Here is a 142,729-nt window from a genome sequence, read left to right as displayed (position 1 = left end):
TATTTCTATATATATTTATATATTTAAAAATGGTATATTAAAAAAATAGAAATGAGATTTATTTATGGATAAATGGTAGATTTATTTATGGATAAATGGTATGGAAAAAATTCTATATATATCCTTATACATATATGCTATATATATTTCTATATCTATTTCTATATATATTTATATATTTAAAAATGGTATATTAAAAAAATAGAAATGAGATTTATTTATGGATAAATGGTAGATTTATTTATGGATAAATGGTATAGAAAAAAATTCTATATATATCCTTATACATATATGCTATATATATTTCTATATCTATTTGTATATATATTTATATATTTTAAAATGGTATTTTAAAAAATAGAAATGAGATTTATTTATGGATAAATGGTAGATTTATTTATGGAGAAACGGTATTCCCTCAAAAACACACTGAATTTAGGTTTCTACCATTTCCCTTGGATCAGAGCTGCCCTTCTGTTTGTCAGTACAGGCAGCCAGTTCAATTATTATTTATCAAGGCTGCAGGGATGACAAATGGCTCTGCTTACTGCTGGATTTCTTATCTTTGGCAACTCAGAGTATCAATTACTACTATTAAAAAGAAATAATTGCCCTGAGTGACAAACCAGCACACAATCAAACTGTAGGTAATTGCAGCCAGCACATTGCATTATGTCACATTGTGTCAAAAAAAGGAATCTGAATGCTGAACTGAGAGGCAAAGGCACTTCTGTGCTTTGACACAGGAATGAAGGGTGTGTGCTAAATCCAGGGACTGGGAATGGGGCACAGGGACAAACCAGGGACACTGCAGGGCAGCACCTGGGAAACCAGCTGGGCTGGAGCCACCTGCACAGCCCCCTCATCCCAGGGTGTCCCAGTGCCCAGCCTGGCCTTGGGCACTGCCAGGGACCCAGGGGCAGCCACAGCTGCTCTGGCAATTCCAGCCCAGCCAGGAATTCCCAGTTCCCAATATCCCAGCTATCCCTTTTTTCTGAAAAAACTTTATTTAATATATTTTAATTCTTTTTTTATGCAGAGATGGAAAAACCTTTTGCTGTTTTAGTGTTTGAGATCAGGATCAGTCTCCCAGAAATTGGAGTTCACTTTGTGGCCTGTGCTGATTTATCCCCCTGGGATAAGGGCAGGATTCATTTGGGAAACTTGGGGCTCAGGGAGGTGCAGTTGGAAATATTTTTAATTTTTTTAATGAACATTGAGTATTTTTCCTTTATAATTCCTCAACAGGTGAAATCTGAGATGTCTCCTTAGAAAGGAGGTTGGATGTGTGTGATTTTGGGGGAATTGGAGCCAGGGATGTGGCAGTGGTGGCTCAGATAAATCATCCCATGGTCATTAAAGAATGGGCTGGGCTGGGTTAAACCCCCCCAGTGCCACCGCTGCCATGGCAGGGACACCTCCCACTGTCCCAGGGTGTCCCCGTGTCCAGCCTGGCCTTGGGCACTGCCAGGGATCCAGGGGCAGCCACAGCTGCTCTGGCAATTCCAGCTCAGCCAGGAATTCCCAGTTCCCAATCTCCCATCCATCCCTGCCCTCTGGCACTGGGAGCCATTCCCTGGCTCCTGTCCCTCCATCCCTTGTCCCCAGTCCCTCTCCAGCTCTCCTGGAGCCCCTTCAGGTGCTGAAGGACTGAGTTAGGTCCCCCTGATTTGTGGTCTCTTTGAGCCAGGTCTCATCAGCTCTTGGAGATTTATTTCACACCCAAGACAGCTCAGCTGTCTCAGAAGGCATAAAAGCAGCAGGATGGCTTCTGTGCTGGTGTTGGAAACAGAAAAGTTTTATTAAAAGGCAAAATAACAAAACTCTTTACAGAGAAAAACCGAGCCAGGTGCAAGAGGTTCTTGCTCCTGGTAAAACACCTCACAAAAGCCATCAGTTCCTTTGTTCTCTTTATATTTTTATTTTTTATTTTTTTTTAGTAAATTGCCTAGGCAGGACTTTTTGGCTCTTGTCCAATTGGCCATCCTTAAGTTTGAGGTGAAGTCCCCCAGGTCCTATGAGGTGTCTTTTCACCTAATCGAGGAGAGAAACTTCTGGGCTTTTTCCTTTTTAAGGAGACAAAGGATGGTCTTGTCACTCCATCAACAGGGGTCACATTCCTGCCAGCCCAGAGCCTCTCTCCTCCAGGCTGGCCCATGCCAGCTCTGTCAGCCTGTCCTCACAGGAGAGCTGTCCCCCACTGCGTGTCCTGCTGGCACTCGGGGCACCCACCGCCCCCCAGATCTATTTGCAGATCTATTTAAAAGGAGCAGAAGGTGGATCTTTCTCGGGGACTCTGGCTGCTCAGAGTGACCCCCAGATGTGTCACAAAGTCCCTTTTCCCAGCCTGGCGCTCAAAGAAGGAGTCAGAGCTCTTCATTTCTCGCTCTCAAGGTTGTTTATTGTTCCTTATCTATAAAATTCTTTCTCCTGTCCAGCCAAGGTCCACTCAGCAGGACAGACAGAGGAACACTGCCTGTCCCCAGGTGGTGTTATCTTTATATACCAAAAACTACGTGTACAATATTTACTGTAACTTCTCAATACCTATCACCTGTGTTAGACAGTGAGCTGCTACTCTACCCCAATCCCAAAGTGCCACCATCACAGCAGAAGGTGGAGGCCAAAAAGAAGAAGGAGAAAGGCTGGACACACCCAGATTCCTCCATCTTGCCTCCTGAACCCCCATGCTAAAAACCCCAAAAATCTATTTTTCACCCTGTGATAAATTCACTGTCATTCTACTTAAACTTTCATGGCTTGCAATCCTTCATATAGAGGTTGGTAATTGTTTATTCCAAGGGCTAAATTTGAGGCACAGGGGTCCAGGGCTCTGTGCTAAGGTCTCTGAGCCCCCTGACAGGGTCTCACATCCTGCAGGGCAGCCAGAGGGATGTCCTGGGTTCCCACAGGTCTTTGCCCTTCTCCTTCCTTTCCCTGGCTCCTGGCAGCCCCGGGCTCCCTCAGCGAGGCAGGGCCGTGTCCTCAGGGCACCTGCACAAAGCAGCCGCCCACCACGGCCTGTGTGGAGCTTTTCAAAGCATCCCGGGAGTTCCTGTCTTCAAAGATGCTTCTACAGATGGTAAAAGATTAAAACTAAAAGCACCAGAGCAGGAGGGAAGGATGCCTGGCTGGTTCCACGGCAGCGTGCTGCTGGAGCACGGTCCCTCCGGCCTGCGACGCTGCCCGCGGCCTGGGGACTCCTCTGAGAGAGAAAATGGGGGCTGGCACAAATGGGAAGAAATACCCCAGGAAAGCACTCCTCTGCCTGCCCCAGTGTGCTGGCTTGGCTGTGTGATATTTGTGTTATTTGTATTCCAGCAGTGTGCAGGTGCACCAGCCCCCTCTGGGGCTGCCCCTCTGCCCCCATCCCGAGCTCCTGCAGGCAGCTCCATGGGCACTCCAGCACCCACAACCCTGGCTCTGGCTTCTCCCCTCCACACTTCCCCTTCCCAGACCTGAGCTCATGCATTTCTGGGCTGGTACCGAGCCCTCAGCCGCCCTTTTCCCAGCACTAACTCAAAAAGGATTTTCTAGCCGGGAACAGAACACCTTGGAGGTGTTTTGGAGGCCCTCATCCCACCCTGCACAGGGTTTGTGGCCCTGCACCGGCCACCCCGGGAGGCTCCCCCTGCCAGCCCCCTCTCTCTGAGCTCCCTGCTGCTCTGCCAGCCCCCAGAGCCTGGGTTTCCCAGCACAGCACTGCCTCATCCCTCTGAGGGGCATTTATCACCAGGGCAGCCTGTCTGGGGGCTCTGCTGGGGAGCACAGCCATCCTGCCCTGCTCTCCTCTCCATGATCTTCCCCCTGCCTTCACTCACCTGTGTCCTAGGGTGGCGTTATGGTGCTTGCATCTCCATTTGTCTGTTCTGTTTATGCTGGATATTATGTTCTGTGCCTTCAACACTGGCTCTGAAGAGTGAAAGTTTTGTTTTGTTTTGGTATCAGTTTTGTTTTGTTATCAGTTTTGGTTCTGTTATCAGCCTGCTCCCCCATGGCTGGCAGGACACAGAGATGGGGCAGTACATAGTGCTGCTTTTGCTTTTTGCTTTGCTCTTGCTCCTGCTTTGCTCTTGCTTTTTTGCTCCTGCTCATTAGTCAGTTTAGCTCAGCAGTCCAATTTTCCCTGGACTGTTTTCATTTCCCTTTTTTGGAACCACTCAAGCCTGCTCTGGACTGGGACCTGGGAACACGGAGAGTTTGCACCTTGTGTCTGCAGCAGCTGCCCCAGCGCCAGAGGGACTGATAACAGCCACCACCCCAGGAGAGACTTTCTGCATTTGTCATCTTTGTCAGAGCAGTGACAGAGTGGTGTCACCTGGTATTGTTCATTGTGTGTGCTGGGGGTGCAGTGCCTGTCAAATAAACAGGTTCTTTCCACTTCTCTCCAAGGAATCCTTTCCTAACCGACTGGGGGGAGGGGCCGTGTGGGTTTGCTTTCTGGAGGGGCCCCTTGGGAGGTTTTCTCCCAAATTTGCCCTAAACCAGGACACACAGCCCTGCCTGGAACGGGGGACAGGCACCACCCTCACCCCGTCCCAGCCACTGCCTTGGGATCTTCTCCTTGCCTACGTCCATGGTGCTAAAAATAACCCTGACGAGCTCATTTAATTTTAGCCTCTGAGTGTCTGTATGAATATTTATAATGCTCCATATTAGAAATGCTGAAAAGTTCCAGAGCCTGAGAACACGGCAGCAGACCCTGGGGAACAGAGCAGCTCTTCCTTTTCTCCTGTCCTATTTCGAGCTGGTTTCACACATGCTGCATCCCCGATGTGAAGTCTCGCACTGCATGTCTCAGCTGCTTAAAGCACTCTGTGATGTTCTGTGCCTGATGAACACAGACCCAGCTCCCATGCAAGAGAAGGGAGTGCTTCCAAAGGAATTCCCTGTGAATTTGTGCAGGGAGAACAAACTCACTGAAGTGCTTTTCTGTTCATATCTGGCTCTCATCTGCTTTTCTCTTCAAGGCCAGGTTGTTGGAGCAGCCTGCTCGAGTGGAAGGCGTCCCTGCCCATGGCAGGGGATGAAAGTGGATGATCTTAAGGTCCCTTCTATAATTCTACAGTTGTATGATTAATTCCCCAAGTAATGAAAACTCGTTTTCTCAGCTCTCACCTTCCCAGGCCCAGAGTTCCATGCCCTGCCTCAGATAGCCAAAACCCTCCCTGTTCCCCAGGACTGGAGGCACCCAGGGGCTCTTGAGAAGCTGCTGCACAGGGGAGCTCTGGCTGTGAGCTCTGCCCCGCAACAAGCTCTGGAGGTGTGGGAAGAGCCAGCCAGAGGCTGGAGCAGCCATGCAGGCACCCAGTGTTCCCATGGTGCCCCCTCCTGCCTCCAGAGCCGCAGCTCTGGCTGCAGGGTCTGCCCTCACGGGTCAGTGACCACGGGGCAGGGGTCAGCAGCTGCCCGGTGTCTCCAGCAGGAGAAGAGGTCTCACTGCAGCCAAGAGCCCTGTGCAGGGTTTGTTAAAGGCATGGGAAGAGTTGGGCACACAGCAGAGCAAGATGGTGAAATGCTCAGGAATCAAGGGTGGAAAATCTTGCTTCAGGGGAAGTTTTCCACAACCCTTTTAAGTGAAAGGGCTTACTAAGCCCTGAGGCTGAACAAGTATCCAAAGGGCAGTTCAGGGCTCCCTCACAGGTCACTGCTCTGCCAGGACATGCCTTCCACCCTGCCCATCCCTTCCACCCTACCCAACTCTGCCCATCCCTGCCCATCCCTTCCACCCTGCCCATCCCTGCCCATCCCTGCCACCCTGCCCAACCCTGCCCATCCCTGCCCATCCCTGCCACCCTGCCCAACCCTGCCCATCCCTGTCCATCCCTTCCACCCTGTCCTTCCCTGCCCATCCCTGCCCATTCCTGCCCATCCCTGCCCATCCCTGTCCATCCCTGCCCATCCCTGCCCATCCCTGCCCATCCCTGCCCTTCCCTGCCCATCCCTATCCAACCCTGCCCATCCCTGCCCATCCCTATCCAACCCTGTCCATCCCTGCCCATCCCTGCCCATCCCTGCCCATCCCTGCCCTTCCCTGCCCATCCCTGCCCATCCCTGCCCATCCCTGCCCAGCCCTGCCCAGCCCTGCCCATCCCTGCCCATCCCTATCCAACCCTGCCCATCCCTGCCCATCCCTGCCCTGTCTGGATCCTTCGTGTCCCTGCTGAAAATGCTCCTGGCAGAGAGGGGTTGTGGAACTCCTCCCCGTTACTGCCCTGGTTTTGTTCCTCCTGTCCCTGCTGCAGGGAGCACAGGAGGATCAGCCTGGCTGAGGGAGGGCTGTAGAGTGGAAGTGGCTGTGAAAAAGGTGAACTCCAGCCCTTTCCTCTGGAGCAGAGAAGGCACACAATAGAGAAAGGAAGTGAGCAGCTGCCAGGCTCTGTGGTTCTGGCATCAGAGATGAAAAGTGCCTTGGGTCAGCAGGTCCAGGGGAATGCTTGGGTCACTTCCCCTGTACCAGGTGCAGAATGGGAGGGGAACATGGGGAAAGAGGCAGAGATCTGATGCTGCTCCTCTTGTCCTCTGTCTTCCTCCAGCCCGAGCACGAGAGCAGCTGCAGAATCTGGTTGAAAAGGGACTGAAATGAGTCAACCTCTGATGCCAGCAGGAAGGCAGAGAAAAAGGCAGCTCTGAGGGGCCCCCCAGCTGCTGTCCTTCAGCCCTCCCTCAGCAGAGCAGGCCTGGAAGGGTGGCATCCCTCTCATCCCTCCTGTCCCCGTGTGCCCCTCCTCACCACATCTGCCTGCTCATCCTCCTGCCCTGTCACAGCTGAGCTGGCACCCAGCAATGTTTCCCTTCTCGTGCTCTCAGAGACACTGGAGCACTTCAAGTGTCATTATTGCTGCTCTTAAGAGTTCCAGGTTTCCGTACAATGAGGGGAATCAATACAAACACTGCAATAGGTCATGACCCCTCTACACCTTTAGAAATTCCACATCCTTCTCCCTTCTCTGCTTTTCATTATGTCTAATTACCTGATCTATAGCCCCAAACAGGAATCAATGGGGCTGTATTGCAACAAATTATTGAGGATTCGCTTAAAAAAAAAAGGTTCAGAGGGTGCTATTGAGTATGACACTTCCAATTATATAAAGCAAATGAGCTTTCCACGGGAGCTGGAGAGCTGGGAGCCAGTTCATTACCAAAGGCTCATATTCCACCAGCAGTTCATTTCTACTTTAGCACTTCCCCCTGCACCTTCCAGGGCGGCTCTGTGTCCTCAGCACGGTGCCCTGACCTGCAGGGTGTGTTCCAGCTGCAGGGCTGGGTTCCAGCTGCAGGGTGTGTTCCAGCTGCAGGGCTGGGATCCAGCTGCAGGGTGTGCTGGGTCTGCAGCAAGGTGGGATCCTTGGGAGGCTCTGTGGGGTGTGGATGCCCCCCTCAGAGCTGTGTGCATCTGAGCTCTGCACATCACTAGATGAATGCTCTTTTCCACTAGCACCTGTGGGTTCTCCTCATTTAATAAAGGGGTTTGTGCTTTCCTGAGGCACGCAGGGAGAAATCCAGGAGCTGTAGCAAATTGCTGAGCCTGGAGAAGTGGGGTTGTTAGTGATTCACTGCTGGTCAGTCAATGCCTGCTGGACACCAACATTCCCCCTCCATAGAATCCCATATTCACCCAGCCCTCTGCCCTCACTCTGTGCTCCACACTGCATCCTGGCTGGATCTAAAAGATGCTATCTAAAACCAGGTGCCAGTCTCACCTCGCTGAGAAAACGTGTCTAGGAGGAAGTCAGATTGAGTTCTGGGTAGTAATAAACACAAAAAAGCCAGGTTTAGACATTTCCTGCTGTGGGTACCTTCTCCACCATGCACCATGACCTGAAGTGTGACCCTGAGCCCCTGCACAGCTCCCAGGCCTTGAAAACAGAGCTGAAGGCTTTCACCCCTGCGGTGCTCCTGCTTCATCTTAATTGAGAAAGTTTCGTTACTTTGGTTCTTCTCTCAGACTGTCTTTGCCACCCTCCATGGTCTCTCTCTGTTTGTCAGTTGTGCTTGAAGATCTGACACTGCTGGAACTCAGCTGAAAGGAAAAATTAGGAATGTGAGCACCCTTTAATCACCCAGCTACTGTAACAAGTGGGGACAGACAACAACGGAGACAACCAGCCAGAAGAATAACTGTGCTTTTAATGCTTCTATGGAAATTTATGGAAAGGAAGTGTGATGCACAGGCACTCCACCTCATTTGGTATGCACAAGGCACAACATGCTGAGCTGCTAATGAGGTAGCAATTTGGAGGGTTGGGAAGTGCTGGCTATGCTTTGTGCCCACAAGAATCAATGAAAACTGATGAGTGAAGGTTTACAAAACTCAGTGTAAGAACTGCAGGAGCTTTGTGCCCGGATGGAGGGGCAGAGCTGTCAGCAGAAGCTCAGCTCCTCACACAACGTCGGGAGCAGCTTGAGTTTTTTCCTGAAGGTACAAAAAGACAAAAAGACATACCTGCTTTCCATTTCAGAGTTGGAACTTCATAAATATTTTAATTTGCCAAGTGCCTGCTATTTAATGCTTGCACACCAAGGAAATGTGAGTGAACATTGCCTTGCAAGAAGCTCTTGGAAAACAAATTTGGGCACCTTTGATTGCCTGTCCCGCTGTGGAACGAAGGGAGCCTTACCCAGCGTGTCCTGTCTGTTGTCAGCAAGCAACACTTTGGGATTATTTGTATTTGGAAAAAACCAACCCCACCACTCAGATGAGTACCTCTGAAGACAGAAAGTTTTGCTTTTGGCTATTAAAGGAGCAGAATAAAATAAATCACTTATGCTGAATAAATCATTGATTCTGAGTTACATGCGAGCGCTCCTCGGCGTTGGCTCCCGGCTGAGACAAGTGGGACACGTTTGTGTGACTCTACTGTTGAATTTGCAGCCTGAATCTGTCCCAAGGGCTTCCCAAAAATAACTGTGTTGAATAACTGAGCTGAAAAACAAAGACAGGCAGGACAAAATCCAGAGCACACAGCACGGCAGCCTCTGCCACTTATCCTGTGCTGCCGTGAAGGTGCAATGGCCAGCAGTGGGGGAGGGCAAAAACCACAGAGTCACCGAATCCCTGGAGCTGGCAAAGCCCTCCCAGCCCAGGGAGTCCCAGCTGTGCCCCATGGCCACCTTGTCCCCTTCCCAGAGCACTCAGTGCCACCTCCAGGTGACACCTGCAGGGATGGGCACTCCAACCCTCCCTGGGAAGTGCCAAGGCCTGAGCCCCCTTTCCATGGGGAAATTCCTGCAGAGCCCACCCTGAGCTCCCCTGGCCCAGCCTGAGGCCGTTCCCTCTGCTCCTGTCCCTGTTCCCTGGAGCACAGCCCGACCCCCCCGGCTGTCCCCTCCTGGCAGGAGCTGTGCAGAGCCACAAGGGCCCCCTGAGCCTCCTTTGCTCCAGGCTGAACAACCACAAATGTGAGTGAACCTTTTCCCACCTGAGCCCCTGTGGATGGAGCCTCTTCTGCCCCATGCCCACCCAGGAGGTGTCCAGGGCCCCCGCCCCTCAGTTTTCCAGCAGCCCCCCGTGCTGGTCTGGGCAGGAGCAGTAGCAGAGCAGGTCAGTGGTGTGAAGTGACCGCCGTGCCCTTGGTGTGCCTGCCGTGAGGCAGCCCTGTGCTCGAGACACATAATCTGCATTTATTTCAGCCCTGGATCAAGGGAAGGCATCCATAAACCCGAGGTCCTTGTGGGTTCCGGGCTGATGGAGCCGTCTCGCTCCCAGAGGCTGTCCCTGGCAAGAGGGAGCAGAAAGCTGCTGGCAAAGAGGTATTAACTTCACTGTGCTGCATTTTATGAGGCAACAAAGAGTGTCTTGGTTCTGTGCCGTGAAAGTAAATAGAACAATATTTCAGACCTCCTTATTCAGTTGTCCAAATGCACATAACCGATTTTTGCTGATAGGGATTTATGTTCTCTTGTCAGCATCTAATAAAGTAGAGCAATTGTGCCTGCCATTTATTTCAGTGCTGTTGCCTTTAGCTCGGTCTCCTTGTGTACACTGTGTGCTGCCTGCTCTGGGGCTGCCCAGCCCCTCATTCCTGTGAGACCCACCAGCTCGGGCTGCTCCAGAGCACACTGGGAGGGTCTGCAGAGAGTGAGAGGTGCCCAGTGAGGGCTGTGCAGAGGAGAGCATGGAACAGGCGGCTGAGGGAGCTGGAAAGGGGCTCAGCCTGGAGAAAAGGAGGCTCAGGGGGACCTTGTGGCTGCCCAGTCCCTGACAGGAGTTTGTGGTGCAGCCCAGCAGCTGCTCACTGTGAGCTGAGAAATCCTGGGTGTGCAGGGCTGTGTCTGGCAGCCCACACCCTGTCCTGGTGGGCAGGGCTGCAGAGGGACCTGAAGGCAGGTGAGGAGGGACCCTGGCAGTGCCCTGATGGGCTGGGCTGCAGAGGGACGTGATGGCTGGTGAGGAGGGACCTTGGCAGTGCCCTGATGGGCTGGGCTGCAGAGGGACCCTGAAGGGGTCGGGTGCAGAGGGACCCTGCAGGTATCAGGTGCAGAGGGACTCTGGCTGCATCCACCGTTCCCCCCGTGTTGGGGTACCCTGGAGAGAATTGGGGAGCCCTGCCGGGCCCCAGGCAGTGTGGGCTGGCAGGAGGGGTCAGTGGGCAGCCTGGGCAGTGCGGGGCAGCAGCTGCTGCCCATGTCCCTCCTGCTCACCCCATGCCCTGGCGAGCGCTGGGCACCGAGGGTTTGCCCATGGGGCGACGCTGTGCGTGGGCAAGCCGGGAGGCAGCGCGGTCCTCTCGCTACTCTGCCAGCATAATTCAGCAAGAAAGGAGGTTCCTCTGCTTCAGTGGCAGTTTTTAAAGATTTTCTTTTTCATGTTTTATTCAGCTTGAATTGGCATTTCAGCTCCCAGTTCCTCGAGAGGGAACACAAATCGATGCAGACGAGCAGCGGCCGGTCCAGCCCCGGACTGTCTGTGTGAAGAATTGCTCTGCAGAGAGCGAGCAGGACGTGAGCAGAGCAGCTCCTAAAGCCCTGGGGTTGCAGGCACAGGCTGGCTTTGGGCTGTTTGGCTGCTCCTGGTGCTGCTGGCACCGCGCTGGTTCTGCAGCCGCGCCCCGCGAGCGCTCCGAGCCGCGGCCGCTGCTGGCCAAGGATCAGTGCTGGGCACGGGGCTGCTGTGGCACTTTGGGCCAGGAGACTTTGGGAGTGATTCTGCCTTGGATTGCCTTCCGAGGTTCCAAAGGAGCTGAGGGCTGCTGGGTGACACGACAGTTTTCTCGAAACACTGCGATTTTGACTGTGACGCATTTTTCAGAAAATGCACATTTTTCATCCTTCCAATATCCTCCCACCCAAATTTCCTGACAGAAATGTTTTGGACTCGCATCTTGAAGATTGCAAAAAGAAACCAGTGTTGAAATATTGAACCTTTTCCCTATGCACATGTTTATTTATGTGCTTGACACGAAGTAGCTTGACAAAAATCGTGTCGCTTGTTCCAATTGAAATGCACATCCCAAGTGTTTCTGCTTTCCATTAACACCTGGGAGAGGGAAAGGCTGAAATGTTGACTCTTTTGTGGTTTGTTTCATGGAGGATGGGTTTGAAACACAAATAAGGAGGAAAAAAGAGAAGAAGCCACTGGTTTTAATACCAGCTGCTGTAAAATCTGGGGCTAAAATGTCCTTGTGCCCCCTCCACCTGCCCATCATTATTCACCAAGGACAAGGAAAGAACGACAGGGCTCAGCACCCTTGACTGCAAATTCAAGCCTGTAACCAAACTGAATATATTTTACATTTTAGCTGTAACAGTGGAATGAAATCCTGAACTCCACTTCCCCTGGTTTTGGATGTGCTATAAATGGAACTGCCCGCTGGAGGAGAACCTGGGGGTTGGTGTTTGTCAAACACAGGGAGATCCTCCCGTGTGTAAAATCAACCAAATTACAACCAAGTGCTGAAGGTCTGTGTCCTTCACAGCAGGAGGATTCCCAGGGACGCTGGAGGCTCTTGCAGCAAGGATGTGCAGGGCAGAGCCTCAGCTCACCTCAGCAGGGGACACACTGAGCCTCCTGCTGCTGCTGAGGAAACGGAGCAGGGAAACACAGGGCTCCAAAAGAGCTAATAAAATGATAAGGGACATTTATAGTGATAATTTGGGGCTATTAAATATATAAATTTATTTTCTGTTTTTAAACTCACAGTTTATTTTTAACGATGGCAACAGGCACCATTATGAAAGTTACACTGATATTTATGAATCTTAGCATGGCAGAGAACTTTGCATTGAAAACGAATGTGCTAAGGGTAGGTTTTTTCTGTGGAAAGCTATAAACAGCTCGCAAAACCTACCCATTTTAGCCTAGATTCTCATAAATGAAACAGTTTAGGCAGAGTGCCGTGGGTGCATCCTTAGGTCAGGCAGCCCTGGTCCTGCCTGCAGAACGTGGCACGGTGAGGATGGGAACACCCAGTGTCTGGGGAGCTGCAGCAGGACCCTCTGCCCATGGCTCTCTGGGGTTTTTCCTCCCAGCTGCCCTTCTTGCTCCACCAGCTCTGTCCTTCTGCTCCTGACTGCTCCTGGTGTCTTCACAGCTGTCAGTCACATCCCCAAGTCAACCACTTTTTCTGGGCTGAGCAAGGCAGAAACTTTATCCTACCCCTTGTAAAACACTCCATCCCCTCTCTTGTCATTTTTTACCAGCTGTCATCAGTTCTCCTCTGATTTCCCCCCCGTGCAGGTTCATACATTATTCCAGATGAAATTCCTCCAAGGATTTGTGCAGCAGCATTACAGGGAACATGTCCTGGCCAGTTCCACAAAATGCTTTTCCTGTTTACAGAAGGCTTTGCTGTGAACATGAATCTGCTCTTGAGCTCCTCAGGAGCCCGGCAGGGCCAGGATCCCATTTTAGCTTAATGGACACTGACATCCCAGCAACGAGAGCTCGGCACCCAGCATCCAGCAGCTCTCCTGGAATGCATTTCTGTGTCCCTCCCTTCCTGTGGCTGGCTCACTCTGCTGCACAGCAGCAGCTCTCCTGGCATCCATTTGGGTGTCCTTGCATCCCAGTCCAGGTCCCTGCTGCAGGCTCACGCTGCTGCAGCTCTCCTGGAGTGCATTTTGGGGTCCCTCCATCCCTGCTGCAGGCTCACGCTGCTGCAGCTCTCCTGGAGTGCATTTTGGGGTCCCTCCATCCCTGCTGCAGGCTCACGCTGCTGCAGCTCTCCTGGAGTGCATTTTGGGGTCCCTCCATCCCTGCTGCAGGCTCACTCTGCTGCACAGCTCTCCTGGAATGCATTTTGGGGTCCCTCCATCCCTGCTGCAGGCTCACTCTGCTGCAGCTCTCCTGGAATGCATTTTGGGGTCCCTCCATCCCTGCTGCAGGCTCACTCTGCTGCACAGCAGCAGCTCTGGGCGGATCCCAGTGCAGCCTCACAGCAGCTCCTCAGGGCCCAGGTGTGCCCGTGTGTGGATCCTGCCGTGCCAGGCAGCCACCCTGCCTTCAGCACTGCCTCCCCATCGTTCTGGGGCCAAGGAGATGGGGCAGGTATCTTAACTGATTAGTTTTCACAGAGGGCACCGGGTGTCTGCAGCGAGGTGCTCCAGCTCTTCCCACAGCTGGTTCTGTGGGGTGCTGTGGGAGACCCAGGAGGAGCAGGGATGGTGCCAGGCAGCTGCTTCCTTCAGGAGAGATGTGGGAGATGCCCTGGGCACTGCCCAGGCTTATTGCTGGCATAGTACCAGCCTTCAGACTGTGCAAGGCACCCAACCCTGCCCATCCAGGTACTGGCACCAGACAGATCCATCCCAGACTCCTTTTCCATCGTGACAGCACCCTCAGGGAATGCCTGTCCCACTCCATCCAGGGAGTAACTTCAGAGAATCCCAGAATAGTCTGGGTTGGAGGGACCTTAAACCCCACCCAGTGCCACCCCTGCCATGGCAGGGACACCTCCCACTGTCCCAGGGTGTCCCAGAGTCCAGCCTGGCCTTGGGCACTGCCAGGGATCCAGGGGCAGCCACAGCTGCTCTGGGCACCTGAGCCAGGGCCTGCCCACCCTGCCAGCCAGGAATTCTCAATTCCCACTCTCCCATCCATCCCTGCCCTCTGGCACTGGGAGCCATTCCCTGTGTCCTGGCAGTCCAGGCCCTCTTCCCAAGGCTCCAGCTCTCCTGGAGCCCCTTAGGCACTGGAAGGGTCTCTGAGCCCTCCCTGGAGCCTTCTCTTCTTCCATTTGGAATTCAACACTAAACTTTGAACTGTCTACAATGTAATAGGATTCATTTTCCCCGCTCTCCCCAGCAGCTCCAGTGAGCTCTGCAGCTGCCCAGGGCTGGCAGGCTGCCCTGGCACAGCCCCAGGCTGGTGGCTGGCCGTGCCTCCGGCTCGTGGGCAGCTTGTCCCGTCGTGCTGCAGAGCTGGTGCTCCTCAGAAATTGTCTTGTATTGCCAAATAAATGTATGAAAAAGAAGATTTCTGTGGGCTGCACTCTGGTATTGTTTTCAGTCATAACTTCTTTACAATATTGGTTGTGTCTTGAAAGTAATTAATTTGGCAGGAAGTTAAAAAGAGGAAAAAACAGAGAGATTTGAAGGCTGGTTTCCAGTTCTCATTGCTCTGTCTTTATCTCTCAAGGAAAGACTGCACACAGGTGTCAAACGAGAAGGCTGCTCATAATTACACTCCTTAAACACTTAATAACATTTTCTTAAATTAATATATTCCCCATCTGTGTAGCATTTCAGACATTCAGCTCATAATATTGCCTAGTTTATCAGTGTCAAATGACACATCCCCGATCCATTGGAGAATATTATCAACAGATAGAGGCTCAACGCCTGCTATTGCTCATTCAGCTAATGAGTGGGATTGGAGCTGGAGCTATAATTAATAACAGAGCTCAGGCACCACTTGGAGTGGGGATCTAACTTAGCTTCATGCAGAAAAACCGTGCAGGTATGAAAGAACCCGACTGCCCCCAGTGTCACTGGAGGAGGCTCACTGGGCTGGGCCAGTGGCAGCCCTGAGGGACAGCTCTGCCCCAGGATGGCCCTGAGGGACATCTGTCTGTCCCTGAGGCACAGCTCTGTCCCAGGATGGCCCTGGGCACAGCCCGTGGTCCTGCTGAAGGCCAGGAGGAATCACAGAACCTCAGGATCCCTGGGGCTGGAAAAGCTCTCCCAGCCCATGGAGTCCAACCTGTGAGTGATCCCACCCTGTCCCCAGCCTAGGGCTCTGAGTGCCACCTCCGGGTGACACCTGCAGGGATGGGCACTCCAAACCTCCCTGGGCCAAGGCCTGAGCACCCTTTCCATAAAAAAATATTCTGCTTGAAGCTTCCTTGACAAACCAAGGGCTGGGCAGCTGAAGGCCTTTTGCTCTCCTTGCTGAACCTGGGGAAGGCAGCCCGTGGTGCCAAGGGCTGGCACAGAGCAGGCTGCGTGCTTGCATGGCCTGGTGGGTGCACCTGCAGCATCTTCCATGGTGCAAAGGCTCTGAGGGCAAAGGCACCCGTGGGACCAGCTGTCCTGACCCCTCTGCCGTGGGGGTGGCACAGGTGCCACAGCTGTGAGGGACATTACCTGGGGGACATGGAGACCCCAGGGCAGGGGATGGACAGCAGGGCCACCCAAGGGTTTTCAGAAGGCTTCAGGGAGCAGCAGAGCTGCTGGCCAGTCCTCCTGCAGCGCCTGGCTGTGCCATCACTGCCAGCCCTCTGACCCCGAGCAGTGCCTGGCACCGGCAGCAGAAGGGGCTGTGCCACCTCTGCTGGGCAGAGCCCAACACGCCTTGGTTTCGTGGCTCTGTCCAGTTCTGTTCTGATTGCTGAGCAGGGCTGGGCATGGAATAATCCCAGATTGCTTGCCATCTCTCCAGCTGCTGGTTTGCTCTGGGTCCTCAGTGCAATGGTACCTAAAATAATTTGTGTCTTAATTAGGGATATAATTTTTTGTAATTAAAATACCTGCTCATCCTGTCATGGAATTTCTAACTGGAGCAGTGCCTTGCTAAATAAAAGCACATCATTAGAGCACTCTCCTTTCCCTTTGGCACGCTCTGGCCTCATGGCCACAGGGTTGGTTTCACAGGAGGTGAAGATGTCAGGAGCTCACCTGGCCAGGCCCTGTGCTGGGTATGGATCAGGCTGCAGCCTGCAGCTGGGATGGGTGTGCTTCTGGTGAGCTGCTGGGCTTGCATGGCCCAGCCAGTGGGAATCCATTGCATGGCCCAGCCAGTGGGAATCCACTCCCTTGGTCCTGGTTATCTCCCCCTTTTGTTCTTGTTTTAATCAGGCGGGTGGGTTTTGGCTGACAGGGCTCAAGCCCAGAGCTCTGCCGAGCCCAGCCCGCAGTCTCTCCCTGCAGAGGGACCTGGGCTCCCCAGCTGGGCCTCATTAAACAGCTCCTGCTTCCCTCAGCATGAATATTTCATGGCACCTAAACCTCCCTTTACGAAATATAAATAATCAATCCAACCAGCTGCTGAGAGGGGAGGCTAAACCCCAGTGCAGCACTGGCCAGCCAGGCCTCTGGGCAGGGGTTTGGTCTGAAACACCAGAGAGATGGGGGTGAGAAACTCAGAAGGGAACAAAAACCCAGTAAACAACAGTGTCCCTCACCATCAGACCCTGCTAAACCCCTGTGGCACTGCTCCTGGCACCTGGGCTGGTGGGAGCCTCAGGTTGGGTTAGGCTTAGGCTTAGGCTTAGGGTTAGGCTCAGGGCACTCACACAGCTGGTCTGTCCCAGGGACTGGGAGAGGGAGGGGTGGTTTGACACCCCCAGTGAGAGTCAGCCTCCTTCAGACCACTTGGTTGCTGCCTCTCTGCAATCATATCGTGACAGTAGATGTTCTGGCAGGGAAAATAGACCTCAGGATTTTGATTTTCTATATTTTCCTTTTATTGCTCTCCACTCTGAACTCTCTTTCCCTCTTATATTGCTGATCCTTGTCAGAAAACAACAACTGCAAGGAAGACTCTCAGAGAAATTGGAAAAATATTTTTGCTTTGTTTTTGTTACTGGTGTTTTGGGGCTTTTTTTTTTTTGTATTGTTGTGGTTTTTAGTCTGTAATTGCAGACTCTTCACTGCTGAGCACAGGCGCTGAGCCAGGCATTGTTCCTTCTTTCCAGCTGACAGAAATTTTTTGTAACCACATTCTAGTCCAAGGGGGAAAGTTAAATATAGGCAGGATGAGGAAAATTACCGTGCAGCGTGGTGGAGAAAGTGCTGACTCGGGTCTGCTGTGAGCAGAGGCAGCACTGAATTCATGGGCTGCAAGCCATGGAGCTGCACCCGGGGCTGCAGGGGGGCCTGGGGCTGTGCTGGGGCTCTGGCACCCCCCCTGCAGCACCCCTGGGGCACAGACAGAGCACAGACCCCTCGGGGAGCCAGGGGAGCTGGGTGTCCCTCCCCGCCACACAGGGTCCCTGGCAGGCTGAGGGTGGCCCTCACTCGGTGACCCTCCTGCTTCTTGGGGACCCTGGGAGCCCAGCCTGGGGCTGGAGGCTTGAGGCACAGCAGAGGGATGGCTTTGGGGACCCTGGGACTCCAATCTGGGGCTGGAGGCTTGAGGCACAGCAAAGGGATGGCTTTGGGGACCCTGGGACTCCAATCTGGGGCTGGAGGCTTGAGGCACAGCAGAGGGATGGCTTTGGGGACCCTGGGACTCCAATCTGGGGCTGGAGGCTTGAGGCACAGCAGAGGGATGGCTTTGGTGAGCTAAGCAGAGCCTGAGTGTGCCCTGTGTGAAACCTGGGTGTGTCCTGAGTGTGCCCAGGTGTGCCCTGGCTGTGCCCAGGTGTACCCTGCCTGAGCCCTGGCTGTACCCTGGCTGTGCCCTGGCTGTGCCCAGGTGTGCCCTGAGTGTGCCCTGGCTGTGCCCTGAGTGTGCCCTGGGTATGCCCTGAGTGTGCCCTGGCTGTGCCCTGAGTGTGCCCTGAGTGTGCCCTGGCTGTACCCTGAGTGTGCCCTGGCTGTGCCCAGGTATGCCCTGAGTGTGCCCTGGCTGTGCCCAGGTGTGCCCTGGCTGTGCCCTGGCTGTGCCCAGGTGTGCTCTGGCTGTGCCTGGGTGTGCCCTGGCTGTGCCCTGGCTGTGCCCTGGCTGTGCCTGTGTGTGCCCTGGCTGTGCCCTGGCTGTGCCCAGGTGTGCCCTGGCTGTGCCCTGGCTGTGCCCAGGTGTGCCCTGGCTGTATCCTGAGTGTGCCCTGGCTGTGCCCTGGCTGTGCCCTGGCTGTGCCCAGGTGTGCTCTGGCTGTGCCTGTGTGTGCCCTGGCTGTGCCCTGTGCTGCCTTCTCTGCCCAGGCTCTGGAGGCACACACACAGTGCCTGCTGTGCTAATCAGGTGGCCAAATCACCTCAGCTTCTTCTTTCCTCAAGAGCTCCTTCCTCTACCAGGATATTCGTGACAACCTACCAGCTCCTCCTCCAACGAGGGCCTGGTTTTTCTCACCCAGCCAAATCACAAATCACAGAATCCCAGAAGGTTTGGATTGGAAGGAATTGCCATGGGCAGGGACACAGGGACACCTTCCACTAGAGCAGCTCCAGCCCCTTGTCCAGAGTCTCTGTCCAGGCTCTCCTGGAGCCCCTTCAGGCGCTGCAAGGAGGAGATCCCTCAGCCCCTGTCCTTGCCTGTGAGCTGCCCTCCCTGCTGTGCCCAGGAGGGTGGCACTGCCAGCCCCGGGTGCTGCTCTTGGCCTCCCCTGCAGCCCCTCAGGGCCACACCTGGCAGAGCCTGACCACAGCCCGTGGTGCAAAGCCCCAGAGCAACAGCAAACAGGAAAACTGGGAACAGCCACCAAGGATTTCTCCTCTGACAGAGAGCCAGAGGAGGAGGGGGATGTGGCAGGAGGGATGAAAATGTGGTGCTGGGAGGGAGGTGTCAGAGGCCATGGAGCAGCCATGGAATTCACACTCTGTTCTGCAGTGTCTGCAGTTTGCTGGGGGAGCTGCTGCTGCATTTAATGTTCAGGCCAAGAAACCAATATGATTTTAGGGCAAAGCAGAGTTTATGCAGTTACTGATACAGATCTCTGAACAAGAGCATCCCCATCTATCAGGGGCTGAGAGAGTCACTGGCAAAACTCATCCCGAGTGAAGGCAGAAGTGTGGAGAGAGAAACCCAGCTGACCTTCCCAGGAGAGCATCAGAGCCCTCCCCGGAGCCGCTCCCCTTTGCCCTCCCTGCCCTGTTCCACCTCCAAGCCCCTGCCTTCCCTGCCCCTGTCCTTTCCTCAGGACAGCTCCCAGTCTGCACCGTGTGCAGTGGGGCCGGGAGACCCAGCTGGGAATGCCCAGGGCAGGGCATTGCCCGTGCCAGGGCCCTGCTCGCCCGGGCACAGAGGTGCTGGGGGGCTGCAGGTACTGCTGGAGGGGCCCACCGGGCACCTGGTGGGGCAGGGCAGGGCAGGTGGGGGTGAGCCGAGCTGGCGGTGCCGCCTCACGGAGCCACAGCTCATCCCCCTCCTGGGAGCTGTCCAGTGCTGATCCAGCGTCCCAGGGTTCCGGAGTGGCTGGGTTGGAGGCAACATTTAAATCCCATCCAGTTCCACACCCTGAGACATCTTCCCCTCTCCCAGGCTGCTCCAGCCCCAGTGTCCAGCCTGGCCTTGGGCACTGCCAGGGATCCAGGGGCAGCCCCAGCTGCTCTGGCCATTCCAGCCCAGCCAGGAATTCCCAGTTCCCAATCTCCCATCCATCCCTGCCCTCTGGCACTGGGAGCCATTCCCTGGCTCCTGTCCCTCTGTCCCTTGTCTCCAGTCCCTCTCCAGCTCTCCTGGAGCCCTCCAGGCCCTGCCAGGGGCTCTGAGCTCTCCCTGGAGCCTTCTCCTCTCCAGGGGAGCATTCCCAGCTCTCCCAGCCTGGCTCCAGAGCTGAGGCCCCACACTGAGGGGGGATTGCAGCCCCCCAGGGCCCCTTCTGTGTCCCAGTGCCATTGCCCCACGCAGGCTCAGTGCAGAGACTCAGTTCCCATTTCCACCTTTGGCAGAGGCTGCTGGCAGGGGCTGAGTTGTTTGTCACTGCTTCTGAAATGATTATTGCCCACCTGAGCCGGCCCAGGTGAGGATGCACAGCTTGGCAGGGCCAGGAGAGAAGCCTGGCTGCTATTCCAGGCTACAATTCTCTGTTCAACAGCAAAACCACTCGTTTTCTTCAGAATCAGACCCTGATTGTATCCATAAGGATCCCCCATCCTGCATGTTTTATTTTTTCATAAAATCTCAATTTTCCCTTTTTCTTGGGTGTTCTAAATCCCCATTCCCTGAAATAATCAGAGAGTTTGGCAGAGCTCTCAGAGCTCTTTGCCAGCCCTCACACCACCCACAGGTGAATGGCTCCTTGACATTTCAGCCAAGTGCAGGGGAAATGCCAGCTGGAGCAGCTGCCAGCCCAGGGAACCACTGAAGGGCTCAGAGCTCAGTGGGAGCACGGAGCACAGGGCTCTGGTGCCACTGCTCTGCTCCTGGAGGCCTGGGGAGCCCATGGCCATGAGCCCAGGTGGGCTGTGCCACCCTGTGCCACCCTGCAGCAGTGACCCATGGCCATGAGCCCCCTGTGCCACCCTGCAGCACAGGTCATGGGCAGCTCCAGACACATCTCAGGGATAGCTCAGGAGCAGTGGCAGCCAGATGTAGAGGTGCCCCAGGTGCCGGAGGTGCCAGAGGTGCCCCAGGTGCCAGAGGTGGAGCAGATGATAATGGTGCCCCAGGTGCCAGAGGTGCCCCAGGTGCCCTCTGCCAGCAGCAGCCACTGTGCTGTTAATTGAGGGCTGGCATTAAATAACGTTAATTGGCCCCTCCTCCCCACATTCTTTTGGCATCATTAAGCCACGTAAGCCGTTGCTGTCTCTGAACACATGTGCATAGCAACCACCCCGAAAGGTTCTATTTTCTCCCTTCCATGAGGATAACTCTTGGATGCAGATCTGTGTGCGCCCGTGGTTCAGCCTGCCACGGGCACCAGGGAGGAGTCAGGTTCAACCCAAGTTTAATTGCTGCAGAGCTATTCTGGGCCCTGCTGGAACGAGGTGATTCATCCCAGGGCTCGCTCCCAAACCCAGCCCAGCTCCAGCAGCAGCCCCAGCACTGCTGGGGGTGAGGAGCTGTCAGGGATGGAGAGATGGGGACACTGCCTGGGGGAGCAGATCCCATTTCATCCTGGGTACAAACACGTATGTCCTGTTGCAGGGAGACCAGGAGTGTGCACTGCAGTGACGGGGTTAAACCACACACAAACTTATGCAAATAACATCTCTGGCTTGCAGAGTGTAATGGGTGTCAGGGATGGAGAGATGGGGACACTGCCTGGGGGAGCAGATCCCATTTCATCCTGGGTACAAACACGTATGTCCTAGTTCAGGGAGACTGGGAATGTGCACTGCAGTGACTGGGTTAAACCACACACAAACTTATAAAAATAACAACATCTCTGGCTTGCAGAGTGTAATGGGATTTTCTTTCTCCTGTAAACCTGTTTGATTTAATCTCCTGCAATCTAGGTCTAATTTTTGAAGTTCCCTTTGCTTTTGCCAAGGCATCCTGTTATCAAATCTCTTCTGTTAACCAGGTCCAGAGTCCATCACCTGTCTTGGGTCCCCCAGCATCCCAACAAGTGATGGCAGGGTTTGAGCTCCCGTTCCTGACAGCAGGGGTGCCCAGAGCTGTGCCCAGAGCCAGCTGCCCTGCCCAGCTCCCAGCACTGCCCTGGCACCACCATCGTGGTACCCCTGTCCTGGCACCCCTGTCCTGGCACCCCTGTCCTGGAACCACCATCCTGGCACCCCTGTCCTGGCACCCCTGTGCGGGCACCTCTGTCCTGGCACCCCTGTCCTGGTACCCCCGACCTGGAACGCCTGTCTTGGCACCACCATCCTGGCACTCCTGTCCTGCCCCCCCTTGTCCTGGCACCCCTGTCCTGGCACCCCTGTCCTGGCACCCCCGTCCTGCTGGGCACAGGGACCCCAGGGGGACAGGTGGCAGTGGGGACAGGGAGGGGTTGGATTCTGGGGGGAAAAGCAAAGCACAGCTTCACTTTTAAAAGGTGGGACGGAGGAAAGAAAAAGAAAACAAAGACAAAAAATAATGACAGAGATGGAAATGAAGAAAAAAAAGAGAAAAAAAAAAAAGGCAATTAAAAAAAACTAACCCAAAAGTAACAGAAAAAAAAGAAAGGAAAGACTTCCAACAATGCAGCTGGAACTGGACATAAACCAGAATGAAGCAAAAGCTGTGGAGTGACATAAATCTTTAAGCAAATCTCACAACTGACCTCAGATAGCAACGAACAAAGCGAATAATGGAAAATCAATGGAGGCAAAAGGAGACCAGGAGAGAGTTTGCAGAGAGTGTTCCTGAAAAGACTGAAGCAATGAAGAGCTGAGTCACCTCTGCTAGGAAACGGGTGTGAAGAATTGAAAGAAACCATGGATGGCTTCTCTTGGCATCTCTTGTGCCAAAAGGAGGGGTTTGCTCTCCTGTCTCAGCAGAAATAGAGGAATTTATCCTTTCTTGGATAGGGGAATTTCTACAAACCCTGTGTCACATGTTATTTTATAAAATACATGCACTGAATTTCCTGGAGTGATTGCTTATAAAAAAATAATTTATAAAAATGAGGTAAAATCTCTCAGTTACGATCAAGCCATTACTTTTTATCTTCAAGAAGAACCTGGAGCTGGAAGCAGCTGCTCCAAGCAGCTCCCACCTTCCGGGGGTTCCCTGGGGTGAGCTGCAGCTGCTCCAGGGATGGAGCTCACCAGAGCACTGGGACCCTGGCCTGGGGCTCAGTTTGTTGCCAGAGGCTGGAAACGAATGGCAAAGAAAGGAGAATTCACCTTGTGTGAGGCACCGTGCCCTTGAGAAATGTCAGTCTTGTCCTGCAAATTAAACAGAGACAGACAGGGCTTGGTCAGTCCTGACAAAATCCTCCAATGCCACAGCTTCATCTCCTGGAGATGGGAATGCTCCAGGCCAGGCTGGCTGGGATGGGATAATGGGATAATGGAATAATGGGATGGGATAATGGGATGGGATAATGGGATGGGATAATGGGATCCATGGGATGGGATGGGATGGGATGGGATGGGATGGGATGGGATGGGATGGGATGGGATGGGATGGGATGGGATGGGATGGGATGGGATGGGATAGGATCCATGGGATGGGACAGGATCCATGGGATGGGACAGGATCCATGGGATGGGATGGGATGGGATAGGATGGGATGGGATGGGATGGGATGGGATGGGATGGGATGGGATAATGGGATGGGATGGGATAATGGGATGGGATTTATGGGATGGGATGGGATGGGGTGGGATGGGATCTAAGGTCACTCCCAACACAAACCATGAGTCCATCATCGTATGTTTATTTTTAAAACTTCTGAAAACACTTTAAACAGATTGCAGCTGGACTCCTTTTCAGATGTCACGGCAGTTTTACCCATGGAGAAGGAAGAGCCCCTGGGACACCAACACTGAGAGCAGGGCAGGGGTGGTGTCTGAGGGCTGGGCACGGGGGGAGGCAGAGCAGCACCGAGCCTGGCTGTGCAGCTCTTGTGACCACAGCTCTAATCTCATCTGCAGAGGAGCTGGGGCTTCACAGCTGCCAGCTGAACACCTCTGTGAATTCTGATTTTACCTGCAGAGGAGCTGGGGCTTCACAGCTGCCAGCTGAACACCTCTGTGAATTCTGATTTTACCTACAGAGGAGCTGGGGCTTCACAGCTGCCAGCTGAACACCTCTGTGAATTCTGATTTTTCACAGGGCTGTTTGTAGTCCCTCCTTTTAAACTGCAAAAATAATACTCTGGACTTCTTTACCATGAAAGTGCAGCAGGGCCCTGCTAAGCTGTACCAGGGGTCATGAATTTAAACCTGTGTTTCCTGGGGCACCACCATCAGAGCACTGATCTGCCCTTCCAGACGTGGAATCCTCCTTAACCCTTGCATGGACCTGCCTTTCTCCTGAGCTCTCCTCCTGGGGGGACAAGGAAAATCAAAGTATGAAAAGCAACAGCCAGGTTTTGTGGCTGAGAGGGAGGGAGCAGGTCCTGGGTGTGGTACCTTGGACAGGTAGGATCCCAGAATGGCCTGAGCTGGAGGGACCCACAGGGATCATCCCAACCCCATCCCTGCCCAGACCCCCCAACAACCCCACCCTGTCCATCCCTGGCAGTGCTGTCCAAACCCCCCTGGAGCTCTGGCAGCCTCGGGGCTGTGCCCATTCCCTGGGGAGCCTGGGCAGTGCCAGCACCCTCTGGGGGAGAGCCTTTCCTGATTCCAGCCCTTCCCTGGTGCTGTCCCTGTCTCTCCTCTCTCCTGTCCCCACACACAGGATCTGCTCCAGGGCCCCATCCCAGCTCCCCCTCTCTCCCATCGGCTCTGGTGCTGGGCTGCACACAGGACCTGATGTGTGCACAGATAAAAATATCAAAAATATCAAAAAGCAGCAGACAGCACTTCAAGGAAGCTGACAGAAACCGCCAAAGGCTCTGGGAGGAGCTGCCAGGCCCTGCTGGGGTTCCATGCCCCAAATCCTGCTCTGTGTCCTGGGACACCTCCCTGCAGAACAGGGCAGGGGCCGGCAGCACCTGCCAGTGTTGGGTGACAAGGTCCCTTGGCTGCCACCCTTTTCCTCTGAGCACCTCCAGACTGTGCCCCAGCCTGCTCTGAGCTCCCCAGGGCTGGCCAGCAGCACCCCCAACCTCAGAGCCACAACAATGCTGTTTTCCTGTAGAATGAGGGAGAAGCTGGATCTGCTCCTTTAAAGCCCTGAGTTGTGTTACCCTCTCCCCAGTTTTCTGGAAGGTGGCCAGATTCTCCAGCTATCAGAGGGCTCTGTGAAGCCAGCAGTGAACTCCACTCTGCTGACCTTGTGTAATTCCAGAGTCCAGCCCATCATTGCTTGTCAGGCTCCTGCCAGCCCCCATGGAGCCCCGGGAGTGCTGCTGGAGCTGCTCCTGCTGGGCACAGCCCAGGCCCAGGCTGCCCCTTCCTTCCAGACCCACCCTGCAGACACCTTCTGTGCCAGGCTGTGGGAGTGCTCCTCAGCATCCCTGGCAGGAGGCTGCAATGGCCCTGGGTGCCCACACAGGGCTCCAGAATTCATTAGGAGCTCTTTGAGGCTGATGGACAGAAATGGCCATCATGTCCCATAATTAAACCTGAAAGGGGTTGTCAGGAGAACTTTGAGTCTTCCTTTCACACAAATACTTTGAGTCACATTTTATTTACAGGTTTGAAGGGAATTCTGTCTCTCACCTCCTGTCTTTGCTTCCTGAGCCCCTGAGGTGAGTGTCAGACAGGGAGCAAGGACAAGGACAGAGAATGGGCACAGGAAAGGGGAACACCCAGCAGTGCCAGAATCCAGACAGTCCCTGGAGAAGCCGTGCAGGGACTCCTGCCCCTGAGGTGGGCACGGGCAGGGTTTCCCTGGCCAAGGACAGACCCAGCAGCCCCAGGGGATGAGCCCCAGCCGGGCTGGAGAGGCTGCTCCCCTCCTGCCCCCGTGGGAACAGACAGGGGGGGTCTGCCGGGAGAGGGATGGAAAAGCAGAGTTTGAGACATGAAATGGGCATTTCACAGGGAGCAGGACAGCTACACACGAGGGGGATTTATCTCTGGTTTCTGAAGAGGAGCTTAGATGAATATTTGCAGAGGCAAAGCCCGGGTTTGACTGAGCACACAGAGATCTGGGTTCGTCTGGGCTGCCCTCCCTCCTCCCGCCTGCTCCTCCCTGGCAGAGCCTTCTCCCCACCGGGAGCACCACGGAAAGCACATTTTAGCAGGCCACTTTTAGCTGACACTCAGTGCCATTTTCCTTCACTTCCCGATCCCTGCACATCACAACCACTGATTTAAAAGCTTTTTTTCTTTTGGCAAAATCGGTCACTCCAGCATTTGGGGAAGCTCTGCCAGCAGGAGTTGGGCAGGAATTCCCTCAGAGGCTGCCCTGGGAGCGTGCCCAGCCCAGGCTGATCCCTGCTCTGGGGGCAGCAGTGCAGGACACAAAACCAGCCCGGGAGGATTAACCCTGAGCAAGCTCCCTGCTCTCCCTTGCCATGAGGCTGATGAGAAGTGTCAAGGTTTAACTCCAGAAACACAATTAGCATGGAAAGCAGGACTTTCAACAAATGGCATTATGATGGATTAAGGAGGGATTACTGCTTTGGATCTAACAGCTCTCAAGAAAATAACTTTAAAAAAATAAAAAAAAGCTAAGAAATTAACTTGTTTTCCCCGGGAAGGAGATTTGTTTGCCTTCACTGCCATCTGCCATCCCTTGCCAATTGTATAAACAAGAAAACTAAAACAATGATACAAATCACTCAGGAAATCCTGCCTGTGGATGTCCTCAGCAGGGCTGGGGTCAGGGAGCTGCCAGAAGGTTCTGCTGCCCCTGGCACTGGGCACCCCTCGGCCTGGCACAGGTCCCACGCTGTGCTGTGTGCAGCAGGGCAGGAGAGAGGGCAGGGCAGCAGTGGGAGCGTGGAACCAGGGGCATTTTGGGCACTGGGGAGCTCGGAGCCATGGGCAGGGACACGTCACCCCTGCCAGCCCTGCCAGCCCTGCCAGCCCTGCCACCCCTGTCATCCCTGCCCTCTGCTCCCAGGGCTGCTCCAGCCCAGGGCATTGCCCCCACCCAGGGCTGGAGCCAGGCTGGGAGAGCTGGGAATGTTCCCCTGGAGAGGAGAAGGCTCCAGGGAGAGCTCAGAGCCCCTGGCAGGGCCTGGAGGGGCTCCAGGAGAGCTGGAGAGGGACTGGGGACAAGGACAGAGGGACAGGAGCCAGGGAATGGCTCCCAGTGCCAGAGGGCAGGGATGGATGGGAGATTGGGAACTGGGAATTCCTGGCTGGGCTGGAATTGCCAGAGCAGCTGGGGCTGCCCCTGGATCCCTGGCAGTGCCCAAGGCCAGGCTGGACACTGGGACACCCTGGGACAGTGGGAGGTGTCCCTGCCATGGCAGGGTGGCACTGGGTGGGGTTTAAGGTTCCTTTAACCCAAACCATTCTGGGACCCTGGTCCTGCCCTGTCCCTCATTCCCCTCCTCACCACCCCAAAGCTTTGCAAACATCTCCTGTGCCCTCTGCTGTGCCCTGGGCTGTGGGCACGAGGGCATGGCTGGAGTGTGGCTGTGCAGAGATGCTGCACCGAGCTGGAGCCTCCCCCATGTCTCTCCCTCCTTTTCTGGTGGCTGTAATTCAATTAAAGTCATCCTGAAACTTTCCACTCAAGTGCACTCCGTGCTCCAGCATCCCCGGGAGGCAGCGGCGCATTAGCAAAATCGTATTTAGGATTCAGGATCCCTCTTCAAAAGAATCTGCAAAGTTTTTAACAAGGGTAACCAAGCCCTTTATTTTCCCAGTGGGCCACAAGAAAATACTGCTTAAGGTTATTAATTTTCTGACAATATGACTCTCAAATGCTGGCTGAAAAAAATTTATATTCCAGGCAGCACATTCATTTTAATTATGCTTACCTTTCCAGTCCTTCTAAATCAAACTTGATTGCATTTAATAAGGGTTTTGAATGTGTCTTAATAATGTTTGGAATTAATACTGGTTTGTGAGCATCTGAGGAAGGTGGGTCCTCAGGAGACCCTCCAAAATCTTGTTGTGATAAATAATCTAAAGGAGCCACCTGTGCTATGGAATGTTTTGCATTTTTTCCATCGATTTTCTGTGCTGGGAGTTTTTCTGTACTGGGCCCAGGTAGCAGAAGAGCCGTGGCAGTGGCAGGCAGGAACAGCAGGATAGTCAAGTATGATCATTTTTATCTCCTTCTGACCCACATTTCTGTATCTCTTCCTCAAAAACTGCCCAGGCCAGCCTGGAAGGAGCTGCAGGAGCTCCCACAGGAGCTCAGGTGAAGAATAACCCACAAGGAAAGGGTGGAGGATAACCCACAAGGCAAGGGTGGAGGATAACCCACAAGGAGCTCAGGTCAAGGAGGTCTCACAAGGAGCTGGTGAAGGATAACTCACAAGGAAATGGTGAAAGAGATCCCACAAGGACATCAGGAAGAGGAGATCCCACAAGGAGCTGCAGGGGATGCCACAAAGAGCTCAGGTGAAGGAGATCCCACAAGGAGCTGCAGAAGATCCCACAAGGAGCTGGTGCAGGATGACCCCCAAGAGCTCAGGTGAGGGTGACCCCCAAGGAGCTCAGGTGCAGGATGACCCCCAAGGAGCTGGAGTGAAGGACACCAGCCCTCCCAGGGCCCAGCCCTCCTGGGGCACACCCCAGGGTCCTGCTGCTCCCACTCCTCAGCCCCAGTGAGCACAGAGCTATCTCTGTGTGGTGGGACTGGAATCCCCGGCTTTGATGCTGCAGGGGATTTCAGGAGGGAATTTCAGCTGTTGTTGCTGTTGCTCATCTGCTTCCCTGACCCTTTCAGCAATAAAGGAGAAGGAGATTTGTGCCTTTGATGTTGACTATGCAGGAAACCCACTTCAAAGGGAGATGAAACGAGGGCAGCAAAGCAGAGAGGTCCTGAGGGAGCAGCAGCCCTGGCCACCACCACTTCAGCCACCAATTACCTCGAGTTCTTTGGGTTTCATTTTCCTCTCACACAGACAGCACTGAGCTCCTTAATTCCTTCCTTCTGATCTCGGGCTCAGCAGAGCTCATGCTGAGTGATTTCTGGCTGGCTCGTGGTCAGTGTGAGTCACAGAATCATCAAATCCCAGCCTGGTTTGGGTTAAAGGGGCTTAAACCCCCCCCAGTGCCACCCCTGCCATGGCAGGGACACCTCCCACTGTCCCAGGGTGTCCCAGTGTCCAGCCTGGCCCTGGGCACTGCCAGGGATCCAGGGGCAGCCCCAGCTGCTCTGGCAATTCCAGCCCAGCCAGGAATTCCCAATTCCCAATCTCCCATCCATCCCTGCCCTCTGGCACTGGGAGCCATTCCCTGGCTCCTGTCCCTCCATCCCTTGTCCCCAGTCCCTCTCCAGCTCTCCTGGAGCCCCTCCAGGCCCTGCTAGGGGCTCTGAGCTCTGCCTGGAGCCTTCTCCTCTCTGGGCTGGGCAATCCCAGCCTCTCTTGCTCCATGTGCTCCATCCCAAGCACAAATGCCCAGTGTTTGCCCAGTTTCACTCTGCTGCCAGGGATGGAGGATCTGTCGTGCCCTGGTGTCCAGCAAGTCAATAAAGGTGCACCCAGGTGATGTGACAGCAACACTGAGGAAATGTGCCATCAGAATCTGCCCCGTGCCTGCAGAATAAACCTTTGGAAAGTCAGTGTGCTTCTTTCCCCCAGAAATCCCCCACGTTTAGAACATTTGTTTCTTTCCAAATCACAAACTTAACCATACACTTTAAAGTTTCCATCAAACTCATACACCTGGAATTTTCAATACCTGCATGCACAAGAAAGGAGCTCTAATCCTACTTTAATGATCAGAAGAATCATTCTGGCAGAAGCTGTTTGGGTACTGCAGCTGGACTTGGTGATCCTTGGGATCCCTTCCTGCTCAGAACATTCTATCACTCACTGGTATTTTTAATCCATCTGCTGTGATTTTCTGCCTATATTTATAACTTTGCATCATTCCTTTCTCACAGAAATAGTTTGTTCCGTGCATTTTCCCCTAAATAGTTTTGCCTGTGCTGGCGTGTTCCCAGCAGATGCCTTTTTGCTGAAACAGCAGCTCCTGGAAGGTTAAATTGGATGCTCCTGGCCAATTCTCTGCCAGCGTTTCTGATGAGTCAGAGCAGTGATGCGAAATATTTTCATCTAGGCTAGGAAGATTTTTACAACAGCTTTTTGCCTTTTGGAAGGCTGATTCCTAAATTGATTCATCTTTTTTTTCCCTTTCCAGGGTTTATTTTGGACGTGCCGTGGAGCTGCTGAACCTGAAAGAGTTTGTAGCAGAGCCAGGGGACAGCGCTCCTGCAAGCATCTTCCAGGGAGCAGAGCTGGGAGCTGGGATGTGAATTCCCCAGCAGTGAGAGCACGGTGTCAGTGCCACGGACACCTCAGCAGAGAACCCTCCTGGTGGGGAATGGGACAGAAAAACGCATTTCAAATCACAGATGGAGGGATGGGAGCACGAAATCTGGGCTGGGAAAGGGGGGCAGCTCACTCACAGCAGAGGGCTGGGCTCAGAGGGCTCCCAGGGCTCCAGGCTGGGTTTGGGGCTCTCAGGGCTGGGTTTGGGGCTCTCAGGGCTGGGTTTGGGGCTCTCAGGGCTCCAGGCTGGGTTTGGGGCTCTCAGGGCTGGGTTTGGGGCTCTCAGGGCTCCAGGCTGGGTTTGGGGCTCCCAGGGCTGGGTTTGGGGCTCTCAGGGCTCCAGGCTGGCTTTGGGGCTCCCAGGGCTGGGTTTGGGGCTTCCAGGGCTCCAGGCTGGGTTTGGGGCTCCCAGGGCTGGGTTTGGGGCTTCCAGGGCTCCCAGAACTCCAGGCTGGGTTTGGGGCTTCCAGGGCTCCCAGAACTCCAGGCTGGGTTTGGGGCTCCCAGGGCTCCCAGGGCTCCCAGGGCTCCAGGCTGGGTTTGGGGCTCCCAGGGCTCCCAGGACTCCAGGCAGGGTTTGGGGCTCTCAGGGCTGGGTTTGGGGCTCCCAGGGCTCCCAGGCCTCCAGGCTGGGTTTTGGGGAGCTCTTGGGCAGTTCTGCTCCCACTGTGGCTCTGTGCTGGTGCCAATCCCAGCCCAGCCCTTCCCTGGCCTTGGGCAGTTCTGCCCTGCAGGAGGGACCCAGAGCATCCCTGCCAGGGCTGGGCTGGCACTGCGGGAAACTGGGAATGTGTGGGGGAACTGGGAGTGACTGGGGAAACTGGGAGTGTATGGGGGAACTGGGAGTGTGTGGGGAAACTGGGAGTGTGTGGGGAAACTGGGAATGTGTGGGGGAACTGGGAGTGACTGGGGGAACTGGGAGTGACTGGGGAAACTGGGAATGTCTGGGGGAGGCTGGGACTGACCAGAGGAGCTCTGGCTGACAAGGGGGGCTCTGGAGGACCATGGGGGCTCTGAACTGACCAGGGGAGCTGGGACTGACCAGGGGAGCTGGGACTGACCAGGGAGACTCTGGCTTACCAGGAGGGCTCTGAACTGACCAGGGCACCTGTGGATGACCAGAGGGAGTCTGACTGACCAGGGGAGCTCCGAATGACCAGAGGGGCTCTGGCTGACCAGGGCAGCTGTGTTTGTCCCACCCCGGGGTGCCAGGCCCAGGCTGGGGCAGCCAGGTGTGTGGAAGGTGTCCCTGTGCCACTCCCACCCCATCTCTCTGCACTTGTGGAGTTTCTTTAAAGCACCTGAGGAAATTTATAACATTTATGGCTTTCAATAAATCATTGTCTGCAAATTTCTTTCAACAGCCTTTAATGTTGTTTGAAAGGCCTTTTCTCCTGCTTTGTTGGTATTTTCCCTCGGCTGTTGGAACATTTTGAAGTGGAACAATTGCTGGTTTTACATGGAGCTGATGAGCTTTGTACAACGACCATCTCTGAGATGGGAGAAAGGCTCTGGAGAAAGGAACCACTGTCCTTTCACAAACACCTGCCTGGGAAGAAAGTCCAGTTCCAGGGAAGGTGAAGCAGCACTTGAAGGAGGCACAGAGAGTTTCAGATGCTGAGGCTGCTGGAAATTGAAGAACTGTGATTCTGCCACAAGCTGACACTTGATATTTCAGCAGCAGCAAATTCTCCCCTCTCAGCACAGCTCTGAAGTGCTGTGAGGAGGCTGAACAAGGAGCATCCTGCTTCCCCGAGAGCTGCAGAGAAATCAGGCACTTCCCTGGCCCTGGGCTGCTGCACAACGTCCCTGCTGGCTGGGCTGCTTCCGAGAGAAACTCTGTGTGAGACACCTCATGAAGAACCCACCTGCACAGGGAAGCGTTGACTGATAAATGTTTGGAACACCTATCATTAGAGGGATTGTTCTGCAGGAACTCCCCGCTCAACCCAGGGAAAAAATGCTTGGAAGACTATTAAAATAAAGCTGGTGGGAAGCAAAATTATAAAACTGCATGTAAAGAATTTTGATTTGGCTGCAGTAACAGATGCCTGACAATTTGAAAGCAAAACAAACCATGATGCATTAATGATTTCCATATATCGATTTCCAGGGTCATCACTCTGGGGATGGCAATAATATCAAGCAGAAAACTGATGCTGCAGAGAGTTAATTTGCAGCTCTGAAGTGATGGCCAGCAGATACAGACTGTAATAGCTGTGCAATTATTCAGCTCTCTAACGATGCCCAGCACTGAAAACCATGGCTGTAACCATTTACTGAAATGTTAAATTAATTCTGCCAATAATGGGACTCACAGGCATGGGGGCTTCTGCCCAATGGAACTTCCATCCTTCCTTCCTCTTTACATCAATCCAAACTCGTGGTGTCCAGGTTCATTTCTTCTCCTAATGCAGAGACTTTGTGTCTTGGGCTCCAACCAGACCATGAAGAACTGTTCCCTCTGCTTCTGTCCCTGTTCCCTGGAGCACAGCCCGACTCCCCCAGCTGTCCCCTCCTGGCAGGAGCTGTGCAGAGCCACAAGGGCCCCCTGAGCCTCCTCTGCTCCAGGCTGAGCTCCTTCCCAGCTCCTCAGGAATTCTCCAGCCCCTTCCCAGCTCCTCAGGAATTCTCCAGCCCCTTCCCAGCTCCTCAGGAATTCTCCAGCCCCTGCCCAGCTCCCTCAGGAATTCTCCAGCCCCTTCCCAGCTCCTCGGGAATTCTCCAGCCCCTGCCCAGCTCCTCAGGAATGCTCCAGCCCCTCCCCAGCTCCCTCAGGAATTCTCCAGCCCCCTACTGCACTGTGCAGTGCAGTAAAGATTCATGGTATATATGGGAACGTGTCCCTGTGTGTGTACCTGTGTTGGTGTGCAGTGCAATATTTACAGCTGCCCAGCTCCTCAGGAATTCTCCAGCCCCTTCCCAGCTCCTCGGGAATTCTCCAGCCCCTTCCCAGCTCTGTTCCCTGCCCTGGACACGCTCCAGCCCCTCAGGGTCCCTCCTGTCAGGAGGAGTGACCCCAGGTCCGAGGTGCAGAGACCCCAGGCAGGCAGGAGCCGTGCCTCAGGGTGACAGGGCAGTGCCAGGCCATGGGCTCAGCCCCTGGGGAATTGCAGAGTCCCTGGATCCCAGGCAGAGTGCCCGGAGCTCTGGGCTTCACTTGGCAGCTGCAGCTCAGGAGGGCGGAGCAGCTCGCACTGACCGCTGCTCAAAGGAATAACAGCACATAAATATTTATCATGTACACGGGGGGGTGGACCTGTGTTCATCTTTGTGTGCAGTGCAATACGTACAGTGCACACAGGGACATGTACCTGCACTGGCACCTGTGTTGGTGTGCAGTGCAGTAAAGATTCATGGTATATATGGGAACGTGTCCCTGTGTGTGTACCTGTGTTGGTGTGCAGTGCAGTAAAGATTCATGGTATATATGGGAACGTGTCCCTGTGTGTGTACCTGTGTTGGTGTGCAGTGCAATATTTACAGTGTACACCGGCACATGCACCTGTACTGGTACCTGTGTTGGTGTGCAGTATGCACATCCTCACATTCACACGTGGATTTGTGCTGTGGCCCAAGGATGCCAGCTGTGAAATGGAGAGAACGTGGATCTGGGAGAGATGGGGGAGATGGGTGGGGGAGGGATGGATGGATGGATGATGGATGGATGGATGGATGGATGATGGATGGATGGATGGATGATGGATGGATGGATGATGGATGGATGGATGGATGGATGGATGGATGGATGGATGGATGGATGGATGATGGATGATGGATGGATGGGGGATGGATGGATGATGGGTGGATGGATGGATGGATGGATGGATGGATGATGGATGGATGATGGATGGATGGATGGATGGATGGATGGATGGATGGATGGATGGATGATGGATGGATGGATGGATGGATGATGGATGGATGATGAATGGATGGATGGATGGATGGATGATGGATGGATGGATGGATGATGGATGGATGATGGATGGATGGATGGATGATGGATGGATGATGGATGGATGGATGGATGGATGATGGATGGATGGATGGATGGATGATGGATGGATGGATGGATGATGGATGGATGGATGATGGATGGATGGATGGATGGATGGATGGATGGATGGATGGATGGATGGATGATGGATGATGGATGGATGGGGGATGGATGGATGATGGGTGGATGGATGGATGGATGGATGGGGGATGGATGGATGGAGGATGGATGGATGGATGGATGATGGATGATGGATGGATGGATGGATGGATGGGTGATGGATGGATGGATGGATGGATGGATGGATGGATGGGGGATGGATGGATGGATGGATGGATGGGGGATTGGGAGGTGTGTGGATGGATTGGCCGTGCCCTGGGGCTGCCTCCTCAGCAGCAGGAAATGCACCTCTGAAGTCCAGTGGCTCAGGGTCAGTTCAGTGCAGAAGAGGTTCAGGCTGTGGCTCAGAGAGTGGATGGAGCCCCAGGAAACTGGAACTGGGGAGCTGATCCTGGACCTTCCACCAGCTACTGCTGGCACTCCTCATTTTCAGACAAAATCAAATGTATTTTAGAATGTTTAAATTCCTGGACAAAGGCACAGCTTGGTAAAACCCCAAGGGAAACCAACCTTCCTGGTGTGGCCAAAAGGAATTCCTGACTGCAATTCCTGTGCTCCTCACGCTGAGCAACATTTACATTGAAAGAATGTAAACTTCACAAGGAATAAACATTTCAGGTGCTGAAACGTTCCCCTTTCCCAGGCAGCAGAGGGGACTGGGGCTCTGGGGGTGTCACCAAGGGCACTGTGGTGTCCCTGGGACCTCTGAGAGCACCAGGGGACATTGGGTCAAGCTGGGGCAGTTCTGATTGCAAGGCTGGGCTGATGAGCAGGCAGCTCTTCCCCGATGCACTCACAGCCTCCAGGACACCTCTGGGGCTGAAGAAAAGAGATATTTTTACTACTTTTTTCTTGCCACATAAATTTTGATCTGGAGAAGGAAAAAAAAAAAAAAAAAACCAAGGAAGGAAAAAGACTGTTCTAAATTTGTTTGCACCTAAATCTGACATTTGCTATTTTCATTCCAGGTAAAATGATATAAAATCATTTTCCTGAATAAATAATACCTTAGGATTTCCTAGAGACTTTGTCCTCAATGAAAGATAAAAATATCAATATAAAAGGTTAATTGATTTCAGCAGTAAACACCTGCAGAAACAAATTGCATTGTGAACTTTCCCAGGACTGTAGGAAGGGCATAAACCCCAGAAAGCCAAGGGGAAAGTTTTTATCAAATTGGTGAGAGAATTTCTTAGCTGGTCTGGCCCTGAATATGCCGTGCTAACAGCACAAACAAAGGCTGGCTTGGGGAGAATGTGACACTCTACCAGGGGTCACAGGTCCTCAGGGGGTCACTCCTGGTGGGGCATTGACAGCCTGGGTCTGCAGCTCCTGTGAGTAACATCAACTCCAGGGGAGCAGGAGCCCCTGCCAGTGCCTGATGGGGCTGGGGACAGGGGCTGGAGGGACAGGACACAGGGAATGGCTTCAAATTAACAGAAATGAGGTTTAAATTGGATATGGGGAACTGGGAATTCCTGGCTGGGCTGGAATGGCCAGAGCAGCTGGGGCTGCCCCTGGGTCCCTGGCAGTGCCCAAGGCCAGGCTGGACACTGGGACACCCTGGGACAGTGGGAGGTGTCCCTGCCATGGCAGGGCTGGCACTGGGTGGGGTTTGAGGTCCCTTTAACCCAAACTATTCTGGGATTCTGTGACTGGAGCTCCAGTTAAGCTGCACTCCAAGCTGTGTCTCAGTTGGTTTCATGCCTGTGATGAAGCTGACATTACAAATCAAGGTGGAACACCCTGGCAGCACCTGCACCTGGCAGCACCCACACCCCACCAGGACCCTCATCCTGACAGGACCCTTATCCTGACAGGACCCTTATCCTGACAGGACCCATATCCTGACAGGACCCACACCTGGCAGCACTCACACCTGGCAGCACTCACACATGGCAGCAACCAAACCTGGCAGCACCCACACCTGGCAGCACCCACACCTGCAGCACTCACACCTGCAGCACTCACACCTGCAGCACCCACACCTGCAGCACCCACACCTGCAGCACCCGCACCTGCAGCACTCACACCTGGCAGCACTCACACATGGCAGCAACCAAACCTGGCAGCACCCACACCTGCAGCACCCACACCTGCAGCACTCACACCTGCAGCACCCACACCTGCAGCACTCACACCTGCAACACTCACACCTGCAGCACCCACACCTGGCAGCACTCACACCTGCAACACTCACACCTGCAGCACTCACACCTGCAGCACTCACACCTGCAGCACTCACACCTGCAACACTCACACCTGCAACACTCACACCTGCAGCACCCACACCTGCAGCACTCACACCTGCAGCACTCACACCTGCAGCACTCACACCTGCAGCACCAACATCTGCAGCACCCACACCTGCAGCACCCACACCTGCAGCACCCACACCTGCAGCACCCACACCTGCAGCACTCACACCTGCAGCACCCACACCTGGCAGCACCCACACCTGCAGCACTCACACCTGCAACACTCACACCTGCAGCACCCACACCTGCAGCACCCACACCTGCAGCACCCACACCTGCAGCACCCACACCTGCAACACTCACACCTGCAGCACCCACACCTGCAGCACCCACACCTGCAGCACCCACACCTGCAGCACCCACACCTGCAGCACCCACAGTCTGCAACACTCACAGTCTGCAGCACTCACACCTGCAGCACCCACACCTGCAGCACCCACACCTGCAGCACCCACACCTGCAACACTCACACCTGCAGCACCCACACCTGCAGCACCCACACCTGCAGTGCCCACACCTGCAGCACCCACACCTGCAGCACCCACACCTGCAGCACCCACACCTGCAGCACCCACACCTGCAGCACCCACACCTGCAGCGCCCACACCTGGCAGCACTCACACCTGCAGCACCCACACCTGCAGCACCCACACCTGCAGTGCCCACACCTGCAGCACCCACACCTGCAGCACCCACACCTGCAGCACCCACACCTGCAGCACCCACACCTGCAGCACCCACACCTGCAGCACCCCCAGCCCTGTCAATGTGAGCACGGAGCAGCTGGCAGCAGGAATTGCTTACCCAGAGCTCTGCCATCCTCTTAAGCAATTTCTTACAGCACAGCAAACAGTTTGTGCAGTCCTCTCAGGAGAGAAATCAAAAGCTAAAGGGATAAATGACCAATTAGGCTGCCTCATTTTGGATCTGAAAGCAGGGCCAGCAGTATGTGATGGAAAGGCAAAATGCTCCTTTTTCTGGCTGCACTTTGCCTGAAGATAAAGCTCTGCCTCAACAAAAGCAGTTTTCCTCTCCCCAGCCCCAGCAGCACCTCTGGGAGGGTATTTCTGGTTGTCCTGGTTATCCTGAGGCTGCTGAGGGGTGTCCCTCGGAGCCCTGGCACAGCACAGGGCACACTCGAGGTGCTTTGCTCAGCCTGAGGCACCAGCTCGCCTTTGGCCCCCCCAGAGAGCCCCAGTGAGGGGGATGTGTCAGGGGTGGCCACTGCAGGCCCTGGGTCACAGCCACCCTGGGCAGGGGGCAGAGCCCCCTGAGGGTCCCTGCAGTGCCAGGGGGCACAGACACGGCTGGGTCTCACACCAGCAGGGCAGGGGGACCAGCTCACCACCACCCACAGCTGTGCCAGGAGATGCTGAGCCCTGCTGGGGACAGCACCTGGTACCTGCTGGGGAGAGCACCTGGTACCTGCTGGGGACAGCACCTGGTACCTGCTGGGGACAGCCCCTGGTACCTGCTGGGGAGAGAACCTGGTACCTGCTAGGGAGAGCACCTGGTGCCTGCTGGGGAGAGCACCTGGTACCTGCTGGGGAGAGCACCTGGTACCTGCTGGGGAGAGCCCCTGGTACCTGCTGGGGACAGCACCTGGTGCCTGCTGGGGACAGCACCTGGTACCTGCTGGGGACAGCACCTGGTACCTGCTGGGGACAGCACCTGGTACCTGCTGGGGAGAGAACCTGGTACCTGCTGGGGAGAGCACCTGGTACCTGCTGGGGACAGCACCTGATACCTGCTGGGGACAGCCCCTGGTACCTGCTGGGGACAGCCCCTGGTACCTGCTGGGGACAGCACCTGGTGCCTGCTGGGGAGAGCACCTGGTACCTGCTGGGGACAGCACCTGGTGCCTGCTGGGGAGAGCACCTGGTACCTGCTGGGGACAGCCCCTGGTACCTGCTGGGGACAGCACCTGGTACCTGCTGGGGAGAGCACCTGGTGCCTGCTGGGGAGAGCACCTTGTACCTGCTGGGGACAGCACCTGGTACCTGCTGGGGAGAGCACCTGGTACCTGCTGGGGAGAGAACCTGGTACCTGCTGGGGAGAGCACTTGGTACCTGCTGGGGACAGCACCTGGTGCCTGCTGGGGAGAGAACCTGGTACCTGCTGGGGAGAGCACCTGGTACCTGCTGGGGACAGCACCTGGTGCCTGCTGGGGAGAGCACCTGGTACCTGCTGGGGAGAGAACCTGGTACCTGCTGGGGACAGCACCTGATACCTGCTGGGGACAGCACCTGGTACCTGCTGGGGACAGCCCCTGGTACCTGCTGGGGACAGCCCCTGGTACCTGCTGGGGACAGCCCCTGGTACCTGCTGGGGACAGCCCCTGGTACCTGCTGCCCTTCCCCAGCTGTGCCTGCCCCCTGGCACACCAGCCTCCCTGCAGTGCCAAGCAGCCATCAATTACAGATGCCCTACCACAGCTCCCCAAAGCAAAGCCAAAAACCGCTGCTGGTTCATTGTGCAGGTACTCAGAGCGTGTTCACAGAGAGTTTTCCACATCAAATACAGTCAAAAATTAATTGGCCTCACATGTGATTAGAGAGTGGGGAAAACGGGAGACAGGCTGGGAAAGAACATCTCCATCTGTGGGGAGGGTGCAGGGCAGGGACAGACCTGGGTGCCACCTGCTCTGCTCTGTCCCTCCCTATCCCCAGTGCCACCCTGCTCTGCTCTGTCCCTGCCCTGGTGCCACCTGCTCTGTTCTGTCCCCCCCTGCCCGGGTGCTGTGCCCACAGGGGATCCCTGTGGAGCCAGGGAGGTCCCTGGGGACAGCAGGGCCAGGGCAGGGGTACGTGGGGTGCAGGACAGCCCAGCATCAGCCCTGGCAGAGCTGGCTGTGTGCCCTGCCATGGTGGAGGGACCCTAAATCCACCAAGTGCCCCCCCTGCCATGGCAGGGACACCTCCCACTGTCCCAGGGTGTCCCACCCCCAGTGTCCAGCCTGGCCTTGGGCACTGCCAGGGATCCAGGGGCAGCCCCAGCTGCTGTGGGCACCTGTGCCAGGTGTGGCCCAGCAGCTGGAGAGCCAGGCTGTGCCAGGCTGGCAGTGAGAGCGGGGAGGCTGAGGAAGGCCCAGGAGCTCGTGCTAGTGTGAGAGTCAATGACAATGTGACATCTTTGCTGGGGATGTTCAATTTTCCAGCCCCTGTCTGGATGCACTTGTCATAATCACACAGCTGCTCAGGGAGCAGTCAGGGCTCAGCTGGAGCAGCTCTGGAGCTCCTGGATGTCACAGCAGCCACTGCTCTCCACCGGGACACTGCTGTCCCCTCGGGCTGTCACTGGAGAGGGCACAGAGGCTCCTCAGCCCCTTCTCTGGGCAGGTCTGTGCTCAGGCAAGAAGGGGCAGGGCCAGGGCTCTGGGCAGGGGCTCAGCCTGGAGCAGAGGAGGCTCAGGGGGCCCTTGTGGCTCTGCACAGCTCCTGCCAGGAGGGGACAGCCGGGGGGTCGGGCTGTGCTCCAGGGAACAGGGACAGGAGCAGAGGGAACGGTCTCAGGGCAGCTCAGGGTGGATTTTGGGGAAATCCCTTCCCTGTCAGAGTGCTTTGGGATGTCTCTGGCTCAGGAGAGCCCCCGAACACATCCTGGGAACCCCAGGTGGCCAGGCTGTGCCAGGGTGCCTGGGGGCTCTGCAGGGCTCAGGTCTCCTGCACCGACCCCTCTGAGTCCCTTCTGGGCACCAGGGATGCACTCTTCTGCCAGGCTTGCTCCCTCTTGGGCTCTTCTGGTGCTTTTGTTGTTCACATCAAACTTTTAACAGCTGGAAAACACAGCCAGGGAGATTTTAAAGGAGCAGCATTCTCACCCAACTCCCAGAAGTGTCTCTGAGGGCCTTGGACAGCTTCCTCACAGAGTGCCCCTCTCCAGGGATGGAGATTGAACTGAAATGTGAGATCCACACCAAACACGAGCAGTCTGGGCTCGAGCCCATTGCTCTGAGAGCAGAGAGAACCAGGGCACTCAGAGCAAAGCTCTGTTTGCAGGGAATGGCAGAAATATTAATGCTAGTGGGGGATTTTGTCTTTTTCCAGCTGCTTCCACATAAAAGTGTAAATCGTATTTGCTCTGGGTCCCTGGGTACCATCTCAAACTTCATAAAAATCTCCTGCCTCACACTTCATCTGTGCTGCTCTGGGCCAGGGGCTGCTGCCAGGGCACCTGCAGTAAAATCAGGGTGTCCCCGAGGCAGGGAATGCTGGGCAATATAATTAGAGTCATCATAATTTGGACAATTTGGACTAGGACAATGCAAGACAATAAAAACAAAGAGTTATGGACAGTCCAGGTACCTTTTCTGGGCAAAATAAGCCCAAAAAAGCCCCACGTGCACAGAGGATTAACCCTTAAAAGCAACAGCCTGTTGCACATTCCCACAGCTCATCCCTGGTGCATCAATTCCATTCCCACCCAGGATTCTGTCTGGGCAGGGTCAGCTCCTTCCTCTGGATCCTGACGGCGTCTCCAGGGCTGAGCAGGCAGGAAGAAGTTCGTTTGTCCTGAGAAGGGAGCAATAAATTCTCTTTCTCTGACAGAGTCAGGTGTCCTGTGGCTGCTGTCTGGGGTGAGTCCTTTCTCTAGGAAAAGTATCTCACCCAGCACAGTTTCTATTTTAACATTTTGTTATAACCTAAAACTGTATTTAACACACTGCTTAAGAGAATGAACCCAGCATCACTTTCTAACACAACACATATCATATTCATGTGAATATTTGTGAAAAAGCCAAAGATAAAATATGCATTTTTCACAATACTAAAGAATACTAAAGGAAACTCGTGGTTGTTTGTTGTCAGGCAGGACACAGCTTTGAGTAGCTGGCCAAGGTAACAAAACAATCTTCAGCAGCATCCAGTTACCAAATTCCTCCAGGTAAATCATCTTCCAACACATTCCACATGTGCACAGACACGGGAGCAGCCAATGAGGTAAGAATTGTTTAGATCATTCTTTTCTCTGCCTCTCTCACACTTCTCTGTGTCCAGAGGGAATGTGAAGCCCCAGGCACCCCCTGGCTCGGGCTCTGCAGGGAATTCAGGGCAGGAGCCAGCAGTGAGAGCCCGAGAGGAGCAGGCAGGGGCAGCCAGCCCAGGGCATGGGAATGTGGCTCTGTGAAAATACCACAAAACTTCTCATGAAAGTTACATTCTGAGGGGTGCTGTGAGAAACAACTGCTCACTTTGGAACTTTACAGAGGTTTATTAAACCTGGACAAAAACACAACAAAGGGCTGCACAAGGCAAAGCTGCAGCCCTGGGAACTGCCCCTGGTGCACACCACAGGGCCAGTTCACCTTCAAGGTGGCTGCTCAGGCCTTTGGACCCCTGGGGGTGGCACCAGCCAGCCCTGGCCCCTGCCAGGGTCTGTCAGGCAGCTCTGCTTTGCCATTCATCTGTGGAAATTCTTGTCACTGCATTGGGGTCAGGTGTGGCCATGCCCACCCCCAAGCACCCCCAAGCTTTGCCATTCCCACCTGCCCCAGGTTGGGACCCCTGTGCAGCTTCTTTGTACCTGTCCTGGCCAGCCCAGGCTGCCTGAGGGCAACAGTACAGGGGGGAGAGGAACTGTGGGGAGAACAGAGGAGATCCAAACTGCAATAACATAACCATACATCCCCAGAGCTTCTATTGACATTCACACCATAGTGATCTTTTAATTGCCAGAGCCAATATCTCCCTGTCCATCTGTAACAGTGCAAAGGAGCACGGAGGCACTTTGGAGCACTGCATGGGTGGGTGGGTCCTGGGGAGAGGAAATGTTCCCATTTCTGAGGAAAAACCCAAATCCAGGCAGAGATGAGAGAGTAAGGATGCTTCTGGGACTTTGGGCCCTGTTGAAATCTTGTCCCTGATTCACTCTGAAGTATTTTGCCTGCAGCTATTCAAAAAGCACTTTTGCTTGGGCTGCCTGAGCTGAATCCCAGCCCTGGCAGAGCTGCTGAGGAGGTTCTGTGGGAGCTGCTCAGCCCCTTCACCTGGCGTGCCCTGCAGACAGATCCTGACTACCTCCAGTGCTTTAAAGGGATTTTTGGTGCTTAAATACATAAACCACTGCTGGGTTCAGCCAGAAGGGCTCGTTTAGCACAGCTCCTGGCAGGGACCCCATGCCCACGTGGTGGTGGGCTCTGCTGTGAGCAGGGCAGGTGGCCCTGACCCAGAACAGAGCAAGGTTCAGCTCCCAGGGCCACCCCAAACTCCAGTGGGCTCACGGTGCTTGGGACAGGACTTGTTCCAAAGGAGCCTTGGATTATTTCACATCTGTGCCTTGGGCTGGCCTGGGAGGGGGCTTTTGCAGTTCTTGTGGTCTTGGGGATGTTACTGAGTGAAAAGTGTTACTGGGAAAGACTGGGAGGAAAAAAGAGATGAGAAGTCCCCTGGAGAGCACTGTCACCTCTCCGGGTATAACACACAATTTATTGCCTTTTCATCCTTTTATTGCCTGTAACTGCTGGGTCATGCAGTGTGGTTCACTTGGGGAAAGGATCCCAGCCTCAGTGTTGTAGCTGTCTGTGAAATCCAGTTATCACCTCAGTGTGGCCACAGTCTCTTCACAGAGAGCAGGGAGGCACAGCTTCCCAAGGACACTTCCTGGGAGCCACAGCCAGGATCCTCAGAGAGAGAAAAACCCATTCTTGTCTCATTGGCTGCTCCTGTGTTTGTGCACGTGTGGAATGTGCTGGAAGATGACTCACCTGAAGGAATGTGGTAATTGGGTTGTGGTGTAATTATGTTAATTAGCCCATCAGGTCCAAGCTGTGTCCTGGCTGCTGGCAGACAGTCACCAGTTCCTCAGCAGTTAGAAGAGAGTGTGAGGCAGTACAGTTATAGTTACAGCACAAGGTAATAGAATAGAACTTAATAGAGGGAGCACTCAGCATTCCCAAGCCCTGGAGCCAGATGTCAATCCTGTCCTGCCTCAGGGGTCCTGGATTTACAAGACCCCAGTGCCAGGCGTGGAGATCCTGGTGGTGGGATGCCCTGCAGCAGGGCTGGGCACAGCCCCTGGGGGGTGAGCCCAGCTGGGGGTGCCCTTGTTAGGAAAATTCATCCACAAACACCAGGGGTTTGTGTCCAAAAAGGAGACAGAGGAGTGCTTTTACTTCATTCCAGTAAAGGGAGAGGCCATGGGGCATTGCCCTGGGGTCTCTCACATTTTTGGAGCACGCAGCCTCCTTTTTATCCCAATTTCCAGCCACATTTCCCTTTTCTCTTTCCCCATTTCTGAGGTACTGGAGAGGTTCAGACTTCCCAGAACACCTGATCCCAGAGATTCCCCTCTAATGTATAACCCTCCCTTTTTATTTTTAATTCTTATGGAATTTTGGTTTTTTTTTTCCTTCCCCATTGTTTCTTTCATCTTTCAATGTCCCATTTCCTTTATCAGCAAAACTAAAGCTCATTAGTAAAAGCAAATCTCTTTTTCCATCCATCAATCCATGGAATCCTTCCCATTGTTTCTTTTCTCTCCCAGTGCTGGTTTTATCTCCCAGCAGCCCCTCAGCTGGGTTGGAAAGACAAATCCCTCATCCTGTCACTCTGCAGCAGGGCTGGGCACAGCTGCTGTGGGATGAGCCCAGCTGGATGGATCCTGGCAGTGCCAGGGGGCTCTGGAGCCCTGGCAGCTCCTGCCCTGCCCGTGTCCTCCAGCCCCTCTGGGCCCTCAGGGAGCAGTGCAGAGGGGACTCAGAGAGGCTTTCCTCAGTGTACCATTAATGGTTTCCCTGCTCATTCAGACCCCCACCATGTCTGGATCAGCATTGCTCAGGCACATGCTCCAAGCAGGCAGATGCAAACCCAGCACACCTGGCACTGCTGGGCTGGGGCAGCTGAGTGGAGCAGCTCAGACTCCAAGGTCTCCTCAGAAGGGAAATTCCCAGTTTATCAGACATTCCCAGTTCATCAGCCACCACACTCTTACAGACAGCTCTGACAAAGCTGGGCCTGGCTGGCCCTCAATCACCACCCCTCACACTTCTGGCTAATTAGGAACAGCACCTTTTGTACACACCTCACCAGTAACAGCACGTTCAAAACAGCTGCAAGGATTAAAGATTGTTCTAGTTCTTTCTCTGGGCTTTCTCCTGCTCCCCCAGCAATGCCTGGCAGGGTTTATCTGACTTTCTCCCTGAGCAGGCTGTCAGCCCCCCAAAGCACTGCTCACACCCAGCCTGGGAGCAGAGCCCTGGGAGCCCCAAATGCTGGGGGAGCTGTGCCCAGCCCTGCCAGAGCTGCTGCTGGGGAGGGCAGAGCCCTGAGATCATCACCACAGCCACATCTGGGGGAGGGCAGAGCCCTGAGATCATCACCACAGCCATATCTGGGGGAGGGCAGAGCCCTGAGATCATCACCACAGCCACATCTGGGGGAGGGCAGAGCCCTGAGATCATCACCACAGCCACATCTGGGGGAGGGCAGAGCCCTGTGACCCCCACAGCCCCACCCTCACTCCCCTCCCCTCCCTCCTGTGCTCTGCTTGCCCCCATCTCCCTCTGTGCTGGAGTGGCCACAGAGCTCAGCAGACTCTCACTCCTCTGTCCCTGTACCCCTCGGGCGTGGGCTGGCCTGAAGAACAGCTCCATGCCAGTCTGAAGAACAGAACAGCTCCATGCCAGTCTGAAGAACAGAACATCTCCATTCCAGTCTGAACAGCAGGACCTGGCTGATGGGGAAAAGCTGGGGAAGAGCATCCACAGGTTCCTCTGGCTGGTTCCACGGCCCTTGTGTCCCTCCAGGCTCTGGTCATATACAGCCAGAGATGTTTTCAAAATTAAAAGGGTTTCCTTGCTATCCAGCCTAAATCTGCCCTCCTGGAGCACAGAAACCAGAGGGGCTGGGATTTGTGTCAGTATAGAGGATCAAACTGAAAAGCAGAGATTTTGAATTCCTTTATGGTCTTAGATTTTAAGCCCAGTCTTAATCATGTTGGAAACTGCACTTCACAAAGCATTTATCCAGAAACCTTGCACTGTTCCAGGCCTTTGCAGCTGGTTTGGGCCTTCTTTCAGGCTTATGTTCTGATTTTGTTTGGTTGGGATTTTTTTTCATGCGTAGTATTTGTTTTTTAAATGAGTTTTTGCTGTTTGTGTCTGTCAGAATGTGTGTTTGACAGTGATCAGAAAAGAGAACAGTGCCTCTCTGCAGTGTGTTTTTTGGATCTGCCAGGCTCTGGAGGGCTTTGGAGATTTCAGAGGGTGCCATTGATGCCTTTTCAAAGGCAGCTGCTGCTGCAGAGCGCGAGGCACAGAGCTCAGTGGCTTTGCAGCTCCCTGGCTGGACACAGGCAGTGACTTTCCCTGGATGGTGCTGCACAGCCTGCCCCAGGCCAGCCCTGAGCAGAGCTGAGCCTGCTGGGCACCCGTGCCCAGCTCCTCTGCACTGCCAGCCCAGCCCACAGACACACCTGGGCAGGGAGCGAGGGCTGAGCTCCCACCTCGGCCTGCCCGGGGAGCCCTGCTGCTCACGGGACTCCTGGAACCCCTGGAACCCCTGGAACCCCTGGAACCCCTGGTCCTGGGGGAATTCCTGCTCCTGGGGGAACTCCTGGAACCCCTGGAACCCCTGGTCCTGGGGGAATTCCTGCTCCTGGGGGAAACCCTGGAACCCCTGGAACCCCTGGAACCCCTAGTCCTGGGGGAATTCCTGCTCCTGGGGGAACCCCTGAACCTTACAGAACCCCTGATCCTCACAGGACTCCTGAAACCCCTGGAACCCCTGGTCCTGGGGGAACCCCTGATCCTTACAGAACCCCTGATCCTCACAGGACTCCTGGAACCCCTGGAACCCCTGGTCCTGGGGGAATTCCTGCTCCTGGGGGAAACCCTGGAACCCCTGGAACCCCTGACCCCTGGGGGAACCACTGGAACTATTCATCCTCCATCTGCTCCTGGGGGAACCCTGCTCCTCACAGACTCCTGGGACCCCTGCTCCTCACAGAACCCCTGCTCCTGGGAGAACCCCTGCTCCTGGGAGAACCCCTGCTCCTGGGAGAACCCTGCTCCTCACAGAACCCCTGCTCCTGGGAGAACCCTGCTCCTCACAGAACCCCTGCTCCTGGGAGAACCCTGCTCCTCACAGAACCCCTGCTCCTGGGAGAACCCCTGCTCCTCACAGAACCCCTGCTCCTGGGAGAACCCTGCTCCTCACAGAACCCCTGCTCCTGGGGAAACCCCTGCTCCTCACAGAACCCCTGCTCCTCACAGAACCCCTGCTCCTGGGAGAACCCTGCTCCTCACAGAACCCCTGCTCCTCACAGAACTCCTGCTCCTGGGAGAACCCTGCTCCTCACAGGACTCCTGATCCTGGGGAAACCCCTGGAAGCTCTGCTCCTCCATGTGCTCTTTGGGGAGGAACCCCTGATCCTGGGGGAGCCCTGCTCCTCCATCCTGCTCCACACCCACACCTGCTCCTGCACCCCGGCTCTCTCCTGCCACCCTGGCACTTGTCACACACCTGTCCCACACCTGGCACCTGTCCCACACCTGGCACCTGTCACACACCTGGTGCCTGTCACACACCTGGCACCTGTCACACTCTGACACCTGCCACACACTGGGCACACACCTGTCACCTAGCGCCTGTCACTCACCTGGTACCTGTCCCACCCTGACACCTGTCACGTTTTGACTCCTGTCACACACCTGGCACCTGTCCCACTTGTCACACACCTGGCACCTATCACACTCTGACACCTGTCACACCCGGCATGTGTCACACTCTGACACTTGTCCGACCCTGACACCTGTCACATACCTGTCACACCCTGACGCCTGTCGCACACCTGGCACCTGTCATATTCTGACACCTGTCACACTCTGACACCTGTCACACCCTGACACCTGTCACACTCTGACATCTGTCACACTCTGGCACCTGTCACACCCGGCACGTGTCACACTCTGACACTTGTCCGACCCTGACACGTGTCACACACCTGGCACCTGTCCCACCCTGTCCCCATCCCCCCGCCCAGCTCTGGGCTGGGAAGGTGGTGCCCCCGTTTGCAACCTTTCCCAGCAGGTTCCTGGGCCCAGGGATGGCTGCAGGGCCCAGGGGCACCATGCAGGCCATGCCTGAGGCTTCTCTCGTCTCCTGTCTGCAGAGCCAGGGTGGCAAGGGCCTCCAAAAGCCTAAAATGCCCTTTAATCGATTTCCTCTTTGGTCTGCTTAACATCTGGTTTGCAGGTCTTACCACAATGTATTTGGAGAGATGCATCTGTAAGGAGATCAGCAGAAAAGGGCAGCACATTTTTTTACACATTCAAAACCATGGGGGGCCATAGAATTCCAGAATCCCAGAGTCACTGAGGCTGGAAAAGCCCTCCAAGCCCATGGAGCCCCAGCTGTTCCCAGTGCTCACCTTGTCCCAGCCCAGAGCTCTGAGTGCCACCTCCAGAGGACACCTGCAGGGATGGGCACTCCCTGGGCAGCCCCTGCCATGCCAGCCCTGCTCTGAGCTGTGCAATCCCCCCGCAGAGACCCCTCCTGCAAATCCCACCCCACCCCACCCCACCCCACCCCATCCCATCCCATCCCATCCCATCCCATCCCATCCCATCCCATCCCACCCCATCCCATCCCATCCCATCCCATCCCATCCCATCCCATCCCATCCCATCCCATCCCATCCCATCCCATCCCATCCCATTATCCCATTATCCCATCCCTCTGTCCCTCCTTGTTTTCAGCTCCTGGAGCTGCCCAGACCCGCCCCAGGCTCCGGGCTGCAGTCAGCACTGCTCAAGTGCCCTTTGAGTTCTGCACTGCAAGGCAATCCCGACACAGGTTTGATTTCCAGCTGCCCTTGATAGCTGGTGGCCATTCCAGTCCTGGATCCTGGGCTGGGCCAGCCCTGCCCCACCTGGCTGCTGCTCAGGCACAGCCTGAAGGAGCACAGGGCACGGATGGCTAGTGGGGCTGCAGCCAAAATCCTCAGGTCAGAGCACAGAGGGGAACGTGCAGGAGCACAGCAACAGAGGAATGCTCTTAGAAGCCATTTGCAAAATCAAGATTATTGTTTTCTGTGCTGCTTTAGAAATGAAATGGACAAGCACCATTTAAGAGCCTAAACATTTGTGAATGAGCTTTCCAGACGAGATCAATAATTTTGCTGTGTATTTTCCCAACATTAAGGATGTGAATTTCCACAGGGAATGCAGCAAAGGGAACACACACTTCGGGAAAAGTGTCTCTGAGCTTGTGCCTGGGGCACAGCACCTCACCTGCAAAGTGCAGCTGCGTTTCACCTGCTGAAGGGGGAGGGTTTGGGTTTTTTTACATGTTCAAAACCATGGAGGGGCCTTAAAATTCCAGAATCCCAGAATCACTGAGGCTGGACAAGCCCTCCCCGCCCATGGAGCCCCAGCTGTGCCCGATGCCCACCTTGTCCCCAGGGTGGCTGTGAGTGCCACCCTGCAGGTTTGTAACGAGGGCTGGAGCCCCTGGATGGAGGGGGGAGCTTGCCCTGCACACCCCCAGCCCTGCTGGGCCCTCTGTCCCTGCCTGGCCACCGAAATCCCTCTGGGGAATTCAGCTTCACACCCTGAGAGGCTGGGGAGAGCTTTGGATATCCCCATGTGTGCGGATACATAGATAGATAGATAGAGAGATAGAGAGATAGATAGAAATATAGATAATAAATAGATAGATAGATAGAAATATAGATAATAAATAGATAGAAATATAGATAATAGATAGATAGATAGATAGATGGATATAAATATAGATAATTAATAGATAGATAAGATAGATAGAAATATAGATAATTGATAGATGGATAGATATAGATAATAGATAGAAATATAGATAATTGATAGATAGATAGATAGATAGATAGATAGATAGATAGATAGATGGATATAAATATAGATAATAGATAGATAGAAATATAGATAATTGATAGATTGATAGATAGATAATAGATATAGATAACAGATAGAAATATAGATAATTGATCGATAGATGGATAGATAGATATAGGTGATAGATATAAATATAGATAATTGATAGATTGATAGATATATAGATAGATATAGATAATAGATAGATAGAAATATAGATAATTGATAGATAGATGGATAGATAGATATAGATAATAGATAGAAATATAGATAATTGATGGATAGATAGATATAGATAACAGATAGATAGAAATATAGATAATTGATAGATAGATGGATAGATAGATATAGATAATAGATAGATAGAAATACAGATAATTGATAGATAGATAGGTAGATAGATATAGATAATAGATAGAAATATAGATAATTGATAGGTAGATATAGATAATAGATAGAAATATAGATAATTGATAGATAGATAGGTAGATAGATATAGATAATAGATAGAAATATAGATAATTGATAGGTAGATATAGATAATAGATAGAAATATAGATAATTGATAGATAGATAGGTAGATAGATGATATTTTAGATAGATAGATAGATAGATAGATAGATAGATAGATAGATAGATAGATAGATGGAGAGAGCTAGAACATCTGCAGATGAGTATTTCCAGGCCCTGGATGTCCTGAGCACAGCAAAAGCAGAAATGCAGTGCCCCAGTCCTCGGGCAGAGCCCGGTGTGTGCCAGAGCTTTGGGCGAGGCTGTCTGCCTCGGGCTGTGTCACAGCTGTGCCTGCTGAAGGAGGGAGGCAAACATGGGTGACAAGGGTCTGAATATGCCTGGAAGAGCAGGATCAAAGGCTGCCTCAGGAGCCTGGTGTTCAGGCACTGAGCAGGGCCAAGACAGCTCTCAGGAGGGCACTCCAAGAGATTGTTAGAGTGCTCCATCAAGAAAATAGCTGGGACTGGAAACTCCTGCATCCTGCATAGCCCCAGTGTCCCAACACTTGAACCTCACCCCGTGGCTGGTGAGAGCACTCAGGGCTGGAACTGGACTCTGTCAGGAAACACCAGCAATAAATACCAGTGTTCAAAATGAAAAAACAGAGAAAAAAAACAAACGGAGGAGCAAACAGAACTCAGCCCTTGTGTGTGAGGGAGAGGGTTGAGAAAAAAGGGCATTACAGCACTTTGAAAGGATGAAGTCTCCTGGGGGCCAGGAACCATCTCTGGTGAGCAGGGCTGAGGTCCTTGGGCATTTCAGAGCAATGGGGAGGACATGGGGCCCCTGGTGCCCCCTGTGAGCCCCTGGTGCCCCCCGGGATCCCCAGCAGCCTCAGGGGGAAGCAGGTGCTGCAGAGGGCTCAGGGGGTGCAGGTGTGCTCACCTGAGGCTGAACACCTGCGGGGTGGGGGTGTCTCCCCCCTCCAGGCTCCTGCTCTGCACAGTCTGGGGTGGGTGGTGCACCCCAGGATGGAATGGGCACAGTTCCCTGCCAGGGCTCCCTGCCAGGCCCTGCTCTCTCTGTTCTCCCCTTTTCTCCCTGTTCTGGGCCTGCAGGAGAGCAGACTCTCCCCCTCACCCTTTCCTGCTGAGAGCAGCAGCAGCACAAACGTGGCACTGGGCTCAGAGGCAGCTGGACCAGGTGGTCCTGAAGGGCTTCTCCAGCCCCACAGGGCTCAGGTCTGCAGCCTGCAGCTGGGCAGGGAGGCACGAGCCCTGCTCTGGGACTGGGGCATTATTCTGTTATTAGGGATTGTGTTCTGTCACCATCACATTTTCTGGAAATAATCCCTTTGCCCAGGATTCTTCTCCTGAGAAGCTGAGAAGCCTCAGAGAAAAAGAAAAACAATAATTATCTCATTTGCTTCTGCTGTGTTTTACTACTTTAGAATGTGTTTGGAGATTGTTTATCCACAGGTCGTTGTTTCATGGTTTCTGCTGTGAAATATTTTGACTTATTGGCCAAACAGGGCCAGGCTGTGTCGGGACTCTGGAGGGAGAGTGAGGAGTTTCATTTAGTATCTTTCAGCCTTCTGTCTGTATCCTTTCTGTATTCTTTAGTATAGTTTAGTTTAGTATTCTTTAATATCATACAGCATCATAAAATAATAAATGAGCATTCTGAGAGCATGGAGTCAGGTTCATAATTCCTTCCTTCATCTGGGAACCCCACAAATACAAAAGTGTTCTGCTTGGCTCTGCTCCATGGGGTTCTCTCCCCTGGGCACCCCCTCCAGCCCAGGGACTCACACCTGCCTCGTTCAGCCCCACGTTCCTTCTGCTGCAGGACACTGGGATCACACCCTGCACAGGAGATTGGGATCACACCCTGCACAGGGGATTGGGGATCACACCCTGCGCAGGAGCTTGGGGATCACACCCTGCACAGGAGCAGGAATTGGGATCACACCCTGCACAGGAATTGGGGATCACACCCTGCACAGGAGATTGGGGATCACACCCTGCACAGGAGATTGGGATCACACCCTGCACAGGAGATTGGGATCACACCCTGCACAGGAGATTGGGATCACACCCTGCACAGGAATTGGGGATCACACCCTGCACAGGAGATTGGGGATCACACCCTGCACAGGAGATTGGGGATCACACCCTGCACAGGAGCAGGAATTGGGGATCACACCCTGCACAGGAGATTGGGGATCACACCCTGCACAGGAGGTTGGGGATCACACCCTGCACAGGAGGTTGGGATCACACCCTGTACAGGAGCAGGAATTGGAGATCACACCCTGCACAGGAGGTTGGGATCACACCCTGTACAGGAGCAGGAATTGGGGATCACACCCTGCACAGGAGATTGGGGATCACACCCTGTACAGGAGCAGGAATTGGGGATCACACCCTGCACAGGAGAGTTCCGGGGACAGGGAGGTTCACTGCAGGCTTCAGGTGACATTGGCAGTGTGGCACCTTGTCTTGGTTTGAAAAGCCAGGTGTGTGCTGAGGAAGGCAGGAGCCTCCCCTGAAATGGAAAATGCAGACCCCCTCCCTCTGAATTGTTGTAATTTTGAAATGAAGGGGCTCTCAGGCAAAGATGTAGGAACAGGAAGAACAGTTCTTTACTAGGGAAATTAAAACACAAATGCAATAGTAGAATAAAAGAAAAGAAACCCTGCCAGAGTCAGAGCATGCCCTGTCCCCTGTGTGTCAGGGTGGTGGCACAGTCCCATCCCAGGGGGCTCAGGGTGGTGGCACAGTCCCATCCCAGGGGGGCTCAGGCTGGTGGCACAGCCCCATCCCAGGGGGGCTCAGGGTGGTGGCACAGTCCCATCCCAGGGGGGCTCAGGGTGGTGGCACAGTCCCATCCCAGGGGGGCTCAGGGTGGTGGCACAGTCCCATCCCAGGGGGCTCAGGGTGGTGGCACAGTCCCATCCCAGGGGGGCTCAGGGTGGTGGCACAGCCCCATCCCAGGGGGGCTCAGGGTGGTGGCACAGTCCCATCCCAGGGGGGCTCAGGGTGGTGGCACAGCCCCATCCCAGGGGGGCTCAGGGTGGTGGCACAGTCCCATCCCAGGGGGGCTCAGCCCTCCTGCAGTGCCAGCTGTGGTTCTGCTGGAGCAGGGATCCTGCACAAGGGGGGAGTTTTCCTCTGCAGCTCCAGGGCTGCTGGAGATGGGCCTGCTCTCCCTCTGGGAATGCAGGGCAGCAGAAAGCTGCTCCTCTGGGAATGCAGTGGGCAAAGGCTGCTGGGCTGTTCCCAGGGCAGATTGGATCCAGGGAGGAATGCTTGGCTCCTCCCCTGGGCAGAGCATCTCCCCATGGGATGGTGGAATTTGATCAGCCCTGCAGGGACACTCAGTGGCCATGGACAGCAGAGATCTCCTGGAGGGAGGGTTGGCTGTGGGAGAGATAAAGAAACCTGCCCCAGGAACAGCAGAGAGCTGCTCAGCTCTGACAGGTGGGGACAGAGCCCGCACACCCCAGGCACAGCCTGCAGCCCAGTTTGCAGAGCAACAGCTCTGGCAGTCACCCCCTGCCTGCTCAGGAGCTGGCCAGCAGCACCCCCGTGGCTCTGGAGAGCTCTCCTCCCTGTAAGCCCAGCTCAGGGGGCTCCTGGGCTGGCAGCTGGGAACATCTGGACACCCCCCAGCTGTGCCAAGGCAGAGCTGCCCCGGGGACACTTCCACAGTTCAGGTGGCTCCAATCCCCTCCAGCCTGGTCCTGAGCACTTCCAGGGATGTGGCAGCCTCAAGGAAAAAGGGAAGCAAGGAAGGAAGGCAGATTTGTGCTCTGTAATGGAGTCCACTGATGGTTTAATGACATTTGGACAGCAAAGAGCCACAACCACCAAGTTTCACTGCAAAATTAGCTGGCAAATCAAGTAAGGAATATACTGTTTGCATTGAAAGATCAGTGTTCCCCATGACAAAAGCAAACTAAAAGCACAGAGAATCCCAAGCTTTCATTTCTAGAGGACATCAGTTGTTACTTTCAAATTTTAATTTTTTTTAAAGCAAATTATCAGCAGTCCAAACCCTCCTGTAACCTATTTAACACTCAGTAAATATTCTGGCTCTATTCAGCAGTTTCATCTGTGTCCATGTTCTTTGGAAAGGGGATCTGCTGCTTTGGCTGTGCTCTGATAACACAATTAAAGTGCCCAAACTATTTCAGCAGACCTAAATACTGCAGCATGGCCACAGTAAATAAAGTTTAGATGATCCTTCAGCGGTTTGCTTTATTATATGCATAAAAATATGGATGTGGATGCAGGGAATTCACGCAAATGCTGCCTGTTAAAGGCAGCCAGCTCAGAGAAACTGCCAATCTGTGCTGTAGTAAAACATTACTGTTGGAGAATAAACATAACTAGAAGTTTGATGGAAAAATGACAAAGTATTCAGTTTTCACCCAGGAGCTGTTATAAATACAAATATCCCTGTAATCCCTGCTCAGCTGGCTCTGGGAGCTGGGATTGTGTCTGCAGCAGATCTGGAGGCTGGGTTTAACTCTTTGACACCCTGCAGGGCACCAGGCTTTGGATACTGGGGAAATTCCTTCCTGGAAAGGGCTGTGCAGCCCTGGCACAGCTGCCCAGGGAGGGTTGGAGTGCCCATCCCTGGGGGGGTTAAAGCCCTGTGGATGTGGCACTTGGGGACACGGGCAGGGTGGCCTTGGCAGTGCTGGGGAAAGGTTGGACTCGACCTCAGAGGGCTTATCCAGCCCAAAGGATTCCATGATTCACAGTAAACCAAACAGAAATTACCATGAAAAATATCTTTACAAATGAAGTGTCTTGATTTTAGCACCTCTCTTGGTCCAAAATTTGATTGATATTAGACAAAGACACTCAGGACTTGTACTGGTAGAAATGTGGAGATTTTCACTAAAAAGCACCTGGTTGTGCACAGAGCTGGGAGACAACGAATGAGAGTTAATGGTTCCAAATCTTTGGGCAATGCAGAGAATTGTGGGGTCACAGCTTCACCTTGGAACCCTCCAAACTGACCTAGGGCACAGCTGCCACTAAAGGTAACACCCAGCCTGTGCTGCTCGTGGGCTGAGTGGGAAGAGCTGGAAAATGTCCCTGCAGAAGTCAGGCAGAAGCTGGACTTGGGCTGGGGAGGACCTTCCCAGCCCCAGTGACTGTGACTTTAATTCTTGCAATCAATCTCCAGGAAATGTCTGAATATTTCAGTGAGGTCCCAGGAAGGGGAACGTGGCCTGGATGATAGAACTCCCCTGAAGTCTTGGACCAGGTTCCCCCCAAAGCTGCTGAAAGAAAATGGGGGTGGGAGGAAAGCAAACCCTGGGTGGTGTCCGGGGCAGGGACAGGGACAGGGACAGGGAGGGACAGGGACAGTGTGGATCCTGTCCTGTGCAGGGACAGGGACAGGGCCAGTCACAGTGACAGAGACAGGGACAGGGACAGGGACAGGGACAGAGACAGGGACAGGGACAGGGACAGGGACAGGGACAGGGACAGTGTCAGCATGGGTCTCATCCAGTGCTGGTGGCTGCAGGCCCAGGCTGGGGGCACTGGGAACCAGTGCAGACTGGAAGGAGAGGCAGAGCCAAGGAGGCAGCAGCAGAGCTGCAGAAGTGCCAGAGCTGCTCTTTGGTGACAGCCAGAGGTGCCCAGAAAGGGTTCAAAGCTGAGAAAGGCCCCAGAAGCGCAGGCAGTGAGCAGCACAGCAGCTCCTGGCAGCCCTGGGCAGCACACAGTGACCAGAGGCTTTTAAGCCCTGCTCACACAGCCCTGAAAGCTCTGCGAAGAGCACAGGGCTCAGGAGAGGGCACAGGCTGCCATGGCTGGGACTGCCAGGAGTGCCCATCGCCATGGCCACCGCCCTGCTGGGTGCCAGGACAGGGCACGGGCATGGGAGGGGGGAGAGCACCCCGGGGGAGGGGAGGGACAGGCACGGGGGTGTTCCTGTGTGGGGACAGTGCCACTGGGTGTTCCTGTGCCAGGACAGTCCCAGTGGGTGTTCCTGTGCCAGGACAATGCCAGTGGGTGCTCCTGTATGGGGACAGTCCCCATGGGTGTTCCTGTGCCAGGACAGTCCCAGTGGGTGTTCCTGTGCCAGGACAGTCCCCATGGCTGTTCCTGTATGGGGACAGTGCCAGTGGGTGTTCCTGTGCCAGGACAGTGCCAGTGGGTGTTCCTGTACAGGGACAGTCCCCGTGGGTGTTCCTGTGCCAGGACAGTGCCAGTGGGTGTTCCTGTGCCAGGAGAGTGCCAGTGGGTGTTCCTGTGCCAGCGCAGTCCCCGTGGGTGTTCCTGTGCCAGGACAGTCCCTGTGAGTGTTCCTGTGCCAGCGCAGTCCCCATGGGTGTTCCTGTGTGGGGACAGTCCCCAGTGGGTGTTCCTGTGCCAGGACAGTCCCCGTGGGTGTTCCTGTACAGGGACAGTCCCCGTGGGTGTTCCTGTGTGGGGACAGTCCCCATGGGTGTTCCTGTGTGGGGACAGTCCCCAGTGGGTGTTCCTGTGCCAGGACAGTCCCCATGGGTGTTCCTGTACAGGGACAGTCCCCGTGGGTGTTCCTGTGTGGGGACAGTCCCCAGTGGGTGTTCCTGTACAGGGACAGTGCCCATGGGTGTTCCTGTGCCAGGACAGTCCCCAGTGGGTGTTCCTGTACAGGGACAGTCCCCAGTGGGTGTTCCTGTACAGGGACAGTCCCCAGTGGGTGTTCCTGTGTGGGGACAGTCCCCAGTGGTGTTCCTGTGCCAGGACAGTCCCCAGTGGGTGTTCCTGTGCCAGGACAGTCCCCACTGGGTGTTCCTGTGCCAGGACAGTGCCAATGGGTGTTCCTGTGTGGGGACAGTGCCACTGGGTGTTCCTGTGCCAGGACAGTCCCCACTGGGTGTTCCTGTGTGGGGACAGTCCCCATGGGTGTTCCTGTGTGGGGACAGTCCCAGTGGGTGTTCCTGTGTGGGGACAGTGCCACTGGGTGTTCCTGTACAGGGACAGTGCCACTGGGTGTTCCTGTGCCAGGACAGTCCCCATGGGTGTTCCTGTGCCAGGACAGTCCCAGTGGGTGTTCCTGTGTGGGGACAGTCCCCAGTGGGTGTTCCTGTGCCAGGACAGTCCCCAGTGGGTGTTCCTGTGCCAGGACAGTCCCCAGTGGGTGTTCCTGTACAGGGACAGTCCCCAGTGGGTATTCCTGTGCCAGGACAGTCCCCAGTGGGTGTTCCTGTGTGGGGACAGTCCCCGTGGGTGTTCCTGTGTGGGGACAGTCCCCAGTGGGTGTTCCTGTACAGGGACAGTCCCCAGTGGGTGTTCCTGTGTGGGGACAGTCCCCAGTGGGTGTTCCTGTACAGGGACAGTCCCCATGGGTGTTCCTGTGTGGGGATTCCCAAAAGGGCCTTTGGCTGACAGGTTTCTGTAGGAAGGAGAATCCTCTCCCAGTCTTACCCCACAACAATTGGGCAATTTAGTGCTTCCCTGTGCTCTGCCGCTATGCGAATGAAGGCATTACTTCACTCTGGCATGGATATTTCTGTGTGGTTTCAGCCATTCTGGCTGCACTGATGCCTTGGCCCTTTCCCTGCGGTGGGTGATGCCACCGTGCCCGTGGCACATGGGAAAACAGATCTGTGGGAGCAGGAGAGGCTGTGGGAGCTGGAGCCTGGAGCTGGAGGAGCAGAGTGAGAGCCTGTCCCTGCTCCCCCGAGGCCCTGCTGCCCGGGCTGCTCCTCCCAGACACCCAGGGAGCAGCAGGGAGGGAGCAGTGCAGTGGAGGCTGTCCTCCCTGCACGGCTGGGTTCAGCTCCTGGCGCTGCTGAGGTTTAAGGTGTCCTGGCAGGTGGGATTGCCCTGCCTGAACACCCTTTTGTTAGTGTTCAGGAACACATAATCACCAGAAATGATTCTATGCAGGTGCTTTTATTGAAGAGCTCTGGGTGTCAGGGTACAAACCCAAACCTGACTCTGACATGGGTTTGGGATGAACATGTTTTTATATTCTACCATTATATAACTTTCATGTTAATTATTAAACTTGTATTGTTCTATTGTACACATAGATTTCAGCCAAGCATGGCCTCCTCAGACTAGGAACATACAGTTTCTCATGATCCTTCTTATGATTATACAATAATTATTTTTAATTACTAAACAATCTTCACATCTAACAATTATATCACTTATCATACAACTTACACAGGTGCAACACAAAGCTTAACATTTCAGAGTCTATCTTGACATTTTCCAGGGCCCCACTGTCACTACTGGTCACAGGGCAGCTGGGCTCCTCCCCAGGAACAGACCGAGGTCAGTGGAAGGGCATCCCTGCTGTGCCTTTACCTCCAGCAGGGTAAAACAAATCCCCTTTTGTCCCATTCCTGCTGTCCCCTGAAGCTCTGCCCTCCATCCCCAGGGAGGGATGAGTGATGCTGGGTTGTTTTGGTTTTTAAAGTTTTTTTAAGCCTTCTGATGTTTATATTTTTGTAAGGAACTTTCTCACACCCTTTCTGTAGATAACTGATTGTTTTGCATTCTTTTATGGAAGAGGAGAAGTTTGATGGGCTGTTGGTTTGTCCAGTGTCATAGGAGAGGTGGCACTGTCACCCTCCAACTCACTGTGACTTTTGGAAACCTATAAATGTTGGAGTCAGAAATTAAACACTCTCTTTTCACTTTAGAGAGCTGTGTGCCCACGTTGTGTTGTTTCGTGTCCTACAGTGACAATGCTGCACTCCTGAGGGAAGGTGGCCGAGGGGACAGCTGTGACAGAGCCCTCCTGTCAGCCCTCCTGGGCTGTCACAGCCCCTGCAGACACAGAGCCTTTCCCTGGCTTTATTCCATTCCCTTCACTTTCTCCTGGTCCTTCGGGCTGGCTCCTCTCTGCTGGTGCTCAGAGCTGTGTGTGGCACCAGCAGGGCTCCCTGGCATGGTCTTGTGCCATGGGGCATGGCTTTGTGGCATGGCTTTGTGCCATGGGGCATGGTTTGTGCCATGGGGCATGGTTTGTGCCATGGGGCAAGGCTTTGTGCCATGGGGTATCATTTGTGCCATGGGGCATGGTTTGTGCCATGGGGCAAGGCCTTGTGCCACGGGGCATGGTTTGTGCCATGGGATATAATTTGTGCCATGGGGTATCATTTGTGCCAAGGGCATGGTTTGTGCCATGAGGCACGGTTTTGTGCTTCCCCTGAGGGATGGGCTCTGCAGAACCCCCTGCCAGAGGCAGTGCAGTGTCTGTCTGTCTGTCCATGTGCCCAGGGGCTGCAGGGGCCACCAGCACGAGCAGGGCACCAGCAGAGGGTTCTCAGGAAGATCTGCTGAGCATTGCTGCACCAGGAGACATCCCAAGGGACCCTGGCCCTGGATGAGCAGCGCCAGCAGGCAGGTGTCTGTCACAGAGGGCTGTGCCAGTCCCTGCAGAGCCCTGCCACACGTGTGCTGGGTGCTGGAGGGCAGAGCCCACCCAGAGAGATGAACAGAGCCACAGAGAGGGGCAAGGGTCAGCAGGGGCAGTGCCAGGGCTGGGACAGGTGTGCCATGGGGGGCAGTGCCAGGGCTGGGACAGGTGTGCCATGGGGGGATGTGTGCAGGGGCAGTGCCAGGGCTGGGACAGGTGTGCCATGGGGGGATGTGTGCAGGGGCAGTGCCAGGGCTGGGACAGGTGTGCCATGGGGGGATCTGAGCAGGGACAGTGCCAGGGCTGGGACAGGTGTGCCATGGAGGGATCTGAGCAGGGACAGTGCCAGGGCTGGGACAGGTGTGCCACGGGGGGATGTGAGCAGGGATAGTGCCAGGGCTGGGACAGGTGTGCCATGGAGGGATGTGAGCAGGGATAGTGCCAGGGCTGGGACAGGTGTGCCACGGGGGGATGTGAGCAGGGATAGTGCCAGGGCTGGGACAGGTGTGTCACAGGGTGATCTGAGCAGGGACAGTGCCAGGGCTGGGACAGGTGTGCCATGGGTGGATCTGAGCAGGGGCAGTGCCAGGGCTGGGACAGGTGTGCCATGGAGAGATCTGAGCAGGGACAGTGCCATGGATGGGACAGGTGTGCCATGGGGGGATGTGAGCAGGGGCAGTGCCAGGGCTGGGACAGGTGTGCCATGAGGGGATGTGAGCAGGGGCAGTGCCAGGGCTGGGACAGGTGTGCCATGGGGGGATGTGAGCAGGGGCAGTGCCAGGGCTGGGACAGGTGTGCCATGGGGGGATCTGAGCAGGGGCAGTGCCAGGGATGGGACAGGTGTGCCATGGAGGGATGTCAGCAGGGGCAGTGCCAGTGCTGGGACAGGTGTGCCATGGGGGGATGTGAGCAGAGGCAGTACCAGGGCTGGGACAGGTGTGCCATGGGGGATGTGAGCAGAGGCAGTACCAGGGCTGGGACAGGTGTGCCATGGGGGGCAGTGCCAGGGCTGGGACAGGTGTGTCACAGGGTGATCTGAGCAGGGACAGTGCCAGGGCTGGGACAGGTGTGCCATGGGGGGATCTGAGCAGGGACAGGGCCAGGGCTGGGACAGGTGTGCCACGGGGGGATGTGAGCAGGGACAGTGCCAGGGCTGGGACAGGTGTGTCACAGGGTGATCTGAGCAGGGACAGTGCCAGGGCTGGGACAGGTGTGCCACGGTGGCAGTGCCAGAGGAGCCATTATGTAAGGAGTAGAAAAGGACAAATAGAACAATGGTCTGTGCATTAATGCTTGGCTAGAGTAACTCCCTGAGCTGCAGAAAAGTTTATCTGGAATATCTAACCCCACCCATCCCTGCTCCCTTTCAGTTTGATCTCAACACTCAGAGCACCTCCAGCACAGCTGGGTTTGGTGCCACTGCTGGCTCCAGCCCCAGGACACCCCCAGCTGTCCCCCCCTCACCTGTGACCCCCCTTCCCAGGGCAGTGCCAGCATCTGTGATTCCCGTGGCTCTGAGAGGGTCCATGGCCAAAGCTCCTGCCCAGGCAGAGCTGCCTCTGGCCCTTCCTCCACAGCCTGGGAGTGCTGGGGAGGAGCTGGCTCTCAGAATCAGAGAGCAGAACCCCAGGATCCCTGGGGCTGGAACAGCCCTCCCAGCCCAGGGAGCCCCAGCTGTGCCCCAGGCCCACCCTGTCCCCAGCCCAGGGCCCTGAGTGCCACCTTCAGGGGACACCTGCAGGGATGGGCACTCCCTGGGCAGCTTGGGGCCATGTCCTCTCGTCCTGCTCCCAGCAGGAAAGTGCACAGGGACATGGGGATGTCTGGTACTGCCAGGGTTGGGTGGTGACAGCCCATCCCTGCCCAGCTGGCACCTGGCTGTAGTGGCAGGTGCTCCCAGGACGTCGTGCACTGTCCTGGAACCCTGGGAATTCCTCAGGATGGGAAAGGAAATGGTGCAGTGACAGGGAACAAGGTCCTTTTAATGCCAGTGGAAAGCCAAGAGGTGGTGCCAGCTGTGTCCTTTCAAGGGCAGGAAATCCAAACTGATCTCATTTCTGCAGAGAATGTGTTTGCAGGGATGTGTCCTCTGTTCCTCGAGCCAGTCTTTTGCAGGTCCTCCTGCCACTGGAAATCTTCCTCTCGATGTGCTCATCTTCAAGGGGAGGAGAGCGAGAATATCTTCAGGGACAAAACATTTCTGTGTCCTACAAAGTGCCAGGCTGACACACTCAGCATCGAGGAGAGGAGAGGAGAGGAGAGGAGAGGAGAGGAGAGGAGAGGAGAGGAGAGGAGAGGAGAGGAGAGGAGAGGAGAGGAGAGGAGAGGAGAGGAGAGGAGAGGAGAGGAGAGGAGAGGAGAGGAGAGGAGAGGAGAGGAGAGGAGAGGAGAGGAGAGGAGAGGAGAGGAGAGGAGAGGAGAGGAGAGGAGAGGAGAGGAGAGGAGAGGAGAGGAGAGGAGAGGAGAGGAGAGGAGAGGAGAGGAGTCCAGGGTGGCACTCAGGGCCCGATTCAGGGGGAAGGTGAGGTGCTGGCTGGCACCTTGGGGTATCAATCACTCAGCACCGGTCACTGAGGCCCCCAGATCCCCAGTGCAGGTTCACAGGAAAGTGGATTTTTCATGCTCAGGAGCAGCAAAGATTCAATTAAGCAGTTTCTGGGAAGTCCTTGGAATGTCTATTTCTGGGCAGTTGAGTCAATTATCAGTCAAATAGAAAATTATTTCTCTCTGATGAAAGCAGAAGGAAATAGATCCTGGGCTTAGGCTGTCTGTAGAATACATTTTCATTCCAGAGTGCATTACAGCACATTTCAGTTATATGTGTCTGCGTTGAAATGTGCACATCCTGCTCATTATGCTCATTAAAAATTAGGTATTTAAAGTTAAAAAACCAGAGATCACTCACAAGGCACGAAAGTCCACAAACAAATGCACATGAAAGTTATTGATTCAGGAAAGAGAGCATAGCAATGGGAGTCGAGGAGATGAGGATGGGCCTCGTTATCTCAGGAGGGTGTGAGCTTTATAAAATAATAACCCACCTTGGTCTGAGATGGTCCAGAGCAGAGTGGAGCACAGCAGCCTGAGCAGCAGTGCTAATCAGTCAGCTGCAATTAAAGGGAAATAAATACTGCTCAGTTAGGCTTCATACCCAATTACTTGCTCAGAGACTTTTTCCTGTTTGGTCAAGAGAAACCACAGGTAATAAATCTGAATTATTAAAGAGTTCTTAATTTGGCAGTTGCACACAGTGGTGCAGGTGAATGACTGGGGTGATAGCAGAGCAGATTTTGGGAACTGGGAATTCCTGGCTGGGCTGGAATTGCCAGAGCAGCTGGGGCTGCCCCTGGATCCCTGGCAGTGCCCAAGGCCAGGCTGGACACTGGGACACCTTGGGACAGTGGGAGGTGTCCCTGCCATGGCAGGGGTGGCACTGGGTGGCATTTAAGGTCCTTTTGAACCCAACCCATTCTGGGATTCCACATTGCACAAAATGCAATAAAAACATCACTGAGCATGAGGAGAATATTCACCCCAACATTCTGATTCTTGAAAAGACAAGGATTTCCCCATGGAAATGAAGAACTTTGCAACGTGGTGAGCTGCCTACAGCAGCACTGGGGCTCTGACCTGTCCCTAGGAAATGTGACCCTGAATGAGCCCAAGCTAAACCTGGCATTGCTGGGATCCAGCTGTGCCCTGGGGCTGCTCGGGCCATTCCTGGGATCCAGCTGTGCCCATCTGCCTGGGGCATTGCTGGGATCCAGCTGTGCCCTGGGGCTGCCTGGGGCACTCCTGGGATCCAGCTGTGCCCATCTGCCTGGGGCATTGCTGGGATCCAGCTGTGCCCTGGGGCTGCCTGGGGCACTCCTGGGATCCAGCTGTGCCCATCTGCCTGGGGCATTGCTGGGATCCAGCTGTGCCCTGGGGCTGCCTGGGGCACTCCTGGGATCCAGCTGTGCCCTGGGGCTGCCTGGGGCACTCCTGGGATCCAGCTGTGCCCTGGGGTGGAGCCCCAGCCCCTGCAGCACTGCCCAGCCCGGTCCAGCCGAGCAGAGGGCACTGGAGCCCCAGCCCCGCTGCTCTCGGGGCAGCTCCCGCTGCGATGGGAGGGGGCCCTGCTCGGTTCCCAGATCCAGAAGGGGAATTCCGAGGCTGAGCTCTGTGAATTTGCGGCTGTCCCAGGCAGGAGCTCAGCCCTGCTGGGGAAGGACAGACAGGCACTGCCCGAGGAGACAGCGAGAGCCCCGGGAAGGAGCAGAGAGAGGGAGGGAAGGCAGGGCAGGAGGGGGCTGCGGGGGGAGGCTCGGGGCTGGGGGGGGGACAGCAGCACCGGGGGTGACACCGAGCGCAGCCAGCCCCGCTCCTGCCCTGCCGGACACACCCGAACCGAACCTGCGGGCTGTCCTTTAGCCCAGGGACACACCTGAACCCGAACCGAACCTGCGGGCTGTCCTTGAGCCCAGGGACACACCTGAACCTGAACCAAACCTGCGGGCTGTCCTTGAGCCCAGGGACACACCTGAACCTGAACCAAACCTGCGGGCTCTGCTTGAGCACAGGGACACCTGAACCGAACCTGCGGGCTGTCCTTGAGCCCAGGGACACACCTGAACCTGAACCGAACCTGCGGGCTGTCCTTGAGCCCAGGGACACACCTGAACCTGAACCAAACCTGCGGGCTGTCCTTTAGCACAGGGACACACCTGAACCTGAACCGAACCTGCGGGCTGTCCTTGAGCACAGGGACACCCGAACCGAACCTGCGGGCTGTCCTTGAGCCCAGGGACACACCTGAACCTGAACCGAACCTGCGGGCTCTGCTTGAGCCCAGGGACACACCCGAACCTGAACCAAACCTGCGGGCTGTCCTTTAGCGCAGCTGCAGCCCGCCTTAACCCTTGCGGCGCTGAGGTGTTGCCCTGATTTTTTAAGTTTTCCCAAGCCTTCTGATGTTGACATTCTTGTAAGGAACTGTGTCACACCCTTTCTGTGAATAACTGATTGTTTTGCATTCTTTTCTGGAGGAGGAGAAATTTGATGGGTTGTTGGTTTGTCCAGTGTCATTGGAGAGGTGGCACTGTCACCCTCCAATTCACCTTTGGAAATCTATAAATGTTGGAGTCAGAAATTAAAAACTCTCTTTTTACCACCAAAAGCTGTGTGTCTGTGTCATGTTTTTCGTGTCCTACAGTGACATTGGGGCCCGGGGCTGGCACAGGGCTCGGGGTCACCTCAGCTGCTCCTCTGGAGGAGCCCAGGCAGAGAGTGCTGAGCTGCTGCTGGCCCGAATGCTGCAGGTGAGCTCCTGCAGCTGCTGCAACAGGTCCTTGTACAGCACTGGGCACAGGGCAGCCCCCATTCCATCCCTGCTGCCCCTTTTTATTGTGAGTCAGCCTGTGCCACACCTCAGGATTCTCACTGGGCTCCTCTGGGCTCTCCTGGAGCAGAGGAGGCTCAGGGGGCCCTTGTGGCTCTGCACAGCTCCTGCCAGGAGGGGACAGCTGGGGGGTCGGGCTGTGCTCCAGGGAACAGGGACAGGAGCAGAGGGAACAGCCTCAGGCTGGGCCAGGGGAGCTCAGGGGGGATTTTGAGGAAATTCCATCATGGCAAGGTTTGTCCAGCCTGGCACAACTGCCAGGGCAGGGGTGGAGTGCCCATCCTGTGAGGATTTAAAAGCCCTGGGGATGTGGCACCTGGGGACTGGGGTCAAGGGCTGGGTCAGGTTCACTGCCCTGGCCCCAGGCAGCCCCAGGCACCGAGGGGGCTCCGGTGTGGCTCATCCCTGGGGATGGCCCTGCCTGTGCCACCCCTGTGCCATCCATTTCTCCCTGGCAGCCAGGTGTGACCCCTGTGAGCTGATCCTGGCCGTGTGACACCCAGCTGAGAGGAGCAGGATGCTTTGGAAGGTGGCCTGGTGTGACAAGAGGTGAGGAGAGGTGGCTGAGAGCTCCATCAGAGCTCACCTGGGCTCCCAGGGTGGCACACGAGGCCCTGCTCCAGCAGCTCTGGAAATTCCGGCACACCAGTCCTGATCTCACCTGCAATTGAATATTTATTCAGAACCATGCCCAATAAAGCATTTATAGGCCTCTAAAAGAAGCTAAATCGTCTCAAGACAAGGTAAACCTTTGATGTTTAATAACCTGTATTATAATAAGTACCTGCTCTGGAAAATAAGGAAGGAAAATGGAAAGCTCTCGAGCAGAGCAATCATTCACCTGCTGCAAATTGGTTTACAAGACATTTTAATATCTCACCAACTGATTGCAGCTGCTGACCAGCACATGGCAGCCTGGCAAGGCAGTGCTGGACCTGCCAGGCCTCTGCAGGAGGGGATTTTAAAATAGACACAGGGACACTTTCCTCAGGACATCTGGAATGTGTCTGAAGGGTGAGTGCAGGCAGAGGACACCAACCCGCTGGCTTAGACTGGCACAGTGACCAAAACAGGGCATTTCCTCTGCTGTCCCCAGCCCAAAAGTGCATTTTGCACTTTCCCAACAGGGACATTTGCTCTGTAAAATGTTTGGAAAGCAAAGGGCTGGTGGCAGTGCCTGGGGGAGCTGGAGCAGGATGCCTGCAGGGTGGGCACTGCCCCAGGCCTGCCCCTGGAGCAGAAGTGTTTGGTCAATGTCCCCAGCGAGGCTGGAGCTCCTGCTCAGCCCAGGAGGGACCCTGCAGTGGGGCTGGGTGAGCACTGCAGGTCCCTCCCAGCTGAGGTTCTCTCCTCAGTGAGGAAGGGGGAGAAAAGCTCTGTAAATTAGGGATATTTTGACAGGTGGGTGCTGAAAGGGACTGTGGTTTCTGCAGGAGGGGAGCAGAGTCCCCACAGAACATCCTGGAAGCTTGGGGGAGCCCCAGGAGCTGCAAAACCTCCTGCAGGTGGAGGGAGCCAGGGAGAAAGGCCCAGGGGAGCAAGGAGTCCCCCGAGCTGAGGGTGAATGGTCAAACACTGCAAGTTGTCTTAGAAATGAACCAGGAGGGAATAACTCAAAGCAGGGGGGATGATCCTAATGGAGAGATTGGGGAAAATCAAGAGATTCTTTTCCTGTGTCATAATGGGGAAAAAAATAAAAACCAGTCCATCAAACAAGGCAACAAACCCAACAAAACCCAACAAACAAAACCCCAAACCAAGCAGACAAAGAAACCAACCAAACAAAAAACCCCAAACCCAAAAGACCCAAAACAAAAACAAACAAACAAAAAACCCCAGAGTTTCCCAAAGACAGTGCTGTCCAGAGCAGGAATATGACAGCTCTGGAGAGCAGGAATGAAAACAGAATTGCTTGGAAGCCTGGAAACAATCCCCTGGCAGTGCTGGTTTGCAGTGGGTTGTTCTCACCCTGTGTTATCCTCTGCTGCTGCTCCACTCTGTGTTTTCCTGGAGGAGCTGGGCTCTCTGAAGGAGCCAGCCTTTCATCTGCTGGGCTGTGCCTGGCATCTTGCAGTCCAATTTTTACATAATCCAATTAAAATGGATGGATTGTTTAGAAATGTAGAAGGAAGGATAATTAGCTTATTCTATCCATGTAAATAAAATGTCTCACTACCCAGCTTCAGTGACAGCAGAGAAGGCAAACACTTGGAAATGCAAGGAAAAGATGACAAAAGCCCCAAACACAAACCAGGAGAAAATTCGCTTTGTGTCAGTCATGTTTTCCTGTAGCAGAGTGAACTGAAGTTGGTCAGACTGAGGAAAATCTCTGTTTCACACTGTCCCAGGGCTCCTCATTGTGTCAGAGCAGTGCTCTGGCCCCTGGGAGAGCTCCCCGGGCTGCTCCCACCCGGGTGGGCCAGGCTGTGTGCTGGGGGAGGCACAGCCCTCTGACAGCCCCAGCCCCTGGGCTGCAGACAGGATTTATCCTGCAGCACCTTCTGGGGTGAAGGCATCCAGGATTTGATGGAATAAAATGTTCTCCCTGCACAGGGAGAAATAAACCCCTGAAGTGCATGCTCCTGAGTAATCAGCAGAATTTGGGGGTGGGATTCAGGGGGTTTGGATGGGGTTTTGTGCAGTCAGTGGTGTTAATGCTGCGTGGCTGCTCCCAGGGCAGGGCTATTTGTGAGTCAGACCCCCCACATTCCCCTAATCAGAGGCAAGACAGCTGTGGTGTTGTTAGAGATCCACAGTACAACATTGGCTCTTCACAGGTATTGCAGTGGGTTCTGTGTGTTCTGGATGTTCCATATTCTATATTCTCTGTGTGCTGTGTGTAACTCTGCCCCAAAGATCCAGCTGTGGCTCCTGCTGCCCCTGGAGCTCAGTGCAGCAGCTGCTGGCAGTGTGCTGTGTTCCAATGCCTGCTGGGCTGGGCTGACAGCCAGGGCAGCCAGGATGAGCACAGCTGGACAGATGTGCCCAGCAGCAGCACCCAGGGCTGGAGGCAGTGTGGGCCAGGGCCCAGAGCTGGAGGGGATGAGAATGGACTGAAAGCACAGCCCAGGGATGGGCAGGCTCTGCAGAGGGGGCACCCAGGAGGAGCCAGGCTGGGCAGGGCTTGGAGCCTGGGAACTGCTCTGGGGAAAAGTTTCCTGTGCAGAAGGGGCTGGGAATGGGCAGCAGGCTGCTGGAATTCCAGGGGATTGCAGGGGTATCCCCGAGGAGAGCAGGCTGCTCCTGGCTGAGGGCCAAGGTGCACCTGGCCCTGCTCACCTTTGCTCTGGGCTCCTTGGCTCCTCCTGGAACTTTGTGGAACTTTTCACATTTCCACAGCAGACTGAACGTGGTTTTCACAGTGTTCACCTGTCCAAAAGACTCTGCTGGCTGAGCTGAGCTGAGCTGAGCAGGACAGAGCTGCAGCTCCATGCACAGCTGCCTGTGTTCCTGGTGCTAAAGGGAATAACTCCTGCTGCAGACAAGGGGCTTCTCGTGCTGCTTTGTAGAGCAGCGAGCAGGCAGCGCTCACCTGAGTATCTGCTGATAAAAATGTTTGGCTTTTCTCATTCTCTTGATTTTGAAATAGCTCTGTCTGTAGGCAGCATCAGTGTGGGATATGGCTCAGAGGCAAAAATAGCTCTGGAGAGGCTTTGGAGGAGCCTTCAGGGAGACAGAGCCAGTTTGGTGCTGATTGCAGCTGTAGAATGCTAATAAACAATTTTCTTAATAAAGAGACTGGTCCTAGAGTCATGTAATTACTGAGCTCCCAGCGAGTGAATGCCCTGACTGCTTTAATCTCCCTCAGCTCCTGGCCATGTGAATCAGCCTCTCCTCAGCCAGCTCTGCCTCCTCCCCAGCCCCAGCAGGGCCTGATTAAAAGTGTCACCTGCCCAGACTGGTCACGCCTGGGCTGTGCTGTGCCCAGGGGCCCTGGTGCAAACCCAAGTTATGTAACCCTGGAATTTGAATGACAAAAATACCCCTGGAAATGAGACAGACGAGCTGACATATGCAACTGAGTCATTGTGTTCCTGGAACGCAGCACAGTGCAGGGAGAGGCTTCGTGCTGAGAGATAAAATAGCCCCACTGCACCCAGAGTGAGCCATCTGGCAGGCAAGGCAGCAGCTCAGCTCTTGGGGAGTTCTTTTATTTTCTTCCCTGGCAGGGCGGGCAGGCCCTGGCACAGGTGCCCAGAGCAGCTGGGGCTGCCCCTGGATCCCTGGCAGTGCCCAAGGCCAGGCTGGGCAGTGGGGCTGGGACAGTGGGAGGTGTCCCTGCCATGGCAGGGGTGGCACTGGATGGGATGGGGTGGGATGGGATGGGATGGGATGGGGTGGGATGGGATGGGGTGGGATGGGATGGGATGGGATGGGATGGGATGGGATGGGATGGGATGGGATGGGATGGGATGGGATGGGATGGGATGGGGTGGGATGGGATGGGATGGGATGGGATGGGATGGGATGGGATGGGATGGGATGGGATGGGATGGGATGGGATGGGATGGGATGGGATGGGATGGGATGGGATGGGATGGGATGGGATGGGATGGGATGGGATGGGATGGGGGAGATGGGATGGGATGGGATGGGATGGGATGGGATGGGATGGGATGGGATGGGATGGGATGGGATGGGATGGGATGGGATGGGATGGGATGGGATGGGATGGGATAGGTTTTAATGTTCCTTTCATCCCAATTCTGGGATTCTATTTTTCTTTCTACTGTGCTTCTGGAACCTGTAAGGTTGGAGTTCCTTCAAAGCCAAACACATCATTTGTCACTTCTGTGGGTGCTGGCAGTGCCCCAGGCCTCTTCTCTGGCTGGCTGTGGAGTTCGTGTGCTGAGCCTGTGGCTTCTGCAGCCACAGAACAGCTCGGGGGGGGATCTGCAGCCTCAGTGTGGTCCTGGCAGATGGGAAGAGGCTCAGACTCCCCCTTTCTCCAAGCAGAGGAGATCCAGGCTGCAGAGGACATGAATTCCAAGCCCCAGAAGGAGCAGAGAATGATGTTTTCTCAAAACCCTGACTGGTCCTTCTGCAAAGCAGCCCTGTGCTGTCTGAGTTTGTCCTGTGGCAGCTCAGGAGTGCTGTAGGTCAGTCACCAAGTCTGGCCTAGGGGGGTTTCTGTGAGCACCTGAGTCCCAGCCTGCCCTGCTCCCACAGCCAGCTCCTGTTCACAGCTGGTGCCTGCAGAGCCAGGCCAAGGTGTGGGAGCACCTGGGCACTGTCCCTTTGTCACCCTGAGTCCCTGCCTGCCCTGCTCCCACAGCCAGCTCCTCTGCAGAGCCAGGCCAGGGTGTGGGAGCACCTGGGCACTGTCCCTTTGTCACCCTGAGTGCACCCTGCCCTGCTCCCACAGCAAGCTCCTGTTCACAGCTGGTGCCTGCAGAGCCAGGCCAGGGTGTGGGAGCACCTGGGCACTGTCCCTTTGTCACCCTGAGAGCACCCTGCTCTGCTCCCACAGCCAGCTCCTCTGCAGAGCCAGGCCAGGGTGTGGGAGCACCTGGGCACTGTCCCTTTGTCACCCTGAGGGCACCCTGCCCTGCTCCCACAGCCAGCTCCTGTTCACAGCTGGTGCCTGCAGAGCCAGGCCAGGGTGTGGGAGCACCTGGGCACTGTCCCTTTGTCACCCTGAGTCCCTGCCTGCCCTGCTCCCACAGCCAGCTCCTGTTCACAGCTGGTGCCTGCAGAGCCAGGGAAGGGTGTGGGAGCACCTGGGCACTGTCCCTTTGTCACCAAGTCCCTGCAGCAGGCAGGAAATGTTGGCATCTCCTGGGGTTAGGCAGAGGTGGTGCTGGGGCCCAGTCCCAAGGTGGTTTGGGTTGGAAGGGACCTTAAAGCCCTGCTGATGCCAGCCTGTCCCTGGTGGCCTGGGGACAAGGCCACTACCATCCCTTACCCAGGGAGGGTCGCTGCCTCTGCCCGCTCCTTTGCAGGGTAAGGACACACAAGGGGCAAGCCCCAGGTCCAGTTTGCTTTCCCCACAGGCAGGGCTGCTCTTGCCCGTGAGGAATTTCATTGGCACTGTCAGGCAGAGGCAGATCTTGGGAAGGAGCTCTTGTGCTGTCTGTGTCAGGGAGGAAAGTGAGTGAGCTTGGCACGGAGTTCTCTCCTGGGACTGCAAATGTACTGAACTGATTTGCAAATAGTAGCACATCCACAACTTTGACAGACATCCCCAGCATTGATCTTCCTCAAAACAACAAACTAGGAGGTGAAGTGAAAGCCGTGAGCTGGATTCTCTGCTGTGATACTTCCTGGCTTTTTCACCTTTTCCCGAGGAAAGAGTAAATTCAAATGGCATCTCCTATTTGCATTTCTGGGCTGCAAGCTTCGTGGGGAGGATGGCCAGGAGAGGCTTCTTGGGGACAATTCCCAGCTCGCTGGTGCTGCTCCAGGCCTGAGGGAGCCCTGCAGGAGGGGTCTGTCACACCCCCAGCCCCCGTGGGCTCAGGTTCTCAGTGCAGGTGGGACAGCTCAGCCTCTGCTCTGTAATCACAGAATCACTCAGCATGGGAAAGGCTCCCAAGATCATCAGAGTCACTTCTCTGCTGCCAAACAACACCAGCTGATCAGGATCCCCTCGTTCCAACACAGCCCAATCCTCAGACAGAGTTTAATGGGCCGTGTCCTCCTCTGGGACATCCTGTGGTAGAGCTCTGAGATGATTTAATCAGACCCTCTTCCTCTTTGCCTGGTACATACAGGGACAAAAAGAAGCTTTAATTGAGTATTCTCTGAAAGAAGTCGGGACAATTCAGTCATGTTCTAGATCTCCTCAAGCCCAAAAAATAAATCCTGTGAGAATGAGGACGAAGCCCAGGAGGGAGAGAGGAGAGGCTGAGGGGGTTTGCTCATCCTGAAGAGCTGTGGAGGATCTTTCTGCCTCCTCCAGCTTCCTAAAGAGCCCGTGGAGGGGATGGATCAGTGTGTTTCCTGGGCTGCACTGGGGAGGCAGTGGCAGAATGGGGATTTTCCTGTTACCCCTGTGATCTGATGCTCAGCTGGAGACCTTTGAGTGACCTGCACAGGGAGGTTTCCCCCAGCTGCAGTCTGAAGGTCGGTGTGGAGCTGTGGCAGTGCCCTTTGGGGGCACCTGAGGGGGGCATGGTGGGGCTGCCTGATGGGGGCTGGATGGCCAGGGTGGAGCAGTGCCCCAGCCAGGAGTGCCCAGGGATTTGGGAAGGCTCTGGGATGTGCCAGGACAAGCCCTTGAGCTCCTGTCCTGTAACCAGAACAGCCCAAGCTCGTGTGTGGCGCTGTTTGGGTTGGTTTGTCACAGGTGGATCCCTGGAGAAACAGCTGAAGGTGGGAGGACATTGGGTGGCTTCACCTGAAGCTGACCAAATCCAGGGAAACGTGGATGGTCCCAGCCATGAGGGAGCTGGAGGCAGAGCATCCCTCTGGAGCTGGAGGGCAGGGTTTGGGGGATTGGTGTGGGGGGAGCTCTGCTTGGGGCAGGCTGTGGGGGATTGGTGTGGGGGTACCACTGCTCGGGGCAGGGTTTGGGGGATGGGGTGTGGGGGTACCACTGCTTGGGACAGGGTTTGGGGGATTGGTGTGGGGATACCACTGTTTAGGGCAGGGTTTGGGGGATTGGTGTGGGGGGAGCTCTGCTCGGGGCAGGGTTTGGGGGATTGGTGTGGGGGTACCACTGCTTGGGACAGGGTTTGGGGGATTGGTGTGGGGATACCACTGTTTAGGGTAGGATTTGGGGGATGGGGTGTGGGGGTACCACTGCTTGGGACAGGGTTTGGGGGATTGGTGTGGGGGTACCACTGCTTGGGGCAGGCTGTGGGGGATTGGTGTGGGGGTACCACTGTTTAGGGCAGGGTTTGGGGGATTGGTGTGGGGGTACCACTGCTTGGGACAGGGTTTGGGGGATTGGTGTGGGGGTACCACTGTTTAGGGCAGGGTTTGGGGGATTGGTGTGGGGGTACCACTGTTTAGGGCAGGGTTTGGGGGATTGGTGTGGGGGTACCACTGCTCGGGGCAGGGTTTGGGGGATTGGTGTGGGGGTACCACTGCTCGGGGCAGGGTTTGGGGGATTGGTGTGGGGGGAGCTCTGCTCGGGGCAGAGCTGCTGTTCCCCTTTGGGAAGGCAGCCCTGATGGAGCCCCGGGGTGGGTGCAGCAGGATCCCTCTGGCTGTCCCTGTCCTCGGGGGAGTGACAGGAATCCTTTGTAGCTGCCCCTGTAAGTGTGTGCTCCCTCCCAGTGACTGAAGGCAGTGTTGTTCTGAGCCCGGGGATGATGTACTGTGACTCACTCAGTGCTCTCAAAGCCCATTTTCCTTTGCCTCACTACTCTGGAAGCAGTTATATCAATTGCCTGCTTTTCCTGAGCAATTTATTACTATTACAGCTCTTGTGGAGTTTTGAACTGTCTGTAGTTAATGATGCCAGCTATTAAAAAGACACTTTATCCTGAATAACTGTGAGCATCTGGCTTTATCAGCAGTGATGCAACAATTTCTGTGGCTCCAAGTTAAGGGAAAAGCTTTATGTATCGTGGGAGAAACCAGAAGTGAGGCGTGTATTGAACCCCAAATGAGAAACGAGCAGTTTTCCTGTTTGAGGAAACACTTCTGTGAGACAGGAGTGGCATTTCACAAAGTTTTCCTCCAGGTCTTCACATACTGAACGATATAAAAGCAGGCTTGGGTTTGGGTGGCTTTTCTTGGTGGTTCTCACAAAATGTTTCCCCTTCTGAAATGTTCAGGGTTTTGCCTTGCCTGGGCTGGGCCAGTGGAAGCTCCCCAGGAGCAGAGCTGTGCCAGAGGGCACACAGCCTGCCCCGGCCACATCTTCAGAGTTCACTGTCCTCTTGCATTCCAGAGAAAATGTGGGAGACCACTCCAGCAGATGCTGAGACTCGGGGAGGTTTGGACTCCTTTGTCCTGGGTGTGACCCCCTGATCTCCCGGGCCCTGGAGGGACCCAGCTCCAGCTGGGCTCTGGGGTGAGAAACAGAGTGGGAAGAGAGGCCAGCAGCACTTGGTGGGCACCAGAGCTCTGCAGTGCTCATCGTCCCCATCTCTGCAGGGGTGTAAAGCCATGGGTGTGGCGCCTGGGGACATGGGTTAGGGGTGGCCTTGGCAGGGAAGAGTTGGGCTCAGTCTTGGAGGGCTTTTCCCACCTTAGAGATTCTCTGATCAGTTGTTGAAGCTGAGCTGGGTGTTTTCCTATCTGGAGAGCAACAGCAGAGGCAAGAGATGGAGAAGAGGAGGCTGAGAGGTGCCCTCATTGCTCTCCACACCTTCCTACAGGGAGGCTGCAGACAGGTGGGGTCGGTCTCTGACAGAGCCAGAGGACACAGTCTCCACTATGGCAGGGAAGGGACAGCTTGGGTTTTAGGGAGAAATGTTTCACCCAAAGAATAATAAAGCACTGGAATGCTCTTCCCAGGGAGGAGGTGGAATCACCATCTCTGGATGTGTTTAAAAAAGCCTGGCCATGGCACTGGGTGCTGTGGTCTGGGTGAGGTGTTGGGGCACAGGTTGGACTCGATCATCTCAGAGGTCTCTTCCAACCTCATCATTCTGTGATTCTGTGATGGAAAAAAACCTTCTTGGGGCTCTTTCTGGAGACATGCAGAGGTCCCTGAGGGAGCTATGGAGGGGCAGGGAGATGACAAAGGATTTTGTGACATGTTGTCAGAAGATGGAGAGGGCTGTTCCTTGTTTCTCATAGTAGGAGGCAGGTTGGGATCTGGCTGTGCATCTAAAATTAGAGAAAAAGAGCTTTGTCTTTCTCCCCTCTTTAATTCTTTATTACCTCAGGAGGCCAAAGCTCTGAAGGAATTCCAGCTGGATTAGGCAGAAGGGTGGAGCCATCAGCCGATGAACAGATGTGATTTAGGTGGAACTTACAAATGGGGGAGAAGCCCACGGCCCTGGGTGAGCTGAGGTGGGGGGTGTCAGTTCCCAGCAGCTCCCCCAAGACCCTCAGCAGGGGCAGCTCCAACAGCCCCACCAGGGCTCCATCCCTGCTGCTCCGGGCCGTCCGTGGGGAAGCAGAGCTGTGCCAGGTGCTGCCAGCAGGTCCTTCCCAGGGCTCCAGCCCTGTCCCTGTCCCTGTCCCTGTGGGTCTGAGCTGGCCCTGCTGCTGCAGCCCCTGCTGCTCTCTCTGTGCCCTCTGGGCTGTGCTGGCATTGCCAGGAGCCATTCCTGTGTCCCGAGGGCTTCCAACAGGGAGCAGCACAGGTCTGGAGCATTGGAGAGCAGCATGGGCCTGCAGTGGGGGTCTGCAGTGTGGGTCTGCAACATCAGGGAGCATTGGGGGTCTGCAGCATGGGCCCACAGCATGGGTCTGCAGTATCAGTGAGCACCATGGGCCTGCAGCACGGGTCTGCAGTTTGGGTCTGCACCATCAGTGAGCAGCATAGGCCTGCACCACTGGTGAGCAGCATGGGCCTGCAGCATTTGTCTGCAGCATTGGTCTGCAGCTTGGGTCTGCACCATCGGTGAGCACCACTGGTGAGCAGCGTGGGTCTGCACTGGTGAACACCATGAGCCTGTGGTGCAGGTCTGCATCATTGGTGTGCAACATAGGTCTGCACCATCAGTGAGCAGCATGGGCCTGCAGCATCAGTGAGCACCATTGGTGAGCAGTGTAGGTCTGCACCACTGCTCTGCAGCTTGGGCATGCACTGGGGAACACCATGGGCCTGCAGTGCAGGTCTGCACCCTTGGTCTGCACCATCAGTGAGCACCATTGGTGAGCAGCATGGGTCTGCACCCTTGGTCTGCAGCATCAGGGAGCACCATTGGTGAGCAGCACGGGTCTGCATCAGTGAGCACCACTGGCCTGCGGTGTGGGTCTGCACCGTCAGTGAGTACCGTGGGTCTGCAGCACGGGTCTGCACCATCAGTGAGCACCATGGGCCTGCAGCACGGGTCTGCACCATCAGTGAGTACCGTGGGTCTGCAGCACGGGTCTGCAGCACGGGTCTGCAGCACAGGTCTGCACCATCAGTGAGCAGCATGGGCCTGCAGCACAGGTCTGCACCGTCAGTGAGTACCGTGGGTCTGCAGCACGGGTCTGCAGCACAGGTCTGCACCATCAGTGAGCACCATGGGCCTGCAGCACAGGTCTGCAGCATCCCTGCCAGGCCAGGCCCCAGCTGCAGCCCTGGCACACCTGCTCTGCCGGGCAGGATGAGAGTGCTCCAGGCAGACAGATGTGATTCCTACCCCGGGAGCTGGGGATAACTAATTAGCAGACTCGCTGGAGTGTCGCTTTGCTCCATTATTTCCTTTTTCTGAGTGTGTCAATTTAGGCTGCTTCCACTGAATTACACCAGTTATTAGAAATGTTCTACAGTGATCTTTAAATATCATCTGTGTCATAAATATTTTATGACATTTTCAGTGGCAAATGATGACTTTAATCAGACTCCGGAGAAATCCGGCTGGGAGAGCACTCTAGGGCAGTGGCTCTTCAGAGAGCAGGAGTGTTGTGTTCCTGGGGGTGCTGCTGCTGTTCCAGCTGGTGACAAAAGCTCTTTGTGCTCCCAGCCTGGAGGAGAGGAACAGCCCTGCTGGCAACAGTGTCCCCAGCTCTGGCTGGCTCCAGCCTCGCTGTTCCCATGGGTCACATCTGGTGCTGTCCCCAAGCTCCCCATAGGTCACAGCTGGTGCTGTCCTCGAGCTCAGGGCTCAGGGCTGAGCTGCTCCTCCTCAGCCCAGCCCAGCAGGGCCCCAGAGCTGTGCAGGGATGGAGCAGCTGGGACAGAAATTGCTGGAGCCAGGACCTGCTGGAGCTCCTGAGCCTGTGCCACCATCACAGGCTCCAGGATGGCTTGGGCTGGAAAGGACCCTAAAGGTGCCCCAGCTCCAGCCCTGCTGAGGGCATGGCCACCTTCCCCAGCCCAGCTTGCTCTCCAAAGGGGAGCCTGGGTGCTGGGCCTATCAGGAGAGCCCTGGCTGCAGTTCCTTGTGGGAATCCATAAAATCAGAGGGTTTGGGAAAGCTGCAGAAGGCCTCAGAGACAGCAGAACTGAGACTGGAGCTGAGCAGCAGCCATGAGATTGGTCAGCAGAGAAATTATGTAAGGAGTAGAAAAGGACAAATAGAACAATGGTCTGTGCATTAATGCTTGTCTGGAGTAACTCCCTGAGCAGCAGAAAAGTTTATCTGGTGAGATATCAGGGGGTTCTAAGGTCAGTCCTGGAGCTCTGTGCACTGTGCTTGAGGCTCACAAGCAGAGCTGGATTTGAAAGGAGCCAGCATTGTTTAACCACAGCTACCTGTGCTTACAGTGGTGGGATGGAGCTGCTGTCAGTGGGCTTTGGCTTGGTGGGATTGGTCAAAACCCTCCTAAAGGGAGTTGGAACATTGAGTTCTGGGTCTGCTGCCTGGGATGTGAGCTGCTGGCACCTTCCCATTGCCATAGCCATGGAATGAGAGTGGTGCTGGAAAATCCAACAGCTCAAGGCCTGTTCCCAGCAGTGCTGTCCTGTTTGGGATCTGTACACAGATCCCAGCCAGGGATTCCCCTGAGTATGCCATGGCCTCCCTGGGTGGGGTCTGAAGGGGCTGGGACACTGGGAGAGCTGGGGGCTCTGAATCCTGCCCAGCAGGGCTATTTCCAGAAGGTTCTGAGCCGGACCCCTGGGCACAATTCAGAAGGGTGCCTGCACGGGCAGTGGGGCTGTGCCCTGGGTGGGAGCTGCAGAGGGAACCAGCACCCTCCAGCCTGGAGATCGGGGTGCTCACCCCTCAGTCTCAGCCAGTGCATGGCTCACCTGGTATTTATTGAGCTAAAGTGCTCTCATTTCTGGCTCTATTTGTATTTCTGGTTTTTTTTTTGGTTTTTTTTTTTTACTTCAGACTAAAAGTTCTAGAAGTTCTACACAAAAACATAGAGGAAAAAAAAAATTACCAGTGAATTGAGTTCCTCCTGCATAATGATGTGCTTTCCACAGAATGCTAACTGTTAAACACAAAAATTACTACCTGTGTTTTGGAACAAATCTCTAAAGATAATTAATGTACAGAGACAAGTTTTACCTGTGATTATTCCTTCCAAATATATGGCTGTTCCTCTTGAGAAGGAAAGCTCTGCATTATGAAACTTCTGCGTGGTGGTGATTGCTGGTTAGGAGGGAGAGATGCTGCCATTTACTTGGAGAATTCCAGGAATACCAGAGGTTATGGTGACCAGGATGTCACTTTTCACAGATGATGCACAAAAAATATATCTTTGTGTGGAACAAATTATTTGAAGTTAAAGAGCACTTCAGAATGAAAAGGACGAGTGACAAAAAGGCTGAAGCTCTTAAATTGAGGCAAAGTGAAAAGTACAGAGCAGGCTGTGCGAGGAGTGGCCAAGAGCAGCTCGGCTGAAGGTGCTTGAAGCCACTCCAAGGGACAGGAAAAGTGCTGGCTAAAGTCTCCTAAAGCAGGGAGAGTCCTGCTGGGGAAGGGTGCCCTGAGTAGGGTGCCCTGAGCAGCCCAGCTGGGAAAGGGTGCCCTGAGCAGGGTGCCCTGAGCAGGGTGCCCTGAGCAGGGTGCCTTGAGCAGCACCCCTGGAGCAGGGTGACTTGAGCAGGATGCCTTGAGAAGCCCAGCTGGGGAAGGGTGCCCTGAGCAGGGTGCCTTGAGCAACCCAGGTGGGGTTGGGCCTCTGCAGCTCCCTGGCAGAGCCTGCGGGCACGAGAGCTCCAGGGACAGTGCCAGGGGCTGGGCAGGGCTGGGCTGCTCTCCTTGGAGGGGCTGGAATGAGCACACAGCACCAGTGGTGGTGTTGGGGGAGGTGAACAGCTCCAGGAATGGTGTTGGTGAGGTGAACAGCTCCAGGAATGGTGTGAATGAGATGATGAACAGCTCCAGGAGTGGTGTGGAGTGACATGAACAGCTCCAGGGGTGGTGTTGGGTGTGGTGAACAGCTCCAGGAGTGGTGTTGGGTGGGATGAACAGTCACAGGAGTGGTGTTGGTGAGGTGCACAGCTCCAGGGATGGTGTGAATGAGACGATGAACAGCTCCAGGAGTGGTGTGGAGTGACATGAACAGCTCCAGGAGTGGTGTTGGGTGAAGTGCACAGCTCCAGGAGTGGTGTTGGGTGAGGTGAACAGCTCCAGGAGTGGTGTTGGATGAGGTGAACAGCTCCAGGAGTGGTGTTGGGTGTGGTGAACAGCTCCAGGAGTGGTGTTGGGTGAAGTGCACAGCTCCGGGAGTGGTGTTGGGTGAAGTGCACAGCTCCAGGAGTGGTGTTGGGTGTGGTGAACAGCTCCAGGAACAGTGTTGGTGTGGGTGTATCTGTTCTGAGGCCCAAAGCTGGTCAAGGCTGGCTGAGTGCCCAGGTCAGAGTGGGGGCTGTGGTGGCCCCCGGGGCTGGCAGGGGGAGCAGATTGGGGTGTGCTGGGTTCAGGGCTACCTGTGAACAGGAGAACTTCTGAAAATGGCAGAACCCACAGTCTGCTAAGGGAGTGAACCTCTAACAGCAGGTGCAGCAGGCCCAGCAGCAGTGGGATTTCTTCTCCCTGAAAGGGAGAACCTGCTGACTAGGGGCAGATGTAGCCATCCACAGAATCCCAGGATGGTTTGGGTTGGAAGGGACCCTAAAACCTCATCTCATTCCCCCTGTCATGTCAGGGACCCTTTCCCTGGAGGGGCTCTGTGCTGCAGCACCAGCAGCTGCTTGTGGGACATGAGCTGGGCTGGGCTGCTGTGGCTCCTGGAGGGGCAGGAGCTGGGAACATGGATGTTCCCTGGGAACAGGGACATTCCCTGGGTCCCTGGCAGGGCAGGAGCTGGGCTCAGGGACATCCCCTGGCTCAGGGACATTCCCTGGGTCCCTGGCAGGGCAGGAGCTGGGAACAGGGACATTCCCTGGTGGAAACCAGGCGCTGTTTGCTGTGACAGAGCTAATTAAGCTCCTGGGAGAATTTATGCAGAGCTAATAAGAAGCAGAACTAAACGTTGTCTTAATTTACCCTCAAGCTCACAAAAATGTTGTTCATTCACGTTGCACTAATTAAGCCAACAGCCATTACCCTTTATTCAGAGACAGAGACCCTTGGCACCAAGGAGGAATCAAGCTGCACTTCCCAGAGAGCATCTCCTGTTCCAGGGCTCCTGAGGCCTTTCCTCCATCCTGCAGTGGGCTGTGGTGGTTCAGGGCTGCTGATGGCTTCAGAGAGGAGCTGCTTTTCCCTCTGCCCTTCCCAACTACCCTTGCTGGGCTGGAACTTGCTGCTCAGAATCCCTGTGCATCAGGGAGCAACGTCCCTGCCTCCAGCTGGGGTGAGGTTTGAGCTCTTGGAAAATCCATCCTGGGTTTGGGCCCCTCTTCACATCACAGGCTGGGGTTTGGCTTTGTGCTGGTCAGCACAGGAGAGCCAAGGGCTCTGCAGGTCTTATGGAAGCCTGGGGACAAGGACAGAGGGACAGGACCCGGGAATGGCTCCCAGTGCCAGAGGGCAGGGATGGATGGGAGATTGGGAACTGGGAATTCCTGGCTGGGCTGGAATTGCCAGAGCAGCTGGGGCTGCCCCTGGATCCCTGGCAGTGCCCAAGGCCAGGCTGGACACTGGGACACCCCTGGGACAGGGGGAGGTGTCCCTGCCATGGCGAGAAGCCACTCCAGGAGACTTTTTAGCCAAATTAAAAGAGCCACATGAATCAAGAAGGGAACTTGCAGCCAGGCCCTGGTGGGGTTCCTCGTGGATCCCCTCAGTGGTCCCCACCCTGTAAGCAGTCAGAAACCCCAAACTCCAGCCCCAAGGTCAGCACTGCTCCCTCAGCTCCCTGCCAGAGCCAGGGACACGTTCCTGGTGTTGTGGAGGGCAGGGCAGGCCGGGCTCTGCTCGGGGCTGCAGGCCAGCCTCACCTGTGCTCTTTAAAGAACACGAGCACTAAATATCATTTGGTGCCCTTTTCATCCTCCTGATCACTCGGAATCCTTGTGATGTTCCTCGGGAGCACAGGGAGAAGCTGTGCTCTCCTCACATTTCGTCAGGGCAGCTGCATGAGCTGTTGCAGGAGCTCTTCAGATAAAAAGGATGCTGCAAAGGCAGTAGCAGAAGATCCGGCCTCCAGTTCTCACATTACTCTTAATCCCGTGTTTTCATCCTGTCATCTAGGAAAAAGAAGGGGAAGAAAGGCAAAACTCACTAAAGCTCCTTTCTCCCATCCAGCTTTCATGTTTCTGGCATGTCCTGGTATATCAGTCACTGACAAACCATCAGAGACAAGTGTCTGGCAGTGCTCAGAGCCAAGGCTGAGCTCAGCCAAGCACTCCAGGGTTGAAATGCTGCCTCAGCCTTGCCTGAAATGTCCCAGGCAAGGGACTCCAACACTGAACTTGGAATCTTATGACAACAGGGCAAGATTTTCTTCACACTGAGCATCTCTGGCAGTGAGCTGGGCATGGAAAAGCCTCCTTTGGGAATAGTGGAAGTCAAGCACAGCCTTAAAATCACAGAATCCCAGATTCCTTTGGGTTGGAATGAACCTTCAAGATCTCTCATTCTCCACCCCTGCCATGGCAGGGACACGACCCAGCCCCAGTGTCCAGCCTGGCTGTGGCAGTGCCAGGGCTCCGGGGGCAGCCACAGCTGCTCTGGGCACCTGTGCCAGGGCCCCCCTTGGGTAACCACAATCACTGAGGTGCCAGGGTCCAGGGGAGCCCGGCGAGCCCCGGGAGCTGTCCAGGGTCCCTGGGACAGGGAAAGGGTCTGGCAAAGAACAGGAAAAGCAAGGAGAAGATGTGTTTCCTCTCTGCAAACTCTCCAGTGGAACAAGCACTACAGAGGGAGCAGAATTGAGTAAATTGAGGGATTCTCTTGTGCTGAAACCAGCCCAGTGGGCCGTGACTGGGAATAGATTGGTGTAAATTAAAAGGTGTTAACATCACAACAAGGGTTGGGAGAGCTCCAAAAATGAAGAGCAGGAGAAGAATTAACTTCTCTTCTGTGCTTGTGGTTGGACCTGTGAGCTGGGAGAACATGTGGAATAGGAAGTTCTAGTTTAATAGGTTTTCAGGAGCTGCTTCTGAGATTATTTTTGTGTTTCTTCTTTCCCCCCTTGCAGTCTTGTTGACTCCTTTTAAATGCAAGGGCATTCCTTTAAAAATGAGAGCTGCTTTTCAGAACATGGCATTCCTGGTGACAGGGCTGGCCTGGCCAAGGCTCTGATTTCCAGCTCCCAAAGCCTGTGAGGGTTATTGGATTTGCAGGTACCCCCATGGCAGGAAGGAATGATGAGTCTGACTCCATGCTCTCAGAAGGCTCATTTATTATTTTATGATCTATATTATATGAAAGAATGCTGCACTAAACTATACTAAAGAATACAGAAAGGACACAGACAGAAGGCTGAAAATATAACAATGAAAACTCCTGACTCTCTCCAGAGCCCCGACACAGCCTGGCCCTGATTGGCCAAAGAGTGAAAACAACTCCCAGCAGAATGCAATGGAACAATCCCCTGTGGGTGAGCAATCTCCAAACACATTCCACATGAGTAAAACAAAGGAAAAGCAAATGAGATAAGAATTGTTTTCATTTTTCTCTGAGGCTTCTCAGCTTCCCAGGAGAAGAATCCTGGGCAAAGGGATTTTTCAGAGAATGTGAATGTGACAGAGGGTGACCCGGACACGTGGGCTGGCTCTGCTGGGAAATGCTGCTTCTCAACCTGACAGGCCTGAAATGAGGCAATTTTGTGCCAAATAGCAGCTTCTGACAAACTCCCTGCATGAAAGTCTTCTTCCCTTTGTGTGACACTTCAGCACCTCTTTTTCTCCAGTATTTCTGACATTTTTCCCATTACTGCAATGAAGTTCTGAGGAAAGAAGGAACTCATCATTCTCTCTTCCCGTGGAAAGGATGAAAAGGGGATGCCATGAAAATTAGAGGGGAAGGTAGCTAAGCTGTGGTGCTCAAGTGGAAGATGTTGGGCTGAAGATGAGTGCCTATGTAGATGTGATAATAACTGTCATCAATGCTGATGGTGTCAGGTCAACTCTGCAATGGAATGATCTGGAAAAGCAGCACCCTACAAACAGGACTGGCTGTGTTTCCTGAAGCAGCAGTAGTTTTGTGCTGCAGCTTCTGGCATTTTCCACCAGGAAGCTGAGCCTGGGCTGTGCCAGCAGCTGGAATTGCAGAGATTGAGGCATTCCCAGTATAGCCTGTCTGTGTCTGTTATTTGTCTGTTAAAAATCCAGGCAGCGTGCAGGGCAGGACTGGTGAAAAAATCCAATTTCGTTCCATTCTCATTCTGTCAGGCCTGTAACAGCTTTGCAGAGTGTTCATTCTCTTTCCAGATCACTTTGCCATGTCACCAGGGTGTCACAGAACAGATCCTGGCTCCTGGCTGCTCCCACAGGCTTTGGAAGCTGTCACCTCTCCAGAGATTAATTGCTCTCCTCAGAGAGAGAGAATTTCTTTTCTCCTTTACCACATTTGAATGGTTTGCCTTGTGAATGTGACTTCAAACATCTGCCTGTTGGCTCTTTGATACCAAATTTGGGCTGCTGACAGCTGCAGTGTTTCAGTTTGGTTTTGCTCCAGCAGTGGGTCACACAGAGGGCAGTGCCCGTGTCACACTCAGGCCTGCATGGCAGGATTCCTCTTCTGAACTTCACTTCTGTCTGCAGAGCATTTGCAGGGGCAAGGGGCCAAAAACTTCTGGAAACTGAGGGGGAAAAGTGGGTCAGTCCTGCTGAGACAGTATCAAAAAAACCTCAGGAATTCTGATGCAGAGGCAAGTGAAGTATGGCCTGTTGTTTCTATGCCACAGGACATCTGGACAAAGGCCCAGCAGCCTTTATTTATTCAATAAATGTGTAGAGTCAATGGTTGTGCTTCATCCCTGGCAGTGCCCGAGGCCAGGCTGGGCTTGGAGCACCCTGGGAAAGTGGAAGGTGCCCATGGCAGGGGTGGCACTGGGATGATCTTGAATGTCCCTCCCAAACCAAACCATGTTGTGATTCTTTGATGAAATAAAATAACCAGATTATTTGAAGCTTTCTCCCAGATTTGTAAAGACTTCCCCAAATGTGGAGGATTTGTGCCACAAGACAGCCCTGCTGGGCACCAGTTCTGTGTGGAATAACCAGATAACCTGAGCTGGGACCCACAGGGATCATCCCAGCCCCATCCCTGCCCAGACCCCCCAACAACCCCACCCTGTCCATCCCTGGCAGCACTGGCCAAACCCCCTGGGGCTCTGGCAGCCTCGGGGCCGTGCCCATTTCCTGAGGAGCTGTTCCAGTGCTTGTTCCACCCTCTGGGAAAGAGCTTTTCCTGATCTCCAGCCTGACCCTCCTGACAAGTGTGGTTCTATAAAAGGCTGTAGAAGTTGATTTTGCTGGAGTTTTCCTGCTGGATTCCCAGTGCTGGGGAAGAAGGAGGGGTTTGTCCTTCATCTCCAGTGGCTCAGGTGGAGGAGGAGCCAAGGAGGAGGGCAGAGGGCAGAGCAGGGACTGTGCAGGTGGCAGACACGTCCCCTCCTGTCCCACACACCTTGTCCCTGAGCACAGGATGGGCAGGGACACTGAGAACTCCCCCTCAGGGAGCATCTGGCTCATCCTCCTCCCACAGAGTGAAGATTCTGAGGATTGCCAGCCCAATCTGACCGTGGTTTAATTAAACTCACTTACAGCGAGCAGCACTGTGGGTTTTTGTTGTGCTCAGCTGGGGGACAGAGAAGGATGCTCGTGTGCTTAAGCATCCTCCTAAATGTTCATTTAGTTAAATCCTGCACGTGGTATTTGACTTTGGGCAAAATAGTAGTGCTGCAATTAGTGATGTGGATTAGCACAAAGCCTCCAGTGCTGGGGATGTGCAGAACACAAAGCCAGCACTGGCACTCCCAGCGGGTCGCACTTTAATGAGGATTTGCAGCTCTAATTTCACTCCCAACTTTTTTTAAAGTGCTTTTCTATAGGTAAAAACTTGGGGAAGTGATGCTGCCTGTGCTCTCCAGAAATGAATGATTTTGGAGATGGCCACAGTTGTGGGATCCTGCTTTAACCCTGGGTCCCTGGCAGTGCCCAGGGCCAGGCTGGATGGGTTTGGAGCACCCTGGGGCAGTGGAAGGGCAGGGGTGGGCTGGGATGGTGCTGGAATTCATGGAACAGAAACCCCTCTGAGTCCCTCAGAGAGAGAAAGAAATGCAGGGATTCAATCAGAACCTCCAAAGAAGCTGAAATATATTAAGCCACACAGATATGAAACAGAAGTGTAAGTTACAGTTTTAAGTAAGTAGAAATATATTTTAAGTGCTTAAGAGACTCTGTACTAGTAAAAGCCCTAAAGCCTAGTTTAAGGTTCAGTGTTACCTTTCACAAAATTAACTTAGCCCCAGACATAATGAAAACATAGGAGAACATTGCTTGCATTTCTAGATAGAACAAATAGAACCATTTACGTAAATAGATAAAATTATGTATGTAGATTTTGGGTAAGAACTGACACTGCTTTCACACATTAGAATCAAGGCAGGATAGGTTTGGGAGGAATGTTTTAGAATCGTGTTTTTAACTGATTGGGTGATTCATTAATAGAAACCCCTGCACTGGGGTACAAGAAAAGAGAAGGAAAGAAGAAAAAAGGTGTGGGAGCTGCTGCTGCTGTTTCTGCTCAGGACTCTGTGCCAGAAATCTTTTAGCAGGGACTTTAATACTTCAGACTTTGAACTCTCTGCCTTGGAGGCTGATGTATTCATGCAATAAACAACTTTGCAGGAGCCAACCACTGCTCGTGCCTCTTGGAAGACCCAAGGCCCACGATAACCTGACAGGATGGGCTGCAAGGACCCTTCCAACCCAAACCCAAATTCCCAGAGTCTGTGACATCCTTTGATCATCACATAATTATTTTAACTTGTCACCTTTCACCGTCATGGAATTAATTTTAAGATGGAATGTAGTGGGTTTGGTCTCTTTTCTATTTCAGACTCAGCTGTCTGATACTTTGCCTTCTGTGAATGGTTTTTTTTGGCATTTGGGGAAAGCAAAAACAAGCTGAAAAGCAGAAGTAGAAAACAGAATACAAATCTGTAAAGCCATTTGAGACAGCCCGTGTTCTCGCCAGTCATCTACATTGTTATGTTGATTTTAAATATCCAGACAGGGAATATATCCCTAAAATATTTCTTTTTCTGATGGAGAAATAATGTATTTTAATACAGTAGATAAATCCTCTCTCATTTTATTCCTACTTTCATTGAAATACTATCTGGACATTTTCCCATTTGCAGAGTAAAGCTATATGGGCAAGGCTGGGGGCTGTTGTTAATTTTACCTACATGTTTCAAAGTTTCCAACAGGAATACAAAAATTACCCAGGTGATGTAATTAATCCTGTTTCTGCAGTGAAACATTGAAACGTGTTTGCAGAGTCCTGGTCATTTCTCAGAATTCCTGTATGAAAAGGCTCCTGGTGTGTCCCTGTGAGTGGACACCCATGGAATGTTCACTCACACAGGGTTCCCTTTCATTCCCAGTTTGTGCCTGGCCTGGAAGGTCCTGGCAGGGCGAGTGGTGGGAGCTGATGGCTCCTGGGGCAGATTCCCACTGCCCTGCCTCACTCAGCCAAATTTTCCTAAATGAGACAAATTCAGCATGGCACAGGGACTTCCCTCCTGGGCCACGTGTGGCTGCCCTCCAGACTCACAGGGACTGCCCAAGCCAACCCTTTGGGTGCATCACAGCTCCAGAACCTTTGGCTGCTCCACAGCTCCATCACCTTTGGGATGCTCCATGGCTCCAGCACCTCTGGGCTGCTCCACAGCTGCATCACCTTTGGGCACCTTTGGGCTGTGCCACAGCTCCATTGCTCCATTGCTCCATCATCTTTGGGTGCTCCACAGCTCCATCACCTTTGGGTGCTCCACTGCTCCCTCACCTTTGGGTGCTCCACAGCTCTGTTGCCTTTGGGTGCTCCAAAGCTCCCTCACCTTTGGGTGCTCCACAGCTCCCTCACCTTTGGGTGCTCCACAGCTCCATCACCTTTGGGTGCTCCACAGCTCCCTCACCTTTGGGTGTTCCATTGCTCGCTCACCTTTGGGTGCCCCACAGCTCCCTCACCTTTGGGTGTTCCACAGCTCCCTCACCTTTGGGTGCTCCACAGCCCCCTCACCTTTGGGTGCTCCACAGCCCCCTCACCTTTGGGTGCTCCACAGCTCCCTCACCTTTGGGTGCTCCATAGCTCCCTCACCTTTGGATGCTCCACAGCTCTGTCACCTTTGGGTGCCCCACAGCTCTGTCACCTTTGGGTGCTCCACAGCTCCCTCACCTTTGGGTGCTCCACAGCTCTCTCACCTTTGGGTGTTCCACAGCTCTGTCACCTTTGGGTGCTCCACAGCTCCCTCACCTTTGGGTGCTCCACAGCTCCTTCACCTTTAGGTGCTCCACAGCAGAACTAATTTCAATAATCAGTTGGGTGCAATTGATTACAGAGGCTTTGTCTGCTCCCAGAATTTTGATGAACAGGTAAAACCAAGAAGTGACATTCCATCTGAACCTCTCTGCCCTTCTCTGCACCCTGATTGTCCCTGATTTCTGCACGGGGCTCAGCAGGGGCTGCTGGAGGGAGGATGAGGCCGGTGGGGTCCTGTGCCCTGACTTGTCCTGCCTGTGGACAGATCAGCCAAGGTCCCACAGCTCAGGGAGGTGTTGAGTGAAACCCAGAGGAACGTTTGGGACAGGGACAGGGCTCAGGGGGCAGCTGGGGCTGGGCCAGGGCAGGCCAGGCTGGATATCAGGGCAAGGTTCTCTCCCAGAGGGTGCTGGCACTGCCCAGGCTCCCCAGGGAATGGGCACGGCCCCGAGGCTGCCAGAGCTCCAGGAGCCTTTGGACAGCACTGCCAGGGATGCCCAGGGTGGGGTTGTTGGGGGTCTGGGCAGGGATGGGGTTGGGATGATCCCTGCTTGTCCCCCCAACTCAGGATATTCCAATTCCATGACTCTGTGGGGCTGCAGGGCTCACAACCACCAGAATTCCATCCCTGTCCCAGTCCATCCCCGCTCCCAGTCCATCCCTGCTCCCAGTCCCTCCCTGCTCCCCAGTCCATCCCTGCTCCCAAATCCATCCCTGCTCCCAGTCCATCCCTGCTCCCAAATCCATCCCTGCTCCCAGTCCATCCCTGCTCCCAGTCCATCCTTGCTCCCCAATCCATCCCTGCTCCCCAGTCCATCCCTGCTCCCAGTCCATCCTTGCTCCCCAATCCATCCCTGCTCCCAGTCCATCCCTGCTCCCCAATCCATCCCTGCTCCCAGTCCATCCCTGCTCCCAGTCCATCCCAGTCCATCCCTGCTCCCCAGTCCATCCCCGCTCCCCAGTCCATCCCTGCTCCCCAATCCATCCCTGCTCCCCAGTCCATCCCTGCTCCCAGTCCATCCCAGTCCATCCCTGCTCCCAGTCCATCCCAGTCCATCCCTGCTCCCAGTCCATCCCTGCTCCCCAGTCCATCCCTGCTCCCAGTCCATCCCTGCTCCCAGTCCATCCCTGCTCCCAGTCCATCCCTGCTCCCAGGTGCTCCCATCCTGCAGAGCTGCAGCAGCTCCCTGCTGCTTTCCCACTCGGTGACATTTCAAGTGACGCAGAAAACAGAGCAACCAAAACCTGAGATTTCCTGTAATATCCACCCAGAACAATTTATCACTGTGGACTGAAAAATATAAAACTCTTTTTGGTCAATATTGGATTGATTTAAATATTTTGAATAAGTTTAATGGAGTTTAAATTATATCTGGCACACTCTTAACTGTTCTAATAGGACAGGAAATTTTGGAAAAACTTGATAGTAGAATAATTTATGTGGCTGCTTTCTGCATTGCTGTGCAGTAAATCAGTGAGAATGGATGGAAGTGATTTTTACACCTCCTGTCTCTGAGGACTGTTACAATGAAAACTCCTTTTGAAGGTCAGCAGGTGGTTTTAGTTCAGCCTCCCTCAGCGCCTTCAGGATTTAAAGCTCTTAAATGGCAAAAAGCAAATTTATTTTTTCTACCAGGAGAGTATTTTAAATCACTTCAAATACCAGGAGAGATTTATTCCAGTTTGTGGGATCCCATAATTAGTGCTGTAGAATGGAGAAACCTGGGGTTTGCCTAGGCAGGCGTGCAGAGGGATGTGCCTGAAATCCCAGCTCTGGCTGAAGTTCCTGGGGCTCTGTTTGGTTCAGATCTGGAGCTGGGACAGCAAATAGTGATTCCATGCCATGTGCACAAGGTCTGCTTTCCCCTCTCTGCTCTTTGCCTCTGTGTTTGTGCCTCTCTGGGTGACTGAGAGAGGATGCACGAGGAGAGGTGTCCGAGGTGGACCTCTGGGGCAGTGCCAGCTCACAGCCACCCTCCCCAGCTGTCCCTGGGCTGAGAGAAGGTGTCCGAGGTGGATCTCCTGGGGCAGTGCCAGCTCACAGCCACCCTCCCCAGCTGGCCCTGGGCAGAGAGAAGGTGTCCGACGTGGATCTCTGGGGCAGTGCCAGCTCACAGCCACCCTCCCCAGCTGTCCCTGGGCAGAGAGAAGGTGTCCAAGGTGGATCTCCTGGGGCCAGCTCACAGCCACCCTCCCCAGCTGTCCCTGGGCCCGAGGGAGAGCAGGGACACTGCCAGGAGCCCTGTGAGGGCGGGCTGGCTCCTCTGCCCACCCCATGGAGGGTTGTTCCCTCATTTCCCGAGCCTGTGACCGTGGCACCTCCCTGTTCCTTGCCCTGAGGTCCCTCCTGAGCAGAAGCTGGACACCCTGTTTGTTATCCAGTTCTCTTTGGGGTTTCTCCTCTCTCCCTTCCACCAGGACAGTTGTTTCACATTCCCCTATGGCAGCCCAGCCCCACAAGGAGCTGCATGCCCAGGGGTGGCACCAGTGGCTGCAGGGACTCTGTTCCACCCAGGATTCCTCAGGATCTGGATGAGGAATGTGCTCTGCAGCTGATCTGCGCTGACAGGGAGCGAGGGCACCAGGGCTTATCCACAGGCACAGCAAGCAAGGAAGGTCCTGGCAAAAGGTAATTACACGAGGGGGCTTCACATCCTTCCTCCTCCTATTTTCTGATCTCTTCTCATTCAGAAAAGAAAGAAAGGAGGAGAAAAAAATATAATGAAGAAGAAAAAAGTTCAGTTTGTGTTGAAGCTGTCCATGTGTCCTTGTTCTGCTGGAGGGAGCGTGGCTGGGCCGTGGTTAGCAGTGCTCCCAGAGGAGTGGGAGGTGTGGGTTGATCCCCAAACCCTGGTTTGGGTTGATCCCAGAGGAGCAGGAGGTGTGGGTTGATCCCCAAACCCTGGTTTGGGTTGATCCCAGAGGAGCAGGAGGTTTGGGTTGATCCCAGAGGAGCAGGAGGTGTGGGTTGATTCCCAGCCCAGGTGTGGGTCGATCCCAGAGGAGCAGGATGTTTGGGTTGATCCCCAGCCCCAGGGGATGAGGAGCTGCCAGGGGCTCCTCTCTGCCTCGCACCCCTCTGACCTTCCCTTCAGCACCACGCCTCGCTGCCCTCAGAAGAAATCCCTGCAGAGGCTCAGGAGCCTTGGCTGCAGCAGGGAAAGGCCCAGGAATGAAATGGAAATTCCTGCTCCCAATCGGGAACTCGGCTGTGCCGCCCAGGCTGATCAAACAGAGCCAACCGCGGTGCCAACGGGGCAGTGTGCCCACTGGCACCGCGGCCCCAGGGTGGCACCTCGATCTCAACACAGCCTGTCGAGTGTGATCCAGGGCAGGTGCTGGGGTCAAACAGCCTGCCAGAGACCCCGCCCCAGCCCCGGGAACAGCTCCTGCCTCCGGGACACCGGGCGGGAGACGCGACAGAGCCGCGGAGCTGAGTCACCGCTCCCACCCCAGCTCCGCGCCCGGAATAGCAGCTCTGTCTGCTCTGGGGGCTGTTGTTTCTCTTCTCCCTTTCCCCACAAGCATTTTGGAGGAGTGGGCAGAAGGAAAAGCTTCGCTGTGAGGCAGGGGCCCCGTGAGCAAAGGGATGGAGAAGTGCTACTGTAAAACCGCGGGGGCGGTGGCAGACCAAACCCAGCACGGGGGCTTTGGGGGCTTGCTGGAGAGCTCCTGCCGTGTTCTGGGTCCCTTTTCCACCCAACAAGCCCTGTAGGCTGGCCGGGAGCCGGGAGGAGCCCTCACCCGGCCAGGACCTGTCCCACTCTGCTGGGCAAACAGCACAGATGGAGAGGAGCTGCTCCTCCCGGGTCCTGCCAGGGCAAGGAAAGGACAGGATAAAATCCTTCCCCAGCTGGAGCTCCTGCCTCCAGCCCCCCCCCCCCACCATGAACAAACTGAGACCAGCAGACTCCAATTTCACCCTTTTAAAGGCATTTCCTCGGAGGCTTCAGTGCAGTGAAGGAATGGGATGGTGCTGCAGGAGAGTGAGTGAAGCCAGCCCGTGGGTCCTGTCGTGACCCTGCAGCTGCAGCTCTGCTGCCAACCCAGCCCATGGGTCCCATCCCCAGCTCTGCAGCTACTGACAAACACTCTTCATATTCCCGTCCATTAATAGGGGAGTTTTGGTTGGTTTTCCTGAAGCAAATCTCCTATTTCTGTTCCCATATGCTTCTGCAGCATTATTCTTTTATGGTTTGCATTTACAGGTTCGTGCTCCCCTTGAGGGTCTGTGGAGCTTCCAAGGGCTGTGACAGGGGAGCACCTTCTAGATCAAATCATTATAATCAAATAAAGAGAAATAGTTATTATATAAACAGCCGATACAAAAGCAGAACCTTTCCACAGAAAGGCTAAATGACAGGCTTAATGATGAATGAGACAGACTAATTAGAGGTTTCATAACTCATTAGCATCAACAAGGCAGGAATGTTTTAAAGGCAGACAAGGTGGTCAGTGCAGCAGCCATCCCATGGGCCCTGCTGGGAATGCCCACAGGAGGCAGCCAGCTGTGGGGCTGGGGTGGCACCTGTGAGACACCTGAGGGGGCTGGGGTGCCACTGGGAGCCACCTGAGGGAGCTGCCCCAGCTGTGGGGCTGGGTGCCACCTGTGAGACACCTGAGGGAGCTGCCCCAGCTGTGGGGCTGGGTGCCACCTGTGAGACACCTGAGGGAGCTGGGGTGCCACTGGGAGCCACCTGAGGGAGCTGCCCCAGGAACTGGGCACAGCCTCGGGAGCAGCATTTGGAATTCTGCAGTGTCTTCACCGAGCCGATGGAAATTTCTGCATAATGAGAAGATAAACTTGGAGATTTGCCTGGCTGAGAGAAATCCTGCTGATGGGGAGTTGTTGGATTAGGAGAGAAAAGCTGGAACGGGTCCTTTCACAGCCGTGGCAGTGACACCAAAATGAGCAATGGCAGTGACACCAAACTGAGCAGTGGCAATGATGCCACACTGAGCAGTGGCAATGACACCAAACTGAGCAGTGGCAATGACACCAAACTGAGCAGTGGCAGTGACACCAAACTGAGCAGTGACAGTAACACCACACTGAGCAGTGGCAGTGACACCAAACTGGGCAGTGGCAGTGACACCAAACTGAGCAGTGACACCAAACTGAGCAGTGACAGTGACACCACACTGAGCAGTGACAGTGACACCACACTGAGCTGTGGCCGTGTCCCTGGCTCTGTGCCCAGGGCTCTCAGGGCTCGGTGCTGATGCCCTGCCCAGGCTGAGCTCAGTTTTGGGGCCCTGCAGCAGCCAGATGTCCTGCAGTGCTGGCAGACACAGCTGGGCCCAGCCACGGCCAGCTCGGAGCAGGGACAGCTCTGTCACAGAACAGGGCTGGCACAGCCCTGGCTCATGAGGGGGCTCTGTCCCTGAGATCCTGCCATGCAGATTTAAACCCACAGATTTTCCATAAATCAAACACAGAAGGCAGAAATGCAGTGCAGAGTTGCTGCTAACTATATCCCAGTTTTGGCTTTATTTACAGAAGATGCTGCTTTATAATGATTCTGATTCTCTGATTATCATTTTCCCAAATTCTCTCTTCCAGAGTGTCACCTCTGTTTCCCACCCACAGGGGACATGAAACATTTAGTGACAATAATTGGCTTCAATAACTGAAACATTCTTTAAATCCTTAAGCTAGTAGATGTTTCTTCTGGGCTGTGGTGTCACTTACAGGTCTCCACTCCTCGAAAGGGTTAAGAGTCAAAACCTGCAGCTGGGAATGGTGACAGATTGGCCAAAATGAGGGAAAAAAACCAAAAAACAAAACATAAAACCCCACCCACATTATGGCTTTATGTCTTTTTTCTTTTTCTTTTTCTTTTTTTAATAAAACCACCTGCAGCCTCAAACAGCTCAGAGAGGGAAACCTCGGAGCCCGAGGCCCTGGAGAGCAGAGAGGCTTTGGGAGGCTTGGGTGTGTTCCTGAGCAGCCGTCGGGAGCAGAGTGATTGGCATTCTCGGCAGCACGTGCTGGGAAGCGGAGAGATAAACCAGCCTCTAAATCGCGGGGAAACGACGGAACCGGAGGAGCTGAGCGGGATTTGCTCCCCACGGCTGCCGGGGCCGCGCTGGGCGCTGCTCGGAGCCGCTCGGGCACGGGGCTCCTCCGCACAGCCCGCGGCCAAGGCACGGAAATACAACGGGAAAGCTCCTCGGTACCGCCCGGTCTGTCCTGCACGGACAGACAGACAGCCCGGGCACGGACAGACAGCCCGGGGCACGGACAGACAGCCCGGGGCACGGACAGACAGACAGCCCGGGGCATGGACAGACAGCCCGGGCACAGACAGACAGCCCGGGGCACAGACAGACAGACAGCCCGGGGCACGGACAGACAGCCCGGGGCACGGACAGACAGCCCGGGGCACAGACAGACAGACAGCCCGGGCACAGACAGACAGCCCGGGCACAGACAGACAGCCCGGGGCACGGACAGACAGCCCGGGGCACGGACAGACAGCCCGGGGCACGGACAGACAGCCCGGGGACAGACAGCCCTGGGACGGACAGACAGCCCGGGCACGGACAGACAGCCCGGGCACAGACAGACAGCCCGGGCACAGACAGACAGACAGACAGACAGCCCGGGGCACGGACAGACAGCCCGGGGACAGACAGCCCTGGGACGGACAGACAGCCCGGGCACGGACAGACAGCCCGGGCACAGACAGACAGCCCGGGCACAGACAGACAGACAGACAGACAGCCCGGGGCACGGACAGACAGACAGCCCGGGGCACGGACAGACAGCCCGGGGCACAGACAGACAGCCCGGGGCACGGACAGACAGACAGCCCGGGGCACGGACAGACAGCCCGGGGCACGGACAGACAGCCCGGGGCACGGACAGACAGCCCGGGGCATGGACAGACAGCCCGGGGCACAGACAGACAGCCCGGGCACAGACAGACAGCCCGGGGCATGGACAGACAGCCCGGGGCACGGACAGACAGACAGCCCGGGGCACGGACAGACAGACAGCCCGGGCACAGACAGACAGCCCGGGGCACGGACAGACAGCCCGGGGCACGGACAGACAGCCCGGGCACAGACAGACATCCCGGGGCACAGACAGACAGCCCGGGGCACGGACAGACAGCCCGGGGCACGGACAGACAGCCCGGGGACAGACAGACATCCCGGGCACAGACAGACAGCCCGGGGCACGGACAGACAGCCCGGGCACAGACAGACAGACAGCCCGGGCACGGACGGACAGACAGACAGCCCGGGGCACGGACAGACAGACAGCCCGGGGCACAGACAGACAGCCCGGGCACAGACAGACAGCCCGGGGCACGGACAGACAGACAGACAGCCCGGGGCACGGACAGACAGCCCGGGGCACGGACAGACAGACAGACAGCCCGGGCACAGACAGACAGACAGACAGCCCGGGCACGGACAGACAGCCCGGGGCACCGACAGACAGACAGCCCGGGGCATGTGCAGGATGCGCTCCTCAGGCCGGCTGCGCGCACCCGGCTCCTCCTGCTGGGCCGGAGCTGCCGGGAACCCCGGGCACGGCCGGGCTGGGACAGGTCCTCGGTGACAGAGCCCTGGAACGGCCGGGCTGGGGAGATGCTCAGTAGCAGAGCCCTGGCACCCTGGCACAGCCCGGGGCACTCGGGACTGCCGGGCTGCTTGCCAGGATTGCAGCAGGAGAGCCCCGAGCAGCCCGAGCTGCAGCCCGAGCGCAGGCGGGAGGTCCGGGCTCACCGCTCCCTTTTCTAAACGGAACCGGGAGCTGGGCTCCTCGTTACTGCAACAGCCACAGAGCACCGAGCGTGCTTCTCGTCCTGGAGATTCAGGGAATGCTGATCTGTCCCATCACAGAACCCAGGAAGGTTCAGGGAATGCTGATCTGTCCCATCACAGAGCCCAGGAAGGTTCAGGGAATGCTGATCTCCTGTCATATTACAGAGCCCAGGAAGATTCAGGGAATGCTGATCTGTCACATCACAGAACCCAGGAAGATTCAGGGAATGCTGATCTCCTGTCATACCACAGAACCCAGGAAGGTTCAGGGAATGCTGATCTCCTGTTGTATCACAGAGCCCAGGAAGGTTCAGGGAATGCTGATCTGTCCCATCACAGAACCCAGGAAGGTTCAGGGAATGCTGATCTCCTGTCATACCACAGAACCCAGGAAGGTTCAGGGAATGCTGATCTCCTGTTGTATCACAGAGCCCAGGAAGATTCAGGGAATGCTGATCTCCTGTCCCATCACAGAATCCTGGAATCCCTGGGGCTGGCAAAGCCCTCCCAGCCCATGGAGCCCCAGCTGTGCCCAGCCCAGAGCACTCAGTGCCACCTCCAGGTGACACCTGCAGGGATGGGCACTCCAACCCTCCCTGGGCAGTGCCAAGGCCTGAGCCCCCTTTCCATGGGGAAATTCCTGCTGAAATATTGATACAGTATTGGCATCTCTGATCCAGTGATCAGTCACTCCCCAGACACCCTTCACTTCTTTTACTGTGTGGGTTTGGCAGCAAAGAGCTGTGCCTGATTTAGCAAAGATCAATTCATCCCCGGTGGAGTTATTTCATCGTTCAGCACCATTTTTTGGTAGTAAATTTCATTTACTTTTGACTGTTGACCAAGGGAGAATTGATACCTATCCACGTCTTTTAAACCCCATTAACCCCATGATGGAACAAACATAGAGAAGCCCATTAATTTAAATATACATAATCAAAAAGTCACACAAGCTAAATTAGATATACAGTTAGAGCAAGAGACGCCATCTGTTCAAACTTTCGAAGGGCTAAAGTAACTGAGATGAAGCCAATTTTGGTAACAATAATAAAATTATGCTGCGGAATTACAGGCTCTGTGTCTCACCATTTATTCCCTTTCTCCCAAATTATTCTCCTAAATCATATGAATACAATCACTTCACTCTTTCATTGTTCTGCTTTCCTTTTGACTATGAAATCCACCAGCCCTTGTCAGGGAAAGCAGAACAGGAGCTGCAGAGCCGCTGAAGCTGTAGGAAAACGTGTCATTAATTTCTGAGAGCAGTAATTTCAGATATTTTACACGCTCCCTTCAGCCGGGCACCGCTTGTTCAACACAAGGAAATCGGTGTTAAATTACAGCGCTGGCCCTTGGGGGCAGTCCCCGGAAAGGGGCTGGGCCGGTGGCCCTGGGCTGTGTCACACAGGGGGACAATTCCTGGAACCCTGCTGGGCTGTGTCACACAGAGGTACAATCCCTGGAACCCTGCTGGGCCGGTGGCCCTGGGCTGTGTCACACAGGGGGACAATCCCTGAACCCTGCTGGGCTGGTGGCCCTGGGCTGTGTCACACAGGGGGACAATCCCTGAACCCTGCTGGGCTGTGTCACACAGAGGGACAATCCCCAGAATGGGGCTGGGCCAGTGGCCCTGGGCTGTGTCACACAGAGGGACAATCCCCAGAATGCTGCTGGGCTGTGTCACACAGGGGTGCAGTCCCTGAACCCTGCTGGGCTGTGTCACACAGGGGTGCAGTCCCTGAACCCTGCTGGGCTGTGTCACACAGGGGGACAATCCCTGAACCCTGCTGGGCTGTGTCACACGGGGGTGCAGTCCCTGAACCCTGCTGGCCTGGTGGCCCTGGGCTGGTGGCCCTAGGCTGTGTCACACAAGGGCAGAGCTGGAGCACCCGGTGGCCCCTCAAACCCAGCTCCTGGGGGAGTCCTGAGCCAAAACTCGTTTTGTGTTAGAATAATTCTAACACTCGTTTGGTGTTAGAATAATTTAATGCTTTAGATGTGAAAAATGTCAGCTGGGAAAGGCAGAGCAGGGAGGAGAGTGGCTGCAATTCCTACGGGGTGCCAGCTGTGCCATGGCTGTGCCAGCCCTGTCCTCAACCCAGAGCCTGGCTGGGGCACAGAGGGGTCCTGTGCCCTGACCCCAGCCCAACAGCTGGGCTGGCAGCTCCGGTGGGACCTGGGGCCTGAGGGCCCCTGGTCTTGTGACACCCAGCCCCTGTGTGACACCCAGCTGCTGTCACACCCAGACCCTGTGACACCCAACTCCTGTCACACCCAGCCCCTGTGTGATACCCAGCCACTGTGTGACACCCAACTCCTGTCACACCCAGCCCCTGTCACACCCAGCCCCTGTCACACCCAGCCACTGTCACACCCAGCCCCTGTGTGACACCCAGCCCCTGTATGACACCCAGCCCCTGTCACACCCAGCCCCTGTCACACCCAGCCACTGTCACACCCAGCCACTGTGACACCCTGCCCCTGTGTGACACCCAGCCACTGTCACACCCAGCTACTGTCACACCCAGCCCCTGTCACACCCAGCCCCTGTGTCACACCCAGCCCCTGTGTGACACCCAGCCCCTGTCACACTCAGCCCCTGTCACACCCAGCTCCTGTGTCACACCCAAATCCTGTCACACCAAAATCCTGTCACACCCAGCCCCTGTGAAACCCAGCTCCTGTCACACCCAGCCCCTGTGTGACACCCAGCCACTGTCACACCCAGCTCCTGTCACACCCAGCCCCTGTGTCACACCCAACTCCTGTCACACCCAGCTCCTGTCACACCCAGCCCCTGTGACACCCAGCCACTGTCACACCCAGCTCCTGTCACACCCAGCCCCTGTGTCACACCCAACTCCTGTCACACCCAGCTCCTGTCACACCCAGCCCCTGTCACACCCAGCCCCTGTGTCACACCCAGCCACTGTCACACCCAGCTCCTGTCACACCCAGCCCCTGTGTGACACCCAGCCCCTATATGACACCCAGCCCCTGTCACACCCAGCTCCTGTCACACCCAGCTCCTGTCACACCCAGCCCCTGTGTGTCACCCAGCCCCTGTCACACCCAGCCCCTGTCACACCCAGCCCCTGTGTCACACCCAACTCCTGTCACACCCAGCTCCTGTCACACCCAGCCCCTGTCACACCCAGCCCCTGTGTCACACCCAGCCCCTGTGACACCCAGCCACTGTCACACCCAGCTCCTGTCACACCCAGCCCCTGTGTGACACCCAGCCCCTGTATGACACCCAGCCCCTGTCACACCCAGCCCCTGTGACACCCAGCCCCTGTCACACCCAGCTCCTGTCACACCCAGCCCCTGTATGACACCCAGCCCCTGTCACACCCAGCCCCTGTCACACCCAGCCCCTGTCACACCCAGCTCCTGTCACACCCAGCCCCTGTGGCCTTTGTGGCTGCAGTTCTCTCCCAGAGAAGGAACTGGCCCACACAATATTTTTTGATGTTTCAACCATTTTTATCTTTCCTCCTCTCTCCACCACAATGTTCTGACCTGACAGCCATGGGAATTTTTTTTAAAATAAATATGTTTCCACTAAGAGGCTCTGGTCTCACCATTCCTGTGGGAAACAACAATCTGAGAAGTGGTTTTACCCGCGAGCCCTCGATCCCTGGCACAAACACATCTCCAGGAATCCAGGTGCTGGGATTTCCCAGGAGGGTCTTTCCTGCAGGGGAGGAGGGGAGGGGGCTGTGCTGGGCAGGGGCTGGGAGCAGGGACCCTGGGCAGGAGCAGAGCCAGCTGCCTGCAATGCCCCTGGCTCAGTGGCCCAGCCTCCGAGCTGCAGCATTCATCTTTGTCCCAGAACGCCAACCTCTCCTGCTCTCAGCCTCGTGCTCCCTTCTGAAGAGCAATTCCTGACACTGCAGAGCATTTTTTATCCCCAGCATTTTCATCCATTGTCTGTTGCCTTTCTCATTTTTCAGGAATCCTTCTCCCCGAGGTTCCTGCATATTTATCTGTGCAGGGGTTGGGAGCTGGAGTGGGTGTCAGACCATGATGTCAGCCATAAAACCCGACTGAGGAGAATTCATTCTCCCTCTTGGAGAGCCAGGAGCGGGTGCCACAGCAGCTGAGAATATGTGAGGCAGTATTAAAGTGTTCCCAGACAACCCAGAGAGGATAGCTGGCGTTTTTCACAGATATTTACGATTCTGCAGAATTAGCAAATCATATTTAAGTATATGAGTCTTTTTAGCCTGAAAACAAAAATAAAGCAGGACCAGTAATGTGTAAATCTAGAACACTGAAAATGAGTCAAGGGAGTTTACAAACCCTGTTTAAAGATGAATTTCTAATGAGATATGACGAGAAATTAATCCCTTGTGACTTGGGTAATCAACACAACAGCTCCAATTTATAACCAGGGGGGAGTGTAACTTTACTACAGGTTTTTGAGGGAAGTTGTAGGAAAAACTGTCAATAAAAACAGTCGGGGGCAAACTGCTGAGGACAAAATGGGTGTTTGTAATAGCCCCAGGTAAAGAAGGCGTTGGACACCCAAAAAAAGAGATTTAAGCTCCAGCCTAGGGAGCCTTCCCTGGTCCCCAGGAGGTGGGAGAGTCCCAAACCCTACCAGGTGTGTCAGGGTCCTGCCAGGTTCCTGCCTCCTCTGGCTTGGCTCTTTCCTGGAACCCCCCCTGCACCACCAGCTCCCAACCCAACTGCAGTTCTGCTCCCGAGCTACCCTCCCTGCCACCCCTGCTTGTTGCTGTGGGACTTCAGGAACAATCCCTTCGCTGGCATCTCTTCCCCCTGGGAAGCCTCAGCTTCTCCCTGTTTTACTGCTTTGGAACGTGGCCTGGAGATTGTTTATCCAAACATGTGAATTGTTTTTAATTAGTGGCCAATCACAGCCAGCTGTGTCGGACTCTCTGAGTCTGTCACGGGTTTTTATTATTCATTCCTTTCTAGCCTTCTGATGGATCCTTTCTTTTTTGTTAGTACAGCTTTGGTATATCATTGATATCATATGGTATAATATAATATAATAGAATAAATATAATATAATATAATATAATAAATATAAATATAACATAATATAATAATATATTAAAAACAATATATATTATATTATATTATATTATATTATATTATATTATATTATATTATATTATATTATATTATATTATATTATATTATATTATATTATATTATATTATATTATATTATATTATATTATATTATATTATATTATATTATATTATAAATATAATATAATATAATAAAGATAATAAATATAATAAATGTAATAAGTATAATAAAATAAAAATAATAAATATAATATGATATAATAATTAATATAATATAATATAATACAATATAATAATAAATATAATAAATATAATATAATATAATATAATATAATATAATATAATATAATATAATATAATATAATATAATATAATATGATATGATATATCAGCCTTCTGAGGCTGAGAACTTGGAGTCCAATTCTCCTCTCTCCCCTCGTCCTGGGGACCCTCACAACACCACAACACCCGCTCACTTCTGAGCTGCCCTGGGACCTGTCCCCTCCTGCTGGTGGCAGTGCCTGGCCAGAGGGGAAGCCAGGACCCACAGACACACTCACAGAGATTTCCTGGCTAAAACAGCCGCTAAACATCCTCAGATAAATTGTGATTAAAGATGGCTTTTCTTTTTTTTTTTCTTCCCCAAGGGTTTAGTGAGCACAAGGAGCAGCGTAGGAGCCATGGAGGTGTAAATAAAGCAGGGTGCAGTGCCAGGGAGCCGGGCGCTGGGGCTGCTGTAATTGTGCAAGTTGCCACCGTGGTGAAAATAAATTACATTTATGTGCTGTCTGTGAGTCAGCCATTGGAGCAACAGCTGAGAGAAAAGCTTCCACAATTCTATTAACTGTAATGGATTTGGAGGTTCAAACACCATCTGTCATCCCAGGCCCACCCAAAATGAAAAGCAGTATGTAGAGCTAATTGAATACAGTGCCAGCAAGTACCTGCTCTGCAGAGGTTCTGATTCCCAGGAGGAAGGAGTGGATGCCATTCCCAGTGGAGCTCGGGCACCAGGGGACCCCAGCAGGGCTGTGTCCAGCTCTGGGCCTGTGGGAAATGGATTTATAGAGAATTCTCAAAGCTGACATAAGGTTGACATGGTGTGTACCTGTCTGACAGGGTCTCTGGGGTCGAGATGACCCCGAGGTGTTGGAAAGTCTCTTTTTTCCAGCCCCAAGACTGAAGAAGAAGACAGGATTCTTTGGCTCTGGTTCTCAAGGCTGTTTATTTTCTCTTTTCCATCCCATTCTCTCTCTGCCCTGCTGAGCTCTGCCCAGCAGGTCGGGCTGTGGCACAGTCCCTGCCCTTGGGCTGCTGTTGGCTTTTTATACTAAGAACTACCTGTGCTTTATTTACAATAATTCCCCAATACCTATCACCTGTGTTAGACAGTCTGTCTCTAAACCAATCCAGCAGTGCCACCATCCCAGCAGAAGATGGAGGACAAGAAGGAGAAGAAGAAGAAGGACAGGACATGCCCAGATTCCTCCATCTTGCCTCCTGAACCCCCATTCTAAAACCCCAAAATTCTACTTTTCCACCCTATGATAAATTCACTGTCATTCCATTCAAACCCTTGTGCCTTGTAACTCCTCACACAGAGTTGGGAATTGTTTCCAAGGGCTAAAATCCAAGGCACAGGTGTCTGTGACCCCATGCCAAGGTCTCTGAGCCCCTGCCAGGGTCTCTGGTCCTGCAGGGCAGCCCGAGCAATGTCCTGGGTTCTGACGCCTGTCTGTAAACTTTGAGACAAGAAATGTTGACTGAACCATGTTGTGGACTGAGACAGATACTGCTGGGAGAGCACAGCTGTGGAGCTGCTGCAATGAGCCTGGGGGAGGCCAGAGGGCTCCCAGGTCTTGTATTTGCATGGTGCCCTGTGGCAGGAATGGTGAGTCTGACTCCATGCTCTCAGAAGGCTCATTTATTATTTTATGACCTATATTATATTAAAGAATACTAAACTAAACTATACTAAAGAATACAGAAAGGACACTGACAGAGGCTAAAAAGATAATAATGAAAACTCCTGACTCTCTCCAGAGCCCCGACACAGCCTGGCCCTGACTGGCCAAAGAGTGAAAACAACTCCCAGCAGAATGCAATGGAACAATCCCCTGTGGGTGAGCAATCTCCAAACACATTCCACATCAGCACAGCACAGGAGAAGCAAATGAGATGAGAATTGTTTTCCTTTTCTCTGAGGCCTCTCAGCAAGAGGATTTTTCCAGAAAATATGATGGTGACAGCCAAGGCTGGAGCCAGGCTGGCCTGTCCAGGCTGTGGCATTGATCCATCACTTCACCCCTGGCTGCCCTGGAAACTCCTTCCTGGTACCAAACTCCTGGCTCTGGGCTGCACCAGGGCTCTCAGTGCTGCACCAGTGTCACCCTGGTATTTTATGAACAATCCCTTCGCCAGGATTTCTTCTCCTGGGAAGATGAAAAGCCTCAGCTTCTCCCCGTTTTGCTGCTTTGGAATGTGATTTGGAGAATTGTTTACCCAGTGTGTGAATTGTTTTTAATTGATGGCCAATCACAGCCAGCTGTGTCAGACTGAGTTTTCATTATTCTTCCTTTCTAGCTTTCTGATGTATCCTTTCTCTTTCTTTAGTACAGTTTTAGTAGCTCCTTTTTAAAATTACAGTATCATATCATATCATATCATATCATATCATAATCAATCAGACTTCTGAGAACTTAGAGTCAAATTCTCATCTCTCCCCTCATCCTGGAAACCTCAAAAAGACCACAACACACCAGGGCCCTCAGTGCTGCACAGGCTCAGCAGCAGCAGTGCAGAATCAGTGCTGAAGCCTGGGTTCTCCTGAGACTGTGCTGTTAAAGATATTTTTCAGAAGCTCTTCTGAAGCTGCAAGGCAGGAGGAAGCAGCAGCTCTGTGCCAGCCGTGCCGTTATGCACCAGCTGCAGTGAGAGGATGCACTGTGCATTTGGGGAGGCGCAGGAGTGGCTGCAGCAGGGCAGGGCTGGGCTCCAGCAGTGCCCAGAGCACCCAGGGACAGCAAATCCTGCTCTGGGGGCTCAGGGAGCAGAGGGGGCAGCCTGGAGCAGAGGTGGCCCCAGCTCAGCCTCGGGTGGCTCTCTCCCAGGGGAGCCCAGGGTCAAGTCCAGCCCTTAATGGACACCCCCTGCCCATTAAACAATGGCCACAGTGTCTTGGGCTTGGAACCTTCCCAAGGACATTCCCACAGCCTCGACCCTGGTGACACAGACAGGATCACAGAATCACAGAGTCACAGAATGACCAGGTTGGAAGAGACCTTCAAGATCATCAAGTCCAACCCAGCCCCAGGACCTCAACTGAACCCTGGCAGCCAGTGCCACATCCAGGCTTTGTTAAACACACCCAGGGATGGGGACTCCACCACCTCCCTGGGCAGAACATTCCAGAACTTTATCACCTTTCTGTAAAAAACTCTCTCCTGATATCCAACCTGTATTTCCCCTGGCACAGCTCCAGGCTGTGTGCTCTGGTTGTGTCAGTTCCTGCAGACAGAGCCCAGCCCCAGCTGAGCACAGGCACCTTTCAGGAGCTGTGAGAGTGATGAGGGCACCCCTGAGTCCCCTTTTCTCCAGGCTGAGCCCCCCCAGCTGGTTCTGTGACATTTCATAGAACCAGAGAATCCCAGAATGTCCTGAGCTGGAGGGACCCACAGGGATCGTCCCAACCCCATCCCTGCCCAGACCCCCAACAGCCCCACCCTGGGCATCCCTGGCAGGGCTCCTGGAGCTCCGGCAGCCTCAGGGATGTGCCCATTCCCAGGGCAGCCTGGGCAGTGCCAGCACCCTCTGGGGAAGAACCTTTCCCTGAAGTCCATCCCAAACCCACCGTGGCCCAGCCCCAGCTGCCCCATGGTGCTTTCCCTGGCCCAGAGCAGAGATCAGAGCTGCCCTGGGCAGGAGCTGCAGCCCCTGAGCTCTGCCCTCTGTCCCCTCTCCAGTCCCTGCTGCTCAGGGAGCTGCTCTTTACAGCCACCTGGGAAGTCCTGGCTGCTGGGGGGTACAAATAACCAGCTTTTACAGGCATCATTCTCATCTAGGCTCCCCCAGCTGAGAGAACCTCAGCTTTTATTTTATTTCTCTGAAGTGCTGGATTTGAATGGTGAATGCTTAAACGGGCTTGACAGTAATGTTGGAAAGGAGATGAAGCAAATAGCCTAAAGTGCTCTCTTTAAAAGGAGATAACAATTATCAATGTCTGAAAGAAAATAACATCTAAAAGTGATGCAAACTCCTTCCAGTGGTTATAATATATAAAAAAAAAATCAGAACAGCATAAAAAGGAGCTGTCACATTTAGCCAATTAACTCAATTAAATGTATTGTTATGGGAAGATGCCCCAGAGAGGTTCAGGATCTGCCAGCAGTGAGTTCATTGTGGTTAAAAAGCACCAGAAGTGCAGGGGTGGCACTGGGTGGGATTTGAGGTCCCTTCCCACCCAGAGCAGTCCGGGATTCTGTGGTTCTCTCCCTGCTCCTGCACACCCTGGCACAGGTGGGCTGTGCTGCCTCTTCCTCCTGGACTGTGGCTCTCTCCTGTTGGAGGAAGGAACTAATCAACAATTCCACGTTTTTCAGTGGTCAGAGATGGGTTCACAAACTGTAAATTTACATCCAATTCACACTGAATTTTGCAAAAGAAGAAAAAATTAGGACAGCAGGAAAAAGTGCAGCCTCGTTCTGCACTGCTCTCCCCTTCCTGGCCTGTCACAAACCCTGCTGATTGACTTTTTAACTTCATCCTCCTGCTGAAACTGCTAAATTAAAATGTTTCCACAGGAAACCACCCTTAATGTGAGCTGCAGACTCCTGGCAGAAATCCATTTTGCTGGGAGCAGTGACCAGGCTGCCAGAGCTCCATTGCCAGCCCTCACCCCCCCTGTGCTGGGCTGTGCCCCACATGCTCCATCATGAATTAGGGACTGTCTCAGCTCCTGCCAGGACAGCCACGGGCCCCTCTCCTCCTGCTCCACACCTGTGCTAAGCTCAGAGGCATTCCTGGAAGCTGGACTCGTTCCTATCCCATGACATTTCATTTATTGGTGCGAGGTTTTGATGTACCGTGCCACACCAGCACTGAATCCCAGCAATCAGTCACAGACCAGCATGACAGAAGCCCACCAGTGGCCTGAACACTGCTCCAAGCTGTGGCTGGGGCAAGTGAGGCAGAGTGGAGTCATAAGGGCCAGAATCCACACTTGCATCATCCTGCCATTGCTCCCTGTCACGAGGAGCCAGGCAGGACCAGAGCAAGGACAGAAAGGGGGGGAAGGCAGGAAATGCTGAGCAGGCAGGTGTCACCATCACATTTTCTGAAAAATCCCCTTGCCCAGGATCCTTCTCCTGGGAAGCTGAGAAGCCTCAGAGAAAAAGGAAATCAAGATTATCTCATTTGCTTCTCCTGTGTTTTGCTGCTTTGGGATGTGTTTGGAGATTGTTTACCCACAGGTGATTGTTTGATTGGTTTCATGTGAATTGTTTTGACTTAATGACCAATCAGGGCCAAGCTGTGTGGGACTCTGGGGAGAGTCATGAGATTCATGATCATTCTTTTTTGCCTTCTGTCTGAATCCTTTCTCTATTCTTTAGTATTATATAGCAAATAGAATAGAATAGAATAGAATAGAATAGAATAGAATAGAATAGAATAGAATAGAATAGAATAGAATAGAATAATAAATTAGCCTTCTAAGAACATGGCATCTGATTCATCATTTCCTTCCTGCCACGGGGAAGGAAGGAAATAAATAAAGTCCCACAGGCAGGAGGGTGAGGCCCAGAGAGGCTGCTCAGGGCTGGGAGAGAGCAGCTGGAGTTTGGCTGTGCCAGGGAAGGTGTGAGCTGATGTCTGTGCAAACAATTCCTGAGAGAGGGATGGGGGAATGGCTTTGAGATGGGCTGGATGTCTGTCCCCACTTCCACCCACGGCTTTGTCACAGAGCCTGGACAGTTCAGTTCCTGAAGCAGCCAAAGGGGAATTTCTGAGCTTTGTGATGAACTTCCAGCCCAGGTTTGTCCCAGCAGCTCCTGAAACAGCCAAATGGGAGTTCCTGAGCTTTGGGGTTAACTTCCAGCCCAGGTTTGTCCCAGAGCCCAGACAGTTCAGCTCCTGAAAGAGCCAAATGGGACCTTTGGGATGAGCTTCCATCCATGGGTTTGTCCCAGAGCCCAGACAGTCTGGCCAAATGGAGCTGCTCGAGCCTGAACTTCTGCACTTTGGGGAAATGCCAGGATAAAGGGGGGATGTGGGGCAGGGGGCTGGGGAAGGCTGCACCTTCCTGGTACCTCAGCAATGGGAAGGAAGAGGCAACGTGCAGGAGTTTGGGATCAGAGGAGGCTGCACCTCTGAAACCCCGTGGGCTGAGCCCCAGGGCTCTGTCCTTGCCTGGGAGGAAGGAGGGAAGGAGGGAAGGAAGTGGCGGAAGGAAGTGGCGGAAGGAAGGAAGGAAGGAAGGAAGGAAGGAAGGAAGGAAGGAAGGAAGGAAGGAAGGAAGGAAGGAAGGAAGGAAGGAAGTGGTGGAAGGAAGGAAGGAAGGAAGGAAGGAAGGAAGGAAGGAAGGAAGGAAGGAAGGAAGGAAGGAAGGAAGGAAGGAAGGGGCGGAAGGGGCAGAAGGAAGGAAGGAAGGAAGGAAGTGACGGAAGGAAGGAAGGAAGGAAGGAAGTGGTGGAAGGAAGGAAGGAAGGAAGGAAGGAAGGAAGGAAGGAAGGAAGGAAGGAAGGAAGGAAGGAAGGAAGGAAGGAAGGAAGGAAGGAAGGAAGGAAGGAAGGAAGGAAGGAAGGAAGGAAGCTGCAGCACTCCTGCAGATCCTGTATGGACCCTGGCTATGCCCAGAGGGATTTCCTGCACAGCTGGACAGAGCCCCTGCCCCTCTGTCCCTCCTGCTGCCCCTGAAGCAAATCCCCCGTGGGAGCCCCCAGCCAGCCCGGGTGCCCTGGGCAGTGACAGAGCTGTCCCTGGGGAGGGGGGACACCGAGGGACCCTGGTGGCTGCAGCCCTGGAGCTGAGCCTGGGGGCAGAGCAGCAAAGCAGCACAGAATGATTAAATCCCGGAATCACAGAATGGGATTTCAGTTGGAAAGGATCTTAAATCCCACCCAGTGCCACCCCTGCCATGGCAGGGACACCTCCCACTGTCCCAGGGTGTCCCAGTGTCCAGCCTGGCCTTGGGCACTGCCAGGGATCCAGGGGCAGCCCCAGCTGCTCTGGCCATTCCAGCCCAGCCAGGAATTCCCAATTCCCAACCTCCCATCCATCCCTGCCCTCTGGCACTGGGAGCCATTCCCTGGCTCCTGTCCCTCTGTCCCTTGTCCCCAGTCCCTCTCCAGGCTCCCTTGTCTCCCAGGAGTATATCTGATCCCTGAGCAGGGGGATTAAGCCTGACAAAGGAAAAACCCTTTGAAATCAGCCACAGGCCCAGGCTGTTGTTTTCCTGGTTTGATTTCTTTTGTTTTGTTTTGTTTATTTCCCATTTAGGGATCTTTGGAGCCCACTTAAAGGGTGGCAGCAGAATGCAGATGTAAGAAATGCCATCCTGTCTTTAGGATGGGATTACTGCTGCCTTAATGGATCCTCAGAGCAATGGAGTAAATAGAGGGAGATAAATCCACAAGGTTATACAATATCTTTAGAAATGTTTTTTATTTCTCACATTTATAATGTTTCCTCACAATGCAATTCTACAAAGGCGTCAAATACAAACGTGAAGTTCATAACTTGTGTAAACTTCCAAGAGAGTGTTTTCCTTCCAGCTTGGTAGTAAATGTCCATGTGAAATGCATTTAAATGACATTTCAATCCAACGAGCAGTGCCGGGAATGACATTTTAAAAAGTTACAGTATGAGCATCAACGCAGGAATCAGGTGCAGAATTAAAGCGAGAGATAACTGCAGAGGAGCCTCAGCCCAGAGGAACAGTGGCTCAGGTGTCTTCTGACAGGTCTCTGAATGGTTTTTGGGGTCTGCCTGGGGGGAAGGGAACCCCAGGATTTGGAGATGCCTGTGGCCAGAAAAGAGCAGCAAAAGCCAGAGGGTCCCAAAAAGTCTCCCAGAGTGAGTTCCTGACTCAGCATGGGAATTGGTGAGGTTTTATCTCCATCTTCTGAAAACAGTGACAGGAACCAAAGAGTGGAGGGCAGCAGGGGAAGGGGGAAGGGAGATCAGGCAGGAGGGGACAGAGAGCAGCCCTGGCTTGTGGTATTTGCTGCGGTCCCCCGTGGCAGGAAGGAATGAATCCGACTCCATGTTCTTAGAAGGCTTATATATTGTATTGTATTATATTATATTGTATTGTATTATATTATATTATATTATATTATATTATATTATATTATATTATATTATATTATATTATATTATATTATATCATATCATATCATATCATATCATATCATATCATATCATATCATATCATATCATATCATATTATATTATATTATTATATTACATTACATTACATTACATTACATTACATTACATTACATTTATTATGCTATACTAAAGAATAGAGAAAAGATGCAGACAGAAGGTTAGAAGATAATAATGAATCTCATTACTCTCTCCAGAGTCCAACACAGCCTGATGTGATTGGTCATTAAGTAAAAACAATTCACATGTTGGATAAACAATCTCCAACCACATACCAAAGCAGTAAAACACAGGAGAAGCAATCAGATAATTATTGTTTTCCTTTTTCTCTGAAACTTCTCAGCTTCCCAGGAGAAAAAATCCTGGAGAAGGGATTTTTTAGAAGATATGTCAGTAACGATTGGCACTGGGTGGCATTTAAGGATTTAAGGATTTAGGTCCCTTCCAACCCAAGCCATTTCCTGGTTCTGTGATTTCCCCACCACGCTCTGGCTCTCGGCTCACCCTGGGCTGTTCACTGGGGGTTAATGCCCATCTGTGAGCCCTCCTGCCTGTGCCCGTGGGTCACCCTGATTTTTTAAGTTTTCCCAAGCCTTCTGATGTTTACATTCTTGTAACGAACCTTCTCACACCCTTTCTGTAAATAACTGATTGTTTTGCATTCTTTTCTGGAGGAGGAGAAATTTGATGGGCTGTTGGTTTGTCCAGTGTCATTGGAGAGGTGGCACTGTCACCCTCCAATCCACGGTCACCTTTGGAAATCTATAAATGTTGGAGTTAGAAATAAAAAATTCTCTTTTTACCCTTGGGAGAGCTGTGTGTCTGTGGGTTATTTCCTGTCCTGCAGTGACACCCCGGCCCTGGCCCTGCCCCTTCTGTCCCCAGGGCAAGGTGGCACCAGGCTTGCCCTGGTCCCAGACCCGAGCCACAGCACCAGAACAGCCCCAGTGGAGAAAACCCTCTCCATCAGACAGGCCAGCAGGAGTTTCCAGCCCACATCAAGTTCCAATTAATCCATTTTTTCAGCATCACTTCAGCTCCATGTAAGGGAGTCAGAGGAATTGGAAGCAGGAAGATGCAGTAAATCATGGACTGCACCTCCTTGCCAATGCAAATCTGCTCCCCCGAGTCCATTCTGAAGGAGCTTCTTAACTAGAGTCAGATTAAATAAATTTTTAGCCACACAGTCCCTGGAGAGCTGCTCATGTGAATCCCAGCTGTATTTTACCAGCAAACAGCAAAATGGCACTGCAGAACTCCCGAGTTCTTCCTGCTGCCTTGGCAAGGCTTCCCTGGATTTCAGCAACTCCCTGCAGCCTTGATTCCAAAGTGCAGCGTGATCCCTAAACCTGCACCCAGCGAATCAGGAGCCTCTGAGGGCGGGCTGATGTTATTCCATTACACACCAGTGCCCAAATGTGTCTCGTGTTCCCTTCAGCACTATTCACACCTCAGCCCACTTCCCCTGGAATTGCCCAGAGCTGGTAGCTCACTTTTCTTCCTGGAACACTTGTCGTGCAAGATGAATAGAAAATAGAATATTGAATAGAAAATAGAATATTGAATAGAAAACAGAATATTGAATAGAACTTCACTTACCTTCACCCACTTGTTGTGACTCTGAAGGTTTTTATCATAAAATTCAGGTAACCTGCAGCACTTAAAGCAGGGAGTGCCTGGTACCACAAGATGCTCTTCATTAATATTCCTGCATTAATTTGTGAATCATGAGATTTTTAACTGTGATAAGTGTCTGCACATCAAGGTTATTTGTCTCTTAATAGACACAGTGCCTCAGTAGAGAATCTGCCAACAAGGGCTGTTTTCCTTTTCCTTCCTTTCAGAAGAGGCACATGACAGGATGACTAGACCATAACATAAATTAGTAGTAATTGCAACATTTTCTTTTCTAATTGCCTAAAAATCAGGTTAATGTGTTTAAAAAAATAAAGATAATAATAATATAAAAAAACCCCTACAACATGTCAAGTAACTCTCAGTGGAAGATGCTGTGTAAGCTGTGTGAGGGAATCTGAGAGAGCTGGGGGTGCTCACCTGGAGAGGAGAAGGGTCCAGGGAGAGCTCAGAGCCCTTGCAGGTCCAGGGACCCTTCCCCGTGTCCTTCCTCTGCCAGAGACCCTGCCCTGCATCCTTCCCCTGCCAGGGACCCTGCTGTGTGTCCTTCCCCTGCCAGGGACCCTGCTGTGTGTCCTGCCACAGCCAGGGACCCTGTCCTGTGTCCTGCCAGGCTCTGTGTGTTCCTGTTGTGTCCCTGTGTGTCCTTGCTGTGTCCCTCTTTGTCCGTGCTGGGCTCTGGGGATGTCCCTGTGTGTCCCTGGAGATGCTGGGGACAAGAGGAGTGACAGGAGGTGCAAGAACAGTGACACTGTTGGCTGGAATGCTGCTCTGAGGGACACAGGTGACAGAAACCATCCCTGGGGAGCAGAGGTGACCCTGCTGGGATGCTGCTCTGAGGGGCACAGGTGACAGAAACCATCCCTGGGGAGCAGAGGTGACACTGCTGGGATGCTGCTCTGAGGGGCACAGGTGACAGAAACCATCCCTGGGGAGCAGAGGTGACCCTGCTGGGATGCTGCTCTGAGGGGCACAGGTGACAAAAACCATCCCTGGGGAGCAGAGGTGACACTGCTGGAATGCTGCACTGAGGGGCACAGGTGACAGAAACCATCCCTGGGGAGCAGAGGTGACACTGCTGGGATGCTGCTTTGAGGGGCACAGGTGACAGAAACCATCCCTGGGGAGCAGAGGTGTCACTGCTGGAATGCTGCTCTGAGGGACACAGGTGACAGAAACCATCCCTGGGGAGCAGAGGTGACACTGCTGGGATGCTGCTCTGAGGGGACACAGAGGAGGCCCAGCAGGCAGAGCCAGCTCTGACAGAGCCCTGCTGCAGCAGCCAGGAGCTCCTGGGTGTCCCCTGGGTGAGCCAGGAAGGGCCAGTGCAGGGTCCCCTCACCCCTGTGACACCGAGGGAAGCCGAGAGGTTCTCTCCTGGAGCTCAGCGTTCAGCAGCCTTTGAGGGCACTGCCTGCACTGCTGGGGCAGAGTCTGTCCCCAGCAATCATCACATTTCGTGCCCAAAGGGGTTCCGGTGCAGAGCTTCTCCTCAAACCTGCAGGAGGCTGGGACAGTGCAATCCTCTCTGGGTGACACCCAGACATGGTCACAGCCTGCACTGCTCTCACAGCCTGCACTGCTGCTCGAGCCTGCACTGCTCTCACAGCCTGCACTGCTGCTCAGAGCCTGCACTGCTGCTCAGAGCCTGCACTGCTGCTCACAGCCTGCACTGCTGTCACAGCCTGCACTGCTGCTCACAGCCTGCACTGCCCACAGCCTGCACTGCTGCTCACAGACTGCACTGCTGCTCAGAGCCTGCACTGCTCTCACAGGCTGCACTGCTGCTCACAGCCTGCACTGCTCTCACATGCTGCACTGCTGCTCAGAGCCTGCACTGCTCTCACATGCTGCACTGCTGCTCAGAGCCTGCACTGCTCTCACAGGCTGCACTGCTGCTCACAGCCTGCACTGCTGCTCAGAGCCTGCACTGCTGCTCAGAGCCTGCACTGCTCTCACAGGCTGCACTGCTGCTCACAGCCTGCACTGCTGCTCAGAGCCTGCACTGCTGCTCAGAGCCTGCACTGCTGCTCACAGGCTGCACTGCTGTCACAGCCTGCACTGCTGCTCACAGCCTGCACTGCTGCTCACAGCACCAAAGTCAGCCCTAACAGGCACATTTCTATCCCATGGAACTGGAATTTTAGTACATTTTAGTCATTTATTCAAGCAGAAACCAAACAGAATATCCCTGTGGGAGCAGTTTCCAGTCTCAGGCTCTGCCCCTCTCTTGCTCCAGCTGCCTTTGGGCTCCTGTGCTGCCCTGAGGGCCCTGCAGGACCTGCTGCTCACCCCAGCAGTCCCCAGCTCCTGGAGAACATCCCTCCTGCCCATCTCTGACCCCAGCAGTCCCCAGCTCCTGGAGAACATCCCTCCTGCCCATCTCTGACCCAGGAGTCCCCAGCTCCTGGAGAACATCCCTCCTGCCCATCTCTGACCCCAGCAGTCCCCAGCTCCTGGAGAACATTCCTCCTGCCCATCTCTGACCCCAGCAGTCCCCAGCTCCCGGAGAACAGCCCTCCTGCCCATCTCTGACCCCAGCAATCAGCAGCTCCTGCTCCTCCTGCCCATCTCTGACCCAGGAGTCCCCAGCTCCTGGAGAACAGCCCTCCTGCCCATCTCTGACCCCAGCAATCAGCAGCTCCTGCTCCTCCTGCCCATCTCTGACCCCAGTGGAGCCATGTACGCTGCTCCAAAGCTCTGGGTGCTGTTTTGGGGTGCCTCTGTTGTTAACAACCTCCTTATTCCTCCCTGGCAGGGTGGGCAGGCTCTGGCACAGGTGCCCAGAGCAGCTGGGGCTGCCCCTGGATCCCTGGCAGTGCCCAAGGCCAGGTTGGACACTGGGGCTGGGACAGCCTGGGACAGCGGGAGGTGTCCCTGCCATGGCAGGGGTGGCACTGGGTGGGCTCTAAGGACACCTCCAACACAGGGCACTCCATGATTGAATGGTTCTGTGTCTCTCAATCTCCTGTACAGTTTGTTCCCCACCCTGGTAGGACCAGCAGAGCCCTGCAGAGCGAGCTGGGTGCTCCTGTGCTGGCCTTGGCTCTGTCCCTGCTGCCTGTTGGGGACAGCTCTGGTGCAGGGGTGCCCAAGGGCAGGGCCTGGGCAGTTCCAGGGGGCAGGAACAGCCTGGGGGATGTGGGAGGGGTGCTTTGTTGTGCCCACCTCTGCCCAGAGAACAAACCTGTTATTCTCTCATGGAAAAAAGAACAGCTGCCTCTGGTGCTGCTGTTTTTGCTGCTTCATCGTCTCCTCAGTGTGCTGCAGGAGCACTTGTGGCTCCTCTCACAGCCTGTCACAGTGTCCCCTGGCTGTCCCACACAGCCTGTCACAGTGTCCCCCTGGCTGTCCCCTGGCTCCCATCCTCCTCCTGCTGCTCTGCACATGTACCAAACCCAGAGCTCCAGCTCTCCTCAGACTCTGTTTTTCTCAGCTGTGACAGTTCTTCATCTGTTTTTGGTGGGGTTTTTCACTCCAACTTCATGAGGCACTAAATTGGCACATTGTGGTATTGTGATTTAATTCTCCATGTCAGGGCTGTCACCTTTATAAATATTTCTCATAAGTTTTACGGATCACTGCATCAGCAGACTGCGAGGGAGAAGAAGGGGAGTAAATTGTGTCTCAGGAGAAGTTGTTGAACATTTCTGTAGCTGTTGGGGGTAGCTGGGTCTGGCCTCGTGCTGGCCTGGCTCAGGGACAGCCAGGGAATGCTGCCTGTGCAGAGGAGACACAGCCCCTGGGGGCTATTTAAAATGAGCTGAAGTGAATGAAACAGGAGGCTGCAGCTGGGAAAAGGGCAGAGAAACACTGGGGAGGAAAGGAATAATGGGGTCGTTTAGGCTGGAGAAAACCTCTGAACCCATCGAGTGCAGCCATGGGATGCTCGGGTCCAAGGGAGGCAGGGAAACCACCCCAAAGGGCAGAGTCAGGCCAGGCTGTCCCAGGAACCAGGGAGCTCTGGGGCAGGGACATGCTGGGAGCCAGAGGTGCAGCAGGAGGCCAGAGAGGAATGTCAGGAAAACAAAATCCTGGCGGGGAGCAGAGGCAGCTGGGCTGTGCAGTGTCCAGAGCCTGGCAAGGAGGGCCCTGGGAAAGAGCAGCCCCAGTTCTGGGGGCCCAGGGTGGGTCTGGAGGGGGAGCAGCTCGGGCTGGGGAAGGGAAGTGCTGTGGGGCAGCCACAGGGAGGGAGCTGGAAGAGCTTGTCCGAGCAGGACCTGCCAGAGACACATCCCAGGAGCCACAGGCTGCAGCTGGGGACAACCTGAGCTCTTCATTCCCAGCTTTCACCCCTCTCTGGACTTCAGCAGGCTCTGCTGCAGCCTGGAAAACAAATAAAGCACAGAGGCAGAGCAGAACAGCTCTGGAAGAGCAGCGTGTCCAACAGCAGGCCTCCACACGAGCCTTTCCCCTGCCTGGCAGCTCCCACAGAGCCCAGGGTTCTGCTGGGCTGCTCTTTCCAGCAGCTTCTCTGAGAGGGAAAACCTTCCTGGAAAAGGTAACTAAAATTTCATCATCATGACAGATAATGCATTAAAGTGTAACAACATTTTTTTTATTGGACTCATCGTTGGTGAAATGAGGGTCATCCATCCCAATCTGCTCTGCTGGGCCCTGGCCCTGTGCCTGCACTGCTCTCGCAGCCTGCCTGGGGGATGATGGAGCCTGAGTGAGGCTGGGATGGACCCAGCAGGGCTGGAATTTATGGAGCTCCACAGCTGTGAGTGCATGGAAAGCACAGCAGAGCCGGGCCCGGTGTCTCTGTCCCTCTGGGAGCCCCTCAGGGACGCCCGGCCTGGCCCCAGTCGGCAGTCACCGCGGGAACAAGCCCGACATGGCCGGCTGTGGGGAGACACCTTCTCGTGCCCCCAGGGTGCTGAGGGCAGCTGGGCCAGTCACCTTTGCAGCAGAGGAGACACCAGAGACATCGGGGGAAGAAAGGGGCCAACTTTTAGCAGGGGTTAATCCAAGGTTTTATTCAGGAGCTCTGGGGAGCTCCTGCACCTCAGGGGGCCTCCTGCTGAGAGCCCCGGGAGATGTGCCAAGGTTACATTTAAAGGGAGGAGGAAACCAAAAGTAGATAACATTTTACCATCCAATAAATGACCCAAAGGGATGGGCACTAAGGAACAGACACTTAGGACAGCGTATAAAACAAGTCTCATGGGGCTGCCCCCTGGCCTCTGGCTAATCGCTCCACATCCTGGACCGAAGCTTCTAGATGGAGGGGATGGGATGCTGAGTGACTGACAGAGAGCCAGGCTGGGGATTTGGGGATGATCTCAGCAAGGGAGAGGGATTACATAGGGAAAGGAAAAGGGGGTACAGTCTGGGGTAAACCATTTGGGAAAAATACAGGGATACAAAACCAAAACTACTTTAAAGTATTACAAAGTATAAAAACACACTACAACAGGCCAGGGCCAGAGAGAGGGATCCTGGGCCAGGAGAGAGGGATCCTGGGCCAGGAGAGAGGGATCCTGGGCCAGGAGAGAGGGTCAGGGACACAGAGAGGGATCCTAGGCCCGGAGAGAGGGTCAGGGACACAGAGAGGGATCCTGGGTCAGAGACAGAGAGAGGGACCCTGGGCCTGGAGAGAGGGACCCTTGGCCAGGAGAGAGGGATCCTGGGCCAGGAGAGAGGGACCCTTGGCCAGGAGAGAGGGATCCTGGGCCAGGAGAGAGGATCAGGGACACAGAGAGGGATCCTGGGTCAGAGACAGGAAAGATCCTGGGTCAGGGACAGGAGAGATCCCCATCACCTGTTCCCTTTGCAGGGTGCCCTTGGAGCAGCCTGGGAGGCAGGAAAGGGTCCCTGCCCTGGGAAGGGGGTGGAACAACACAGGGTCTTATGTTCTTCCCTCCCAAGCCATTTTATGATTCCTTGATTCCCTGATTTTGGGATCTGTGATTCCCTGATTTTGGGATTTGAGACTCCCTGATTCTATGATTTGTGATTCCCTGACTCTAGGATTTGTGATTCCCTGATTCTGGGGTTTGTGATTCCCTGATTCTGGAATCTGTGAGTCCCTGATTCTGGGATCTGTGATTCCCTGATTCTGGAATCTGTGAGTCCCTCATTCTGGAATTTGTGGTTCTTTGATTCTGGGATTTGAGACTCCCTGATTTTGGGATTTGCGATTCCCTGATTCTGGGATCTGTGAGTCCCTGATTCCCTGATTTATGATTCCCTAGTCCTATGAGTTATTATTCCCTGATTCCATGACTCAGGAGTGTAAATGCCTGCAGAGCCCCACGGCCCTGCTGGGTCCAGCACATTCTGAACCCTTCTGGATGCAGAGGAAGAGCCTGGAGAGGGGCAGATTCCCAGCCTGGAGTGGGATGAGTGCTGCCACTCCCATCTGTGTCTCACTCCTTCACTGCCACTCCTGACTCCAAACAAAGCACAAAGGACGTCGATCCAATCTCCTTGTTACTAAAAACCTGCAGGAACTTGGAATTCAAACCAGCAATTGGGGTTTCTTTCTGTCTTAGGTGTTATTTACTGCTCGTGGAAGGAGCTGCCAGCTGGTTGGTTCTGTGCATATTCCTAATTATGGCTGGGGATAATACCAAGGACAATTGAAATAAAATTACTGTAATTTTAAATCAGAAACTTCTCTATGTTTGAAATGATTAAAAGGCCGTGTGTAAATATCACCATGTTTTGATTCATTTTCCCATGAAATTTCAGCGGAATTATTTTCTCTAGCAGGAGATGTTAATAACAACGCCGGGAAATTGAACATCAAGGTTTAACTCGGAGGCAATAAATCAGCACAGCAAAGAGGTGAAGGGTTGTACATTATGAAAACATTGCCCAAGATAATTACAAGTTGGAGGCATGTGTTGATTGAGTGGGAAATATTATCGGATCGACAGGGCCGGACTCACAGTGGAGATAATCGGGGGAGGAGCTGCTCAGGGATTGCAGGAAAAGTCACCTGAGACCCACAGGAATTACAGGGGTGTCTGCAGAGTGGTGCCAACACCCAGAGCTCCCAGAAACTGCCTGGCCAGGTCCTGTGCCCGTGCCTGGGACACTCACAGAATCACAGAACGATGAGGTTGGAAGAGACCTCTGAGATCATCGAGTCCAACCTGTGCCCCAACACCTCACCCAGACTGTAGCACCCAGTGCCATGGCCAGGGTTTTTTAAACACATCCAGAGATGGTGATTCCACCTCCTCCCTGGGAAGAGCATCCCAGTGCTTTGTTATTCTTTGGGTGAAACATTTCTCCCTAAAACCCAAGCTGTCCCTTCCCTGCCATAGTGGAGACTGTGTCCTCTGGCTCTGTCAGAGACCGACCCCACCTGTCTGCAGCCTCCCTGCAGGAAGGTGTGGAGAGCAATGAGGGCACCTCTGAGCCTCCTCTTCTCCTGGCTGAGCACCCCCAGCTCCTTCAAACATTCCTCAAATGTTCCACTCCTGTGTGCCTGGGCCTGGGACACTGGGACACTGCTGTCCCTCAGCCCCACCCCTGCTCCAGGTGAGATCCACGGCTCCAGGGCTGGAGCTGGGCAGGGATGGGCAGGGATGGACAGGGATGGATGGGTGTGCACAGAGATGGGCAGGGGTGGGCAGAGCTCCCCCAGGCCTGGGGGCAGCAGCACAGGCACCTGCAGTGACACCACAGAGCCAAGGACGTGCCTGATGGGGGGACACAGCTCGGCCCTGGAAGCTTCGGGGTCTTTATTGCAGCAGGAGGGCTTGGTGGGATGGCAGCACTGAAGCTGCTGCTTGGGTTAAAGGGACCTCAAACCCCCCCCAGTGCCACCCCTGCCATGGCAGGGACACCTGCCACTGTCCCAGGGTGTCCCAGGGTCCAGCCTGGCCTTGGGCACTGCCAAGGATCCAGGGGCAGCCCCAGCTGCTCTGGCAATTCCAGACCAGCCAGGAATTCCCAGTTCCCAATCTCCCATCCATCCCTGCCCTCTGGCAGTTCAAGGCCATTTCCCCTTGCATTTTGTGCTGTCAAACCTTGCACCAGCTGCTTTTGACAGGGTTCTGGAATGATTAGGAATAAAACTGGGTCATTTCTGGGTCATTTTCTTAACCTCAGGAGGGAATGAAGCCCTCATGGAAGACACATCCCAGGAAGTGAAGTTCAGCCGCATTTAAAGACTCCATTCTGGCAATCCATTCCAATCATCTCATTAAGCCTGAATAAATATGAGAATCTAATATTAATTTCATTTTCATATATCCAAATTAGAAGGCAGCAGAGAAGAAAACAACATAATCTGATTAAACAAATTAGAATCACGCTGCTAAAATTGCCCTTCACTATTTATTTATTTTCAACTGCAGTAGCTTAAAAAAAAATCTGCAAAACAAACTCCTCCAAATGTTAGGGAACAGCTCCCTGCCCCTGCTGCTCCCTGGGAAGCTCCCAGCTGGGAGTGCTCAAAACAGAGATCCCAGCTCTGCTTCCACCCCTGCATCCAGCCTTTCCCTTTAATCCTGCTCCAGGCCCAGGTGGAGGCAGGAAATCCTGGGCTAGAGGCTGATCTCAGCTCTCCTGGACATGCCCTGTGCCCCAGGGAGTGGCTGCAGCTGCTGGCCAGGACCTCAGGTGGGGACATTGTGCAATGGACAAGTGTCCAAGGCCAGGCTGGACACTGGGCTTGGAGCAGCCCGGACAGTGGGAAGTGTCCCTGCCATGGCACTGGATGAGTTTTAAAGTCCCTCCCAATCCAAACCAATTCAGAATTCTGTTAATTCTCAAAGCATTCTAATTGTTTTCAAATTTGTACAGTATTTTATTATTGATGTTATTATATTTTATTAAACCATTATTAAATAAACTTAAATAGTGTTTATTGTATTGGAATAATTGCATCCTGTACTAAATCCATTTAAAACTATCCATCTGTAAGTCATTTAAAGTGAAACAAACACTGAGCAACAAACTGCAGTAGAGAAGTTCAATGTCGGACCAATTTTCTTCATTGTTTCACCAGAGAGAAGGGAACAGCCGAATTATTTCTGCCCAGAGGGCAGGGACAGGTCAGGCACTTCAAACAAGGCAGAGCCTGGTGAGCCCAGCCAGCAGCCCCTGCTCCCTGTTTGCCCTGGAGTTACAGGGAGGAGCAGGAGGGACCTGCAGGGGCTGGAGCTGGGCAGGGAACAGGGATGGAGAGGGGGTGGAGAATTCCTGAGGGAGCTGGGAAGGGGCTGGAGAATTCCTGAGGAGCTGGGAAGGGGCTGGAGAATTCCTGAGGGAGCTGGGAAGGGGCTGGAGAATTCCTGAGGAGCTGGGAAGGGGCTCAGCCTGGAGCAGAGGAGGCTCAGGGGGCCCTTGTGGCTCTGCACAGCTCCTGCCAGGAGGGGACAGCCGGGGGGTCGGGCTGTGCTCCAGGGAACAGGGACAGGAGCAGAGGGAACGGCCTCAGGCTGGGCCAGGGGAGCTCAGGGTGGGCACAGCAGGAATTTCCCCATGGAAAGGGGGCTCAGGCCTTGGCACTGCCCAGGGAGGGTTGGAGTGCCCATCCCTGCAGGTGTCACCTGGAGGTGGCACTGAGAGCTCTGGGCTGGGGACAAGGTGGGCACTGGGCACAGCTGGGACTCCCTGGGCTGGGAGGGCTTTTCCAGCCCCAGGGATTTGGGGATTTCATGGTGCTGGGATAAACTGTTGAATCCTGGGAGCTCTCAGGTGTCAGTGCTGCTGTGTCCCCTCAGACTGAGGAGCTGGAGCACAAGCAGGTCCTGTCCAACACAGCCCCAGCACGTCCAGGGAAGGGATGGCTTTGCCTTCCTCATGATCTGCTCACTTTAGGGCCTCCTTGATTCAATAAGACCCCCACAGTAAATATTTATAAAAGATCACATAAAAAATTATAAGTTATTTAAATTTAATTTGCATTTATACTTCCAAATCAGGTTATTATATAGCAGAAATGTACTGAAATTAAATTCATAATGCACATTACAGCAATTGGAGGAAATTGTACCTTGAAGCAATTTGTATTTAAAATTCTGTCTGTGTGCTTCTTCACTTTCCTGCTGCCTGTAAATAAATTTACAAAGCATTTCCAGTGACAGCCATAGTGTTCCAGCTGCAAATTGATGTAGTTTGAAACAAAGAACAATTACCACTTAAGCAGATCCCGTGTTACACTAAATCTTGGAGCATTTGAATTCCCTGGCACAACAAAAGGAAGTGATTTTTCTTTCCTCCTTAATCCTGACAGCTCCTGTCAGGTGGAAAATGCCTGGGCACTCACCCCGTGCCTGTTTGTGCTCCTGAAGAGCCAGCTCTCCATGGGGTCACAGTGACAGCCCCTAAATCCCCCAAATCCCCTAAATCCTGCCTGGGGCAGCAGCTGCAGCTGAGCCAGCCCCAAACCCTCCAGAAAACAGATCCAGTGCCACCATCACATTTTCTGGAAAATCCTCCTTGCCCAGGATTGCCCTCCTGGGGAGCTGAGAAGCCTCAGAGAAAAAGGAAAACAATTCTTATCTCATTTGCTTCTCCTATGTTTGCTGCTCTGGGATGTGTTTGGAGAGAGTTTGTCCAACAGGTGATTGTTTGATTGATTTCATATGAATTGTTTCAACTTAATGACCAATCACAGCCAGCTCTGTTGGACTCTGGAGAGTCAGGAGTTTTCATTAGTATCTTGTAAAGCCTTCTGTAAATATCCTTTCTCTATTCTTTAGTACAGTTTTAGTATAGCATTATAATGTAATGTAATGTAATGTAATGTAATACAATATAATAATAGAATATATAATATAATATAATATAATATAATATAATATAATATAATATAATATAATATAATATAATATAATATAATATAATATAATATAATATAATATAATCCCATATAATATAATCCCATATAATATAATCCCATACAATATAATAAATTCCAATATAATATAACATAACACAATATAATATAATATAATATAATATAATATAATATAATATAATATAATATAATATAATATAATATAATATAATATAATATAACACAATATAATATAATATAATATAATATAATATAATATAATATAATATAATATAATAAATATAATATAATATAATATAATATAATATAATATAATATAATATAATATAATATAATATAATATAATATAATATAATATAATATAATATAATATAATATAATATAATATAATATAATATAATGTAATGTAATGCAATATAATATAATGTAATATAATGTAATATAATGTAATATAATATAATATAATATAACATAACATAACATAACATAACATAACATAACATAACATAACATAACATAATCCCATATAATATAATCCCATATAATATAATCCCATATAATATAATCCCATACAATATAATAAATTCCAATATAATATAACATAATATAACATAATATAACATAATATAACATAATATAACATAATATAACATAACATAACATAACATAACATAACATAACATAACATAACATAACATAACATAACATAACATAACATAACATAACATAGTTAATATAACATAAGCCTTCTAAGCACATGGAGTCAGATTCATCATTCCTCCCCACAACAGGGAACCCCGAAAATTCCACAGATCCATCACAAGGGGCTCCCTGAGAGGTTCTGCCTCCTTGAGCTCAGCCACAGTCCTGGGAAAAATATTAAATTATACCCAGCAGCATGGATTGGTTTGGGTGGGAAGGGACCTTAAACTCCACCTCCCCTGTCCCAGGATGCTCCTGGGATGGCATTTATTGGAATATTTGATTTCAGATCAGCAATGCTGGTTAACTAATTAGCATTTTCCCTTTTGCCATTTCCAGTTGATGCCCTGCATTGTGTTTATCACCCTTTTCCTGTTGGTTCTCTTTCCCTTTGGACAAAAGCAGACCTGGGGCCATGAGCAGCCCTCCCACACAGGCTGCCCTGCAGTGTTTGTGGTTCTGTTCCATGTGCCCTGAGCAGTCTCCTTTCCTCACTGCCCTGCTTTCCCTGCAGTGTTTGTGGTTCTGTTCCACCTGCCCTGAGCAGTCTCCTTTCCTCTCTGCCCTGCTTTCCCCTCACTGCTCCCCTCTCCTGCTCTGCTTCCCTGCTCCCCTCTCCTCTCCTGTGCCACCAGCTCAGCGGGCATTTCCAGAGGGTTGGTCCTTGTGGGGGTGGCCCAGGGGGAACTTCGGCTTCCTCTGTGGGGACAAGGGCAGGACATGGCAGGGACAACATGAGAACACTGCAGGGACAAGGACAGGGCACTGCAGGGACAAGGTGAGAACACTGCAGGGACAAGGGAAGGGCATGGCAGGGACAAGGACAGGGACCAAGGCAGGGCAAGGACACAGGCAGGACCATTCATGGCCGAGGTCAGCAGTGTCCAGGTGAGCTCAGGACACTGCACATGGCCCCCCCCCATGTCCCCCCCACCCATGTCCCCACCCCTCCACACCGTGTCCCACCCCAGTCCCAGGTGAGCAGTGCCCCCAGCCCTGCAGCACCATCCCAGCCCTGCCCACCCTGCACAGGGACATGTTGGGACATAACAAAACCTGGGCTGAGGTTAAGCCAGGCCTTTGCAGCCCCCAGCCATGCCCAGGCTGCTCCTGCAGGAGCTCTCTGCTGGAGAAAGGGTGTGGAGTCGCTGCAGGAAAAGATTCTTTTCACTTTTTCAGTTCCCACAGGGCCCTGTGCCTCCCTTTGTGGTGTCCCCATCCCCAGTGTGGGGACAGTGCCTCCCCAGGTGCCCGGACAGCCCTGAGCTGGTGCATTTTCTGTCTCCAGGCATCGATTGCTGGATTCAGGTGCAAATCCAAGGAGCTGGTTATGGGATTTTGTTCCCTCTGAACAGAAGAAATTCATCCATTCCCTCAATCCCCCCAGCTCCTCGGAGCAATCATTGCCTCGTCACTCTGGAAATCTCTGCTGTGTCCTTCTGATGCCTCTTTAATAGTTTGTTTAGACTTTGTTTTGGAATCACGGGGAAACTCCCACACCTGAGCAGATCACACACAGCAAATTGTGGGTGCTGCTGTTGAAGATGACAAAGTGAGAGAAGCAAGAGGCACACCAGGGAGTTTTCCCAATTTCCCTGGTGTTTGGAGCACAGGTTCCAAGCAGAGGGACTGTGAAAAATGTGTATTTTGTGATTGGCTTTTCACAAATATTCAAACGAATATGATATTTGTTGTGTTAGAAAGTGATGCTGGGTTCATTCTCTTAAGCAGTGTGTTAAATACAGTTTTAGGTTATAACAAAATGTTAAAATAGAAACTGTGCTGGGTGAGATACTTTTCCTAGAGAAAGGACTCACCCCAGACAGCAGCCACAGGACACCTGACTCTGTCAGAGAAGGAGAATTTATTGCTCCCTTCTCAGGACAAACGAACTTCTTCCTGCCTGCTCAGCCCTGGAGACGCCGTCAGGATCCAGAGGAAGGAGCTGACCCTGCCCAGACAGAATCCTGGGTGGGAATGGAATTGATGCACCAGGGATGAGCTGTGGGAATGTGCAACAGGCTGTTGCTTTTAAGGGTTAATCCTCTGTGCACGTGGGGCCTTTTTGGGCTTATTTTGCCCAGAGAGTGGTGCCTGGACTGTCTGTAACTCTTTGTTTTTATTGTCTCATATTGTCCAAATATGAGACAATAGAAATCCAAATTGTCCAAATTATTATTACTCTAATTATATTGCTATTTTTATAATCATTTTATTACTATTAAACTTTTAAAATTTTAAAAAGAAGTGATTGGCGTTTTTCTCATTGACTTTCCCTGGAGCCCCAGCATGGCTCCCTGCAGCTCCCCCAGCCTTTCTCCCCCAGCTCAGCCCTCTCTGAGGGGCTGGGGCTGTGCTCAGAGTGCACCAGCCCAGCCAGAGGAGCTCTGCCTTTCCTGCCCCTCACCAGGGTGATTATTTCAGGTTTCTCACTGCAGAAAATAAAGACTGAACATCAAATAATTGCTCAGCCACCGTGGCCACGCTCTGCAGGGTACTGGCAGTTGAATACCGAGCTGACTGCCCTGGGGGCAGGAGAACACAGGGCACTCCAGCCCAGCCCCTGGAATATCCAATGCAGCCAGCTGGGACCATGAGAAACTGCCCCTGCCCTAGTTTGAGGAGTGCAGTGACAGGGGAAGATGAACTTTCTGACTGGGGACAAGGTGATCTCTTCACAATCTGCATTTTCTGACTGGGGACAGGGGTGATCTGTTCACAATCTGCATTGTCTGACTGGGGACAAGGCTGAACTCTTTACAATCTGCATTTTTCTGACTGGGGACAAGGCTGATCCCTTCACAATCTGCATTTTCTCACTGGGGACAAGGCTGATCCCTTCACAATCTGCATTTTCTCACTGGGGACAGGGGTGATCTGTTCACAGTTTGCATCCCAAGGGCATCCTCTAATCCCTTTTACCCCACTGGTGAGCAGCCCTGGGGGCTGGGGGAATTGCAGATTCCCAGGCAGGCAGGAGCAGGGGCTGGAGCTGGGTTTGTACCCCTAGGTCCATGGGAATTGCAGATTCCCAGGCAGGCAGGAGCAGGGGCTGGAGCTGGGTTTGTACCCCCAGGGCCGGGGGTGCCCCAGGCTGGAGCAGGGGAGGAGTGTGAGGGGTCCATCCTGGGGAGGAAGGAGCAGCAGAGCCAAGTGAGGAAGGACCACGGCTGTCCATCCCCTGAGCTGCTGGGCAGGAATCAGGGGGAATTGAACCCAGGATTTGATCTGAGCCCTTGGGAAAGGCTCCCCAACTGAGGGGCCAGAAGTGAGAATGTGGATTTATAGTTTATAGCAGAGACACGTTGAGCTGAGGAAAGGGAAGTTTAGAGTTTAAGATATAGAAATAAGAGTAGTTCCAGAGGCAAACAAGGAGTTCAGAATGCAGCACTGTGGGTTTGTGTGCCATAACAGGAGTGGCTGAGAAAGCTCACACTGGAGCATGGGTGCATGAGATGAAATATTTAAGGATTGGGTCAAAACCACAAATATCCTTGTTGGCAGTGTTGTATTGGTCAATAACTCCTTATTCTTGTGACTGAGGGTGTTGTCACCTCCTGAGCCAGGCAGTGAAGATGTGAGCTGAACTCACCCTTCCTGCCTCTGTAGAAGATAAGGAAATAAACCAAAAATAAACCAAAAATAAACCACATCATCAAACCCAGCTCAGAGGTCCTGTCTCTAACCCACTCAAAACTCCTTCAAAACTCCTGCTGTGGGGGGAGAGTGTGAGACCTCAGCCCTGCCAACAGGACCTTGCAGTGCCAGCAGGGCTGGCTCTCCGGGTGACAGGAATGAGGGATTTGTCTTTCCAAACCAGCTGTGGGGCTGCTGGGAGATAAAACCAGCACTGGGAGAGAAAAGAAACAATGGGAAGGATTCCACTGATTGATGGATGGAAAAAGAGATTTGCCTTTACAAATAAACTCTAGGTTTGCTGAGAAATGAAATTAAACATTGAAAGATGAAAGAAACAATGGGGAAGAAAAACCCCTAAATTCCACGAGGATTAAAAATAAAAAGGGAGGGTTATACATTAGAGGGGAATCTCTGGGATCAGGTGTTCTGGGAAGTCTGAACCTCTCAAGTACCTCAGAAATGCGGAAAGAGAGAAGGGAAATGCAGCTGGGAAATTGGGATAAAAACGAGGGCTGCCTCCTCCAAAAATGTGAGAGACCCCAGGGGAATACCCCATGGCCTCTCTCTTTATTGGAATGAAGTAAAAGGGCTCCTCTATCTCCTTTTTGCACATAAACCTCTGGTGTTTGTGGATGAATTTTCCTGACACAGGGAACAGGATTTATGGGATGAGCTCCAGCCCCTCTCTGCTGCAGCCCAGAGCCTGGGGGAGGCCCTGAGAGCACGGCTGGCCCTGCAAGCACAGGGGATGGCCACCCTCAGCCCACAGAGCAGCTCCCTGGAGAGCCACTGCTGCCAGGAGAGCCCAAAAGCTCTGAGATGGGCTCCTGGATGCCTGGCTGTGGCTCATGGGCAGCACTGGCACCCAGAGGTGTCGCCCTGATTTTTAAAGTTTTCCCAAGCCTTCTGATGTTTACATGCTTGTAAGGAACTTTCTCACACCCTTTCTGTGAATAACTGATTGTTTTGCATTCTTTTCTGGAGGAGGAGAAATTTGATGGGCTGTTGGTTTGTCCAGTGTCATTGGAGAGGTGGCACTGTCACCCTCCAATCCACGGTCACCTTTGGAAATCTCTAAATGTTAGAATCAGAAATTAAAAATTCTCTTCTTCCCTGAAAGAGCAGCGTGTCCACACTGTGTTATTTCCTGTCCTGCAGTGGCCCAGAGGAGGCCAGGGCAGGAGGCAGTCTGGCAGTGAATGAGAGCTGAACTGGGCTGAAATAAAGAGCTTTTGGCTCCTTGTGAAGAACCCGAGCTGCTCTGCTGGGTTTGGAGATGTCCTGCACAAGGAATCCAGGGACTGGAGCCAGTTACACACGGAGGGGGGAGTACAGGGAGACAGAGACATCTCCAGCTAAAAACAACCTTCCCTTATCCCCTGAGGTGGGTAAACTCTGGTCATGTTCTGCTGCAGGTTTCCTCCAGCAAAGCTGAGGATTTGTTTCTCCCCAAACCACAAGTGCCACTTAAACAAGCACAGCTCCATTTTGCTTTCATGGCTGTCTGCATGTTGTGCTTATCCTGAGCCCAACCAGATGGAAATCCCTGTTCTGGTGAGAGAGGGGACCCGTTCCATGCCCAGGCTCCATCTCCAGCCTCCCCCCCTGCTCCCCTCCCCATTCCTGCTCAGGTGACACAGGGTCACTGTCCCAGCTCCCCAGGGTCCCTCACAGTTCATTATTAGCATTTTCAGGAAGAGGCACTAGGAACAAACCCCATTTTTCTGTATTTCTGTCCCACGTGCTGACCCTCTGAGTCAATCTGCTGCTCTGGATCAATAAACTGAGCTGTGCCTGCAGGCAGTGAGGGAATTTCTCCTGCCATGGAGCTGAAGGAGCACAAGGAGAGGGGGAGGCAATAGTGCTCTGCAAAGGCTGAGGGTGATTGGAAGGCAGGGAAGTTGTCAGTGGGCAGCAGAAATTATTAACAATCACTGCCATGTTGGGATCAAAGCCTTCTGCAGGGCCTCCTCTCCCCTTGGCCAGTGCTCCTGCAGGGCAGCTCAGCCTGCAGAGCCCTGGGGTGAAAACTTGGGAACCCTGGAGCTCCTGTTGGTTGCACTCAGCCACTGCTCCTGGTGCAGAGCCTGGCTCTCAAAAGGGAGACTCAGGGAGCTCCTCAGGGCTGCCACTGGTACCTCAGGATTTAAATTCCATGTTTTTCACATTCTGTGCTGCTTTAGTGTGGGGGTCTGGGCTCCATATCAGGGGATGGTGAGCTCTGTGCACAGAGCAGGGAGACAAAACAATTCCTGCTCCAGCTGGGCACCAAGGACAAATGAGCCAAATCTCAGGCCAGGAGCACAAACCCCGTGGGCTGGAGAGAGAAAAACAAGCAGGGTGGGAGTGCCTGGGCTAAAGCTGGGCTGGGACAATGAACTGCAAGGTGCAAATGGAGCAGAGCTGATCCCAGGGAGAGACCCCGTGCCCGGCCGTGCATTTTGGGGCCATTTTGGGTCATCTTGGGGGCAGCCCTGGCTGGGCTCTGGTGCTGCCCAAGGTGGATCCATGGAGGAGATCCTTGGAATCAATCCCTGCTTTGTTCTGGGACTCCATCCAGCCTCTGCTCTAGGGCAGCCTGCACAAGGCATCAGAGGGAGGGGAGGTTTGGGAAGGTTTGGGAAGGTTTGGGAAGGGAAGGTTTGGGAAGGTTTGGGAAGGGAAGGTTTGGGAAGGTTTGGGAAGGTTTGGGAAGGTTTGGGAAGGGAAGGGAAGGTTTGGGAAGGGAAGGGAAGGTTTGGGAAGGTTTGGGAAGGGAAGGTTTGGGAAGGTTTGGGAAGGTTTGGGAAGGGAAGGTTTGGGAAGGGAAGGTTTGGGAAGGGAAGGTTTGGGAAGGGAAGGTTTGGGAAGGGAAGGTTTGGGAAGGGAAGGGAAGGTTTGGGAAGGGAAGGGAAGGTTTGGGAAGGGAAGGGAAGGTTTGGGAAGGGAAGGGAAGGTTTGGGAAGGGAAGGTTTGGGAAGGGAAGGTTTGGGAAGGGAAGGTTTGGGAAGGGAAGGTTTGGGAAGGGAAGGGAAGGGAAGGGAAGGGAAGGGAAGGGAAGGGAAGGGAAGGGAAGGGAAGGGAAGGGAAGGGAAGGGAAGGGAAGGGAAGGGAAGGGAAGGGAAGGGAAGGGAAGGGAAGGGAAGGGAAGGGAAGGGAAGGGAAGGGAAGGGAAGGGAAGGGAAGGGAAGGGAAGGGAAGGGAAGGGAAGGGAAGGGAAGGGAAGGGAGGAAGGGAAGGGAAGGGAAGGGAAGGGAAGGGAAGGGAAGGGAAGGGAAGGGAAGGGAAGGGAAGGGAAGGGAAGGGAAGGGAAGGGAAGGGAAGGGAAGGGAAGGGAAGGGAAGGGAAGGTTTGGGAAGGGAAGGGAAGGGAAGGGAAGGGAAGGGAAGGGAAGGGAAGGGAAGGGAAGGGAAGGGAAGGGAAGGGAAGGGAAGGAGGGAAGGGAAGGGAAGGGAAGGGAAGGGAAGGGAAGGGAAGGGAAGGGAAGGGAAGGGAAGGGAAGGGAAGGGAAGGGAAGGGAAGGGAAGGGAAGGGAAGGGAAGGGAAGGGAAGGGAAGGGAAGGGAAGGTTTGGGAAGGGAAGGGAAGGTTTGGGAAGGTTTGGGAAGGGAAGGTTTGGGAAGGGAAGGTTTGGGAAGGGAAGGTTTGGGAAGGGAAGGGAAGGGAAGGTTTGGGAAGGGAAGGGAAGGGAAGGGAAGGGAAGGGAAGGGAAGGGAAGGGAAGGGAAGGGAAGGGAAGGGAAGGGAAGGAAGGGAAGGGAAGGGAAGGGAAGGGAAGGGAAGGGAAGGGAAGGGAAGGGAAGGGAAGGGAAGGGAAGGGAAGGGAAGGGAAGGGAAGGGAAGGGAAGGGAAGGGAAGGGAAGGGAAGGGAAGGGAAGGGAAGGGAAGGGAAGGGAAGGGAAGGGAAGGGAAGGGAAGGGAAGGGAAGGGAAGGGAAGGGAAGGGAAGGGAAGGGAAGGGAAGGGAAGGGAAGGTTTGGGAAGGGAAGGGAAGGGAAGGGAAGGGAAGGGAAGGGAAGGTTTGGGAAGGGAAGGGAGAAGGGAAGGGAAGGGAAGGGAAGGGAAGGGAAGGGAAGGGAAGGGAAGGGAAGGGAAGGGAAGGGAAGGTTTGGGAAGGGAAGGTTTGGGAAGGGAAGGTTTGGGAAGGGAAGGTTTGGGAAGGGAAGGGAAGGGAAGGGAAGGGAAGGGAAGGGAAGGTTTGGGAAGGGAAGGGAAGGGAAGGGAAGGGAAGGGAAGGGAAGGGAAGGGAAGGGAAGGGAAGGGAAGGGAAGGGAAGGTTTGGGAAGGGAAGGGAAGGGAAGGTTTGGGAAGGGAAGGGAAGGGAAGGGAAGGGAAGGGAAGGGAAGGGAAGGGAAGGGAAGGGAAGGGAAGGGAAGGGAAGGGAAGGGAAGGGAAGGGAAGGGAAGGGAAGGGAAGGGAAGGGAAGGGAAGGGAAGGGAAGGGAAGGGAAGGGAAGGGAAGGGAAGGGAAGGGAAGGGAAGGGAAGGGAAGGGAAGGGAAGGGAAGGGAAGGGAAGGGAAGGGAAGGGAAGGGAAGGGAAGGGAAGGGAAGGGAAGGGAAGGGAAGGGAAGGGAAGGGAAGGGAAGGGAAGGGAAGGGAAGGGAAGGGAAGGAAGGGAAGGGAAGGGAAGGGAAGGGAAGGGAAGGGAAGGGAAGGGAAGGGAAGGGAAGGGAAGGGAAGGGAAGGGAAGGTTTGGGAAGGGAAGGGAAGGGAAGGTTTGGGAAGGGAAGGGAAGGAGGGAAGGGAAGGGAAGGGAAGGGAAGGGAAGGGAAGGGAAGGGAAGGGAAGGGAAGGGAAGGGAAGGGAAGGGAAGGGAAGGGAAGGGAAGGGAAGGGAAGGGAAGGGAAGGGAAGGGAAGGGAAGGGAAGGGAAGGGAAGGGAAGGGAAGGGAAGGGAAGGGAAGGGAAGGGAAGGGAAGGGAAGGGAAGGGAAGGGAAGGGAAGGGAAGGGAAGGGAAGGGAAGGGAAGGGAAGGGAAGGGAAGGGAAGGGAAGGGAAGGGAAGGGAAGGGAAGGGAAGGGAAGGGAAGGGAAGGGAAGGGAAGGGAAGGGAAGGGAAGGGAAGGGAAGGGAAGGGAAGGGAAGGGAAGGGAAGGGAAGGGAAGGGAAGGGAAGGGAAGGGAAGGGAAGGGAAGGGAAGGGAAGGGAAGGGAAGGGAAGGGAAGGGAAGGGAAGGGAAGGGAAGGGAAGGGAAGGGGCCTCACCTAAACGAGGCCAGCACACCAGAACTGTTCCCTGCTGTCCCCAGCTCCACCTCCCCCAGCAGAGTCACCTTGCCTGGAGCCTGGGCCATGGATAACAGGGAATGGGAGAGCCAGAGGGGCACAGAGGGCTCCCACCGAGGGAGGGAGTTCACAGGGAGAGCTCAGCTACAAAGGAAGCTGGATTTGCCAGCAGGGAACCCAGCGTGTTTTCAGTGCTGAAAATAAAATTCCTGCAGCTGTTGTGGCCACACAGAAAGAGCCTTGCAAATCTCTGCCTCTTTAGGAGACTTGTCACAGCTCAGGAGAATAATTCACTTTGTCGCCCACGGAATCTCCAAAATGCCACCACTGATTGCAGCTGAGTGAGGAGGGCACACAAAGGTGTTGATTGAATAAAAAAAATGTGATTGGTTGAAAAGGTTTAATAAGTTAATAAATAAATAAATAAATAAATCCTGTCCTGAATGCTTTTTATAAACCATTAAAGTTTCATTTATAATAGGTAAAAGGCTGGTGTACATTTGCTGGCTGCACTAAAGGAATGGAATATTCAATATTCCTGCCTTTGGAGGGGTGGGGAAGGAGTGGAATTAAAATCTAAGAACCCTGTGTTTTGTGGCTATTTTTAGAGCCATTTCCTGAGGGATGGGTAAAAAATGACAGCCTCATTAAATGAAGCATGAGAATATTTTTTTCTCTTTCAAAGTTTTGTCCTGTGCTTAGCTGGTACCTAAAGAAATGAAAAAATGAACCACCTAAAACCACAGCAACACTCTTCATCTCCCAGTTCCCATAAACTCAGCCAGAACAGCTTTTCAGCTGCATTTTCTGTCTGGAGAGCAGTGCCAGGCTAGGACAGAGCCCTGTGCCAGGACACCTCTCCCTTTTCCTGGGCACCACAACTCCCTCTCATCCCAAACATCTCACAGGTTTGCCCCAGCTTTCCATTTCCATTTTCCTACTTCTCAACAAGCCACTTCAAAGAACTGGCTCATGTGAAATAATCTCAAGTCTATTTTTCTTCAAGTATTCATTCTTTTTTCCCCAATTTCCTGACACCCTGTGATCTGTGTGTGGAACAGGCTGTGGAAAACTCTCCAGCTTTCATTTGCAAACACGTTCAGCCTAAAAGGAAGAAAAATGAGCCATAAATGCTGGAATAAATTCCTTCAAGAAACGGTTGAGGAAAATGCTCTGTGGCTGAGTAGCGTGGTGTGAATTATTAATCCAGCTCTTTGAAGAAGTGGCTCTGTGGGGGAACAGCCTCACACCCGGGGTCACACCCAGGGCCAGCAGCAGGGACTCAGGACTTGTGTCATCTCCATCTCTGGGCTGCACTCCTGCTGCAGGGAGGGCAGGGGTGGGGCAGGGAAAGCCAGAGCTCTGCTCCCTCCCCTGGGGCTCAGGGGGAGCAGAGGAGGCTCAGGGGGCCCTTGTGGCTCTGCACAGCTCCTGCCAGGAGGGGACAGCCGGGGGGTCGGGCTGTGCTCCAGGGAACAGGGACAGGAGCAGAGGGAACGGCCTCAGGCTGGGCCAGGGGAGCTCAGGGTGGGCACAGCAGGAATTTCCCCATGGAAAGGGGGCTCAGGCCTTGGCACTGCCCATGGAGGGTTGGAGTGCCCATCCCTGCAGGTGTCACCTGGAGGTGGCACTCAGAGCTCTGGGCTGGGGACAAGGTGGGCACTGGGCACAGCTGGGACTCCCTGGGCTGGGAGGGCTTTTCCAGCCCCAGGGATTTGGGGATTTCGTGTTTCTGGGATAAACTGTTGAATCCTGGGAGCAGGGGACAGAGTGGGGCTCAATGGTCTGGGAGAGCTTTTCCAACACAAATTCTGGGAGCCCCAGGGCATGGCCAGGGATGCCCAGAGGCACAGCCAGAGGTCCCCAGCAGCACGGGCTGTTTGAGCATGGGCACGGGCAGGTGCATTTTGGATTCAGAGTTTATTGATCTCTGCCTGGCTACACAGGTCTCGCCTGAAGAGGAAGCCCATGACAAGAGGAGTATTTCAGATAACTTTAACCTGGAGGGAACAGGCTACAAGTGGGAAAAAAAGAGTCACTGGCTTTAGGGGCCCAGAACTACTGAAAATCACTGAAAATCACAGCCACAAACACCTCCAGCTCAAATAGTCCTCAGTGCTTCCAAGGCAACCCAGCAATTCCAAAGCTGAGGTTTCTTCTGGTGGCATTTGCTTTTCCTCCTCAGGAAGCAGCAGCATCCCATCACTGCCCCAGACAGGGCTGGGTGGGACCCTGCAAACCTCCCTGGGGCTGGTGGGACCCTGCAAACCTCCCTGGGGCTGGTGGGACCCTGCAAACCTCCCTGGGGCTGGTGGGACCCTGCAAACCTCCCTGGGGCTGGTGGGACCCTGCAAACCTCCCTGGGACCCTGCAAACCTCTCTGGGGCTTGTGGGACCCTGCAAACCTCCCTGGGACCCTGCAAGGCTCCCTGGGACCCTGCAAACCTCCCTGGGGCTCAGTGGGACCCTGCAAACCTCCCTGGGGCTGGTGAGACCCTGCAAACCTCCCTGGGACCCTGCAAACCTCTCTGGGGCTGGTGAGACCCTGCAAACCTCCCTGGGACCCTGCAAACCTCCCTGGGGCTTGTGGGACCCTGCAAGCCTCCCTAGGGCTGGGTGGGACCCTTCAAACCTCCCTGGGACCCTGCAAGCCTCCCTGGGGCTGGGTGGGTCCCTGCAAACCTCCCTGGGGCTGGTGGGACCCTTCAAACCTCCCTGGGACCCTGCAAAGCTCCCTGGGGCTCGCCGGTGCTCCCAGGAAAGCTCTGAGAGGTGCTGGTGTCAGCCCTGCTGAGGGAGGAGGGCCCCTGGGGGGACATTAGGAAGGAATCCTTCCCCGTGCCCGCTGGGGCTCTGGCACGGGCTGTCAGGGACTGCAGGAGAGCAGCACGTCCCCAGCCCGGGGGGACACCTGTCCCAGCAGAGGTGCAGCTGCTGGGCTGGCACCCGGAGCTGGGGACACACACAGGGCTGCTGTCCCACAGACCGGGAGTGGGAGCAGCTGGATTAACCCTGTCACTGCCAGAAAGCATTTAAAGGGGCTCCAGGAGAGCTGGAGAGGGACTGGGGACAAGGACAGAGGGACAGGAGCCAGGGAATGGCTCCCAGTGCCAGAGGGCAGGGATGGATGGGAGATTGGGAATTGGGAATTCCTGGCTGGGCTGGAATTGCCAGAGCAGCTGTGGCTGCCCCTGGATCCCTGGCAGTGCCCAAGGCCAGGCTGGACACTGGGACACCCTGGGACAGTGGGAGGTGTCCCTGCCATGGCAGGGCTGGCACTGGGTGGGGTTTGAGGTCCTTTCCCACCCAAGCACTCGGTGAATCTGTGATGGGCTCTGAGAGAATCCCCCTGTGCCATTCCCAGGATCTGGTGCTCTGAGGCCTCCCTCTGTCCCAGGAGCCCCTCAGAAGGGCCATGGGGCTGGGGGGATGTGTGACTTTTGTTGTCCCTTGAGGTCTGCCCTGAGCAGGCTGGCACTGGAGCTGGGGGGAGGCAGGGACACAGCAGGGAGCAGCAGAGTGATCCCCCAGAGGGCTTGATGGAGAAAATCTCACTCACACAGCTCCACATGGAGCTCCCAGAGCACTCAGGGACTGTGGCATCCAGTGGGGAAAATGGAAATAATCCCTGGTTCTGCAGAACAAGGAGCACTGCCAGAGATGGGAAACCTGCCAGGAGCCCCAGAAGAGAGCTGGGGCCAAAGCCAGCTGTGACAGGGCACTGCAGGGGTCCCTGCTCTAGAATCTGCAGGCACCCCCTGATGAGGGGAGAGAATGATGCATCTGACTCCATCTTACCAGAAGGCCAATGACTTTATTGTACTTTATTATTCTATATTATATTACATTACATCTGAACTGAGTCTGCCCAGCACTCAGCTCTGCTCACCCTGCCCAGAATCTGTGACTGTCACCCTCAGCCCTGACACACACACACACACCCCTGGCCCTGACAGCCAAGGAACCAAACCCCATCCCTGTGGGGGAACAATCTCCACATTGCATTCTGCTGGGGCACAAACACGGGCACAGAGAGTGAGATAAGAATTGTTTTTCCTTTCTCTGAGGCTCAGAGAATGTGAAACCCAGAAATGTTCTTGGGAGGAATTGTGCCTTGCTTTTCTCTGTGAGGAGAAATGTGTGACACCTTTCCAGCCCCCATCTGCCCCAGTGTGAGCAGACAGACAGGAGGAGCTGGCAGAGCTGGCAGCCCTGCAGGAAAGGCTCCCTGCAGCCCAGGGGCTGGAGCTGGTGGGGCAGAAATCCAGCTTGGAATGAGACCCAGTGTCCTTGGGATCCAAGGGGTGAGAAGCAGAGCTCTGTTCCCTGGAGTGATGGATCTGGCAGCTGGAAAAGGAGCTGGGACATCCCAAACCCAGCCCATGGCCTGAGGGGCAGGGCCACAGCAGTTATTCCAAATTATCAGGGAAAGGTTCTTCCCCAGAGGGTGGAATCAGCACTGGAACAGCTCCCCAGGGAATGGGCACGGCCCCGAGGCTGCCAGAGCTCCAGGAGCACAGGGATGCCCAGGGTGGGGTTGTTGGCAGTCTGGGCAGGGACAGGGGAGGGACTCCATGATCTGTGTGAGCCCCAAAATAGCCAATGTATGCCCAGAACCAGAGAATATTCCACCCAGGGGGTTCTGTGACTCTGACATTCCCAGGGAGGAGTCAGCTCTGCCCTGTCCCCCCGTGCATGCACACATGGCCACAGCTCCTGCCCAGCCCTGTCCCCTCACTGACAGCTCCTGCAGCCTTCAAACTCTGGGCCAGCAGCAGGGGGACACCAGGGACCCCCAGCAGCACAGGGATTCACAGAATATTGACAGAATGACCAGGTTGGAAGAGACCTTCAAGACCATGGAGTCCAAGCCAGCCCCAGCACCTCAGCTCACCCCTGGCAGCCAGTGCCACATCCAGGCTTTGTTAAACACACCCAGGGATGGGGACTCCACCACCTCCCTGGGCAGGACATTCCAGAGCTTTATCACCTTTCTGTAAAAAACTTTCTCCTGATATCCAACCTGAATTTCCCCTGGCACAGCTCCAGGCTGTGTGCTCTGGTTGTGTCAGTTCCTGCAGACAGAGCCCAGCCCAGCTGAGCACAGGCACCTTTCAGGAGTGCAGAGAGGGATGGGGGCACCCCTGAGTCTCCTTTTCTCCAGGCTGAGCCCCCCCAGCTCCCTCAGGGGTTCCTCACAGGGTTTGTGTTCCCAGCCCCTCCCCAGCCTCGCTGCCCCCTCTGGATGTGCTCAGTCTCTGTGTGCCCTGCTCCCCCTGCACAGGCTCAGTTTTCCAGCCAAACCCCCCACAGCACCTGGGCATGAGGAGTTTGGGTTGTTTTTCCCAGCAAACTCCACTGCAGCACCTCTGAGAGACTCCTGAGAGGCAGGAGGGCTTTGTGGGACCTGGCTTTTCCTGGGAGGCTGGAAGTGACCCAAAGGGTTGGATGTTTCTCCCTGGTGAAGAAAACCCCACGTCTGACCAGAGCAGTAAGATGTGGTCAGATGTGAGTCTTTCTTCACCATTGTTAAAGAACTTTTGTGAGGGTGTGGAGCCACCCCTCCAAGTGCCCAGCTGCACACAGGGTCAGGGTGGCCCAGTCAGCTCCTGCTCAGTGGCACCTACACTGGGTTCACCTCAGGCTGCTCAAGGCATCACTTGCCCAGCTGGGCTTGAGACAAAACCTGACCCAGATGTGATGGGTAGGAAGGCTCAAACTCAAAGGGAGTTCTAAAGTAGGTATGTATTATAAACTAGGTGTGTGTAATAAACTAGGTGTATGTTATAAACAGGTGTGTGTAATAAACTAGGTGTGTGTTATAAACAGGTGTGTGTAATAAACTAGGTGTATGTTATAAACAGGTGTGTGTAATAAACTAGGTGTATGTTATAAACAGGTGTGAGTTATAAACTAGGTGTGTGTTATAAACTAGATGTGTGTTATAAACAGGTGTGTGTAATAAACTAGGTGTGTGTAATAAACTAGGTGTATGTTATAAACAGGTGTGAGTTATAAACTAGGTGTGTGTTATAAACTAGGTGTGTGTTATAAACTAGGTGTGTGTAATAAACCAGGTGTGAGTTATAAACTAGGTGTGTGTTATAAACTAGGTGTGAGTTATAAATTAGGTGTGTGTTATAAACTAGGTGTGTGTTATCAACTAGGTGTGAGTTATAAATTAGGTGTTTGTTATAAAGTAGGTGTGTGTTATAAACTGGGTGTGAGTTATAAACTAGGTGTGAGTTATAAACCAGGTGTGTGTTATAAACTAGGTGTGTGTTATAAACTAGGTGTGAGTTATTAACTAGGTGTCTATTATAAACTTGGTGTGTATTACAAAGCAGGTTTGTGTTATAAACTAGGCATGTATTATAAATTAGGTATGTTATGGACTAGGTGTGTATTATAAACTAGGTTATAGAGTAGGTGGATGATAAACTAGGTGTGTGTTATAAACTAGGTGTGTGTTATCAACTAGGTGTGTGTTATCAACTAGGTGTGTGTTATCAACTAGGTGTGTGTTTTCAACTAGATGTGTGTTATCAACTAGGTGTGTGTTATAAACTAGATGTGAGTTATTAACTAGGTGTGTGTTATAAACTAGGTGTGAGTTATAAACCAGGTGTGTGTTATACACTAGGTGTGTATTGCAAAGTAGGTGTGTGTTATAAAGTAGATCTGTGTTATGAAGTAGGTCTGTGTTATAAAAGTAGGTATGAATTATAAAATATGCATTATACAGTAGGTGTGTGTTATAAAGTAGTTATGTGTTATAAAGTAGGTATGTGTTATAAACTAGGTATGTATTATAAAATAGGTGTGATAAAGTAGGTGTGTATATAAAGTAGGTGTGTTTTATAAAATAGGTGTGAATTATTAAGTATGCATTATAAACTAGGTCTGCATTATACAGTAGGTGTGTGTTAAGAGGTAATTATGTGTATATATATATATTATAAAGTAGGAATGTGGTTTTGGCCAGGCCCACGTGGGATACCCCTCAAGGCATGCACATCTACCAGCTCCTGGGTTCTTTTTCATCCTCTAAAATGTTACGTACACATCAGGTTCTGCAGCACATTCATTTCCTGGCTCCACCTTGTCCTGCTTCATTTGTTAATCATTTTATCAGTCCCTTTTCACATGTGTACCTGCCTCTGGTGGTCATCCTGGGGGTCATATGGGATGAAGTAAGTGGTCTTCATCAAGGCTGACCTTCTCACCCTCTCTTCTTGTGCATGCTTCCTTTGGTGACAGTGCAAACCATGAGCTTGATTTAAGCTGGTTGAGGTCAGAAGAGCCTTGTTATCTCCTTGTAACCTTGTCCTGTTAGATGAACATCATCCTTCCCTCATCACACATCCCTGAGTTGGTTCATGTGCACTCTGTCCCCCTTTACAGCCAGTTAGCAAACAAATGCAGAAATGTTAAACAATATTTCACCTAGATGTCTGTTTCTAATCAGCACCCCTCTAATTCCCAGCCCCGTGTCCCAGGGCTCCCAAACCCCTCCAGGAGTGGAACATTTTGGCCTCTTGTGAGGCAGCAGCTGTGCAGCCCCTGGGTGTGGAGCAGGCTCAGGGCAGTCCCAGAGCCAAGCCCTGCTCAGAGCCCCGCTGCTCTGGGACCTGTCAGGCTGGGCAGAAATGGGGCAGTTCAGCACCAAGTGGGCTCCAACATTTTAATGCCTGCAGCCAAATTCACTTCTTGAATGAAAAAGATACGATTCATTTCCCTTGACCTTATTCAGGGGATTTTAGATAGCTTTTTTTCCCCGCCTGATTGAACAGCCTCATTTTTGTTTTATTTTGCATTCTTTGCCTCCTTTTTTTTTTTTTTCCTTTATTTCTCTTTCAGTACCATGAAAGTCTAAAGAAAGAACTGAGACAGGAGGAAAAATACTAAATATTAGGTAGCAGTGAAATGAGATCTCTCTATTAAATTAAACAAAATTAATCATTTCTATATCTAACCTAAACTACCCATGCAAAGTTCTCATTTTCTCTGGAAATCTTTTTCCATGAATAATAACACCACAAAGCCACCGTGGCTCTTGATGCTTGAAGAAACAGAAAAATCAGGCATTGTTGATGCTCAGAACGAGTAAATCCCCTCTTGGGGTTGCAGTGGAGTTTCCACAGCTGGTTTGTTGGTTCTGGGGATTGTTGCAGGATGGGTTGAGGGGCAGGGCTGGGGGAAGCCCAGAGCTCCCCCGGCCTGGGTGGAGGAATTTCCATGGGAGGCTCTGTGCTCCCACCTGCCAGGGACAGCACGGCCACCAGGGACAGCACAGCCACCAGCTGTCACCTGTGGCACCAGGGATAGCACGCCACCAGCTGTGACCTGCGGCACCAGGAAGGGACAGCAGAGCCACCAGGGATAGCACAGCCACCAACCCTGTCCTATGGCACCAGGAATGGGGAAACCAAGAGTCACTGGGGTTGGAAAAGGCCTCCAAGAGCACAGACACAGAATCCAGCATGGCTCGGGCTGGGAAGGACCCCAGAGGGCCCCAGAGGGACCCCAGCTCCCTCAGCCTTTCCTGAGGGCATGGAGATGCTCCAGCCCTTCCTCATCCTCACATCCTTCCCCTGGACCAGATCCAGGAGCTCCAGGACCCTGCTGTGCTGAGAACCCCAGGGATGGACACACAGCCCGCTGACCCCAGAGCTGACCCCAGGGATGGACAGAGCTCTGCTGACCCCAGGGATGGACACACACCCTCTGACCCCAGGGATGGACACACACCCTCCGGCAGGGTCCCACCCTGGCCCTGGCTGGGCAGGGACCCGCAGCTGTCCCCTTGTCCCTCCCCTGCCCCGGGGCTGCAGCCACATGGCCCCCAGGGCTCCTGGCCCTGCCTGGAATTCCAGCAGCATGCACGGCTGTGGGAGTCAGGACAGCTGAGGGTGTTCCTGCAGGGCATGCAGGGCATGCACAGGATGCTCCTGCAGGGCATGCAGGGGATGCACAGGATGCTCCTGCAGGGCATGCAGGGGATGCTCCTGCAGGGGATGCAGGGGATGCACAGGATGCTCCTGCAGGGCATGCAGGGGATGCTCCTGCAGGGCTGCAGCTCTCCCTGGCCCTATGATGACTCCCTCCCATGACTCTATGGATGCTCCTGCAGGGCTGCAGCTCTCCCTGGCCCCGCACTGCTCCCCACTGCCTCTCCCTGGCCAGCCAGCCGTGCTCCTGCAGCAGGAAAATGCATTTATTCCTGGAAGGCAGCTCCTGCCAGTGGAGGACTCATGGGAGCTGATGGCCATGGAGCCCAATAGAATTTCCCTAATTTTCCCTAAACTGTTTGCTGAAGATTGTGATCTCCATTGCAAACCCATCTGCTCTGTAACTCAGCCCTCCTCACATGGGCACCCACCTGCAAAGGAGCCTTTATCTCAGCTGGAGATGGAGAACTCTCCCTGCAGACTGAGCTCAGACGTGCTCTCTAAGTTTGGAAAATAAATTAGCTCGGCCTTGTCTGTGTTCTACAGATATTGAGCTGATATTTTTAATAGCTGCCACGTAAACACATTTTCTTTACAAATTAAATTGATGAGTAGGTTGTTATTTCCAGGGCAGTTTTCAATACTTAGATATTATTAAAATAAATCCATTTGATATGATTTTTTCCCAGATTACACTTGAACATGTCTTCCTTATCAACGTGATACAAATCTCTAGTGGCCATTTGGACCTTTGCATTGAACACAGAGTTTGTTCATACTCTGGACTTTGTGGTGAAGAAAAACAATATATGGGTTAAAATTACCTAAAACCATCTCAACCTAATTACACTGCAGCCTGCCCCAGAGAAACCTGAGGCTTCAGGAGGTTTCAGAAATGGCACCTAAATTATTTTCACTTTTAACCCAAAACCCAACCACCCGTGACCACAATGGAGACTCTTCTGTCCAATTGTACACTGCCACCCAAAGCCATGGAGAAGAAGGGGAAGGAGAAGGTGAGGAAGGAGGAGAAGAAGAAGCTGAAGAAGAGGAAGAAGAAGAAGAAGAAGAAGAAGGTGAAGGAGGAGGAGGAGAAGAAGGAGAAGGAGGAGAAGGAGAAGGAGAAGGAGGAGAAGGAGAAGGAGAAGGAGAAGGAGAAGGAGAAAGAAGGAGAAGGAGAAGGAGCCTCTGCCCCAGAACCTCCCTCTTGCTCTCTCTCTATTTCTATATTCCAAACCCCAAACTCTGGGTACACACCCTGTGATGTCACACCCTGCTGTGCAAACCCCACACCCCCAATCCCAGTTCTGTCATTCCAGTTTGGGAGCTTCTCCACGGTCCCAGGTCAGTGCGGTGTTCTCTGGGGGTACCAGGGGCTGTGTCACACTGTGTCACACTGTGTCACACTGTGTCACTGCTCAGGGGCTGTGTCACACTGTGTCACAATGTGTCACTGCTCTGGGGCTGTGTCACACTCTGTCACAATGTGTCACTGCTCTGGGGCTGTGTCACACTCTGTCACACTGTGTCACTGCTCAGGGGCTGTGTCACACTGTGTCACACTGTGTCACACTGTGTCACTGCTCTGGGGGTACCAGGGGCTGTGTCACACTGTGTCACACTGTGTCACACTGTGTCACTGCTCTGGGGGCACCAGGGGCTGTGTCACACTGTGTCACACTGTGTCACTGCTCTGGGGGTACCAGGGGCTGTGTCACACTGTGTCACACTGTGTCACTGCTCTGGGGGCACCAGGGGCTGTGTCACACTGTGTCACACTGTGTCACTGCTCTGGGGGGCTCCAGGGGCTGTGTCACACTGTGTCACACTGTGTCACACTGTGTCACTGCTCTGGGGGCTGTGTCACACTGTGTCACACTGTGTCACACTGTGTCACACTGTGTCACTGCTCTGGGGCTGTGTCACACTGTGTCACACTGTGTCACACTGTGTCACTGCTCTGGGGCTGTGTCAGACCGTGTCACACTGTGTCACACTGTGTCACTGCTCTGGGGCTGTGTCACACTGTGTCACACTGTGTCACAATGTGTCACTGCTCTGGGGCTGTGTCACACTGTGTCACACTGTGTCATTGCTCTGGGGCTGTGTCACACTGTGTCACACTGTGTCACTGCTCTGGGGGTACCAGGGGCTGTGTCACACTGTGTCACACTGTGTCACTGCTCTGGGGCTGTGTCACACTGTGTCACACTGTGTCACTGCTCTGGGGGCTGTGTCACACTGTGTCACACTGTGTCACTGCTCTGGGGCTGTGTCACACTGTGTCACACTGTGTCACTGCTCTGGGGGTACCAGGTGCTGTGTCACACTGTGTCACACTGTGTCACACTGTGTCACTGCTCTGGGGCTGTGTCACACTGTGTCACACTGTGTCACTGCTCTGGGGGTACCAGGGGCTGTGTCACACTGTGTCACACCGTGCCACCCCTGTCCCTGCCCCAGGGGCTCAGGGGCTGTCCCTGTGTCCCTGCTGTGCCTGGGCCCCCAGCTGCAGGTGCCAGCCCCCCTGGCACAGCTCCTGAGCTGGAGTCCCTCTCCTCAGGCTTTGTGGGGCTGCATCCTGACAAGCTGCCTTCAAAGAATTTGATAATTGAAGGTTGTAATTCATGAATCTTAATGTTTACTCGATTTAATTGAGCATTAGTGTTAATTAAAACAAGTCAGTGGCTTCAATCCCAGCTCAAGAACCTGGCAGGAAGGGGAGGGGATCCCTGCCTGTGCTCAGATCAATCTCTCCTATGGTAAATGGTGAGAATGGGATGAATAAATTGGGCTTTCTTTTGCTCACCCTCACTTTTCTGTGGCTGCCAGGACGCAGGGATGCTATCAAACAGGTCAGGAGTGTGCTGGGCCTTCCTGCACTGAAAAATATTGCAGTGAAATAGGAAACATGCTCTCCATCCTTCCTGCTGCCTCTGGAGAAAAGAGGAAATTATCCCTGTTCCAAAAACCACTCTGGTTTTAAAGTATTGAGGATGAATTCTGTAACCTCTGGACTGATCCAGCTCTGAGTGAATCCATATTTCCATTTCTACTGATGTAAAAGAAAGAGTAGCAGCCAGAGGGTTGTCATCCAAGCAGAAATTCCCTTGGAAATTAAAGATTTGCCTAAGAACTGCAGGATTTTCTTCCAAAAGTCCAAAACTCCGGCTTTCCTCAATTCATTTCAGGTTTTGTAGCAGAATTCCCTCAGCAAGGGGCTCATGCTTAGGAAAAGGAGCTGCATTTCTGCCTGAGGAAAATGACTTTTCCCTGAGGGATGGAGGGGTGCAGAGGCAGCCACAGCTGCTCTGGGCACCCTGTGCCAGGGCCTGCCCACCCAGCCAGGAATTCCCAATTCCCAATCTCCCATCCAGCCCTGCCCTCATCCCCTGTCCCAGCCCCTGGGCAGCTCTCCTGGAGCCCTGGAACAGCTGCCCTGGCTGATGGAACCACTTCCCCAGGCCAGGAGAGAGATCCAGCCCTGTCCCATCACCTGTGCAGCTCTCCTGGCTGATGGAACCCCTTCCCCAGGCCAGGAGAGGGATCCAGCCCTGTCCCGGTCCCTGTGCAGCTCTCCTGGAGCCCTGGCACAGCTGCCCAGGCTGTGGAACCCTTCCCCAGGCCCTGCCATCCCCACCTGTCCCCACCACACCCAGGGAACTGCACAGTGTTCTACAGGAGAGCATGGGACTGGCACAGAGAAATGAATTTAAGGGTGAGCTACCCATAAAAATCACCCAGAGCTGCTGCCAGACCTGCAGTTCATTAAAGCCCACCTAGATTTATATTTTTGTTTATTAGCTCAACCTATTGATTTAAACTCGCCACAAATGCACCTCCTGTAAGTAATTCTGTTCCTAATTAAATAATTCCTGTATAATGTCAGGGTGTAATGAATAAATTACTTGTAACTCCTCCTGTTTCAGCCCTCAATC

Source organism: Haemorhous mexicanus, chromosome 6 (genome assembly GCF_027477595.1).
Source record: "Haemorhous mexicanus isolate bHaeMex1 chromosome 6, bHaeMex1.pri, whole genome shotgun sequence".
NCBI classification, from domain to species: Eukaryota; Metazoa; Chordata; class Aves; order Passeriformes; family Fringillidae; genus Haemorhous; species Haemorhous mexicanus.
This window is presented reverse-complemented; position numbering follows the sequence as displayed.